The following is a 103,668-nucleotide window of genomic DNA, read 5'->3' as shown; positions in this document are numbered from 1 at the left end:
CCTCTCCTCTCCACCCCCACCCCATCAGCCTGACCTTGTCCAGGAAGTCCCCCAGTCCCCCACCGCACACTGCCCCACTGCAGTGCACCCCCTCCCCATTCAGGAGCAGGAAACTGCCTGACTCCTTAGCCTGCCTTCCCCTCCTCCCACTTTGTGCTCCCCGGCCCCCTGGGGACAGCCCCTGCCCAGGTTGCGTCTGAGGACCGCCAGCATCTGCCCATCCTGGCACGTGGCTCACGAACAGTCATTAGTGCCATTTCGCAGATGAGAACACTGAGGCCAGGTGGCGCACCTCCCGGCCCAGGAAGCTACAACAGCCTGCCTGGGGGGATCTGGGCTTTAGTCACTCAAGAAGGGGCAGCAGGAGGGGCTTGGGTTCTCCAAGAGAGACGGAGGGAGGGAGCCGGCTTGTCCCAGCCCCGGGTGCCCGGCCCTGACATGACACGTACCGCAGAAGCCACCTTGGGCAGGCCTCCTGGTGTGACGGCAGCTCCGGGCCCATGCACCCTGTGTGCACTGCCCAGCCTTGGGGAATTCCTGGTGGAGGGAAAGGCCAGGCGGTCTGAGAGGGTGCAGAAGGTGGCATCTGGAGAGAGGCCGGGTCCCGGGGCCACACTGGGAAAGCCCCTGCTCCCCTCCTGCCTGCGGGAGCCCCCCACACCCAGTCACCACTACTCCCATGGGAGCCGAAGGGGCGGGCGTCTCGGGACACCTGCGATCCTAGTTGGAGGGCCTGGGAGGTAGTGGAGGCAGCGGGGCCGCAGCCTGGGAGACCCGGATGAGTGCCAAGCTCCTCTGGCCCAGCCCTGGCTGCTGCAGGTTTAAGTTCACAGAAAATAGAGTTCAAAGGTTAAGTCTTTGGTGCAAAAAGTCATTGGAAATCCACACAGCTTTTCCATAATGCACTTTGGAAGACCCCTCAGAGGGTTCAAGGCCAAGGGTTCAGGCTTCCCCGGGCTCACGCCCCAGCTCTGGCAACCTAGCTGCTGCTCTTTGCCTCAATGATTTAATCTGTGAAGTGGGGGAATGAAGGTGACCAGCACCGATCACCTCCCTGAGAGGGTCAGAGGCAGAGTGAGCACTTCCTGTTAGCGCCCACCGGGGCGGGGGATTCTCCGTCCCAGGGACAGGTAACTAGAAGTCTTATCATTTTGCTAACTGCTTAGGATCTGCCGTTCACATGTCAGAATGTCAAGGCTAGGGCCGGCGCCGTGGCTCACTAGGCTAATCCTCCGCCTAGCAGCACCGGCACACCAGGTTCTAGTCCCAGTCGGGGCGCCAGATTCTGTCCCAGTTGCCCCTCTTCCAGGCCAGCTCTCTGCTGTGGCCCGGGAGTACAGTGGAGGATGGCCCAAGTGCTTGGGCCCTGCACCCCATGGGAGACCAGGAGAAGTACCTGGCTCCTGCCATCGGATCAGCGCGGTGCACCGGCCTTGGCGGCCATTGGAGGGTGAACCAACGGCAAAGGAAGACCTTTCTCTCTCTCTCACTGTCCACTCTGCCTGTCAAAAAAAAAATATATATATATATATATATATATATCAAGGCTAAACAAATTCTATCTTCTCCCCTTTAAAAAAAAAAAAAACCTTTCTCCTATATATTCCCTCCTTTCTTCACCTTTGTATCTTTTTTTAAAGATTGATTGGTTTGAAAGGCAGAGTTAGAGAAAGAGAGTAGCCACCCCCTGGTTTACTCCCCAGATGCCAGCCACGGCAGCCGGGATGGGACCAGGCTGAAGCCAGGTGCTTCTTCCGGGTCTCCCACGCAGGTGCAGGGGCCCAAGCTCTTGGACCATCCTCCGCTGCTTTCCCAGGCGCACTAGCAGGGAGCTGGATTGCAAGTGGAGCAGCCGGGACTCGAACCAATATCCCTATAGATGCTGGCATTGTAGGCAGTAGCTTAATCTGCGCCACAACACGGACCCCAGTGTTTTGTTTTGTTTCTTTAATTCAAGAGACAGAGCTGCCATCCTCGGAAGCTGGGAGCCTAGAGCTGCATCCCGGTCTCCCACCCGGTGGCAGGGCGGGACCCGAGCCCTTGGGCCATCACCTTGGGTCTCCTGGGGCAGCAGAACTGGGATGAGACGAGGGGTGCAGGCGTCTCCTAGCTGGACGGTTACGTGACCCGAGGGCTGCAACCCCGCTGGCAGAGGTCATGGTAAGTTCAGACGAGAGCCATCAGCGTCTCTGCCTGTTGCCCTTCTGCGGGGCAGGGGTGTGAGTGGGGCCTGTGGGCAGGGCGGGGCCAGCGGTCTGGCTCTTGGAGTTTTGCAAGGATGGAAAGGCCAAGGCCGCCGGGGAGGGGAAGGAAGCGCCAGGGCCGAGTCAGGTCCTCGGGCAGCTGCAGCTGAGTCTTCCCCGGCCCCTTCCCCACCCACAGCTCCTGTTTGTCCCCCACTTTTGTATTTGAAAGGGAGAGTCACGTACCACACACACACACACACACACACACACACACACGGGTTCACTCCCCGAATGCCACATGGAAGCCAGGAGCTGGGAACGCCATGCCTGTCTCCCGTGTGGGTGGCAGGGGCCCGGCTGCTTGGGCCGTCACCTGCTGCCTCCCCAGGTGCGCGTGAACAGGGAGCTGGAATGGGGAGCAGAGCCAGGACTCGAACCCGGCACTCTGATGTGGGGGTGCAGCATCCCACGTGGTGTAAAGGAAACCCTCTTAGGAAACCACCAGCCTCCTTCAGAAAGGCCATGGCCACCCAGAGATCGTCCACCCACCCCTGCTGCCCACACCAGCGCCTGGTGTAGCAACGGCAGAATGTGCCCTGCCCCCCGCCCGCACCCTTGGCCCTGGCACTGGGTTGGCAGCAGCGTCCTGTGAACCCGTGTGTCCTGCGTGGGGCCATCCTGGACACATAACCAGAAGTGACCAGAGGATGCCCTTGCCCCAGGGCTGGTAGAGGGAACAGGAGGCTGCGGGTGCCGCGTCCCTCCTGGCGGGGGAGCCACCCACCGGCCGGGTGCAGAGGGAGTGGACCCCATAGTTCCAAGATAATCGAACATACGGGCAGCCTTGAACTTGACCCCATCATGTGAAGACTCATCCAGCAGCCTTGGCTTCTGCTCTGCGGACCCCAGCCTTGCCCCCCGGGACCCTCAGAAGGTCTCGAAGGACCCCCAGAGCTGGCTGCCATCGCTTGGATCTCTCCATCATGGGATCCTTGGCTCTGGCCCTCAAGGTGGCCCCGGTCGCTTTCACTCAGTTCCGGCGGGGACAAGGAGGTGGCGCGCTGGGCGCCTGTGCAGGTGGGGTCTGCGGCCGCCCGCCCATGACCTTGGAGGAGCTTTGTGACCTCTGAGCTACCAGGTTGCCCTGAGATACAGAGAGCAGGGTGTCCCCTGGATGTCCCTTGGCCTGCAGTCTCTGTCCCCTCTTTGTCCCAAGTCCCCTTTCCTTGCAGAGTTTTCTTCCCTCAGGGGAAAACAGTCCGCTGTGAGGTTTCGAACTCAGGTCTCAATCAGCACCAGCGCAGTGTCTGGCCCTCAGCCACACCCCCCTGGGGGCATCCACGTGCTTGCCGGGCAAATGTCACAGTCAAGGACCAAAGTGTAGGAGGGGCCCATTGCATGCAGATGGGGACAAAGAGGGTTGCTGTCACCTCTCAGCTGCTGGAGAGAACCAAGGTAGGAACCAGGCAGTGTGAAGTGAGCAAGGAAGGCTTCTCGGAGGAGGTGACATCTGAGCAGAGAGACTTGTAGGAAAGGAGGGAGGGAGGGAGAAATAGGGTGGGCATGGCACAAGCAAAGGCCCTGAGCTAGGGGCTGCCCGCATATCCGGGAACAGCAGAGGCCAGTGTGGCTGGAGAGAGGAAGCCAGTAGCAGGTGAGTCTGGGAGACAGGCAAGCCACGCCCCGAAAAAGCCCCTGTGGGGCCTGGTAGGCCACAGAGAGGACACAGCCAGGCTGTGGCTGCACACCTGTGTGTGGCTGCACCCCCCAGAAACCAAAAGGAGAAGCAAAGCCGGCCAGGCCCCCTTCTTCCTGCCCATCCCCCGCACAGATGAGGACGGAAGGAACTTCCTCTTTCTGGGGTATTTAGGGCCTGGCCCGGGGACGGCAGGCACCCTGGAAACGCTGCCCAGCCATGGGGGACGCCTTCATCCGCCACATTGCCCTGCTGGGCTTTGAGAAACGCTTTGTCCCCAGCCAGCACTACGTGAGTGGATCCGGGGCCCAGCCTGGGGAGGACGCGGTGGGGGCAGGGGCGGGGGCTCGGGCCTTGCTCTGTCTGTCCGAGCCCGGGCACCACAGCCTCCCCCTGGGATGACTGCCTGGCCCAGGCGCTGCCCAGCCTCACCCTCTCGGCTCCCGGCCCCAGCCTGGTTTCCGCTCTGCAGCCCAGAACACAGATCCCGGGCCTCTTCCTCCAAGGAGGCCTCCCTGATCAGCTGTGTGTGTCCCTGGGAAGCCTGCACAGGCAGCTCTGCTGGTGGGCTTTTTTTTTTTTTTTTTTCGAAAGAGTTACACAGAGGAAAGGCAGAGAGAGAGAGAGAGAGAGAGAGGTCTTCCATCTGATGGTTTACTCCCCAATTGGCCACAACAGCTGGAGCTGTGCCAATCCGAAGCCAGGAGCCAGGAGCTTCTTCTGGGTCTCCCACATGGGTGCAGGGGCCCAAGGACTTGGGCCATCTTCTACTGCCCTCCCAGGCCATAGCAGAGAGCTGGATCGGAAGTGGAGCAGCCAGGAGTTGAACCGGTGACCATATGGGATGCCGGCACTTCAGGCCAGGGCGTTAACCCGCTGCGCCACAGAGCTGGCCCCATGTTGAGCTTTTCGACCTGCCAGGGGAGCGACACCAACACAGGGGCCGGCCAGTCTCCCGCCTGCCATCATGGGTGGAATAGTGAAGACCAGGTGCCAAGACCTTTCTTCATTTAGAAGTCAGAGTGACAGAGGAGGAGGGAGAGACAGAGAGACAGAGAGAGAGAGAGAGAGAGACCTTCTATCCACTGGTTCACTCCCCAAATGGCTGCAACAGCCAGGGCTGGGCCAGGCCAGTGCTGGGAGCCCCATAGCATCCGGCTGGGGCCTGATAGGCTGGCGCCTTTTTGCCGTTTGACCCCTGGGACCCTCGAGCCCCGCCCCTGCTCCTCCCGCTTATCCTCGGATTCCTCTGAGAGGCCCATCTTCTTGGCCCCCGAGTGCCAAGGGGGTGCTGAGGCCGCGGAGTTAGCGCCCTATCTGTGGCCCCCGCGGCCCCACAGCCGGCTGCCCCCGCCCCCACCGCAGCCGCGGAAGCCGAACGAGGGCGCGTGCGGGCCTCTCCCCAGGTGTACATGTTCTTGGTGAAGTGGCAGGACCTGTCCGAGAAGGTGATCTACCGCCGGTTCACCGAGATCTACGAGTTCCACGTGAGTCCACGGCGGGGGCGGGGACGCCTGCCCGGCCCCGCCCCGTCCTGCGCACCGCCCAACACCAACTCTTCCCAGCCCACAGCCAAGGCGCCTTCGTTTTACCTGCATCCAAACATGTTGGAAAACTAACTTTTTTATTTATTTAAAGGGCCTAGTGACAGGGAGACAGGAAGATTATTTATTTATTTATTTTTTTGACAGGCAGAGTGAACAGTGAGAGCGAGAGACAGAGAGAAAGGTCTTCCTTTGCCGTTGGTTCACCCTCCAATGGCCGCCAAGGCTGGCGTGCTGCGGCCAGTGCACCGCGCTGATCCGATGGCAGGAGCCAGGTGCTTCTCCTGGTCTCCCATGGGGTGCAGGGCCCAAGCACTTGGGCCATCCTCCACTGCACTCCCGGGCTACAGCAGAGAGCTGGCCTGGAAGAGGGGCAACTGGGACAGAATCCGGCGCCCCGACCGGGACTAGAACCCGGTGTGCTGGTGCCTAGTGAGCCGCGGCGCTGGCCTAACAGGAAGATCTTAATAGCCGCTGGTTCACTCCCCCAAATGACCTCAACAGTCAGGGCTGGGCAAGGCCAGAGCCAAGAGCTGGGAGCTCCATCTGGCTTTCCATGTGGGTGGCAGGGCCCAAGCACTTGGGCCATGGCCTGCTGCCTCCCAGGGTTTGAGTTAGCAGGGAGCTGGATCAGAAGTGGAGCAGCCAGGACTTGAGCCCAGCACCCCAATACGGGATGTGGGCATCCCAAGCACTAGTTTAACCTCTGCTCCAAACACCTGCCCATCGAAGGCTTTTTCTTAAAAGGAAATAAAAGGTGATAAATTGAAGGCTCCCTTAATTGCATACCTGACCTTGGGTGACTGCACACGTGCGGACACACACACACACACACACGCACACACGTGGGCCGGGAAACATGCAGCACTGGCGAGCAACACACATACGTGGCCTCAGCACACTGCCTCCTTGCTTTTATTACCATCACTAGGTTATATATTTTTTAAAGATTTATTTCTTTATTTGAAAGGCAGAGTTATAAAGAGAGAGAGACAGATCTTGCATCTACTGGTTCACTCCCCAAATGGCCACAACAGCCAAGGCTGGACCAGGCCAGAGCCAGGAGCCAGGAGCCAGGAGCCAGGAGCCAGGAGCCAGGAGCCAGGAGCTTCTTCTGGGTCTCCCATGTGGGTTCCCGGGCCCAAGCACTTGGGTCATCTACTGCTGCTTTCCCAGCCACAGTAGCAGGGAGCTGGATTGGAAGTGGAGCAGCTGGGACTTGAACCCGCAGTCATACAGGGTGGCAGCCTAATCTGCTGCGCCACAGCTCCAGCCCCTTAGGGAGGGGGTGGTCTTGTAGACCACGGTGTGGCTGTTGCCTTTCACTCCGAGGGAACCAGGGGGCCAGGGTGGGCTTTGAGCAGAGCCGGGAGAGGATCCTGGTGGGCTGAGCACAGACCAGGGTGGAGGGTGGGGAGGCTGTGGGAGGCTGTAGTACCCGCCGCGGCCTGGCGGTGGCGATGTGAGGACGGTGATGCACCTGCCGTTGGCTGGGACCCGGGACACCCCAAGGCTTCAGCCGCTGGGGCGCAGGGGTTGTCCTAAGGAATATCTCCTCCGGTCTTCTCTTACGTCTAGAAAATGTTGAAAGAGATGTTCCCCATCGAAGCAGGGGAAATTAACCCGGAGAGCCGCATCATCCCCCACCTCCCAGGTGAGCACCTGCCCGAGGCACCAGCCCGCTCTTGACCTTGACCTTGCGCGCGCGCGCGCGCGCGCGCGCGCGCGGCGGGGGGGTGTTGCTCACCGGTTCTCGGGCGCCCCCGCCCAGCCCCCAGGTGGTTCGACGGGCAGCGGGCGGCCGAGAGCCGCCAGGGCACGCTCACCGAGTACTGCGGCGCGCTCATGGCGCTGCCCGTCAAGATCTCCCGCTGTCCCCACCTGCTGAACTTCTTCAAGGTGCGTCCGGACGACCTCAAGCTGCCCGCGGACAGCCAGTGAGTGGCCGCCTCCTCCCACCCCGGGCACGAGGCTGAAAGGGCGGGACCCCAACTCAACCCCAAGGAGCGGCCGCGCTGGCCCTGCGGCCTGGGGACGCCGCGGGTCTCGTACCTCCCCGGCAAGGCGGGGCGCAGGGCCCGGGTCCGGCTGCCCCCGGGTCACAGTCGCTCCCCAGGGCCCCCTCCCCTCGTTGGTCCACTCGCTGGCTCCTCTCGGCGGTAAGTCCTTCCGCGCGTCTACCCCCGGGAGGGCCGGCGGCTGACCAGGCTGCGTGCTCTGCTCTCTCTCAGGGCAAAAAAGCCGGAGACGTACTTGATGTCCAAAGACGCCAAGAGCAACTTGGCAGGTGAGGGGCGGGGCCGGGGAGTGGCTAGGAGGCAGGGGCGGGGCTGGGGAGGAGCTAGGAGGCAGGGAGGGGGCGGGGCTGTGGCTGGGCTAGGAGGCAGGTGAGGGGGCGTGGCTAGGGAGGGGCAACGTGCAGGGAAGGGACGGGGCTGGGGAGGAGCTAGGAGGCAGGTGAGGGCGGGGCTGAGGAGGAGCTAGGAGGCAGGGGCGGGGCCGACAGGGCTCGGGGGTGGGAGCTAGGAGGTAGGGGAGGGCGGGGCTGGGGAAGGGGGCGGTGCTGGGGGAGCTAGGAGGCACGGCGGGGGCCAGGGTGGCCAGGCGGGGCTGGGGGAGGAGCAACGTGGCAGGAGAGGGGCGGGGCGTGGGGAGGTGAGGAGCAACGTGGCAAGGGAGGGGGCGGGGCTGGGGAGGAGCAAGAAGGCAGGCTGGGCTGGGGGAGGAGCGATGTGGCAGGGGGCAAGGCTGCGGGAGGAGCAACGAGGCAGATGAGGGGGCGCGGCTGGGGAGGGAGAGGAGCAATGTGGCAGGGAAGGGGCGGGGCGGCCGGGCGGGGCTGGGGGAGGTGGCCATGGACCACCCCGGAGCCGAGGGCGGGCTGTGAGGCTCTGGGTTAACGCTGGAGGCGTCGGCTCTTTGGGGCGTGAGAGGGGGCTCCTCACCCCCGTGACTGCCGAGCCCAGCACAGAGCGGAGAGGCTTGTGGCCGAACGCCTGAGCCCTGAGCCGGCATGGGGAGCCAGGGTTCTTCAGAAGTGGCTCAGGGCCATGGCAGTTCCCAGTCTTGGTTGTACAGCGGTTGTTCCTAACCCCTGGCGTTTAGGGAGCACATTTATTTATTCTAAAGGCAGAGTTACAGAGCGAGAGGGACAGGGAGAGAGAGTGTGAGGTCTTCCATCCGCTGGTTCACTCCCCAAACGGTTGCAACAGCCAAGGCTGGGCCAGGCCAGAGCCAGGAGCCAGGAGCTTCTTCCAGGTCTCCCATGTGGGTGCAGGAGCCCAAGCACTAGGGCCTTCTTCTACCGCTCTCCCAGGCCACAGCAGAGAGCTGGATGGGAAGTGGAGCAGCTGGGACTCGAACCGGCGCCCATATGCGATGCCGGTGTAGCAGACGGCAGCTTTACTCGCTGTGCCACGGCGCCAGCGCAGGCCCTGGTTCATGGGGTCATCAGGAAGTGGGCACTGCAGTGCTGAGGTCCCCAATTGGACAGCTAGGCACACCGAGGCACGGTGTAGCTGAGACGCAGCTGGGAAGCCCAGGGCCAGGGTGAGAATTAGCAGGTGCCAGGCCCAGATCCGGGCTGGTCTGTGTTCATGTGAGGCCCCCAGGAGATCCCACACACCTTGGTGTTGTGAGAGGCTGCTTCCAGCCCCCGCGTGAGTCTGGAATGTACTAGGTGCTCAATGAATCCAGGGGCGCGCACAGCCCAGTGCATTTGCTGCCTTCATTTGCAGGGTGCCCCCCCCCGTCCCACCCCAACCCCTGGGTGCACAGCCCTGCTGGCAGTCCCTGGGGCCTGCCCCCGGGGACCCCCCGCACCGCTGCACTCGCTCACCCCGCCCACCTGCCCTCTGCCACAGACATCACGGGCCCCATCATTCTGCAGACCTATCGCGCCATCGCCAACTACGAGAAGCACTCGCCCTCGGAGATGGCCATGGCCACGGGGGACGTGGTGGACGTCGTGGAGAAGAACGAGAGTGGTCAGGCCCCCGCCCCCTCCCCACCCCGCTTGGGGTCCCGTTCCTCTGGTGCTGGGAGTGAGGTGGGCTGAGCTTCCTACCAAGGCTCTGGCCTTCTTCTGGCTTGTCCCACCTGTAGGGGTGGGTGAGGGAAGACTGGGGGCGCTTCAGTCCCTCCGGGGGCCCTGAACCTGCCCCCCCAAATTTGCCCCAGGGGGTGCAAACTGTTCATTGGGCAAAGGGGTCCCAGCTGTAATGTGTGAGCCTGTGTGTGTGTGTGTGGAGGGGTGATGATCATGGTGTCCAGCGTGGTGGAGGTGCCATCGCCAAATCTGAGTATTGGGGACGACTGTGTCTGTGTCCAGGCATCCCCACCACCCCGAAGGCGAGGGAGGCATCAAGCCCTGCCCCTCATTACCGCCCCCCCCCGCATACTTGGCACAGGCTGGTGGTTCTGTCAAATGAAGACCAAGCGTGGCTGGGTCCCCGCGTCCTTCCTGGAGCCCCTGGACAGTCCTGACGAGCCAGAGGACCCAGAGCCCAACTACGCAGGTGCCCCCTGCCCTCCAAGGCTGTGGCAGGGTTGGGGGAGAGGCAGGAGGGGCCCAGGGGTACGGAGAGAGCAGCAGCTGAGGGAAGCCTGGGTCCCCCACCCCCAAGGAAAGGAAGGGGATTTCGGGCCCCCACGGGGTGGACAGACCTTCACAATGCCCTGGGCCCCTGTCCTGCACCAGGTGAGCCCTACGTCACCATCAAAGCCTACACCGCCGTGGAGGAGGACGAAGTGTCCCTGGCCCAGGGCGAAGCCATCGAGGTCATTCACAAACTCCTGGACGGCTGGTGGGTGGTCAGGTAAGCGACCCCTGCCCCCACCTCCGCGCAAGCCCACTGGGCTCGGTTTCCATCTTAGTAGCCAGCGCCTGATGAGGTCTTCAGAAAGTTAACAGAAATGCCTACGATGACCAAAAAAAAAAAAAAAAAAAAAAAAAATCATGCCCGGGTCTCCCTTTAAGGCCAGAGGCCCAGGGAGAGGGGCGAGGTCTGTGGGGCTGGGATCTGGCGCCCACCAGGGCCGTCTCTTGCAGGAAGGAGGACGTCACTGGCTACTTCCCGTCCATGTTCCTGCAAAAGTCGGGGCAGGACCTGACCCAGGCCCAGCGCCAGATCAAGAGCCGGGGGGCGCCGCCCCGCAGGTGAGCCGGCCGGGGTCCAGGGGCGGGCCCCTCCGCGCGGCCTCGGCCAGGGGCCCGACGACAGCCTCCCCCGTCCCGCCCCGGCCAGGTCGTCCATCCGCAACGCGCACAGCATCCACCAGCGCGCGCGCAAGCGCCTCAGCCAGGACACCTACCGCCGCAACAGCGTGCGCTACCTGCAGCAGCGCCGCCGCCTGCTGCCGCCCGGCCAGCGCGGCGCCCAGAGCCCGCTGCGTGAGTGACGGCGGGGGCGGGGCCAGGGGCGGGGCCAGGGAGGCGGGGCCTGGGCCGGCGGGAGTCCTAGAGAGCAGGGTAAGGCGGTGCCGGGAGCCCGCGGCGTGAGTGACGGCGGGGGCGGGGCCGGGGAGGCGGGGCCTGGGCCGGCGGGAGTCGAGAGAGCAGGGTAACGGCGGGGCCCGGAGCCCGCTGCGTGAGTGACGGCGGGGGCGGGGCCAGGGGAGGCGGGGTCTGGGCCCGCGGGAGTCCTAGAGAGCAGGGTTAGGCGGTGCCGGGAGCCCGCGGCGTGAGTGACGGCGAGGGCGGGGGGGCGGGGCCGGGCAGGGCTCTGGGGCGGGGTCTGGGCGGTGGGAGTCCCAGAGAGCAGGGTAAGGGCGGGGCCCGGAGCCCGCTGCGTGAGTGACCGCGAGGGCGGGGCCGGTCTCTGGGGCGGGGCCAGGGCCGGCGGGAGTCCTAGAGAGTAGGGACGTGCTCTGGGGGCGGAGCCGGGGAGGCGGGGCCTGAACAGGTAGGAGCCCTAGAGAGCAGGGTAGGGCGGGACCGGGGATGGATTCTGGGGGCGGAGTCAGGGCAGGAAAGGGTGGGGCCAGCGCGGGAGGCGGAGTCAGGGCGGGGCTCTGACCGGGCCGTGCGGTCTCCCGGCAGAGGAGGAGCCGCGGCCGCAGAGCACGAAGCCGCAGCCCGCGGTGCCCCCGCGGCCCAGCGCCGACCTCATCCTGAACCGGTGCAGCGAGAGCACCAAGCGGAAGCTGGCGTCGACCCTGTGAGGCCGCGCCCTGCCTGTATACGCTTGTACATAGCACGGGGCCTGGACGCCCAAGGACAGTCGCCGGGACCCTAGCTCTGCAAAGGCAGCGCGGCCCGAGCTCCGCCCCGCGGGTGTTTCCAGAATGAGGACAGAGGGCTGGGGGATTGCTGGGGAGAAGTTCGGTGCGTGCCGCCCAGCCTTGGGCAAGAGCACTTTCGCAAGGGCGCGAGGAACTCCAGTCCCCGCTGCCCGCTGATGCGGACAGGGGCCGCCTGCACGCACTCCACTCCACGGGGAGAGATCACGATGGGCCCGTGGGGCGGGGTGGGCCCAGCTGTCATTTGGGTGAGGTGGTGGGGGGGTCCTCTGACCACTCCCAGAGACCCCACTCCAGTTGGGAAAGTGTCCCCGGAAGCTGATACTCCTCGATGGACAGAGCCTGGCCGCTGACTCCGGCACCGGTGCCCGCCCTGGGGAGCCTGGACCGGAACGCAGAGCTACTGGGGCGCAGGCCCGGCCGTGCATCCGGGGCAGGGGCTGTGCAGGACCCACAAGGCTGGTCTCCCAGGCTGCTCAGGGCAATAATGGGACCCCCAGCCCCAACTCCTCTGCTTGTACGGCCACAGTTACAACCTTTCCATTAAATAAATAGATAGAATGTCAGCATCATTCGGAGTGTTGTTTTTCCTCCAAGCTGAAGATAACGCCAAGAGGCTGAGGGGCGGGTGCTGTGGTGCCGTGGGCGGCGCTGGTGCTGGCGCCGCCTGCATCTGGAATCAGTGGCTGGATCCCGCGGTGGAGGTGGCCGGAGTTCTGGCAGCCCTGCCCCCGCTTCTGATCCAGCTGCTGCTGCTTTTTTCTTTAATATGAAAGTCAGAGTTACAGAGAGAGAGAGAGAGAGAGAGAGAGAGAGGTTTTCCATCCGCTGGTTCACTCCCCAATTGGCCACAACGGCCGGAGCCGGGCCGATCCGAAGCCAGGAGCCAGGAGCCTCTTCCTGGTCTCCCACGCGGGTGCAGGGGCCCAAGGACTTGGGCCATCTTCTACTGCTTTCCCAAGCCACAGCGGGAGCTGGATCAGAAGTGGAGCAGCCAGGACTAGAACCAGCGCACCCGTATGGGATGCCAGCACTGCAGGTGGCAGCTTTACCTGCTGCACCACAGCACCAGCCCCATGTTTTGTTTTGTTTTGTATTTATTTGAAAGTCAGAGTTACACAGAGAGAGGAGAGGCAGGGAGAGAGAGATCTTCCATTCAATGGTTCACTCCCCAATTGGCCACAACGGCTGGAGCTTGCCTATCCGAAGCCAGGAGCCTCCTCCAGGTCTCCCACTCGGTTGCAGGGGCCCAAGGACTTGGGCCATCTTCTACTGCTTTCCCAGGCCACCACAGAGAGCTGGATTGGAAGTGGAGCAGCCGGGTCTTGAACTGGTGCTCACATGGGATGCGGGCGCCCAGGCCAGGGTGTTAACCCGCCACGCCACAGCGCCGGCCCCTTTTTTTTTTTTTTTTAAGAGAACCTCGGCCTCCACTTACTCTGTGTTTTGTAGCCTAGGTTACTTGTTTTGGGGGTTTTCTATTTTAGGCTGGGTTTCCTTCCGGTTTCCCGTAAAGGGGGAGACAGGTAATACAGGGATACCATGTGTGTGACTCACCGCCAACCGATTCCGGTCAGACTTGCAACACGCTAGAACGCACATGGGACCCCGAGAGAACAGGGGAGGGGCATACGTGGGCACATGCAGCTGTCAAGGAACACACACACACACACACACACACACGTCTGTTTCTCTGCTGACACTTCTGGACATCCAAAGCCCTTGGGGCTCAGGCAGACGACACGGAAGAACGGAACAGGCTGAGCCCAAGGCTGTCACCTCGCGGAGAAACAACTAAACCTCTCTGGATTTTTACTGAACTCAGAGGAGGCATAACGCATCATACAGACAGGCCTGGTACCGCAAATAATGACATTTCCAAGTGGGGAAAAATTAACAACAACAACAAATAAGCATGGGGCTGCCTCGTAGTGGATTTTCTCCTTTTGCGACCCGACGCCCAGGGTTCCGCCACGCGGGGCTGGGGCGTCCTACCTTACGTGGCCACGTGGAGCACGGAGTCCCAGGGCGCTGTCTTGAGCTGGGAGCAGTACTCCGTCTTACTCAGTTTCATGATGGCGAAGAGCTGCTCACAGATGTGGGTGCTCCCGAACATGGAGAGGACCTTGGCGCAGTGGGCCCGGAGCCTCGGGTAGCTGCTGCACAGGTGCCTGTAGAACTCGGGCACCCCCACCTTGTCGTACTTGGCCTTGAGCAGGGTGTTGCACTGCAGGTCGATGACCTCCAGCTGCAGGTCCTCCCGCACGCAGTCCACCGTCACCGAGAAGGGCGCGCGGAACAGGGCCAGCTCGCTCTCGCACTGCTGGAAGTCGGCCAGCCGGCTCTGGAACTCCGCCTTCAGCTCGGCGATCTTGGGCAGGTAGCTCAGCCCGTCACGCTCGCTCCTGGACACTGACTTCAGCGTGGGGAAGTGGGCCAGGTTGTTCCGGGCCAGGTGCGTCTCCCACAGGCACAGCTTGGCCAGGAAGGCCCGGATGAGGTCGTACATCTGCGTGACGAGCTGCGAGTGGCCCTGCAGGGCCAGGCTCAGCGTGTTGAGGTGCGTGGTCACGTCCACCAGGAAGGCCAGGTCTCTGATCCAGTCCCCCGAGCTCAGCTGGGGCAGCGGCTTGCCGCGGGACGACATGAAGGAGTCGATGTCTTCCAGGGACTCGAAGAACCGCTTGAGCACCAGCCCGCGGCTGAGCCACTTGATGCCGGTGTAGTAGAGGAGGCTGCCGTACTGGCTGTCCAGCTCGTAGAGCAGGGTGCTGAAGGCGCCGTGGTTCAGGCCCCGCGAGCAGATCCAGTTCACTGAGCTCACCACCACCTCCATGACGTGGTCCATCTGCAGCTTGCGGGCGCACAGCGACTCCGGGTGAATGATGCAACACACCGACTTCAGCTCCGAGCCCCCTCCGCGGCTCGCGGCCACCTTGGACCGCAGCTTGGTGACCAGCCCGTCGCTGGCGTCCACCATGGCCGGCGTGCCCGTGGACGCCACGCTCACCAGTTTGGACCAGTCGATGTTGAACTTCTTCAGGCTCTTCTCCACGCGCACGAACGTCTCCTGCGCCGACCTGCTGCCGGTCACGGGCACCGTGTCCAGCAGCTCCTCCGAGGCCTCCAGGTTCTCGTCCACGCCGCGGATGAACAGGGCCACCTGCGGGGTGTTGTTGATGTCCGTGATCTCGTCGATGGCGATCGAGTAGGCCACGGACGCCCGGATCTTCTCCCGCAGCTTCTCCCACAGGCCGCCAGCTACGTCCTCGGCAGGCGGCGCTGGTGGCACCCCCGCCCCACCGGCCCCGCCCCCGGCCCCGGCCCCGGCCCCGGCCCCGGCTGGCCCCGCGGCCTCGGGCGCCCCCAGCAGGTACTGGCGCAGCCCCCGGCGCAGCCCCCTTTTGAGCTCCCGCAGCTTGGCGTCGCGCGTCTGCTCCGTGTACTGGTCGTAGAGCTCGCTGTGGTTGGTTTGGTAGTGGCGCCGCAGGTTGTACTCCTTGGACACAGACATGCTCTGCTTGCAGATCAGACACGTGGGCATGTTCTGCACCTCCACGAAGAAGTACGCCCGCTCCCACTTCTCCTGGAACACGCGGCCCTCCTGGTCGATCTTCCGCTTCCCCACTTGGGAGAGAGACACGGCGGTGAGGACACAGCTGGGCGGCGAAGGCCCGGGGAGCGAAATCCAGGGGGCTGCAGGGTGGGGCGTGGCAAGGCGCGGCGGGTGTGGCTACGGAGGGGTGTGGCTTTGGGCGGAGAGGGGCGTGGCTAGGGAGCGTCCTGAATGGGCTGGGCGAGGAGAGGTGTGGCTAAGCGAGGAAGGAGGTGTGGCTGGGAAGGGGTGTGGCAGCTGGGCTGGGAGGGGCGTGGCAATCGGGAGGGGGCGTGGCACACCGGTGTGGGGGTGGGGGGCAGCTGAGTGAGTTCAAGCGTGCACCGTGCACCGTGCCGGCGTCTCAAATTTAAAGAAGCATGCGGGTAAACAAGATACACAGATATAGAAGGGGACTTCAGAAAACGCAGGGGAATCTGGAGACAGAACGTCAACGGGTGGTTGCCAGGAGACAGGGGCGGGAACGGGAAGTGACTGACAGTGGGTAGGAGGCTTCCTCCTCCTCCAATGCTGTAAGACCGGGGTGGGGGGCAGTTGTGCAAGGCTGAAACCGAGCTGGCAACCAACGCTGAGCTGCACACGCGACTCAAGTGGGTTTGATGCTGTGGAAGGGCGCCTCCATAAAAGCACTAAATACCAAAACCGGTCATTGCACGGGCAGATAAGGACTGAGCATGGCAAAACAACGCTTTGGCCTTCAAACTGTCAAGTAGGAGGCTCCCCGGTGGCTCAAACTCCAGCGGGCATGGCCGCATCCGCTGGTCTCACCCGCCCTCGAGAGCACCTGCCCCCTTGTAAGGGCCGTGTTGGGTTTGGACGTTGAGAACTCTTAACAAGCAGGGTGCTCAGCCCCGGGAGAGCTCAACCCCAGCACTGCAGGGCTGCTGGGAGCCCCAGCTGGGGGAGTGGGCTCGGGCATTTGGCCTAGACACCCACATCCCGTACCAGAGGGGGCCAGGCTGTGGCTCTACCTCCAGCTTCCTGCCAATGCGCACCCTGGGAAGTGGCAGAGGACAGCTCAGGTTCTTGGGTCCCTGTTCCCCCACAGTGGGAGATCAGGGTCGAGTTCCCGGCTCCCAGCTTTGGCTTTGGCCTACCCCCTAGTCTTTGCAGGCACCTGGGATGAACAAGTGGAAGTGAGCTTTCTCTCTTTGCCTCTCCCAGAAAATACAGTGGAAAGAACCGGCTGGGGGTGTGGTAGGGCAGGTGCAGGGAGAAGAGGTGAGGTCACAGTTGAGGGTGCCGTGTGCGCTGGGTGGCCAGGCAGGCACCATCGACCAAACTCATACACCGTGACTGTGGCTATGCGGTGGCTGCCAGCGTCATCAGACTATCGTGTGAGCCTTGCACAGGCGATGGAGCAACAGCTTCCTAACACGCGGGAGAAGGTCAAGTTCAGACAGAGGGCCGCATGCGCACTTTGCTCCCGGCTCCAGAAGTGAGACCCCTGCGGGGCTGGGGATGGTGCTGCGAGGGCTGGCGGGGGGGGGGGCTCTCTCTGCATGCGACACTCACCATTACTCAGTTCAAGTCCAGGCAGCGGCCTGCAGGGAGAGAGACATCGGTGAGCACAGCGCTAGGTGCTGAGTGGCACCTCTGTGCCGGGTGCAGCGGGCACCACGGAACGGGAGCAGGGACCCACGCTCAGCAGCAGGGGGCGCTACAGTGAGTGGGACTGCAGGGACCCGGGCAGGGGGCGGGGGGCACCTGCTGGGGCAAGCTGCCCTGAGCCAACCGGCTTGGTTCTCCTGGCTGAGCGGGGGCCGCTCACTCACCTGATGACCGTGAACTTGATGAACTCGGCGGCATCCAAGATCCTCCGCATGGAGCTGATCTCCAGGTAGCCGGGGGCTTTGAACACCACCCCCGGGGGCATGCCATCAATCACCACGCAGCCAGGGTTGAAGGTGATCTTCCTGTAGGGGACCTTCACGGGGAAATCCACGCCGATCGCTTCACCTGTGACGAGACATGCGGCGGAGTTTCTCACTTGCTTGCCCCAAGCCACGCCTGGTCTTTCTGAAGCTGTTGCATTTATTTGAGAGGCAGAGATACAGACAGACACAGAGAGGGTCTCCCATGTGCAGGTTCACTCCCCAGATGCCTACAACAGCCAGGGCCAGGAGCTCCATCTGGGTCTCCCACGTGGATGGCAGGGAGATTCCCAAACACCTGCTGCCTCCCAGGGTGGAATCAGAACCCAGGCACTCGGGTATGGGATGCGGGTATCTCAGCCAGCACCTTGGTGGTTGTCCCAAACACCTGCCGCACAACTCATCTCTGACACCAAGATTTTAAAATCGCTCACGGGCCATGACAACCCTGGGGACCTCCTGTTATTACTCCACTCTCAGCCGTCCCATGACAGACTTGACACTGGTGCGAGTCAAGCAGGCACCAGTGTCTCCATCCATGAGGTACCAGACTTTTCAGAAAGCTCATGGAGAATGGAATCAGAAGGTAGCTTTATTTTGGTGCAAACTATGTTGGAAATCCATGCAGAGGCAAGTTCATGGAAATGTGCATTATGAAAAATCTATGTGTTGGGCCGGCGCCGCGGCTCACTAGGCTAATCCTCCGCCTAGCGGCGCTGGCACACCGGGTTCTAGTCCCGGTTGGGGCGCCGGATTCTGTCCCGGTTGCCCCTCTTCCAGGCCAGCCCTCTGCTGTGGCCAGGGAGTACAGTGGAGGATGGCCCAAGTGCTTGGGCCCTGCACCCCATGGGAGACCAGGAAAAGCACCTGGCTCCTGGCTCCTGCCATCGGATCAGCGCAGCGCGCCGGCCGCGGCGGCCATTGGAGGGTGAACCAATGGCAAAGGAAGACCTTTCTCTCTGTCTCTCTCTCTCACTGTCCACTCTGCCTGTCAAAAAAAAAAAAAAAAAAAAATCTATGTGTGGATTTCGAAAATCTCTGCACCAAAATAAACTAACTTAAAAAAAAAAGATTTATTTGAAAGGCAGAATCATGGGGAGGGGGGGAAGGAGGGAGGGAAAGAGAGAGGGGTGGGGGCGCTCTGTCAGCTGATTCACTCTCCAAATGGCAAAAACAGACAGAGCTGGGCTGATCTGAAGCCAGGAGCCAGGAGCTTCTTCTGGGTCTCCCATGTGGGTGCAGGGGCCCAAGCACTTGGGCCATCTTCCACTGCTTTCCCAGGCCACAGCAGAGAGCTGGATCGGAAGAGGAGCAGCCAGGACTCACCAGTGCCCACACGGGATGCCAGTGCCATAGGTGGCAGCTTTACCTGCTACACCACAGCGTCGGCCCCAATACAGTTACTTTAATTCCATTTATCCACACGCTTTATGAAGGACCCTGGTAGAAATGACCATAATATCATCCTTGAAGGCTTTTGTGAGGATTAAATGATTGAGCCACACACCGGGCACAAAAAATATACTCATCCAAGATAAGAACTTCATAAGTCTAAGACAGCTATTATTGTTGTTGTTATTATTATTATTAGTGCTTCCATGTAAAATCTATTTAGTAAAAATGTACACTAATGTTGATCATGACTGGGGTGGTACTGAAGATGCAGCTCGGGGCACCCACCTGCACCTCCGAGTGCCTGGGTTTGAATCCTGGCCCCGCTCCTGGGAGGCAGCCATTGACGGCTCAGGTATCGGGTCCTTGACATCCACCAGGGAGACACAGATGGAGTTCCTGGCTCCTGGCTTTGGCCTGGCTCAGCCCTGGCTGGATTGGGTACCTGGGCAGGGCACCAGCAGATAGGAGGTGTATTGGTCCCTTGCTCTGGCTTTCAAATAAATATAACAAAATTTTTAAATGAAATGTGCTTTTTAAAACTTACATGTATTTTTTAAAGATTTATTTTATTTGAAAGGTACAGTTAGAGAGAAAAAGGGGTGGGGGAGAGAAAGAGGGAAAGATTGATTTTTCCATCTGCTGGTTCACTCCCTAATTTGCTGCAATGGCTGGGCTGGGCTAGACTGAAGCCAGGAGCCAGGAGCTTCATCTGGGTGCAGAGGTCCAAACACTTGGGCCATCTTCCACTGCTTTCCCAAGTGCATTGGCAGTGAGCTAGATGGGAAGCGGAGCAGCCAGGAATGGAGCCGGTGCCCATAGGGGATGCTGGTGCTGTAGGCAGCAGCTTTACCTGCTATGCCACAGCGCCAGCCTTATGAAATACTTCTTTCTAAAAGAATGTTTCAGGGCCAGGTTGTGTCATGGGTAAAGCCACCACCTAGCCTAGCCTAGCCCAGCCCCGGCTGTTGTGGCCATCTGGGGAGTAAACCAGTGGACTGAAGATCTCTCTGTCTCTCCCTCTCTCTCTAACTCTACCTTTCAAATAAATAAATCTTTTTCATTTTATTTCAGGTATATAAATTCTGAATACGTGACAATACAAAAACTTACCAAATTTTCGGCTAAAGAGGTCATTGACTTGTTCTCTTAGCTGCTTAATCTTTTCGATGCTTGACACTCTCTGTTTCTCATTGTCTAAAATAATGAAACAAATAAACAAACCAGGATTATTAATGTGCCCCCGGCCCCCACCCAAACAAACAAACAAACAAAAAAGCTGTTGGAAGAAATGCTTGTTAGCAATGGGCAGGTAGGTTACCCAGCTTCTCATTCAGTTTGCTCTGAGCAACAATGAAGTGTTTTGGAAATTTGCAAGTGGAAGCCATTGTACATGACGGAGAATTTTCCAAATGATGACGCCAGACAAGCACACTTCACACCACCTTAGGGAACGTTTTTCAAGATCCCGCAACACAAGGATGTCCATGGTACCTCGGTAGGAATCTTAGCCCACGCAATACGACAAGTGAAGGAAATGAGTTAGGTGGGGATAGTTTCCAGCACTTGAAGAAATCTGATTCTATTGGATTTTTTTTTTTTTTTGACAGGCAGAGTGGACAGTGAGAGAGAGAGAGACAGAGAGAAAGGTCTTCCTTTGCCATTGGTTCACCCTCCAATGGCCGCCGCGGCCGGAGCGCTGCGGCCGGCGCACCGCGCTGATCCGATGGCAGGAACCAGGAGCCAGGTGCTTTTCCTGGTCTCCCATGGGGTGCAGGGCCCAAGCACTTGGGCCATCCTCCACTGCACTCCCTGGCCACAGCAGAGGGCTGGCCTGGAAGAGGGGCAACCAGGACAGAATCCGGCACCCCGACCGGGGCTAGAACCCGGTGTGCCAGCGCCGCAAGGCGGAGGATTAGCCTAGTGAGCCGTGGCGCCGGCCTCTATTGGATCTTGAATAGCTGAAGCAAACACATGGCTCCAACCCCCACAGGCATAAAGCACCGTGTGGAAACGTCTCTCGCCTCTCTCCCGCCCTTAGCTCTGCTTCCTTCCCTGACCGTCTCTGTGCCTGGATTCTTTCCCGTCTTTCCAGATGTGTTTTCACACTCACACAGGTGGAAAAGGAGAGTACTTCATGACGGGCAGCAAATGAACTTCACCCCGTGGCCCCAGTCCCAATTCTCCGGCCGCCGGAATCTCCCAGACAGACGCTCTCATGTGGCCAGGAGAAGCAGTCTATCTGACGAACGGTGCCCGACAGTAGTGGGATATTTAGTGCACGGCAAGCTGCAGGCTGTTTTGTGTTTTTGCATTGCTCTCCCCTTGTTGTCAGGACGGACGAGGCAAAAGCCAGCGCCATGTCGTGAAACGCTTCGGTCAGAAGGGAAAGTGTGTACTCTGGGCTCTGCAACGTCACGAATTACGGCAAAGCCGCACGGAGCATCCATACCTGGGACAGAGATCTATTACGACAAAGCCACATGGAGCGTCCATAGCTGGGACAGGGACCTATTACGACAAAGCCACATGGAGCGTCCATACCTGGGACAGGGACCTATTACGACAAAGCTACACGGAGCGTCCATACCTGGGACAGGGACCTGAACAATGTTCAGCTCTTCCACGCCTGCTGCGGAATTTCCAATGCTGGATGAGTGTGTGTCTGCAGAAAACAAAGCAGAGATGAGACGAGAGCGCAGGGGTCAGAAGTCACAGAACACGAGGCTGACTCTCCTCTAAACAGGTCAAGTGTCACCCTGATTAGAAGCCCAGACTGTATTAAAAGAAAAAAAAAATTAGGGGCCAGCGCTGTGGCGCAGTGGGTTAACGCCCTGGCCTGCAGTGCCAGCATCCCATATGGGCGCCGGTTCTAGTCCCGGCTGCTCCACTTCTGATCCGGCTCTCTGTTGTGGCCTGGGAAAGCAGTGGAAGATGGCCCAGTCCTTGGGCTCCTGCACCCGTGTGGGAGACCCAGAAGAAGCTCCTGGCTCCTGGCTTCGGATTGGCGCAGCTCCGAACATTGTGGCCATCTGGGGAGTGAACCAATGGATGGAAGACCTCTCTCTCTCTCTCTCTCTAACTCTTTCAAATAAATAAATCTTAAAAAAATTTTTTTTAAATGTTCCAACATTTATTTAAAAGGCAGGACAGAGAGAGGTCCCCACGTGCATAGAGTAGCACGCTTTTATCCATGATTTTGCGTTTCACGGTCTCGGTTGCCTGTGGTCTGAAACTGTTGTGTGGAAAGTTCCAGAAAGAAAACAACTCAGTTTTAGAGCATGTGTGGCTCTGAGACAGCGAGACTGCAAGCCTCCCTGGAGGGGAACCACCCCTTTGGTGGATCTGCACGGACGCCCGGCCCCGTTGGTGTGCAGTGGGATCTCAGCTATGGGGGGGGGGGGGGCGCCGGGGAAGGGCTTGTGTTCCAGCAGCCCTGGGGGAGGAGCTGGTGCCACGCCGTGCACCTGCGCCCTCCCACGTCATCACAAGGAGGGCAAGGGTATCTAGAGGGAGAGACTATAGTCGCTCTGTTTTCTCATGAGGCACAGCTGTTAGCCTCTGTGCCTAGTGTATAAATGGAACTATATCATGGGCATGGACATACAGGAAGCACTCTGTGGTTTCTGGCGCCCGCTGGGGGTCCTGGGACCTACGCCCCGTGGATAAGGAGGGGCTGTTCTAATGGTTGGACGTGGTCTTACACAAGTGTGCAGATGGCAAACCAAACACATAGGACATACTAGTTTGTAAGTGTTTTGAATAACATAGCCTTTTTTTTTTTTCTTAAAACAATTTATGTATTTGAAAGGCAGAGTGACAGAGAGACAGATCTTCCATTTGCTGGTTCACTCCCCAAAATATCCGGGACAGCCAGGGCTGGGCCAGGCTGAAGCCAGGAGCCAGGAACTCCATCCTGGTCTCCCACATGTGTGGCAGGGGTCCAAGTCCCGGCCGTTCCACTTCCCAACTAGCTCCTTGCTAATGCGCCTGGGAAAGCTGCAGAAGACGGCCCAAGGGCTCGGACCCCTGCACCCACGTGGGAGAACAGGATGAAGCTCTAGGCTCCAGGCTTTGGCTTGGCCCAGCCCTGGCTGTTGCAGCCATTTGGGGAGTGAACCAGCAGATGTAAGACCTCTCTCTCTCTCTCCCAACTCTGCCTTTCAAATAAATAAATACACTTTAAAAAATCTGTTAAAAAAAAAAAAAACACCACCCTATATTAAAATCAAATGACACAACATCCTATTAATTAACAGAAAATCTTGCAGTACTAGCTGCAAGCATTATGGCCATGTCGACCATGCCACATAAATTCAGCTGAATCCAAGTCCAACATCTCGCAACGAAGTCAGCTGTGGCCTCGCACTTTGCTTTGCGTTTGTTCCTGTGGGGCTCGATGTTTTGGGTCTGCAGGCCAAGAGGTAACAGGAAACGGAAGGTGGGATCTCTATGATTGGAAACTCAGGGGAGGCTGAACATGACTCCATGCAGCCCATGAGCGAGTGCAGAACCAGGTGGCGGAACAAGCAGCACGTCTGGGTGGGACAGGTGCCAACAACTGCCAATCAACCAACAGCGGGAGGACAGTACCTGTGAACCCAAACCCCGCGTTCCCTGCTCTGGAGCAGTGAGCCTTGGCTTTTGGCTAAACAGGAACTCCTCCATCTGTCAGGAGTGAGCTGGATGTAGTTCAAGGTCATGGGTGTTTACCGTGCAACAGGAATGAGGGTGTGGGGCCACAGGAAGAGCAGCGCAGACCCCAAGGATAGAACCAGAGGCCACATTTTTCAAGGACATGTTGGATTTTGTGGAAAACAGCAACAAAAAAACTTTTGAAGAGAGACCCATGACCGCTGGCACCTTTGCAGGGACAGCTCTAAGGGGTGGTGACGCCGTCAGGGGCGTGCAGGAACCACAGCCAGCATTGCTTTGACAAGTCAGCAGCCGAGAGGTTTAAAGTGCTGACGACAATAAGAAATTTCTCAAAAATAATAAAACCAGGCATGAGCGTTTGGCAAGGGAGTTAAGACGCTGTTTGGGACTCCCACATCCTGCATCGGACTCCCTGGCATTAAGCCCTGGCTGTGTGCATAGTTCCATCTTCCTGCCAGCGTGCATGCTGGGAGATGATGGCTCAAGTGCTTGGGCCCTGGCCATCCACAGAGGAGACCTGGATGGAGTTCAGGCTCCTGCCTTGGGCTTGGCTCGGCCCTGGCAGTTGCAGGAATTTGAGGAGTGAACCAGTAGGTGGGAGGCCTCTGTCTATCTTCCAAATAAATAAATAAATTATTATGAATCGCCACTGGTGGACAGGGACCCACGGGGACTGTGTGGTCTCTGAAGAATTTGCAATCAACTCAATTGGCTTTACCACGATTGAGGAATCAGGTCCACGCAGTTGTGCAAACCACCTAGCTGATCTACCCCCTTCCGTCTTTCCTCCCTTGTACCGAGAAGTGTGGACCTTCTGGGACCAGTGCAAGCTCACATGGCGTACCTGCGTTGCCTGCCACGCCCCGAGCACTGGGTCCTAGCAGAGGGGCTGCTGGAGTTGTTAGTGCGCACCAAGACCCACCGCACACCTCCTGCCGACAATGCTCTGAGAAAGGATCCAAGTGACTGTGACCAGGCCACTGACCTTCCATTTTCACGTCCGCTTCGGGGTCCTTGTTTCTTTCTGGAGGGACCGGCTGAGTAGAATCTTGAAAAAAAAAATTTCTAAAATGACCTCCATTATTATTATTTTTTTTGACAGGCAGAATTAGACAGTGAGAGAGACAGAGAGAAAGGTCTTCCTTCTGTTGGTTCACCCCCCAAATGGCCGCTATGGCTGGCGCGCTGCAGCTGGCGCGCCACACCGATCCGAAGCCAGGAGCCAGGTGCTTCTCCTGGTCTCCTATGCGGGTGCAGGGCCCAAGCACTTGGGCCATCCTCCACTGCCCTCCCGGGCCACAGCAGAGAGCTGGACTGGAAGAGGGGCAACCAGGACAGAACCGGCGCCCCGTCTGGGACTAGAACCCAGGGTGCTGATGCCGCAGGCGGAGGATTAGCCTAGTGAGCCATGGCACCAGCCAACCTCCATTATTAAGTATTCTCTTCATATACCCACAGCTTGCTGCCCCCACCCCCAGCAAAGGAGCATATCTTGGCCTTTTACATAGTGTACAAGGTGGACATCTGGTGTAATGGTTTAAGGCACCACCTGGGAGGCCCACATCTGATATCGGAGTGCCCAGGTTTGACTTCTAGCTCTTGTCCTGATTCCAGCTCCTGGCTAATGCACACCCTGGGAGGCAGCAGGTGATGGTTCGAATGCTTGGGTCCCTGATACCACATGGGAGACCTGGATTAAGTTCCAGGCTCCTAGCTTCAGCTTGGTCCAGCCCTGGCTGTTGTGGGCATTTGGGGAGTGAACCAGCCCATGGAAGATCTCTCTCTCTCTCTCTCCTAAATAAATGAAAATAAATAAAAGTGAAACAAAAATAACCAAGTATCTTTTAAAAAGTCCTACTTGGAGAGAGATTAACTCACTTTAAAAAGATTTATTTATTTGAAAGGGAAAGTAAGAGAGAGAGACGAGACTCTTCCATCCACTGGTTCACTTCCACAAGTGGCCGTGATGGCCAGGGCTGGGCCAGGCTAACCAGAAGTATGGAACTTCACCTGGGTCTCCCACATCAGGGCAGGGGCCCAGAGCGGCTGGAAGACGCAGATGAGGAAGAAGAAACAAAACACAACAATAAGCAAACAGAAGCGTCGCATCCCCGGCTGCACACGGATGAACCTTGAGGACTTTATGCTGAGTGACATCAGACGGTCACAATGACAAACACTGCCCGATTCCACCCACATGAGCGAGCTACCTACAGCCACCCAAATGCACAGAAACCTGAAGACTGCTGGCTGCCGGGAGCTGGGGCGCGAAATGGAGCTGTTGCCCTCGTTCTGCACAAAGTCCGGGGGCAGGTGTTGGGGTGCAGCGGGTTAAGCCACCTGCTGTGACCCAGCTCCCTGCTAATGTGCCGGGGAAGGCAGTGGAAAATGGCCCAAGTGCTTGGGCCCCTGCACCCACATGGGAGACCCAGATGGAGTTTCAGGCTCCTGACTTCAGCTTGGCCCAGCCCTGGCCACTGGGGCCATTTGGGGAGTGAACCAGCCACTGATGGAAGATCTCTCTCTCTCTCTCTCTCTGTCACTCTGCCTTTCAAATAAGTAAATCTTTAAACAAGGGGGAGCCGGCACCACGGCTCACTAGGCTAATCCTCCACCTTGCAGCTCCGGCACACCAGGTTCTAGTCCTGGTCGGGGCGCCGGATTCTGTCCTGGTTGCCCCTCTTCCAGGCGAGCTCTCTGCTGTGGCCAGGGAGTGCAGTGGAGGATGGCCCAATTACTTGGGCCCTGCACCCCATGGGAGACCAGGATAAATACCTGGCTCCTGCCATTGGATCAGCGCGCTGGCCGCGGCGGCCATTGGAGGGTGAACCAATGGCAAAGGAAGACCTTTCTCTCTGTCTCTCTCTCTCACTGTCCACTCTGCCTGTCAAAAAAATAAATAAATAAATAAATAAATAAACAAGGGGGAAAAAATTCTGACGATCTGATTCCCTGATTCCTAACCACGTGAATACAGCAAACAGCATAGAAATGTGCTCTTAGCAAGGACTGGGCGGGGCGTGGTCCCATGACTCCTGTCCCACGCAGGTCTACGCATCCTGGTGCATGGTGCCCAGCCAGGCTGCAAGAATCTGCCCTCCGGGAAAAGTCTCACCGTGACTGGATAGAGCCCCCAGATAAGTCCTCACACCTTCGGCCTGTTCACTTTCACATCCCTGGGGCAGAGTCGTCACTGGAACAAACAGCTCTCCGCGAATTCAGACAAGAACCGCATCGCTTCCCGGCCTTTTGGCTAAGATCAAGTGCAGACAAGAACCACAACCATGGAACTGATGGTTCCAGGCATGGCGGAGCTTGGCTCTCACTAAGGAAAAGGAGGAAGGTGTTCGCTCCAGGGCTAGGACTGAAGCAGGTGGGACAGCAGCGTTGGATGCAGGGAATTTTTTTTTTTTTTTTTTTTGGACAGGCAGAGTGGACAGTGAGAGAGAGAGACAGAGAGAAAGGTCTTCCTTTTGCCGTTGGTTCACCCTCCAATGGCCGCCCCAGCCAGCGCACTGCACTGATCCGAAGGCGGGAGCCAGGTGCTTCTCCTGGTCTCCCATGGGGTGCAGGGCCCAAGCACCTGGGCCATCCTCCACTGCACTCCCTGGCCACAGCAGAGAGCTGGCCTGGAAGAGGGGCAACCGGGACAGAATCCGGCGCCCTGACCGGGACTAGAACCCGGTGTGCCAGCGCCGCAAGGCAGAGGATTAGCCTAGTGAACCATGGCGCCGGCCTATATTCTTAGACTGGTATCTAGGTACTACATTGGATCTGTTCTTTGTATCAATATCACATTAATGTGAGAGTTGATGAGAAAAATAAAGGTCAATGCAGTCGCTCCAGGGGCTGCTAGAGTCACGTTTCACAATAAAGCACATCAGACCCCACCCCACTGCCAATCGGAACAACAGCTGAAAATGACCACCGACCAGCGGCCTGCACTAGGGGGGGAAATCCCCACGGGGTCTGGTCCCGCACTTGTCACCGTCTCAGACGGATGAAGCTCCTAAATGCAACATTATCCCACCCATGAACTGGCTCTGGGTGTGCAGAGGGAAGGTCGTTTATGAATCTGATTTTAGACACACATCAATCCCTTTAAGAGTTCAGGTTCAGGGGCCAGCGCTGTGGTGTAATAGGTTAAGCCTCTGCCTGCAGTGCCGGCAAACCATATGGGCAACCAGTTTGGGTCCTGGCCGCTCCTCTTCCTATCCAGCTCTCTGCTGTGGCCTGGGAAAGCAGTAGAAGATGGCCCAAGTCCTTGGCCCCTGCACCTGCGTGGAAGACCCAGAAGAGGTTCCTGGCTCCTGGCTTCAGATCAGTGCAGCTCCGGCCATTGCGGTCAACTGGGAAGTGAACCAGCGAATGAAAGACATTTCTCTCTTTCTCTCTCCCTCCCTCCCTCCCTTCCTTTCTCTCTCTCTCTCTCTTTTTCCCTCTCTCCTTCTCTCTCTGTGTAACTCTGACTTTCAAATAAATAAATAAATCTTCAAAAAAAAAAAAAAAAAAAAAGAAGAGGTCTATGTATGATGTTGACTCTTAGGACAAGACCTCAACTGGTTTCCTTAGAAGGCAGGCGTGCCTGAAGTCTTGTTCTTTATTTCAAACATGCGTATGTAACAGAATACAGGGTCCACTGCAAGAAACTGGAAAATCTAAACAGGAGAGAGAGAAAGCAAGAGCAGGAGAGGGAGAGAGAAGACGCTTCCTCTTTCTAACCTTCCATTGGTAATTCCATTTCCATTACTTCGTGGCCTGTGGAAGAATGGAGGCCCCCTGCAAAGAAAATAAACACCAAGTAACAAAAGGAGATAAAGGACATTTTACAAAGAAACCACTGCACACCGTGCAGACAACTTAACATCCGCCTACACAGGAAGTACTTTACTCCCTGAAACAAAATGCAAACAATCCTTTCCTATGTTTCCTTTTTACTTTGGAAATTTCCAAGCATGCCGAAGCAGAGAGCAGGTGCCGTGAGGCCCACGTTCCCGTCAGCCCGTGTAACCCTGTTCTATGTGCGCTTGCTCCCCCGTGCCCTCCGGGACTTGAGTCCATTCCAGCCACAGTAGAATCCCTTGTGCAAACGCTGCAGTGTGTACAAGCCACACATGGGGGCGCTCTTCCTTCAGTGCTACACCAGTATCGTGATGACATCCCGAGCGAACCGTAATTCATTTCTGTATTTATTTATTTATTTGAAAGGCAGTGAGACAGAGACAGAGACCTCTCATCTGTTGGTTCGCTCCCCAAATGGCCGCCATAGCTGGGGCTGGGTCAGGCTGAAGCCAGGAGCCTGGAACCCAATCCAAGTTCCTACACGGGTGATAGGGATCCATGTGCTTGAGCCATCACTACTGCCTCCCTGGGGTGTGCCTTAGCAGGAAGCTGAACTGGAAGCAGAGCTAGGACTCAAACCCAGGATTTATGCTATGGGATGCAGGCGTCCCAAGCGAAATTGGATGAGCTGTGTCAAATGCCCGACCCCACTGACATTCTGAAAGAACAGAGACCCCCCCACCTCATGTTCCCGCCCACATTCCAGGGGCACCTAGCATTTCCACCCCCAGCAGTGTCAGGTTTTGCATTCTGGGCCAGAACACTGTCTACATGGTGTTGTGTCCTGCTCAGGACACTGTACCACAAACCGCAGCGATGCCATCCACGGTCTTGTTCCTCCATTTTTTTTTTCAAGTTTATTTATTTGAAAGACAGACTGACAGAGAGAGAGAGAGAGAGAGAGAGAGAGAGAGAAATCTTCCATCTGTTGATTCACTCCTCAAATGCCCACAACAGCCAGACCTGGGCCAGGAGCCAGGAACTCCATCTGGGTCTCCCACGTGGGTGGCAGGGGCCCAAGTATGTGAGTCGTCATCTCCTGCCTCCCAGAACGCGTTAGCTGGCAGCTGGATGGGAAAAGCAGCAGCCAGGACTTGAGGCAGGTGCTTGAATGTGGAATGGGAGCAGCCCAAGCGGCGGCTTCACCTGCTGCACCACCACACCCACCCCACTCCTCCATTTGAACCTCTCACTCCAAGGGACACTGACCACCTGCTGGCCCCGCGGACGCCACTCTCTGGCCACAATGGCATGAGTGCTCTCACAAGCCTTCCAGACACGGCCAGGAAGACCAGCAGGGCGCCTGAGAGGCTGGCTCCTGAACCCACGTGAAACCCCGCTGGGGAATAAGCTCCTACCCTGTCTCCCTGTGCAACCCGTCAATGGACCACATCTTTCCTCTTTTGCTGCCCTGCCTGGGAAACCTCCCTGCAGCTTCCGACCAGGCCTCCGCTCCGCCCCGTCCGGATGCCCGTATGTGAGCTGCCCTAATAAACCAGTCACGTGCGGAGCCTCCATCTTCCCTCTCTGGTCTGGGGATTCCTGCTAGGTGTGGGAGGAATTACACACTTTGGTGATGCTTAGATGACATCACGTCTACGTGCTGTCCATATGTTCCTCCCTGATGTGAGTGTATTTATGTATTTATTTATTTGACAGGTAGAGTTATAGACAGTGAAAGAGAGAGAGACAGAAAGGTCTTCCTTCCATTGGTTCACCCCCAAAATGGCCACTACGGCCAGCGCTGTGCTGATCTGAAGCCAGGAGCCAGGTGCTTCTGGTCTCCCATGGGGTGCAGGGCCCAAGCACTTGGGCCATCCTCCACTGCCCTCCCTGGCCACAGCAGAGAGCTGGCCTGGAAGAGGGGCAACCGGGACAGAATCCGGTGCAGCCATTTGGGGGATGAACCAATGGAAGGAAGACCTTTATCTCTCTCTCTCTCACTGTCTAACTCTGCCTGTCAAAAAAAAAAAAAAAAAGGCCGGCGCCGCGGCTCACTAGGCTAATCCTCTGCCTAGCGGCGCTGGCACACCAGGTTCTAGTCCCCGTTGGGGCGCCGGATTCTGTCCCGGTTGCCCCTCTTCCAGGCCAGCTCTCTGCTGTGGCCCGGGAGGGCAGTGGAGGATGGCCCAAGTGCTTGGGCCCTGCACCCCATGGGAGAACAGGAAGAAGCACCTGGCTCCTGGTTTCGGATCAACGCAGCGCTGGCCGTAGCGGCCATTTGGGGAGTGAACCAACAGAAGAAAGACCTTTCTCTCTCTCTCTCTCACTGTCTAACTCTGCCTGTCAAAAAAAAAAAAAAAAAAAAAAAAAGCCTCATAGATTTTATCCCCTAGAATTCTTTAAGAGGACAAAAATGGGGGAGGCAATCTTGTATGTTTTCCCCTTCATGGTAAGGCCGCGACACAGACGTCTGGATTCTAACAGGAAGTGTTCCCTCCGATGAGTGACTGAACGTGAACCTGCCCCACTTTATGGCTTTCCAGTTGTTGGCTGCCTACAAGCTGGGACATACATTTCATTCCCATTCCCACGACTTACATCAGAGCCACTGAGGCCCGAGCATGAAAGACCATCCAGATGGGCCAAGCTGGGGAACTCACAGCTAGTCTCCTAAGTTGGCCCCCGTGGGTGGTCCTAGGAGAGCCCACTAGGAAGCACCTGCCAATCACCGATTCCACAATGACTGGAAGACGCAGGGGAGGTTACAGACCAGGCTCACGCTGCCTGCCAAGAAGCAGCCGTGGCCGAGGCGGTGAAGGGTGGCAGGCAGGAGGCCAGGCATAGACTGTGCTGTCCACAGGCGACCACGTGCTCTCATGCCTTGTCAGGACACTGCTCCACGTCAGTCGGGGCTGACGGTGGGGACAGGTCAGGGTCAGGGGCAGGCGCCGGGCCCAGCTGTCGGAGGCACCTGCAACCCGTCTCACAGGGTCTGAGTCCTGACTCTGCTTCCTGCTAGCGCACGCCTTGGGCTGCGTTCCTGCCACTCGTGTGGGAGGCCTGGAGTCAGTCCCCAGCTTGGGCCTGGCCCAGCCGTGGCTGTTTGCAGGCACCTCGGGAGCGAACACCAGATAGGAGGTATGTCTGTCTATTTGCCTCTCAATAACAACAAATTTACAAAGTACACCTCTTGCAGCTCATGTGCAAACAGGTAAAAGCAAAAAACCTTTTTCTGTAGCCAAGGTGCACAGTGTGGCAACGCTGCACAGGATTGGCAATCCAGCCCGTTGATTAGCCAACTTCCCCATCACTATGCCACAAACAAAGGGTGAAGGATTGCAGTTCTGCTCAGAAAATCCTATGGCCAAAAAAAACAAAACAAAACAAAAACCACTACTACCACGAGGTGGCCTATCTGGGTGACACTCGGACAGGTTTGGGAGCAGGAAAAGTCACTCACGGGACAAGATAGTGGAGGGACTAGGTGGGCATGGGGCACGCACCATCTGGAGGCAGAGAAGGGCAAGGGGGTTGGGGGAGGGGACCGGAGACTTGGATGTTAGACCTGCACCTGCTGAGCCAACCTTGCATTCCCAGCACAAACTCCCTTTTGGTCATGGAGTATGATCCTACATAGCTACATTCATTGGCTTTGTTAAGATTTTTTTTTTGGCCGGTGCCACGGCTCACTAGGCTAATCCTCCGCCTTGCGGCGCCGGCACACCGGGTTCTAGTCCCAGTTGGGGCGCCGGATTCTGTCCTGGTTGCCCCTCTTCCAGGCCAGCTCTCTGCTGTGGCCAGGGAGTGCAGTGGAGGATGGCCCAAGTGCTTGGGCCCTGCACCCCATGGGAGACCAGGATAAGTACCTGGCTCCTGCCATCGGATCAGCGCGGTGCGCCGGTCGCAGTGCACTGGCCGCGGTGGCCATTGGAGGGTGAACCAACGGCAAAGGAAGACCTTTCTCTCTGTCTCTCTCTCTCACTGTCCACTCTGCCTGTCAAAAAAAAAAAAGATTTTTTTAAAGATTTGTTTATATATTTTGAAAGGTATAGTAACAGAGAGAGAGAGGGAGAGACAGAGAGAGATCTTTCACCTACTGGTTCACTCCCCAAATGGCCACAATGCTTGGGGCTGGGCCGGACCAAAGCCAGGAGCCAGGAGCTTTTTCCAGGTCTCCCATGTTGTGGCAGGGGCCCAAGCACTTGGGCCATCCTTGGGTGCTTTCCCAGGAGCATTAGCAGGGAGCTGGATCAGAAGTGGAGAAGCCAGGACTCGAACCGGTGACCATATGCAGGTGGATGCTTAACCCACTACACCACAGCGCTGGCCTCGGAGATTTTTTTTTTTTAAGATTTATTTACTGACTTGAAAGGCAGAATGAGAGAGAGAGAGAGAGAGAGAGAGAGAGAGACAGTGAGACAGATCTTTCATCCGCCGGTTCCCTCCAGCAAGGTCACCTATGCTCACGGGGACACGAGGTGACGTGTCAGTACTGTTCAGAGCAATGGGAGTTCAGACAGAGAGGGGACGCAGGTCTTTGTGAAGGGCAGAAGCAGGTGTCCGGGGATCCGAACGAGCGAGCCTGGGGGCTCTGGGTGGGAGTGCGGGGCTGTGTCCTCCTGCCGGGCTCAGGGCTAAGCTGAGGGAGTTCTCAGGGAGCAGCAACAGCACACAGCAGGCTGCACCAAGTGCTCGGGGCTGGGGAGTTCTGAGCAGGCTCTGGGAGGCTGGGAGTGGGACGGGGGAGACCAGGCTGCACCAAGCGCTCGGGGCTGGGAGGTTGTGAGCAGGCTCTGGGAGGTGTGGGGTGGGGGAGGGGGGAGGGACAGGGGGAGCCCAGGCTGCACCAAGTGTTCCAAGTGTTCGGAGCTGGGAGGTTGTGAGCAGGCTCTGGGAGGTGTGGGGTGGGGGAGAGGGAGGGACAGGGGGAGCCCAGGCTGCACCAAGTGTTCGGGGCTGGGAGATTGTGAGCAGGCTCTGGGAGGTGTGGGGTGGGGGAGGGGGGAGGGACAGGGGGAGCCCAGGCTGCACCAAGCGCTCGGGGCTGGGGGGTTCTGAGCAGGCTCTTGGGAAGTGGGGGGGGGGCAGGACAGCAGTGACAAGCAGATGCGTTCATTTCTTTCTGCCTTTAGATGAAAAAAAATAATTTCCCAACAACACTTACAGAGCTACTTAACACTCCGAGAAAATTCTGGTTAAGGTTTCTGTGGCAAATGTTTCACATTTGACTATCACGTTTGGGGGATAAAAATCACCCTGTTTCCCACGCTCTGCCCACAGGCACGCGCAGAGATGGAGAACAGGGGTGGGATTCGGCCTATGCATTGGGACTCTTGCATCCCAGGGGTTACGGTCCCTGTCCTGCTTCCAAGCCAACTTCCTGCCAACACTGCCCCCGTGAGGCAGCGGTGACGGCTCAGTAGCTGCGCCCCTGTCACTCACAAGGGAGAGCTCCCAGCTCTGGCCATTGAGGGCATTCGGGGAGTGAACCGGGGGTGCTCTGTCTCTGTCCCACTGCCTCTTTAATAACACTAATATTAACACTACTAACGGAAGACAGAATGGGTGTGCAAGGTGCATGGCGGTCTAGTTCATCAAATAACACGCAAGACGTGGGGTCCCTGTGCGCGCCTGAGTACTGTGTGGGCTTGCTGTCACCCGTCCTCCTGCACACTGGAGGTGTCTGATGCCAGTGGTGCCCCACGGTGACGAAGGCCAGGCACTCCAGCTCCGTCTCTCCCTGCTCAGACACCGAGGGACAGGCGGGATTCGGGAACGCGCTCGGGGAGGACAGTGCAGACCCACACTCCAGGAGGACCAGGCCGGGCTGCTGAAGACTGGAAGAGTGTTTACCTTAAAGGGCAAGTGTGCTAATTCCTAGGGAGACACACACAGGGCTCTGCGACTCTTGGCCTGCTTTTCGGATGGGTGGCAAGGGACACTTTTCTACTCGTTAAGACAGTGATGATCAGACGGTATTACCTTGCGCGTGACATTCGTGGTAGCTGGGATCTTCCGATTCTTTTTTGATAGACACATCCGCCGCTGCCCGTGGGATGCCTTGGGAGGCCACAGAAATTAAAACAACCACATGTTAGGTCAAACCCAGCAACCGAGAACCAGGACCGGTGTGGCTGACGTGCAGGGGCTGTGGTGATGAATAGAGCAACACCACGGTCAGCCAGAAGCCCAGGGCTCTCTCGCTGTGGGCAAACGTGGCTGTCAATGCAAATATACACATCACATAGAGGCTGCCACTGTGGTGCCCCGGGTTAAGCCACCACCTGTGATGCATGCGTCCCATATGGGCACCAGTTCAAGTCCCGGCTGCTCTGCTTCTGATCTAGCTCCCCTCAATGGCTTGGGAAAAGCAGCAGAGGATGGCCCAAGTCCTTAGGCCCCTGCCACCCACGTGGGAGACCCAGATGGAGTTACAGCCTCCTGGCTTTGGCCTGGCCCAGCCCCAACTGTTGCAGCCCTTTGGGGAGCCCTCTGCCTCTCCCTCTCTGTAACTCTTTTTAAATAAATCTTTACAAAAAAAAAAAAACACCCAGAAATATAAATAGTATAAATATAAAAGAATAGAAAGATATCCACATATATAAGTTTATGTATAGGGTTTACGAAATGATAGATTATATCAGTGTAAAATAATGTCAGCAAGAAGAGAGGAGGAGAGAGAAACAAAGACGGGGAGAAGAGCAGTGAGAGGAAGGATCCCCAGGTAGGGTCCCGGTCTGCGGACACTTTCCCTATCATGAGTGCTGAATGCCCCATACGTTTATATGACCTGTTATAAATATTATTTTTTAAAAGTACGTATTTGAAAGGCAGAGAGGGGCCGGCGCCGCAGCTCACTAGGCTAATCCTCCACCTTGCGGCGCCGGCACACCGGGTTCTAGTCCTGGTCGGGGCTCCGGATTCTGTCCCAGTTGCCCCTCTTCCAGGCCAGCTCTCTGCTGTGGCCAGGGAGTGCAGTGGAGGATGGCCCAAGTGCTTGGGCCCTGCACCCCATGGGAGACCAGGAGAAGCACCTGGCTCCTGCCATCGGATCAGCGCTGTGCACCAGCCGAGGCAGCCATTGGAGGGTGAACCAACGGCAAAGGAAGACCTTTCTCTCTGTCTCTCTCTCTCTGTCCACTCTGCCTGTCAAAAAAAAAAAAAAAAAAAAAAAAAAAGTATGTATTTGAAAGGCAGAGAGGAAAGAGAGACACGGAGAGAGAATCTTCCATCTACTGGTTCATTTGGTGGCAGGGACCCAAGCACTTAGGCCATCGTCTGCCGCCTCCCAGGCGCGTTAGCAGGAAGCTGGGGCGGAAGCGGAGGTGGAGAAGAGCTAGGGCTGAAGGCACGCCACCTCTGTAGTGAGGCTCACGCTCTGCTGCCCTGCCACGCAGGCTCCCTTCCTGCCGTCAGCCTGTGTTGCACTGACCCAGAGCCACCGAAGGGGCCCCGAACCACCCTGGGACGACGGGGCAGCTGCTGAGGACATGGTGGGCACAAAACTCCCCACAGTTGTGGCCGCAGGACCCCTGAGTAAGACAGAGGAGAAGCCTGGTCCACTTGGGGTCCTGTCCCTCCCCAGAGTTGTGGGGGCTCCTGCACTTTAACCACTCCTGTCCCCTCAGGGACGCTGACATTCTGACTTCTGGTTTATCCATGCCTAAGTCTCTATCCTCCCTTTTCTCTTTTCTTCTTTTAAACACATTTTATTTTAACTGGACAGGGATAGATTCAGAGAGAGAGAACTCCTAGCCTCTGGTCTATTCCCCAGATGTCCACCATGGCCTATCCAAGGTCAAAGTCAGGAGCTAGGGACTCCACCCAGGTCTCCTGTGTGGAAGGCAGGGACCCGACTACTTGAGCCATCATCACCTGCTGCCTCCTAGGGTCTGCAGCAGCCGGACGCTGGAGCTGCAACCCGGGTGCTCTGAGAGGGGACCTGGGTGTCTTAATCACTGTGCCAAGTGCCTGCCCCTTCTTCTTGATGCCGATTCTTGTTTCTCTGCTGGATTTTCTGAGATTGGACTTCACTTTACATTTTGCACTGTTTATGTCATACCTGGAGGTTTGTTACGAAACTCTAGTTTGACCCTTGGAGAGTCAGCTTGTGTTCATGTTCGTCCTCTTGTCCTTTTTGAGTTTTGGCTTTAGATACTTGTTACATTACCTTCCTTCCTCCCTCCCTCCCTTCCTTTCATTCATTTTGAAGATTCATTTATTTATTCGAAAGGGTACAGAGAGAGAGGGAGAGGAAGAAGGAGGAGGAGAGGGAGAGAGAGAGAAGGAGAGGAAGAGGGAGAAAGAGAGAGAGAAAGAAAGATCTTCTATGTACCGGTTCATTCCCCAGATGGCTGCAATGGCCAGGGCTGGACCAGGAGCCAGGAGCTTCCTGCATGTTCCACGTGGGTGCAGGGCCCCACGCACTTGTCCATCTTCCACGGCCTTCCCAGGCTACAGCAGGGAGCTGGATCGGAAGTGGAGCAGCCGGTGAACTGGCACCCCTTGTTTAATGCTTTCGGTCTTTCCCTATCATTTGATCAAACACTTGAGCTTAAAAATACTTTTTCTACTCTAAGCCTTTTAACATGTTCCCCTCTAATTAATGCTGGTTCCCTTCCTTCCTTTTCTTTCTTTATTTCTCTCTCTCTCTCTCTTTCCCTTTTTAAAGGTTTATTTCTTTGACAGACTGATAGCAAGAGAGAGATATCTTCCATCTTCTGGTTCGTCCCCCAAATGCCTGAAACACCCATGGCTGGCCCAGGCCATACCTAGGAGGCTGGAACTTCATCTGGGTCTCCCACAAGGGTGGCAGGAAATGGGAGAGCTGAGACTAACCCCAGGTACTCCAGCAAGGGATGTGGGCGTCCCAGGTAGTGACCTAACCTGCTGGGCCTCAATGCCTGCCCCCAGGTTTTGTTTGTTTGTTTGACAGGCAGAGTTAGACAGTGAGAGAGAGAGACAGAGAGAAAGGTCTTCCTTCCGCCGGTTCACCCCCCAAATGGCCGCCACGGCTGGTGCGCTGCACCGATCCGAAGCCAGGAGCCAGGTGCCTCCTCCTGGTTTGTTTTTGAGAAGTGGGGAGTGGTGGGGGTGGAGGGGCATCTCCTCTCGTCCATGGCAGAGGGACTTGTCCCAGTGGACATCGTCCTAGGAACGCACCTGCTGTAGAACATGCAGGAATGACGCAACAGTGCATGACGGCAGTAAAACAAAAATGTATCCAAGAGGAAGACCACGGCTCTATTTGCCATGTTATAATTCCAAATGCGTACTCAAGGCCCTTTGCTCATTTCACACTCAGGTAATTTAAGCATAACTAAAATAACATTTTTTCTCCTAATACATCTACTTTGTAATATCTTGTTACCTAATATCTTGTTACTTTGTAATATCTTGTTTTACTTTCTTCTAACCTTTGTGAGTAAAATACAACTTTTCTTCCTTTGCCGTTGGTTCACCCTCCAATGGCCGCCGCGGCCGGCGCGCTGCGGCCGGCGCACTGCGCTGATCCAATGGCAGGAGCCAGGAGCCAGGTGCTTTTCCTGGTCTCCCATGGGGTGCAGGGCCCAAGCACTTGGGCCATCCTCCACTGCACTCCCGGGCCACAGCAGAGAGCTGGCCTGGAAGAGGGGCAACCGGGACAGAATCCGGCGCCCCAACCGGGACTAGAACCCGGTGTGCCGGCACCGCAAGGCGGAGGATTAGCCTAGTGAGCCGCGGCGCCGGCCTTAAAATACGACTTTTCACCAAATAGACCCCAAGTGAGGTTAACCAGAGCACTGGTTTCCACTTTTTATTTTTTGGAAAATGAAAGAAAGGAGTTAAATGCTGACCTACTAAGTACTTCATTCTGAAAGCATCGGTTGGGACCTACCAGAATCTTCCATGGGTTCGGTTTTCACATTGATGGGGTCACCAGAGCTGCAAGGAGAAGGAGCCGGGTGAGGACCAGACACCTGGACACACCAAAGTCAAGGGCCCTGCATGTGTGTGCCACCGAGCCCCTCCCCCATCAACCAAAGGCCAAACCGCATCAAACAACGTTGTGAATACTTCGTTACAAACTTAAAGGTGTTGACCCAATACAGTCCTAGAATTCCAAGTAGATGAAGATTTAATATTAAATTTAGTGTTTAATTTAATATTCAGCATCATGCAGAGGCCCCTCCAGAGCCTAAGCACACACTCTGTGGTCAGGTGCACGTTTGGTTTTTTCATTATTCCCCCATTACCTTCTGTTTGCTGCCGGCATGGCTCTCTCGGCATTGGGCACGCTGCCAGGAGCACCTGTGTGGGAACAAAAAACACCTGCTGGCCCCTTGAGTGCCTTGAAGCAAGACCGAAGTTCAAAGGCAAATACTCGGAAAGCAAATCTACAGAGGAATCCCGGCTCCGGGCCCTCGTGGGATGGCAGTGCAGGGCAGTTCCCTGAGCTCTGGGGCCACTGGCGGGGGCAGAATCGGGCTGGTGAGCAGGCGGGGCCCCGAGGGTGGGTGTGAATTCCTGCCTTGCTGCTCATCGGCTGGGCAACCTGAATGAGCCGCTAAGCCTCCCCCTGCCTCTGTCTTCCCATCAGATCAGTGGGTGTGCAAGGATTGACCGACACGGTCAGTTCTGTGGATCCATGGGCCCTGCACAAATACAAGACCATTTCATAAAAGGCGTTTGGGCGACCACAGAGGGTCCCAGGCCAGGTGCCCCGTGGGTGCTGTCGGACAGCTGAACACACAGAGCGATCAGAACAGTGCCTGGAAATCTTGTGACAATCTCGTAGCCACCTGCCACCCACCCCTAACCCGAGCTAGGGGAGTATAGGACCTCACAACTACTCCCAACACAGACCTGGCTCTGTGCTCAGTCCATTCCTTAAGGGTCCCACGTCACCCGCCAGGTCCAGTCGTGTGCGACCCTGGCTCAGGGCCGGCTCCTTCCTCCACCTACGTGGGCTCAACAGGGCCTCCTCTTTCGATCTGGCCTTTCATGGACACTGGACAGCTCCGAGCCGAGCTTCCTGGCACCTCCCAAAGTACTGATAGGGGCAGGATGTGGGTCTAGGTGGGTCTTTAAGTGCTTTTGGAGCCGTCACTTTTGGGGGAAGTTCTCCCCATTGGCCTACAGGAGGCTCTGAGGGGTTCTGGGCCCCACCACGGCCCCCGGTGCTCATCCCATGGCCTTCTGCCTGTCTCCATGGACGGGGCTTCCCAAGAGGACCTGCCTGCTGAGACCCTGCTGACCCTAACGCCATTCCCATCCTGCCTCTCTGGCTCCTTCCCAGGGCTCTCGGGGACATCCCAGGCAGAGCAGAGCACCAAGGGCTCACAAGACAGTCTCAGTCTTTCTCCTGGGGAACTGGGGTTGGGAGCCAGATCACAGATTCACTGGGTCCCCTCGCAGCTGGTGGTCCACAGTCCCGCCGTGGTGGCTCCCGGCACCCACAGCCTCCCCTGGATGGCAATGACTGCCGGCATGAGGGCTTGCGCGAGGAGCAGCTCTCCTGAGCTGTGGTTCCCCCTCTCCCACACCTGCCCCTGGCCCGGGGCACCCAAGGCTGCCCTCTCCGTGAGCGCGCTGCAGGGAGCATGTCTGACTAGCGGTGTAGAGGCTGTCACTTACCTGGCTGGCTCTCGGGACCCAGGAAGGGTCTGTAAGAAAATCAACAGCATCAACCAACCAGAAGGCACAGGGGAGGCAGGATATCAGCTCTTAAATCTAACAGGACACAATCAACAAAGGAATTGAAATCAACCTGCCAGCATAGATATACCGTTCAGGTTTTTTCTAGATCTAATTGAGAATCAGAGTCAGCGAGAGAGAGAAAGAGAGACAGAGATCCTCCATCTGCTGGTTCCCTCCCCAGATAGCTGTAATAGCCAGGATTGGGGCAGGTCAAGGCCAGGAGTCAGGAGCTCCATCTGGGTCTCCCGTGTGAGTTGCAGGGGTCCAAGGACTTGGGCCATCCTCCTCTGCTTTTCCCAGGCCATTAGTAGGGAGCTGGATCGGAAGAGGAGAAGCTGGGACTAGAACCGGTGCCCATATGGGATGTCACAATGCTGGCCCCCAGTATATATTTTTTTAATTACTTTTATTTTTTAGAGAGAGAGAGAGAGATTGATTCTCCTATCTCTTGTTCACTTCCTAAATTTCTGCAACAGCCAGGGGCAGGGGCAGGCTGCAGCCAGCAACCAGGAACACCATCAGGGTCTTCCACATAGGGGGCTGGCAGGGGCACAGTTACTTCAGCCCCCACTGCTGCCTCCCAGGATCTGCATTAGCAGGAAGCTGGAGTCAGGAGCTGGAGCCAAGCATCCAACCCAGGACCTCCAATGTGGGACACCAGACAGCGGCCCCAGCTGTCAGTGGATCTTCAAACGAACCAAACACCAGGAGGGTGCAGAGCGTGTCACCTGTGGATGATGAAGGAAATCCCTGCTTTGTTCTCCAAAATCCATTTCAGGGTGGCGAGATCGTAACTCCCGGGGTGTTGAAAGGTGACGCCTGCGGGGAGCCCCTGCACCTGCACGGCCGCCTGGTCTCGAAGCATCTGCTCGTAGGGCACAGGCACCATGGCCTCCGTCCCCAGGGCCTTACCTGGAGGAAGAGGCATGGGTGTTAAGACTCCACTGGTCAGTTTAATTCAATGTAATAAAGTGGATACATCAAAACCATGACACACCTTCTCTGTATCCCAAGTTAGCACAAGTCCCAACCCAGGAGCCAAAATGAACACTGATACAACATTTTACCTTAAGCCTTCTTATAGCAGGGGAAAATTGATGGTGCTCTTTCTCTATTCCCGTGGAGGTCACATAGCTTGGGATGCTTGGCCTGACCCACCCAGGGCTGCAGGGAGCACCCCCCCCCGGTTACCCGCCCCCCGGTTAGGCTGCTGCCCAAAGTGGATAAGACCCCCCCCCCCCAAACTTCCCCAAAGCTTAACTGTCATGATGTCACATTGCACAAGTCAGGCCAACTTGCCCGTTATGGTGCTGATAAGGCCTCCATCAGTGTCTGCGTCTCTGCCCGAGCTGCTGCTGCCCCACTTGGAGCCTGACACCCCAAGATTCCCTAAGCTGGAGGTCCCCAAAGTCAACTGCTCCAGGCATTCCCAGGTGGCAGGAATGCTTGAAGCTGCTGGGAGCCATAGTCCAAGTCCTGAGATGCTAAGTCCTTCTATTACAACCAAATATGACTCCTGCATAGGGAATTAGCCTACTTTTCAAACAATTTTTACTTATTTATCTACAGTAGATGAAGAACGGCAGAAACAGAGAGAGACTGCCCATCTGCTGGTTTGCTCTCCAAATGCCCACAACAACCAGGGCTGGGCCAGGCTGAAGCCAGGAGCCCAGGAGTCCATCTGGGCTCTCTCACATGTGGGTGGCAGAGAACCAACTACTGGAGCCGTCACCTGACGCCTCCCAGAGTGTACACTTAGCAGGAAGCTGGAGTTGGGAGCAGAGCTGGGACTTGAACCCAGGCAATCTGACATGGGATGCAGGCAGGTGTCCCAAGCAGTAGGTGAGCCACTGCACCAAAACCTGCCTGGGGTTATCTAGCTTTTAAAACACTATATAGGCTGGCGCCGCAGCTCACTAGGCTAATCCTCCGCCTTGCGGCGCCGGCACACCGGGTTCTAGTCCCCGTAGGGGCGCCGGATTCTGTCCCGGTTGCCCCTCTTCCAGGCCAGCTCTCTGCTGTGGCCAGGGAGTGCAGTGGAGGATGGCCCAAGTGCTTGGGCCCTGCACCCCATGGGAGACCAGGAGAAGCACCTGGGTTCTGCCTTCGGATCAGCGCGGTGCGCCGGCCGTGGCGGCCATTGGAGGGTGAACCAACGGCAAAGGAAGACCTTTCTCTCTCTCTCTCTCTCTCTCTCTCTCTCACTGTCCACTCTGCCTGTCAAAAAAATAAATAAATAAATAAATAAATTAATTAATAAAAATGAGTGTTCGGGGTGTGCTTGTTAGCCAGGGTCCCCGCAAGTCAACCCAACTAAGACAGGACAGACCAAAGAGCGAGGGGAGGACCCGCGTGTCGCGGAGGGAACGTGGGCTCTGCAGAGCCGGGAACAATCTAAGCTGTCACAGCAACAAGGCCCCACTGCCCCCCTCTTCCCTGCTGGGCAGGATTCCTGCTGCCCGTGAACTTTACCGTAGCAGAAGCAGAAATAGTCCTCGACGGCTTTCCTGAGTATTTCCGTTTCTCCCGAGGGCACCTGCGTCCCGTTCACAGGGCCTGGCGGCTTCCTGTCGCTCAGCCCTTGGGCCACACCTGTGAATGCATGAGGACAGCCCAACATCATTACCTGTGGACGCCCGCACTCCCTACTCTTTGTGCTCCCGGTGTTGAACACAAGAAAAGGAAACACACATAACACAAGGTATTTTAACTAAGGAAGACGGGGGTACGGGAGGGAAGGCAGGCACTGTATTTATGATGGACAGGGTAACGTAACACCATGTCATCCCTGAAACCCATCTACTCAGGAAAAACTACAAAGAATTCAATATATATGAAGTCTTGGCCGGCGCCGCGGCTCACTAGGCTAATCCTCCGCCTGCAGCGCCGGCACCCTGGGTTCTAGTCCCTGTTGGGGCACCGGATTCTGTCCCGGTTGCCCCTCTTCCAGTCCAGCTCTCTGCTGTGGCCCGGGAAGGCAGTGGAGGATGGCCCAAGTGCTTGGGCCCTGCACCCCATGGGAGACCAGGAGAAGCACCTGGCTCCTGGCTTCAGATTGGCACAGCACCAGCCGTAGCGGCCATTTCAGGGGTGAACCAATGGAAGGAAGACCTTTCTCTCTGTCTCTGTCTCTCACTAACTCTGCTTGTCAAAAAAAAAAAAAAAAGTCTTATTTGTGACATAGTTCAAGAAGGGTAGGAAAACCATCCCACTCAACATTTTCTTTTCTTTACCAGGAGGAAGCACCTGGCTCCTGGCTTCGGATCGGCGCAGTGCGCCGACCATAGCAGCCATTTGGGGGGTGAACTAACAGAAAAGGAAGACCTTTCTCTCTTTCTGTCTTTCTCTCTCTCTCTCACTGTCTAACTCTGCCTGTAAAACAACAACAACAACAACAACAAAAACAAACAAACAAACAAAAAAAACAACTTTATTTGCTTCTTTGAAAGAGTGACAGAGAGAGACACAGACAGAGAGCTCCTGCCCGCTGGTTCATTCCCCAAATGGCTAGAATGGTAAGGGCTGGGCCAGGATGAAGCTGGGAGCCTGGAACTCCATCAAGGTTTCCCACATGGGTGGCAGGGGCCCAGGGATTTGAGCCATCTTGTGCTGTTTTCCCAGGTGCATTGGCAGGGAGCTGGATTGGAAGTGGAGCAGCAGGGACTTGAACCGGTCCCCTGGTCACAGCACACCTGCCTCATAGGCCACAGCTGAACTCACTGAAATACAACATTGGCCTTGCATTCAACATTTCCAAGGCCAGGTTCCCAAGCAATTGCTTACTAAAAATGTTGTGAGGGGCTGACACTGTGGGGTAGTGGGTGAAGCTGTCATCTGCAATGTCAGTATCCCATATGGACATGGGTTCTAGTCCTGGCTGCTCCTCGTCCAATCCAGTTCTCTGCTATAGCCCGGGAAAGCAGCAGAAGATGCCCCAAGTCCTTGGGCCCCTGCACCCATGTAGGAGACCTGGAAGAAGCTCCTGGCTCCTGGCTTTGGATTGGCGCAGCTCTGGCTGTTGCAGCCATCTGGGGAGTGAACCAGCAGATAGAAGACCTCTCTCTCTCTCTCTTTCCCTCTCTCTCTGCCTCTGCCTCTCTGAGCTCTGCCTTTCAAATAAATAAATCTTTAAAAATAAATAAAAACATTGTGAAACAGGTTTTCAAACCAGGGGTCTATTTAGGATCCAGAACCCATACAATCATTTGAAAAGGGCAAGTTTGACAAAAGCATCATAGCTGGTGATGGGATGATGGACTGACGGGTAACCAGGCTGAGGCAAAGCTCCTAAGAAAAGAACGAATGAGGACCGCTCAAGGCTGGGACCCCAGGCCTCCTTAGAAAGGATTAAGCCATGGCCAACTGCATGGCGGAGTCTGCTGGGCTGGCAGCAGGTGGGGTCTGTCCTCCTTGGGTGGCAGTAGAACTGCTGAGAAGTTGCCCCTGGCTGGGTGTGGCAAGCAAGCCCTCCTCTGGTGCTGATGGAACGCTCAGGCAGCCACTGGTAAGCATAACCACCTTTGTGGATGTTGCCCCCTGTCTAGAACCTTCTGGGAATTCTGGGAGACGGGAAGCTGGCTGGGGGACCAGGGAAGTGCCTAGGAAGCCGTGCACAGAACAGCTCCCCCTGAATGCATGGGAGGTGAGCGCCACCAGGTGGCCCAAATGCTGTTGCTCACCACCTGCCTAGGCACAGGCAGGTGAGAACCCACAAGGACAGGACAAGAAGCTCCTTCTGGCTTGGAAGCACTGCCAGTGGCCACAGGAACAGGGCCAAGGACGGTGTCCCTGGAGGGGCAATGTTCTGAAAAAATTGCTGCGAGCTAGAGAGGCTTGCTTGTACAATGCAATTGTGCGTGGACAAAATGCAACCTCATGGGTACAGAAAACACAGGTGCTCCTCGCTTACAGGTTCAGTCCCCACGAACCTGTTGTAAGCTAAAATGCTCCAAGCTGAATATGCACTGAATACATGAGACACAGTGACCCTCGCAGCTCAGCAGCATGACACCCGCTGAGTATCGGTCAATTGGCAGGGCCGCAGGGGGCTGTGGCTGCTGTCTCTGTCCAGCATCAGGAGACAGGTCTGAACCACGTGGCACCAGCCTGGGTTTAAAAAGCCAAGTGCAAAATTCAAAGTACAAGGGCCACCGTTGTGGTGCAGTGGGTTAGGCAGCTGCCTGAGACACCAGCATCCCATATGGGTGCCAGTTCAAATCCAGGATGCTCCGCTTCCGATCCAGCTCCCTGCTGATGTGCCTGGGAAAGCAGTGGAAGATGGCCCAAGTCCTTGGGGCCTTGATATCCATGTGGGAGACTCAGATAGCATTCTTGGCTCCAGGCTTTAGCCTAACCCAGCTCTGGCCAAGACTTATCAAGAAAGAAAAAAAAAGAGAGAGAGAGATAAAACACAGTTACTAACATTAGAAACAAAAGTGGAGACATCACTACAGACCCTACAGTGACAGGCACTAAAATCATCAGAGGTGCAACTGTGGAGAGAGGTATTTGACACAGGGGCTAAGTTGCTGCTTAAATTGCCCAGATCCCATAAGAGGATCCCTGGGTTCAAGTCCCAGCTCTGCTTCTAACTGCAGCTTCTGGCTGATGCACACCCTGGGAGGCACCATGTGGTGGCTCGAATGCCTGGGTCCCTGCCACCCACATGCAAGACCTGGATTGAGTGTCTGTCTTCTAGCTTCAGCCTGGCCCAGCTCCAGCTGCTGTGGGCATTTGGAGAATGAACCAGTAGATGGGTGCCTGCTTTCTCTCTCTCTCTCTCTCTCTCTCTGCTTTTCAAATAAAACAAAAAGAAACTTTTTAAAAAAGTGCAACTGGCACCAGACATTAATACTGAGAATACTCATCTTGTTTATAAATCACACATTCACTCTATTATTTAAAGATACCTCCATATTTCAGCCTATCTTACTGGTGGCAGAGCCCCTAACTTGGGATGGCAAAAGTCAATCTGCATCAGGCCAGCGCCGCGGCTCACTAGGCTAATCCTCCGCCTTGCAGCGCCAGCACACTGGGTTCTAGTCCTGGTCAGGGCGCCAGATTCTGTCCCGGTTGCCCCTCTTCCAGGCCAGCTCTCTGCTGTGGCCAGGGAGTGCAGTGGAGGATGGCCCAAGTGCTTGGACCCTGCACCCCATGGGAGACCAGGATAAGCACCTGGCTCCTGCCATCGGATCAGCGCGGTGTGTTGGCCGCAGCGCAGCCATGGCGGCCATTGGAGGGTGAACCAACGGCAAAAGGAAGACCTTTCTCTCTGTCTCTCTCTCTCACTGTCCACTCTGCATCTCAAAAAAAAAAAAAAAAAAAAAAAAAGTCAATCTGCATCAACCTTTCACTCACGCCCTCTCTCATACAAACACACATGAGTTGTATATGTGTGCACGTACATGTATGCATGTATAATCTTAGATACCAATTTTGCAGTAAAATGGTATGTACATACACCTGTGCTATATATATCCACATACATCCTCTTCTGAATCTTGAAGATGTCTATATAACCATCTCTGTTCACACACACACACACACACACACACACTTTTGTCCTCTGACAAATATTTCTTTTTTTTTTTTTTTTTTTTTTTTTTTTTTTAACCTCTCTTGGTAGTAGGAAGTACTAAATTGCCAACTTGATGCTTGATAGGTGAGTGACAGTGGTGGATGAGATGGCTTGCCTAGGAGGTGTTAGTGCCCTGAGCGGCCCCTGCCCATGGCCGCGTGGACACTCACAGCTTACCGAAGGCTCTGACCTCCCACAGCCCACAGCAGAGAGAAGGGACAGAGAAATAGCTGAATCGTGAATCTTAACAGAGACAACCACTCCCTAAACTATGGGGTGGGTTTTCTCTCTTACTTCTAGAAAAGACCAAAATAAGAACATTTTATACAAGGTTTTCTTTAGGAAAGAAAGATAATTTACCGTGTGTTTTTCAAATTTTTAAGATTTATTTTTTGTTTATTCAAGAGACAGAGAGAAAGATCTTCCATCTGCTGGTTCACTCCCCAAATGGCCACAACGGCTGGAGCTGGGCCAGGTCAAAGCCAGGAGCCAAGAACTCCATCTGGGTCGCCCACGTAGGTGCAGGGCCCCAAGCACTTGGGCCATCCTCTGCTGCTTTCCCAGGTGCATTAGCAGGGAGCTGGATCGGAAGCGGAGCAGCAGGGAACCAAACAGTGCTCCTGCTTGGGATGCTGGCATCCTAAGTGGCGGCCTAACCTGCTGCACCACGACGCCGGCCCCCCATCCTTCAATTCAGTCTACAAAGCCAGAGCAGAGCTGAGAACACTTCCACCACGTGCCGGCTGCTTCTCTGGGGGCTTTTGGTCACAAGGAGCTACTGGTTTGGTGGGCTGGGTGTGTCACAAGTGTTTTGAGGAACGCTTCGATCTTAGGAGGCAATGCCACGGACGCCTTGCCACAGACATGGGAAGACTGGTGAGACACCAGCGATCAGAGCACCTACAGTATTGTGCAAAGTCTTCCTGAAGGTCCTTCCGGGCGTTGACGAAAGCACTTCCCCTCTCGGTCCCCACCACGAACACGTCGGTTTCGTACATGGCGATGCAGGCCACCTCGGCCTTGGACTTGGCCAGCTCTTTGCACTGAAACAGACACAGAAAACTGTCCTCTTTGAGCCCAGGGCAAATCCAGAGTCTGTGCAGTAGGAGACAAGAATGCAAAACCAGGCCCACAAAAAACCAACCAACCAACCAACCAAAAAAACAGAATATTCACTTAGACTGAGGAAAATCGCCAACAGAAAAATAATTAAAAATTGTCAGCAAATACCATAAATATCATAAAACCCAGAGAAAAACCAGATTTTTTGTTTATTGGCTGATGTATCTCTCCAATATGCCCTTCTTCCTATATTTTTTGTCATTTAAAAAAAATTATTGTATTTATTTGAAAGCAGGGTGACCAAGAGAGAGGGAGAGGGAGGTGAAGGAGGAGGGGGAGGGGGAAGGGGAGAGGGAAGGGGGAGAGGGATAGGGAGGGAGAGGGGGAGGGAAAAGGGGTGGGGAGGGAGGGGGGAGGAGGAGGGAAAGGGAGAGAGGGAGGGAGAGGGAGAGGGAGAGGGGAGGGGGAGGGGAGGGGGAGGGAAAGGGAGAGGGAGAGGGAGAGGGAGAGGGAGAGGGAGAGGGAGAGGGACAGGGAGAGGGAGAGGGAGAGGGAGAGGGAGAGGGAGAGGGAGAGGGAGAGGGAGAGGGAGAGGAAGAGATCTTCCATCTGCTGGTTCACTCTCCAAGTAGCTAAAAGCCAAAGCCAGGAGCCAGGAACTCCATCCGGGTCTCCCATGTGGGTGCAGGGGCCCAAGTCCTCGGGCCATCTTCTGCTGCTCTCCCAGGTACATCAGCAGGGAATCAGATGGGAAGTGGATCAGTGGCAGCAGCTTACCCCACCGCACCACAACCCGGTCCCTTCTTCCTCCATGTTTTGGATATGCAGACTCTTTGATTACCTTTTCATATAACGACAATTTCATGACATCATTTTCCATGGAGAAAACAGAGATAACTTAGTATTTCCTCCAACGTGGCTGATTACACTTATTATTGGTGAGACCCTGAGAATCCACACAAAGCCCCATGTGCTGTCAGTCACAGCACTACAGACGTGTGCTGCACACAGACAGGAATTCTGATAAAATCTACAGTGAGAACCAAATCTCATGACCCATTTGCCTGCTAGCAATTGGAAGAATTTTCCACAGACTAGCTTGTGCTTCTGTATATTTAAAAACTATTTCTGGGGATGAGGTTCATGATGCAATGGGTTAAGCCACTGCCTGTGACACCAACATCTCCAAATAAGTGCCCGTTGGAGTCCCGGCTGCTCTGCTTATTTATTTATTTGAAAGGCAGAGTTACAGAGAGGCAGAGAGAGAGAGAGAGAGAGAGAGAGAGAGAGAGAGAGAGATCTTCCATCTGCTGGTTCACTCCCCAAATCGCTGATCCAAAGCCAGGAGCCAAGAGCTTCTTCCAGGTCTCCTACACAGGTGCAGGGGGCCCAAGTACTTGGCCCATCTTATAATGCTTCCCCAGGCCACAGCAGAGAGCTGGATCAGATGTAGGATGCTAGCACTGCAGGCGGTGGCTTTATCCACTATACCACAGCTCGGCCCTGCTCTGCTTCTGATCCAGCTCCCTGCTAATGCGCCTGAGAAGGCAAGGGAAGGTGCCTCAAGTGCTTGGGCCCCTGCACCCACATGGGAGACCTGGAAGAAACTCCTGGCTCCTGGCTTCAGCCTGGCCCAGCCCTGGCCATCACAGCCATTTGGGAAGTAAACCAGTGGATGGAAGATCTCTCTCTCTCTCTCTCTCTCTCTGCTGCCTCTCTGTAACTCTTTCAAATAAATTAATAAATTTTTAAAAAGGAAAACAGAAGTCCAGCCCAGCGCCATGCAGACTGTCCCTCAGTGCGGTGTCTGATGCTCCGGTTGTATAGCTGGGCTCTGTAATTTGGTAGGGACGTCACACAGAACGTGACTCTCGGTGCTCTGTCTTGGGTGCCACTCTATCCCATCACTGGAGAGGTGACCCTGGGTCCCTCGGGAAGGTGTGTGTGTCAGGTTTCCCCTGTCAAGTCACCCTTTTTAATCATTAAGTACCTTCTTTAAAAAATTTTTTTTGGGGGGCTGGCACTGTGGTGCAGAAGGTTAAGCCTCCGTCTGTGATGCTGGCATCCCATATGGGCACCGGTTCGAAACTCAAATGCTCCACTTCCAATCCAGCTCCCTGCTTATGCACCTGGGAAAGCAGAAGATGACCCAAGTGCTTGGGTTCCTGCACCCACGTGGGAGACCCAGAAGAAGCTGGGGCTCTTGGCTTCAGCCTGGCCCTGCCTCAGCTGATGTGGCCATTTGGGGAGTGAACCAAAGGATAGAAGAACTCTCTCTCTCTCTGTCTCTCCTCCTTTCTCTGTTACTCTGCATTTCAAATAAAAATAAATAAATAAATAAATACATCCTAAATTTTTTTTTGAAAGGCAGAATTATAGAGAGAGAGAGAGAGAGAGACTGACTGACTCTTTCCATTTGCTGGTTCATTCCCCAAATAGCCACAGTGACCAAGGCTGGGCCAGGCTGAAGCCAGGAGCCAGGAGCTTCATGCAGGGAGCTGGACTGCAAATGGAGCAGCCATGCCGGTGTCACAGGCGGTGCCTTAGCCCACTGCACCATGGCGCCAGCCTCAGTAAGTACCTCTGACCAGACGCTCTGAGGCTGTGTGAATCTCACATCCAATTTCCACCCACCAGGTAAATTCACCATCCAGATGAAAACAGGTGCGTATAAATGATCCGTTTACCTCTGAGTTGAGATGGAAAAACATTCTCTAACAAGGTGACAAAGGCTGCTCTGTGAAATTTCAGATCCGGGGAGCTGAAATTTTGCACAGTTCCCATCCGTGATGTCACAGACAAGTGAGCACACGACCGGCTGGGCCCACCGTCCCCTGTGAGGGACCCCCTCACACGGACAAGATGGAAAGTTGAAAGGCAACACTGGAAGGGGCCCCGAAGGGTCTCACAGCTCTGTCATTGCGACTGTTGGATGCTTCGAGAAGGGCCGGGCGGTCTCACCATGGACTCCAGGGCTGACATCAGGAATGTCACCACCATCCTGCTCTCCGAGGACTTGTGTTCCATGGGCAGCGTGGTCATCGCGACTTGGGCCATGATCCCTGTACCAGAGAAGGAATCAGGGAGTGAGTGCTGGAAACCGAACGTCTTTCTCCTCACATGCTGAAGGCTGGAGGGACCTCACAGATGGTCCCCTTAGAGCTGGAGAAACCGACTTGCCCAAGACCTCCTGAACGGGGAGGGCCACTTTCATGGTGGGGGAGTCTAAGGGGACTTCAAAAAGTTGGTGGAAAACGGAATTCAAAGGTAAGCTTATTTTTTTTTTTTATGTTTGATGTTGTTCATTTGAAAGGCAGAGTGATAGACAGGGAGAGACAGAGAAATTAGAGAGATCTTCTACTGGTTCACTCCCCAAATGTCTGCAATGGCCAGGGTTGTGCCAGGCCAAAGCCAGGAGCCTGGAACTCCATCTGGGTCTCCCACATGGGTGCAGAGACAGAGACTCAAGCACTTAAGACCATCTTCTGCTGCTTTCCCAGGCACATTAGCAAGAATCTGGACCAGAAGCAGAGAGCCAGAACTCAAACTGGCACTCTGATATGGGATGCCAACGTTGCTGGCGGTGGCTTAACCCTCTGTGCCACAACACTGGCACAAGGTAAGGTTACTTTGGTGCAAAAAAGTATTCATATTTTCACAATACGCATTTCCATGAAGCTTAAAGATGTGGAGACGGTTCTGCATCTCGGTGACCATGAGGGGTCTTGAAAGACTTTGTGGAAAAATGGAATGCACAGATAAGTTTATCTCGGTACAAACATTTTTTGAAATCCATGCAAAGAGCTTTTCTTAATATGTACTTTCCATGAACTTTTTGAACATCCTGTATGTACTAACAGCTACTGGACTGTACCCTTTAAACAGGTGAATTATAGGGCATGTGAAGTATAGCTCAATAATGCAGTTTTATCTTTTTTTGTTTTTTTGACAGGCAGAGTGGACAGTGAGAGTGAGAGAGAGAGAGAGAGAGAGAGAGAGAGACCAAGAGAAAGGTCTTCCTTTGCCATTGGTTCACCCTCCAATGGCCGCCGTGGCTGGCGCGCTGCGACTGGCACACCGCGCTGATCGGAAGCCAGGAGCCAGGTACTTCTCCTGGTCTCCCATAGGGTGCAGGGCCCAAGTACTTGGGCCATCCTCCACTGCACCCCCCGGGCCACAGCAGAGAGCTGGCCTGGAAGAGGAGCAACCGGGACAGAATCCGGCGCCCCGACGGGGACTAGAACCCGGTGTGCCAGCGCTGAAGGCGGAGGATTAGCCTATTGAGCCACGGCGCCGGCCAATAACGCAGTTTTAAAAAGACATCGTGGCGCAGCAGGTGAAGCCGCCGCCTACAACGCTGGCAGCCCAGATGAGCTGGTTCAAGTCCTGGCTGCTCCACTTCCCACCCAGCTCCTTACTAATGTGCCTGAGAAGCCAGTGGAAGAATGCCTGAGTGCTTGGGTCTCTGCCACTCACATGGGAGACCTGGATGAAGTGCCTACCTCCTGACTTTGGCCTGGCCCAGTCCTGGCTATTGTGGCCATCTGGGGAAGTGGACCAGCGGATGGAAGATCTCTCTGTGTCACTGTAACTTTCAGATGAATCTTAAAAACAAACAAAATCAAAGGGAGGCTGGACAGAGAAGTGAACAGTTCCTGAAGAGTAGCAATGCACAATTGTGCAGTTCAACACACAAGCTCTAAGGAGCACTCATTCCCCATGTACGGACACAGAGGCCAGGAAGCCTGCTAGGCTGTGCAGCCGGTCTGTGCAGGGGCTGGTACCATGTCTGTCTGTCTGTCTCTCTTCCTCTCAAATTGCCTTTCAAATAAATGGGAATTGATTTTTAAAAATTTTTTTTATTTTTATTTTTTGACAGGCAGAGTGGACATTGAGAGAGAGAGAGACAGAGAGAAAGGTCTTCCTTTGCCGTTGGTTCACCCTCCAATGGCCGCCACGGCCGGCGCACCGTGCTGATCCGAAGGCAGGAGCCAGGTGCTTCTCCTGGTCTCCCATGGGGTGCAGGGCCCAAGCACTTGGGCCATCCTCCACTGCACTCCCTGGCCACAGCAGAGAGCTGGCCTGGAAGAGGGGCAACCGGGACAGAATCCAGCGCCCCGACCGGGACTAGAACCCGGTGTGCCAGCGCCGCAAGGCGGAGGATTAGCCTAGTGAGCCGCGGCGCCGGCCCTGATTTTTAAAATTTAATGAATATATTTCAGAGGTAGCAAGATCCTGTAATAATCGGGACTGGGCTGGGCGGAAGCCAGGAGCTGGGAACACAACCCATGTCTCCCCTGTGAGTGAGCAGTAGGGACCCACTGCTTCCTGCTCTCTATCGGCAGGAAGCCAGGTTTGGGAGCGGGAGCCAGGAATACAACTCAGGTACGCTAATGTGGGACGCAGGTATCTTAACCAGCATCTTCACCAAAGGCTAAATAAGTGCCCACCCCATGGAGATTCTTTTTTAAAAAATTTTTATTTATTTTTTATTTTTGACAGGCAGAGTTAGACAGTGAGAGAGAGAGAGAGAGAGAGAAAGGTCTTCCTTCCGTTGGTTCACCCCCCAAATGGCCACTATGGCCAATGTGCTGCGCCGATCCGAAGGCAGGAGCCAGGTGCTTCTCCTGGTCTCCCATGGGGTGCAGGGCCCAAGCACTTGGGCCATCCTCCACTGCACTCCCTGGCCACAGCAGAGAGCTGGCCTGGAAGAGGGGCAACCAGGACAGAATCCAGCGCCCAAACCAGGACTAGAACCTGGAGTGCTGGCGCCGCAGGCAGAGGATTAGCCTAGTGAGCCACGGTGCTGGTCCCATGGAGATTCTTTCAACGGATGCACATGAAACCCACAGGGGAATTAGGTTTTAAGTTGTTGATTATTAAAGGTGCCATTCTTTAAAAAGCTGTTTAAAGTATAATATATATATATATATATATATATTATATTGTAATATGTTGTTGGGTATCTCAGTGGTTTACCCTTTATACCACTGAGTACTTGTTACTGGGATCTAAGATTATTTATCCCTTTGCCATTTCAAAACATCGGAGCCATTTCCCATCATTGGAGATCAGCAAATGAAGCCCCAGGAACCATTCATGCATAAGCTGTTGTGTTAACCTATGTTTTCATTTCTCTTGAGTAAATATCTAAGAGGGGGATCACTGGGTCATATGTTAAGCATCAGGGGTCTTCAAAAAATTTATGGGAAATGTGCACTATAAGAAAATGACAGGGGGCGGTGCTGTGGCATAGTGGGTAAAGCCACCTCCTGCAGTGCCGGCATCCCATATGGGCGCAGGTTCGAGTCCCGGCTGCTCCACTTCTGATTCAGCTCTCTGCTGTGGCCTGGGAAAGCAGTAGAAGATGGCCCAAGTGCTTGGGTCCCTGCACGCACATGGGAGACCCGGAAGAAGCTCTTGGCTCCTGGATTTGGATCGGCGTTGCTCCAGCTGTTGTGACCATCTGGGGAGTGAAGCAGCAGATGGAAGACCTCTCCCTCTCTCTGCCTCTCCTTCTTTCTGTGTAACTCTGAATTTCAAATAAATAAATAAATCTTAAAAAAAAAAAAGAAAGAAAATGAAGAGGCTGGTACGTGGCAATACCATATGGACACTGTTTTGAGTCCTGGCTGCTCCACTTTTGATCCAGCTCCCTGCTAATGCACCTGAGAAGGCAGAAGATGGCCCAAGTATTTGGGCCCCTGCCATCCATGTGAAACACCCAGATGGAGTTCCAGGCTCCTGGCTTCAGCCTGGCCCAGCCCTGGCTGTTGTGGCCATTTGGGGAATGAGCCTATAGGTGGAGGCAAGTGCATTCTCTCGCTCTGTGCAGGTACGTGTGCATGTGTGTCTCCCTCTCTGTAACTCTGCCTTTCAGATAAATAAATAAAATTCTTTCCGATGGATCACTCCCCAAATGGCTGCAACGACTGGAGCTGAGCCCATCCGAAGCCAGGAGCCAGGAGCTTCTTCAGGGTTTCCCACGTGGATGCAGGGGCCCAAGGACTTGGTTCATCTTCCACTGCTTTCCCAGGCCATAGCAGAGAGCTGGATCAGAGTGGAGCAGCTGGGACTCGAACCAGTGCCCATATGGGATGCTGGCACTGTAGGCAGCAGCTTTACCTGCTATGCCATAGTGCCAGCTCCTTAATTTTAAAATTTGAGACAGATGGGCCGGCGCCGCGGCTCACTAGGCTAATCCTCCGCCTAGCGGCGCCGGCACACCGGGTTCTAGTCCCGGTCGGGGCGCCGGATTCTGTCCTGGTTGCCCCTCTTCCAGGCCAGCCCTCTGCTGTGGCCAGGGAGTGCAGTGGAGGATGGCCCAGGTGCTTGGGCCCTGCACCCCATGGGAGACCAGGAAAAGCACCTGGCTCCTGGCTCCTGCCATCGGATCAGCGCGGTGCGCCGGCCGCAGCGCACTGGCCGCGGCGGCCATTGGAGGGTGAACCAACGGCAAAGGAAGACCTTTCTCTCTGTCTCTCTCTCTCACTGTCCACTCTGCCTGTCAAAAAAAAAAAAAAAAATTTGAGACAGATGGACAAGGAGAGCTTCCACTCCCTGATTCACTCCCCAAATGCTTGCCTTGGTTAGGGCTAGGCCGGGTCCAGAGCAAAGAGCTCAATCCAGGTGCCCATGTGGGTGGCAAGAATTACTCAAGCCTTTACCCCTGCCTTCCAGGGTCTGCATTCGCAGGAAGTTAAGGGTGAGGCGTCAGAGCATGTGCCTTGGTCTGGGACAGTGTTCTAACCACTAGACAGAAAAGCCACTCCTAATTCTATTATCCACAAACTTAAAAAAAAAAAAAAAAAAAAAAAAAACCCTGAAAGGTAGAGTTAACGGTGGAGGAGGGGAGTGGCAGAGACACAGATCTTCCATCCACTGGTTCACTCCCCAAGTGGCTATAACAGCCAGGGCGGGTGCCAGGCTGCTCCACTTCTGATCCAGCTCCCTGCAAATGGTGCTGGGAAAGCAGTAGAAGATGGCCCAAGTGCTTGGGCCCCTGCACCCATGTGGGAGACCTGGAAGAAGTTCCTGGCTTCGGCGTGGTCCAACCCCAGCCATTGCAACTATTTGGGAAGTGAACCAATGGATGGAGGATCTCTCTCTCTCTCTCTCTCTCTCTCTAACTCTGCTTTTCAAATAAATAAAAATCTTAAAAAAATAATTCTTTTTTCTATACTTGCAATTTTTCCATATAAGTTCAATAGTATTTCAAAGTTCTAAACTTTTTTTTTAATATTTATTTATTTGAAAGGCAGAGAGATTTACCATCCACTGGTTCATGCTTCAAATAGCTGCAAGAGGGCTGGCGCCACGGCTCACTTGGTTAATCCTTCGCCTGCAGCACCGGCATCCCATATGGGTGCTGGATTCTGTCCCGGTTGCTCCTCTTCCAGGCCAGCTCTCTGCTGTGGCCCGGGAGGGCAGTGGAGGATGGCCCAAGTGCTTGGGCTCCTGCACCTGTATGGGGACCAGGAGGAAGCACCTGGCTCCTGGCTTGGGATGAGCGCAGTGTGCCGGCCATAGCGGCCATTTCGGGGGTGAACCAACGGAAGGAAGACCTTTCTCTCTGTCTCTCTCTCTCTCACTGTCTAACTCTATCTGTCAAATAAATAATAATAATAAAAAAATAGCTGCAAGAGCCAGGGCTGAACCAGGAGCCAGGAACTTCATCCTGGTCTCCCACATGGCAGGAGTCAAAGTTCGTGGGCATCCTCTGCTGCCTTCCTGGGCACATCAGCAGGAAGCCGGATCAGAAGCAGGGTAGCCAGGACTCAAATCAGTGTTCTGATACGGAAAGCCAGCATCAGAAGCTGTGACTTACCACAGCACCCGCCCCTGGATAACGTGTTTTAAGGAATGATTAGGGGACCGGCACTGTGGTGTAGTAGGTTAAACCTCCACCTGCAGCACTGGCATCTCATATGGGCGCTGGTTCAAGTCCTGGCTGCTCCTCTTCCAATTCAGCTCCCTGCTAACAGCCTGGGAAAGCAGTAGAAGATGGTTTAAGTGTTTGAGCCCCTGTACCCACGTGGGAGACCCAGAAGAAGCTCTTGGCTCCTGGCTTCAGATCAGCCGTTTAGGAAGTGAAGCAGTGGATGGAAGATCTCTCTCTTTCTCTCTCTGCCTCTGCCTCTCTGTAACTCTGCCTTTCAGATAAATAAATCTTAAAAAAAAATAGAGGAATGATGAGAAGATGAGAAGACGCTGAAGATGAAGCCCATAGTGGCAGACCATCCGTGTTTGAGGAAAAGAAAAACCTCGATCATGCCCTAACTGAAGAGGACAAACAGTTAACAGCAAAACACCAACAGCCAACACCACAGACATTCCAACTGGCTCAGCACACACGATTCCAACTGAAAAACGGAGTCTATAAGCAATGCTTCTCTCCATGGTGCCCAAACGGCCCCAGTCAAGAGCAGAGATCTCGAGGGACACGTTCAAGAAGTGGAATCAAGACCCTGAAGCATTTTCTCAAAAAGGTTTTCACAGGAAACACAACTCTACCAGTACAACCCTGAAGACACAGCACAAAGTGGCCACCAAGCGGCGCACCGTGGTCCAGCCAGGAGCACGCGTCATCATGGCCGCGGAGGTGCCGGGTGCTCAAGGCATTTTCTTGTCGACTCTCTGGGTGGGGCAAAGAGAGGTAACCTCTGCTTATTAGGAGAGTGCCTTGAGAAAGCGAGCCAAAACCTTAGCAGAAAACCATCCAGCAAAACCTCACCACAGAGTCCTTCTCCACCACCCACAAGGCTCCTGCTCATTGCTCTCATCAAACAACGGCACAGATGCAGGAGCGTGGACAGGACTACACGTCCACCTCACGGTCCTGCTGTGGCTTCTTCTGCCTCCTCTCATCTCCTAATCTTAGAGAAACCTTTAAAGACCTCTTTGTCTTGAGTTAGTAGTTCAGAAAAGACGGCACTGACCTGGTAGAGTTCCCTCCGTTCTTGGGGGATGGACTAAATGGCTACTGTCATCCTGTCATCGCTTACAAAAGTGTCTTGAACTTGATGGAGCTGAGAAGCTTCTGTTTTTTATCTTTTACTTCCATTTTCTACAAACTTCTGCGCCCCCTCATGTCAATTGTTTGTGCATTTATATTTTTAATATTGTATATTGGGGCCAGCACTGTGGCGTAGTAGGTAAAGCCGCCACCTGCAGTGCCAGCATCCCACATGGGCACCGGTTTGAGTCCTGGCTGCTCCACTTCCGATCCAGCTCTCTGCTATGGCCTAGGAAAGCAGTGGAAGATGGCCCAAGTCCTTGGGCCCCTGTGCCTGTGTGGGAGACCTGGAAGAAGCTCCTGGCTTCGGAATGGCGCAGCTCCGGACATTGCAACCAACTGGGGAGTGAACCAGCGGATGGAAGCCCTCTCTCTCTCTCTGCCTCTCCTTCTGTAACTCTGACTTTCAAATAAATAAATAAATCTTAAAAAAATTGTATGTTGAGGTCCAGTGCTGTGGCCTAGCAGGTTGAGCCACCACCTGCAATGCCAGCATCCCATATGGGCACCAGTTCATGTCCCGGCTGCTCCACTTCTGATCTGGCTCTCTGCTGGTGTGCCTGGGACAGCAGCAGAGGATGGCCCAAGTGCTTGAGTCCCTGTACCCAAATGGCAGACCCAGAAGAATCTCCTGGCTTCAGTCTGGCCTGGTCCTGGTGGTTGTGGCCATTTGGAGAGTGAATTAGTGGATGGAAGACTTCCCTCTCTCTCTTTGACTCTGCCTCTCCCTCTCTGTAACTCTTTCAAATAAATAAAATTTTAAAATCAAATTATATGTCAATTCTATGGTCATATAACTCCGTTGGGAAGACTGGCATCCAGAATGCATAATCAAGAATTCAGATTAAATTACTTCATGGGGAAGCCGCGATTTGAAATGATGTTTATTTTATGCTGGCAAAACTAGAGGGCTTTTTTGCTCCAATTTCCTTTAGTTTTAGAAATCTATTCCATTACTTAGTTGAAATATTAAAATTATTTTCCCATTGGAAGCTAAAGAAATCTTGTAAAGCTCTTAAAATACGTCTTTAAATAGAATGAACATGTGTTCAGTTTTTATCCAAACCAACATAATTATTCATTTTGAGAAAGGATTGATGTGGGTAGATGTGTGTTGTTCTAAAGATAAACACGCAATCAAAGCTCTTTAAAACTTATTGCTGGGGGCTGGTGCTGTGGCATAGCTGGTAAAGCTGCCACCTGCAGTGCCAACATCCCATATGGGTGCTGGTTCTAGTCCCGGCTGCTCCACTTCCAATCCAGCTCCCTGCTAATGCACCTGGGGAAGCAGTAGAAGATGGTCCAAGTCCTTGGGCCCCTGCCACCCATGTGGGAGATCTGGAGGAAGCTCCTGGCTTTGGCCCGGCCCAGCTCTGACTGTAACCAGGTAGAAAATCTCTCTTGCTCTGTTTCTCCTTCTGTTAACTCTGCCTTTCAAACAAATCTTAAAAAAAAAAAAAAAAAGGACTGTTATTTAAAATTAAGACTAAGAAACATAATATACTGTGGATGGTTGAGTAGGACTTTCTCCATAAAACTCATGCAGATGCTTAATTCTGATGTAATGCTAATGACTATGGGTTATGGGTAGACATTTGAGGGAAGGGTCTGGTGGTAGGATTTAGGGTCACTGGGGGCCTGCCCTTGGAGGGTGGGTCTCAGGAGACGGTGATTATTATTATTATTATTTCACTGTTCTCAGTATTAAGCGAGGTAGCAAAGTTTAATGCAAAGAATACCCAACCGGCAGGCATTTCAGGCAAGAACCGAGGGCTCAGTCTGCATTCACGCTGGAGTTTTATAGATATGTTTCTCCTCCCTCTCTGATACTGCTGGGCAGAGGCCCGTCTGTGCATGGAGTCCATGCAGCTCCCCCCAGGACTTCATCAGCACAGTGTTACTGGACCCAACAGTCCCCCGTGGTGCAGGATGGGAAAGATTTCCCCAAGCTGTGCCCAACCCCAAGGGCTCTGGGACCCACCTAACAAAGGTGATGGAACACACGGGCAAGACTTTTGAGTGCAAATGTGGGTCTGCTTCCAAGGCTTGCTTCTACATTTCCTCCCGCATTGAACAGACACACAAATTCCTGAGAGTGATTCTGTGAGGTGTCCTCTCCCTCCTGGCTTAACTAGTTGATTTCTCCTCCACACCAGCAGGTCCAGCGCCTCCATTAGACACAGGTCCATGGGGTGGCCTGATCCTGAACCAGAACCTTCCAGAATAAACCTTTTATTCCCCCAAGAAGCTCCTCTTGGGTATGGTCACTAAGGTGATAAAAAGTGGTCTGAAAAAAAATTTTTTAATTAAAAAAAAAAAGTGGTCTCATACAACCATTGTCTTTCAGGATAAACTAATTAAAAAAAAAGTAACATCTCATGGAGCAAAGCTGAATCTCAGAACATTAGGGAGACCCAAAGGCAAATTCAAACACAGCCAAAAAAATTACCCTAGGAATAAGCTTCATCCAGGTCTTTCACATGGAATCAGGGACTCAAGCACTTGGGCCATCCTCTGCTGCTTTCCCAGGCACACCAGCAGAGAGCCAGATCAGAAGTGGAGCAGCCGGGACTCGAACTCAAAACCCGCTCCAGAGAGAACATTTTTCTCTCATGATTTCTTCACAGGAAAACGTTATCATTTTACATTTATTTACTTATGGGAGACACAGACAACAGAAAGACGGCTCCCACCCACTGGTTCACTCCCCAAAAGCCTGCCAGGCCTGGAGCCAGGAACTGGGAACACAACCTCGGAGCCATCACCTGCTGCCCCTCCCACGGTCTGCATCAACAGGAAGGTGAGAGCGGGATCTGCAGCGGCACCTGAATCCAGGCACAGAGTCGCGGGCGTTGTGAGCGCAAGGCTAAACACCTGCCTCTCTATTTTAGACAAAGTAGTGCTGACATTTATTAACCACCCATGGCTTTGAGATGTCTTTCTCAGAAGGCTTTCTCTCTTCAACGAGGGTTTTGGCTTTTCTCTTAGAATTTTCCCGTGGAAAAATGCCTTTACAGTTTATGCCCAGCCATCGTGTCACAATGTGATTCTCTCTGAAATCTTACCGCCTCCGTGCCTGGCCACACTGCAGTTCCTGGAACGCCGGAGTCCCCACCTGGATGACTCTGACAATGGTGACCACGGCACTGGGACTCTCATCAAGCCCCCCCCCCCCAAACCCCAGTGTCCCTGCAGAATTGCCTTAGATGGTTGTTTCTTCCGTTAGTTATTTGAAGAAACTGCATAGGGGCTACTACATGTGACACACAGGCATACTGAGCGAGGTGGGCACTGTGGCCCGCGTCCCCTATCAGAGAGCCAATTTGAATCCCAGCACCTCTGCGTCTGACCCAGCTTCCTGCCAGTGCATCCTGAAAGACAGCAGAGGATGATGGTTCAAGTGCTCGAGCCCCTGCCACCCACAAGGGGGACCTGGATGGAGTTCCTGGCTCCTGGCTTTGGTCTGGCCTTGCCCTGGCTGTTACAAGCATTTGGGGAGTACATCAGTGGATGGAATATTTTTTCTCTCTCTTTCTCTGTTTCCCTGTCACTCTGCCTTTCAGGTAGATGAAAATGATTTTTTTTTAAAGAAAACATGCGTTTTTAAACCCAAGAATCACAGGCAGTATTATGGGATGCTTGGGCCCAGAAGCCCCCAGGAACTGAAACCATTCTAAGGAATGGCACATTCCAGGCACCGACTTCATCGTTGCTGCTAAATCAGACATCCCCACAGAAGGGCAGGAAATGCGTACAAGGTTTAGATAGCTCTTCTTCGCATTCCATTTGTGCAGATCAACTGTGGCTGAACTCACAGTTCAACGCCTCCTTGACATGATTCTGCTGTGTCAATTATTTAATGTGATTCTTTCCGCAGACAGTTTCAACAAAGGCTTCCTCTGAAACACCCACGTTAGAGGCTTGACTGACACCTGTCAGCACCAGGTATAAACACACATCTTCTTGTTAATTATACTCTACGAGGACTGTGATGTCAAAAAATGTGTTTTAAAAATTAATTTTTGTACGTAACTTATTTGAGAGTGAGAGTGAGCACACGCCAATCTTCTGGTTTAGTACCCAAATACCAGCAACAGCTCGGGGCAGGGTCAGGCCAAAACCAGGAGCCGGGAACTCAGTCCAAGTCTTCCCGGTGGGTACTGGGCCCTGATACTTGGCCCTGTGTTAGCAGGAAGTTGGAATCAGGAGCAGACCCAGGACATGACCCTGGCACTCTGAAGTGGAATGCAGGGGTCTGGCAAACACCTGCCCACCCCAACTGTGGGGAACAATCCGGACTAGACTGAGTTACTGGAATTAAGACTTATTCTATGCATCTGCTCTCCCACAATATGGCGCTGGGAGAGAAGAAAACAGCTTCTACACAGGTGCCTCCAGTTCAACCAATAAACTGTAGGACTCGCTCCTGATTGGAGGAGAGCAGCGTACTCGGCGTGTGGGCAGCCGAGTTGGGATTGGCGGAGGAGGACTATAAAGGAGGAGAGAGACGGCATGCACCAGGAACATCTAAGAGGAACATCTGAAGGAACACCTGTGCAGCCCCCGAGAGAGCCGGCCGGCGGTGTGCCGCTCCCCTGCGGAAGTGGGGAATGTGGCCAGGGGGAACTGCCCTTCCACGGAGGTGGAAGGGATAGTAGCCAACCCGGGAAGAACCAGCAGCAAACCCGGGGAGGGCCGAGCAGACGAAAGAACAGCGCAGGGTCCTGTGTCATTCCTCCACGAAGAGGGGGAGCGACACCCAACTCTGGGTTTTAATAGAGAATTAAAAAAATAGGCAGAATGAAGCCAGGTGGAACTCAAAAAAGGTATTGTCAGTTGGCATAACTGTGGTACCAACAATTATAAAAATATGGACTGTTTCGTATTCATTGTGATTTGTTTGCTTCCTGTATCTTAACAACAAGTAGAGGTAGGAACTTTGTCTTTCATATTTTACGATTGGGAACAAAGACACACTCATTTATTTACATCTTGTCTGAGCTGCTTTCCTGAGATGACACGGTGACATGTATGTGACAGAGGCCCCAAGTCCCCAAATACAGAAATATTTACTCTCCAAACTTTTCCCAGCCTTGTTGTACAACCGATATCCCTCACAACCTGCCATCACTTGGAATGTCACTCACTCCATTTATCAAGCGTCTGATATCTGTTTTTTTTTTTTTTTTAAGATGTATCTTATTTATTTGAAAGGCAGAGTTACAGAGAGGGAGAGGCACAGAGGCATCTTCCATCTGCTGGTTCACTCCCCAAATGGCCCCAAAAGCCTGGGCTGGGCCAGGTAGAAGCCAGGAGCCAGGAGCTTCACCCAGGTCTCCCATTAGGTGCAGCGGCCCAAGCATGTGGGCCATCCTCCACTGCCTTCCCAGGCACATCAGCACGGGGCTGGATCGGAAGTGGAGCGGCTGGGACTTGAACTGGCATCCACAGTGGATGGTTAAACCACTGCCTGCAACACAAGATGAAGGCATCCGACTGTTCCTTCTAAGACAAGGGAGACAAACTGTCCAGGCGGAGGGCTGTGGGCCCAGAGCCAGGGGCTAAACAACAGGCACTCGGAATCACCACGGCCCACGGCCACCAGCTGGACACCAGCTGCAACCCGGCACGGCGCCACTGCCTCCACGTGAGCCGCGCGGAGGGCAGCGGGGGTGGGGGAGTGACATCCAGGTGGCTGCGGTCTATTTACTCCAAACTACCAGCGCTAAGCTGAAACACAGAGCTCAGAGGCCCGGTGCTGTGGCCTAGTGGGCGAAGCCGCCACCTGCAGTGCCAGCATCCCCTATGGGTGCCGGTTCTAGTCCCAGCTGCTCCACTTCCGATCCAGCTCTCTGCTGTGGTCTGGGAAAGCAGTAGAAGATGGTCAAGTCCTTGGGCCCCTGCACTGGCGTGGGAGACCCAGAAGAAGCTCCTGGCTCTGGTCTGGCCCAGCCACAGCGGCTGTGGGCATTTGGGGAGTGAACTGGCGGATGGAAGACCTCTGTCTCTCCCTCTAATTCTGCCTCTCAAATAAATAAGGTTAAATCTTACAAGCTTGGCGGAGCAATTCCACTTCCGGGTATCCCCGTGCACCTGCGGGGAATCCTAACAGATGTCCTCACCCGCACCTGTACAGGGACCAGACGTGACCCCAGCCCCCGAAATCCGTCCATTCACGGAAAGCCAACACGGGACGCCACCAGATCAGTCACTATTCCGCCAGAAATGAAGGAACCCAGACACACACACGCGTCCTTAGGACGAGCCCACCTACAACGAAATGCCCCAGAAATGACAACCCCAGGGAGCACAGTCGCCAAGGGCTGGGGCGGGCAGTGGGACCCACGGCCGAACATTCCGGAAGGCTGCTGTAGAGCACAAGTCTATGAACTTAACAAGCCTCAACGCGCGACTTCCTTCTAAAGGGTGGGCGTCACGGGCTAGCGCCATAAAGCGGTTATTGGACAACAAAGCAGCTTTCCCTTTGAGGGGCGGAGACTACAGCCCTGCGAGTCCGTGCTTCCCTCGCACCCTACAGCAGCATGGCGACAGAGCCTTTTCCTTCCCCGAGGCTCGGTTTGTTCTCCGCCAACAAACGCATCCCCTCAGCACACCGAGCGCGCCAGACAATGCCCACGCACGGCGCCGCTCAGCAACGTAAGGGGCGGAGCCTGGACGCAGTTACCAGGCAACGAGGAAGCCCCGCCCCCCGCCTAGCCAATCAACACAAACAGCCTTACGTACGCCAGGAGGCGCATGACCTCACGCGCACGGGGCCGCCCACCAGAGAGCCCCCGCCTCCGCCCTCGCCCAACCAATCAGAAAGGAGAGGGAGGCGCGCATGCTCCGTGTGCGTGCGCCCGCGGCCCGCGCGCAGGGCTTGCCGCCCCACCCCCACTCCTCAGGTCCTGCCCGCGGGAACGGGGGTTCGGGGCCCGCCTGGGGGCGCCAGGGCTGCCGAGCTCCACCTCCCGCGGCGCGCCCGGACCCGCCAGCGGCCACCCCTTCCCAGGGCCGCCACCCTCCCCTCCCCTGACGGAGAAACTTCCTAGACGAGCAGTCGCTCTTCATGGCGGCGAGGGCGGGGTACGCACCTGAGGGCGCCGGCCAGCGGGGCTGCGGCCGCGCCGGCCGCGGGGGTCCGAGGCCTGGGCCACCGGGGACGGCCGAGGGGCCGAGCACGGCGCCCGGGACGAGCGCGAGGCGGGGCGCGGCGTGGTGGGCGGCGGCCGCGGCCCCTGCTCGCCACTCGCCCTCCTTTTTCTTTCTTCGCCCTTTTTTTTTTTTTCCTTCTTTTTTTTATTTTTTTGTTTGCTTCCTGGAAGGCAGCCTTGACTCGTGTGTCCGCAGCGCCCCAAGTGGGAGCTGCTGTTTCCGGTGCTTTTGAATCCAACGTGGCTGCCCCGGGGCCGCAGCCGCCGCCGCGGTGGCCGGGCGTGGGCAGTGGCCTCCTGCCCTGGCCGGTGCCCGCTGTGGCTGCTGCAGGGTTGCAATCGGTAGCCTTCAAGCCACGGTTTGAGTGGCCCAGGAATCCACCTTAAATCTTGGGAGCGTTTCTTTGGTGCGTCGTGAGTGACCCTTGGGTGGGCTGGGTGGCCCGGCCAAGCAGCCATGAGCTGTCCATCAGGCCGTTCCGGGCCAGCCTTACGGCATCTGATCAAACGACTCTGACGGTCCTTTTTTATTTATTTATTTATTTTTAATATGGTTGATTTGAAAGGCAGAGAGATAATCTTCCATCCACTGGTCACTCCCCAAATGGCCACATCAGCCAGGGCTGGGCCACACAGAAGCCAGGAGCTTCTTCCGGGGTCTCCTCTTGGGTGTCAGGGGACACAAACACTTGGGCCATCTTTTGCTGCCTTCCCAGGCCGTTAGCAGGGAGCTGGATGGGAAGTGGAGCAGCCGGGACATGAACCACGCCCATAGAGGATGCCCACGTCACAGGTGTCAACCCATCCGTGTCACAACACTGGCCCCATGCCTGCCTTCTATCAGTAGCTAGCAAGGGATGCTTCCTAGCAAATACTATCTTAAAAAATCTAGGGCAGGCTTTGATGCGACTTGACACTGCTCTTGGAACATCTGCCTGCCGCAGGGGAGTGTGGGATCGAGACCCAGGTGAGCTTAGGAGCCAGCTGCCTGATAATGTGCCCGGGAGGCAGCAGGGGATGGCCAAAGTCCTTGGGCCCTGCCACCCATGGGGAGACCTGGATGGAGCTCCTGGCTCAGGCCTGGCCCAGCCCTGGCTGTTGGGTGCACTTGGGGAGGGAAACGGTGGCTGGAGGGAAGACTTCTGTGTCTGGGGCTGCCACCCGTGTCGCCCGTGTCCCATCTGAGCACCAGTCCCTGTCCTGGCTGTCCCACGTTGGATCCAGCTCCCTGTCAGTGCACCTGGGAAAACAGCTGAAGATAGCCCAAGTGCTTGGTCTCCACTGGGAGGGGAGCCCACCGTGGATGAGGCTCCTGGCTTCGCCTGTGGCTTTGGTGGCCATTTGAGGAGTGAGCCAGCAGATGGAGGATCTCTGTGCTTCAAATAAGCAATACGTATTTTTAAAGGGATATGTAAACATTTTTCCTTACGGTGCAGTCTATTTTTGATCAGAATAGTTGTATAAAGTTGGAGCAAATCAGATTAGCAAGTACTGACCGTTGGTCCCAGAGGAAATACAGCTTTGAGTTCTGGTGGAGCCTCTGACCACCCCTTGTTTGGTGAACCCAAAGTAATTTTATGTGGGTTCCTATTTAAAGAGGTGTTACTTAAAATGCACCAGTGGTGGGCGGGGCACTGTAATTCCTGCCAAATCAGAGCCCTGTTTTCTCCCTGGGGCCCGTCGCAGCATTGCTGCACACTTGGGGCCACAGGACAGCACCCCAGGTCCACGCATAAGGGCCGTGTTGTGCAGAGAAGTCACCAGACGAGGCACAAATTGGCAAAGGTAGCGCTGAGTGCAGCGGGAAGCCGACTCCTGCTGTGTGACACAGGGAGGTAGCGGTGGGCGTTTGGTGCAGGGGTTAAGCCGCTGCTGCACATTTCTTCCACTCTCTGCAGATCCGAACCCCTGGGAGAGCTCCGCCCCTGCCGGGTTTGGGTTTGGGTTTACCAATCACCGAGTAGGCCAATGCACTGAGGTCAAACTCGTGGGTGGACTACATTTTGTTGCCAAAATCGTAATACGCAAGAAAATGGATGCAAATGCAGATAGATCATCACCCGCAGTGAAATAAACCAGTACCCAAGCACAGATATCCCATGTTTTCCCTGATCTATGCGAATATATAAAGAAAGGGACAGGAGTGAAAGTGGCCTCTTGAGATGGATTACTCAATATAGCCCCAAGCAACAGTGGTCTTTCCACTTGTTGAAGTCTATTTCCTGGAGGGTTCAGCTTGTGATTAGAAAGTAAGTGGAAAGAATATCATTGTAAATGTTTAAAAAAGGAAGAAGGAGGGAGAGAGGTGGGTAGAGTACAAAGTATCATTAGGTTCTTAAAACTGTATATGGGGGGTGGGGGGCGGCATTGTGGCATAGCAGGGAAAGCCGCCGCCTGCAGTGCCGGCATCCTATATGGGTGCTGGTTCAAGTCCTGGCTGCCCCACTTCCAATTCAGCTCCCTGCTAATGGCCTGGAAAAGCTGCAGAAGATGGCCCAGCTCCTTGGGCCCCTGAACCCGTGTGGGAGACCTGGAGGAAGCCCCTGGCTCCTGGCTTCAGATCTGCTTAGCTCTAGCCATTGTGGCCACTTAGGGAGTGAACCACACAGGAGTGGAAGATTATCTGTATCTCTCTTTCTGTAATTCTGCCTCTCGAATAAATAAATAATTTTTTTAAGTTTGTGAACACTAGGGCCAGTTTTGTGGCACAGGGGGTTAAACCACTGCTTGCAGTGCTGGCATCCCATATGGTCGCCAGTTCGAGTCCCAGCTGCCCCACTTCCGATCCAGCTCCCTGCAAATGGCCTGGGAATGCAGTGGGGCATGGCCCAAGGGCATACCTACACCCACCTGGGAGACCCAGCTGAAGCTCCTAGCTCTTGACTTGGGCCTGGCCTGCAGCCATTTGGGGAGTGAACCAGCAGATGGAAGACCTCTCTCTCTCTCTTTGTCTCTTCTCTCTCTATAATTCTTCCTTTCAAATAAATAAAATAGATCTTTAAAAAAAAAGTTTGTGGGGACAGCGCAGTGGGTTAAAGCCCCAGCCTGCCCTACCAGCATCCCATATGGGCGCCAGTTCGAGACCCGGCTGCTCCACTTTCAATCCAGCTCTCTGCTATAGCCTGAGAAAGCAGTGGAAGATGGCCCAGGTCCTTGGCCCCTGCACCCACGTGGGAGACCCAGAAGAAGCTCCTGGCTCCAGGCTTTGGTTTGGCTTAGCTCTGGCCGTTGTGGCCATTTGGGGAGTAAACCAGTAGATGGAAGACTTTCTCTCTCCCTCTCTTTCTCTCTCTCGCTCTGTCTCTACCTCTCTCTGGAACTCTGTCATTCAAATAAACAATAAAAGTGTGTACTCATGAAAAAAATATATAAATTATTTATACATAATACTATAATAATGTATATTTTATAAAATACATAGGGAATTTTTTTAAAATAATAAAATGAAGAGTAAATAATTTTACTGCAATTAAAAAATTTATTTAAGAGGCACAGAAACAGAGAGTGCCCATCTGTTGGCCCACTCCCCAAATACTGCAACAGCCAGGGCTGGACCAGGCCGAAGCCATGGCAACACCATCCAGGTCTCCAAGGTGGGCAGGAGTAACCCAAGTGCTTGAGCCGCCACTGCTGCCTCCCAGGCTGTGCAGGAAGCTGGGGCCAGGACTGGGGCCGGGACTGAGCCCAGGCACCCTGATGTGGGTGCAGGTGTCTCACTGTGGTGCTAAATGCCTGCTCCAGCTCATGAGTAATGCATTTCCAAGCAAAAATCTGGTGGGAATTTTATGCAGTTTGACAAGATGACTTTTAAAAACTTACATGGAGATCAATGTTATGAGTAGCAAAGGCAATTTTATGATAGAATAGAGAACAAAGGGAAACTTGATTGAATAAAAATTAGAGCATATTATAAACTGTGCAGTTGAAATCTGTCATATTAATACAAAACTACAGCAGTAGTGGCTGGCACTGTGTCGTAGAAGGTTAAGCCTCCACCTGCAGTACCAGCATCCCATATGGGCGCCGGTTTGTGTCCTGGCTGCTCCTCTTCTGATCCAGCTCCCTGCTAATGAGCCTGGGAAAGCAGCAGAAGATGGCTCAAGTGTTTGGGTCCCTGCTACTCACATGGGGGACGTGGATGAAGCTCCTGGCTCCTGGCTTTGGCCTGGCCATCGCAGCCATCTGGGGAGTGAACCAGCAGATGGAAGACCTCTCTGTCTCTCCCTCTCTCTGTAACTCTTTCAATTAAATAAATAAATCTTTAAAATAGAATAAAATGCGACAGTGTAAAAAGAACAACGTAGAACCAAACTGTTATAAAAATATCTCCAAGATAATTTTGAGTGAAAAGTTGTAGAAGGAGGTATATGTAATAGGTTTTCTTTTAAAGACACATAAAACAAAAACATTCCCCCCCCTTTTTAAGATTTATTTATTTATTTGAAGATCAGAGTTACACAGAGAGAGGAGAGGCAGAGAGAGAGAGAGGTCTTCCATCCGCTGGTTCACTCCCCAGTTGGCCTCCACGGCCAGAGCTGAGCCAATCTGAAGCCAGGAGCCAGAAGTTTCTTCTGGGTCTCCCATGTGAGTGCAGGGGCCCAAGGACTTGGGCCATCTTTCACCACTTTCCCAGGCTATAGGAGAGAGCTGGATAGGAAGTAGAGCAGCCAGGACCCGAACCGGCACCCATATGAGATGCCAGTGCTGCAGGCAGCTGCTTTACCTGCTACACCACAGTGCCAGCTCCTTTTCTTTTTTTAAATTGGGGCAGAATTTATTTGAAAGGCAGAGGGAGGGAAAGAGAGATTGATCTTCCATCTGCTGGTTCACCCCCCCAGATGCCTGCAGCAGCCAGGGCTGGGCCAGGCCAAAGCCAGGAGCCCAGAAAAACCAAGTGTCCCTCGCGGGAGGCAGAAATCCATATACTTGAGCCATCACTGCTGCCTCCCAGGTGGGAATTAGCAGGAAGCTGGCATCAGGAGTGGAGCCGGGACTGGAACCAGGCTCTCCCAGATGGGATGTGGGCACTCGAAGCAGCAACCGAAACTCTGTGCCAAACGCTCACACCAAAACACTTTTTCTTTGGCAAGATACATGAGTATACTCAGCAGTTCAAGGAGCCTTTAGCCTTACCCCTGTGCTTAATTATTGATTTAATTTTTTAAACAGGGATTGAACAATGTATTCATTCTATAATTAAAAATTAATAATCAATTGAAAATAGGTAAGGCTAATTAAGTTCACTCCCAGTCCAGAGTATTTTAGCTACCTCAAAGAATCAAAGAAATTCGAATGGCAGGGGTGGCCATTTGGCACAGCAGTTAAGATGTATCTGGAGACACCTGCATCTTACATCCAGGGTGCCTGGTTCGAGTCCTCACTCTGATTTCAACATGGCTTCCTGCCAGTGGGCACCCCGGGAGGCAGCAGGCGATGCCTCAAGTATGTGGGCCCCTGCCACTCCCATGGGAGATGGATGGAGTTCAGGGTCTCCCAGCTTCACTTAGCCCTGCTGGGCTTTTGCAGGTATTTAGGGAGTGAATCAGCAGATGGAAATTCTATTCTTTTCCCTCTCTCTCCCTGTCAAATAACAATGAAAATAAATTTTAAAAAATTATGTCTTCAGGAAAATCTTGTATGTGGCGTGCACTTAGCTTGATTTAACATTAGCAGGTGTTGTCAATACTTTGTAATAGTTGATTTTTTGTGGCAAGACTTATCTGTTCCAAGCAAAACCTTGGGGTCAGTGTTCACAGTTGCCAGCATGGAATTAGCCTGCACAACCAACCAAAAGTCCCATCATGACTACACTCAGCTCCTTCTTGGTCAAGATCAACTTTTAGCTAATTTATCTCCTGCTCCATAAATAAGAACCACAACATTGATGGGCAAACAGCGCCACCCAGTGGCTGTGATTCACGTGGCAAAATTTGTTCTGTCCCTGAAATCTGAAATCAAGATTCTCAACTTTTGGATAAATCTCAGAAGTAAAATGTTTGACTTTAAAATTTCGACAAGTAAGGATTTTAAAAAACCTACCATCTATTGTCATTACCAGTTTGTATAAGGAATTTTTTAAAAAGATTTTTTTCCATTTTTAAAATAGTTTTCAGTGTAGAGACTTTTTTAAAAAGAAAGATTTATTTTATTTGAAAGGCAGAATTAGAGAGAGAAAGAGAGATTGATCTTCTGTCCACTGGTTCACTGCCCAAATTGCTGCAGTAGCCAGGGCTGGGCCAGGCTGAAGCCATGAGCCAGGAACTCCACCTGGGTCTCCCACATGGGTGACAAGGGCCTATGCACTTGAGCAATCCTCCACTGCCTTCCCAGGTGCATTAGCAGGGAGCTGGGTCAGAGGCAGAGCAGCCAGGACTTGAACCTGAGCTTTGATAAGGGATGCTGGTGACGCAGGTGGCAGCTTAACCTGCTGCACCACAATACCTGCCCCAAAGGCAGAGATTTTAAACTAGAAAATCAGAAAGGCCATGAATTCAGAGTCCTGCCAATGAGAGGGACAGTAGAAAATGGCATATGCTTCATGAATATATAAATAGTCCTAGGCTGGCGCCAAGCTCAATAGGCTAATCCTCCGCCTGCGGTGCCGGCACACCGGGTTCTAGTCCTGGTCAGGGCGCCAGATTCTGTCCCGGTTGCCCCTCTTCCAGGCCAGCTCTCTGCTGTGGCCAGGAAGTGCAGTGGAGGATGGCCCAAGTGCTTGGGCCCTGCACCCCATGGGAGACCAGGAGAAGCAACTGGCTCCTGCCTTTGAATTGGTGCGGTGCGCCAGCCGTGGCAGCCACTGGAGGGTGAACCAAGGGCAAAGGAAGACCTTTCTCTCCGTCTCTCTCTCTCTCACTGTCCACTCTGTCTGGCAAAAAAAAAAAAAAAAAAAAAAAAAAAAAAAAAAATCCATACTGTGTTAATAATAATGATATAAGGTCTTGGCTTTATCAGCCAAAGCAGAATTAAAGGCAAGCTCTGATGGGGCCGGCACTGTGGTACAGGGGGTAAAGCTACTGCTTGGGACCACGGCATCCCCTATGTGCGCCAGTTCAGGTCCTGGCTGCTCCCTTCTGATCCAGTTCCCTGCTATGGCCTGGGAAAAGTGGGGGATGATGGCTCAAGTGTTTGGACCCCTGCCACCCACGTGGGAGACCTGGATGAAGCTCCTGGCTCCTGGCTTTGGCCTGACTCAGTCCTGCCCATTGTGGCCACCCTGGGAGCGAATAAGCGGATGGAAGCTCTCCCTCTCTCTAACTCTGATTTTCAAATAAATAAACTTTAAAACAACAACAACAAGTTAAGATCTCATGCACAGATAGAGTGGTGCTTCACTTAACCACAGGAAACTGTTTGGATAAATGTATGGTTAGGTGGTTTTGCTATTCCGGCCGCTAGGCTACAAACCTGTACACTATGTTACCGAGCTGAATACTGGAGGCAATTGACCACAGTGGTTACAGTGTAACACTTTACATCAGCCTCACTAACACTGTGTAATGTGCTATCCTCTGAAATTAGCATTGCCATAATGGCTCCAGTACCACCAGGCAGTAGGAAGTTGTCAGCGCCCTTGTAATCTCATGGGACCACGGGAACATTGCTATGCAGTACACGACTGTCCCCTTTTTCTTTTTTAAAAGATTTATTTATTACTTGAAAGTCAGAGTTAAACAGAGAGGAAGGCAGAGAGAGAGAGAGAGAGAGGTCTTCCATCTGCTGGTTCACTCCCCATTTGGCTGCAATGGCCGGAGCTGTGCCAATCAGGAGCCAGGAGCTTCTTCCGGTCTCCCACGTGGGTGCAGGGGCCCAAGGATTTGAGCCATCTTCTACTGCTTTCCCAGGCCACAGCAGAGAGCTGGATGGGAAGTAGAGCAGCCAGGACTCGAACCGGTGCCCATATTGGAAGCCAGCACTACAGGCGGCAGCTTTACCCACTTCACCACAGTGCCAGCCCCATGACTCCTTAATTTGGAAGGTATCAGGAGTAAGAGAGCAGGGAGAGATCATGAGTCATGTGCCTTTCCCACCAAGAGGCAAACTATTTTCCGTATTCTTAATCCTTGGGGTTGAAAAGAACCCACTCACCAAATCAGTACCCCTTATCAAACCTAAGAGGTTGGGGCTGGCGCCGTGGCTCACTTGGTTAATCCTCTGCCTGCGGTGCTGGCATCTCATATGGGAGCCAGGTTCTAGTCCAGGCTGCTCCTCTTCCAGTCCAGATGGCCCGAGTGCTTGGGCCCGTGCACCTGCATGGGAGACCGAGAAGAATCACCTGGCTCCTGGCTTCAGATTGGCACAGCGCTGGCCATGGTGGCCATTTGGGGAGTGAACCAACGGAAGGAAGACCTTTCTGTATCTCTCTCTCACTGTCTATAACTCTACCTGTCCAAAAAAAAAAAAAAAAAAAAAAAAACAACAACAAACAAACAAAAAAAACACTAAGAGGCTGTGTCTATTTGTTCTAGGAAAATCCTGCACTTGACCCAGCATCTGCGATTGGGCTACGCATCTGCCTGCTGCAGTCACCTGCCACATCCATCTGCTAGTTCAGGATCCACACAGGTGAACCCGATGGGGATAGGATCAGAACCACCAGCCCAGGGCAGGTGCTGTGGTGTAGCATACCGAGTAGCTGCCACTCTGACTCCACATCCCACACTGGAGAGCTGGCTCGAGTGCTGGCTGCTCCGCTTCTGACCTAGTTCCCCACCAGTGCACCTGGGAAAGCAGTGGAAGATGGCCCAAGTCCTTGGGCCCCTGCAATGACATGGGAGACCTAGTAGGAGTTCCTGGCTCCTGACTTCCGCCTGGCCATGCCCTGGCTGTTGCAACCATTTGAAGAGTGACCAGCAGTTCTCTCTCTCTGTGTGTGTCTCTATCACCCTGCCTTTTAAATAAATAAAATAATGCTAAAAAAAATGAAAATACCACCCCACCATCCTTATATCTTTGAAGGTGGCATAACACCTACAGTTCCACCTGGGCTGCAGTCTGTTGTGTTCTGAATTGAAGCTGGATTAGTTCCAGGTGATGTGCACAGAGAGAGAATTACATAAGAGGAAGCCAGGGGAGGGAAGGAGTTTGCCTTAGCATCTGGGACTCCTGTCACCATGGCTGCAAGAGATCCTACAGGCCCTACAAATCTGCCTTCTATTAAAAAAAAAAAAAAAAAAAGGCACGTTGGAGCCTGCACTGTGGTGCAGTAGGTTAAGCCTATGGGCACCAGTTATGATCCAGTTCTTTGCTGTGGCCTGGGAAAGGCAGTAGAAGATGGCCCAAGTCTTTGGGCCCCTGCACCGACCTGGGAAACCCGGAAGAAGCTCCTGGCTCTGGATCTACCCAGCTTCAGCCATTGCAGCCATCTGGGAAGTGAACCTGTGGATGGAGGACCTATCTCTAATTCTACCTCTTAAATAATCAATCAATAAATCGTTTGTTGGAAAAAAAAAAAAAAAAGAATGGATGGATGGAACCGCCTGTCACCGATGGACAGGTGTTCCCCACCGCTTTGCCAGGAGGCGGCAACCATGTGCCCTCAGCGCCTTTGCCTTCAGCCAGGAGTAAACATGACCGCCGCCACTTCCGTCGCCGCGGGAGGTGAAAGGTTACACAAGATGGCGGCGCCCAGGAGCGGCTGAGGCGTGAAGCCGAGGATGGCGCTGGCGGCGCTGGCAGCCGGGGCTCGGCTGGGGCTCCGGCTGAGGGGACCCGGGCTCGGGCTCGGGCGCGGGCCCTGGAGGGCGGCCGGACGGTCGCGGAGTCGGCGCGAGGCGGCCGAGGCCGAGGCGGACGCGCCCGTGTTGCAGTACGCCGGCGAGCGTGCGGCGCGCGCCCACCGCATCTTCGTGTGGGGCTTCAGCTACTCGGGAGCGCTGGGCGTGCCCAGCTTCGTGCTGCCCAGCGCCGGGCCCGAGCCCCGCGCCGGCTCCCGGCCGCGCCGCAGGATCCAGCCCGTGCCCTACCGTCTGGAGCTGGACCAAAAGGTGCGAGCCGCGGCCGCCCCCTCCTTCCTTTCCGTCCGCGGTCGGCCCTGGGGGAGGCCGGCGGCGCCGAGTGGGCAGCGTCCCGGGCCGGACGACCGTCGAGCTGGCCCTCGGGGCGGCTGGGTGCTGTGTGGGGCTGGCGTCGGCGCTCAGCACCCCGTAAGACGGAAGGAAAGGGACGCTCAGAGTCGAAGGCCAGGACTCGCACTCGGGGCCAGCCCGAGTGCGGCAGAGGAAAACTCAGAAAGCTGGTTGGCGTGGATGGACAGCCCCAAAGGAAGTGCTGGCTCAGGCAGTGGCGGGAAAGAGAGAGGCGTGGGAGAGACCCGGGCATGCCGCCTGGTCACCCCGGGTCGCTGTGGGGGATGCCCAGTTTGGACAGGTGGCTGCCAAGGATGGCAGCCCCGGGGAGCAGGCATGGGTGTCCAGGGTCTGTTCTGGTCTGGGGTAATCGCGGGAGTCTTGATGGGGAATGAGGAGGAAGCAGACTTGTCCAGTGTGTCTTCTGATGTCTCCGCCAAGGACTGCAAGTGGTCTTTTGATTGAAAAGAGTGCTGTGCCGGCGTCCCATCTGGATGTAGGTTCGAGTCCTGGCTGCTCCTCTTCCGATCCAGCTCTCTGCTATGGCCTGGGAAAGCAGTAGAAGACAGCCCAAGTCCTTGGGCCCCTGCACCCCTGTGGGAGACTCGGGAGAAGCTCCTGGCTCTTGGGCAGTGAACCAGAGGATGGAAGATCTCTCTGTAACTCTGCCTTTCAAATAAATAAAATAAATCTTGAAAAAGAAAAGGGGATATCAGAGAAGCAGGATTTAAGTTCTGGATGTTATGTTTTTGCCTCTTTTTTCAAAGAGTTATTTAGTTACTGGAAAAGCAGAGTGACAGCGGCAGACAGCTTCCACTTGCTGTTCACTCCCCAAAATGGCTGCAATGGCCAGGGCTGGGCCAGGCTGAAGCTGGGAGCCAGGAATTGCATCCGGGTCTCCCACGTGGGCCATTTGCTGCTGCTTTCCCAAGTGCATTGACAGGAAGCTGGATCAGAGAGAAAGAGAGAGAGAGAGGTCGAGAGGTCTTCCATCTGCTGGTTCACTCCCCAGTTGGCTGCAATGGCCTGAACTGCACTGATCCTAAGCCAGGAGCCAGGAACCTCTTCTGGGTCTCCCATACGGCTGCAGGGGCCCAAGGACTTGGGCCATCTTCCACTGCTTTCCCAGGCCACAGGAGAGAGCTGGTCGGAAGAGGAGCAGCTGGGACTAGAACCACTGCCCGTATGGGATGCCAGCGCTTCAGGCCAGGGTGTTAACCCACTGAGCTACAGTGCCGGTCCCCAAGTTCTCGGTCTTGTTCCATTGATCTGTCATCTGTCCTTATGCCGCAGTGGCTCTGTCTTGTTACAGGCTTTGTAATAGGTTCTGACGTTGGGAACTGTAAGTCCTCCAACTTGGGCTGTGTTCTGCTTGCCCCTTCTTTCCTTCTTTCCTGTTTCCCTTCCGTCTCTCCTGGCGCTCCAGTATTGGATGTGGGTGTTCCTAGCTGTGGCCTGACCCACTGTGCCTCAGTGTCTGACCTGTCCTTTTTTTTTTTTTTTTTTAAGATTTATTTATTTTACTTGAAAGTCAGAGTTACACAGAGAGAGGAGAGGCAAAAGAGAGAGAGAGGTCTTCCATCCGCTGGTTCACTCCCCAATTGGCTGCAACAGCCGGAGCTGCGCCAATCCAAAGCCAGGAACCAGGAGCTTTGTCTGGGTCTCCCACGTAGGTGCAGGGGCCCAAGGATTTGGGCCATCTTCTACTGCTTTCCCAGGCCATAGCAGAGAGCTGGACAGGAAGTAGAGCAGCCGGGTCTCAAACCAGCACCCATATGGGATGCCGGCACTTCAGGCCAGGGTGTTAACCCACTGCGCCACGGCACCGGCCCCGTGACCTGTTCTTTAAAAAAAAAAAAAAAATTGTTTTCACTGGGAACAGCATTTGGCGCGGTGATGAAGATGCTGCCTGGGTCACGTGCATCCCACATTGGAGGGCCTGGGTTTGAGACCCTGCTCCGCTTCCAGCTCAGCTACCTGCTAGTGCGCACCCTGGGGAAAAGCGGGTGATGGCCCAGGTATCGGTTCCCTGCCACTCATCTGAATTTCCATGCTTCTGGCTTCATCCTGGCCCAGCCCAGGCTGTTGCAGCCATTTGGGAAGTGAACCAGCAGATGGAACATCTGTCTGTCTGTTTCTGCTTTTAAAATAAAAATAAACCTAAAATAAATAAACAGAGACAGAGTTCTTCAGTCTGCCTTAGCTTTGCTTTCTACAGGGTGCTCTGGTATCCCCAGTCCATTTTTAAAAAAAAAGATTTATTTATTTATTATTTTTTTTGACAGGCAGAGTGGACAGTGAGAGAGACAGAGAGAAAGGTCTTCCTTTGCCGTTGGTTCACCCTCCAATGGCTGCCGTGGCTGGCGCGCTGCAGCCAGCGCACCGCGCTGATCTGATGGCAGGAGCCAGGTACTTATCCTGGTCTCCCATGGGGTGCAGGGCCCAAGGATTTGGGCCATCCTCCACTGCACTCCCTGGCCACAGCAGAGAGCTGGCCTGGAAGAGGGGCAACCGGGACAGAATCCGGCGCCCTGACCGGGACTAGAACCTGGTGTGCCGGCGCCGCAAGGCGGAGGATTAGCCTGTTGAGCTGTGGCGCTGGCCTGATTTATTTATTTGAAGATCAGAGTTACACAGAGAGGCAGAGAGAGAAGTCTTCCATCTGCTGGTTCGCTCCCCAAATAGCCACAACGGCAGGAGCTGTGAGAATCCAAAGCCAGGAGTCAGGAGCTTCTTCTGGGTCTCCCACATGGGTGCAGGGGCCCAAGGACTGTGTCATCTTCTACTGTTTTCCCAGGCCATAGCAGAGAGCTGGATTGGAAGTGGAGTAGCCAGGACATGAACCGGCGTCCATGTGGGATGCCGGCACTGCAGGCAGAGGCTTAGCCTGCTACACCACAGCGCCAGCCTCTCCCCTGTCCATTTGTCCGTGGATGCGTGGAGAGCCCCATGGATCACTGGCTTCTGAGATCTTCCTGTGAAGTGTCGCGTTGGGCTGTGTCGCCTCCCAACCTCATCGGGACGGCTTTTCGTGTCTGTCTGCTGCTGGACACAAGTTCTCTCTGTCCATTCCAGCAGCCACGCTGACGGCTCTCACAGCCAGCTCCTTCCTTGTGAGATGTCTGTGCAAAGATGGTGGCGACGCCTGCATCCCCTGTCCCGTGCTGGGGCTCAAGTCCTGGCTCCTCTCCCAATTGCAACTTCCTGCTCATGGCTGCCCCGGGTGGGGGCAGGTGATGGTTCAAGCGCTTGGCTTTTTGCCACCCACATGGGAGACTCACGTGGAGTTCTCCGCTCCTGGCTGCAGCCTGGCCCAGGTCAGCCTTACAGACATGTGAGGAATGAACCAGCGCACAGGAGCTCCCGTCTCTGCCTTCCTGAGTAAATAGAGAGAGAGCTGGGGTCTTTGCTGACGAGCTGGGCTGCGAGACAGGTGCTTGCTCTTCTTATCTCTCAGTTTATTTGCCTTGGACTGATTTTTTTTTTTCAGAGCCCTGAAGGGGTTGTTTGGATTTTGCCCATTTTCCCAGTTTTCTTCTCGCCTTTGTTGGGGGAGAGGTGTGCTTTCCTCATCAGTCACGCTGTCACGGTTGGAAGTGCTCCCGGCACGTGACCCTATGGTGGTTCAGGCAGCCTGCACGGCTTTTTCACGGATGGGCAGGTTTAGTGGTACAGTGTGTGCTCACCAAATATTTGTTGAATGTTCAATAAGTGGGCATCACCCAGCAGTGGGAGTGAGCATAGGGTGTGATTTTCAGGCCATCTCCGCCCTCCCCGCAGCTCATTCTGTGGAGCCGGAGCCTGACGGAGAGGTGTGGGTGCTCTCGGAGGCTGGAGAACTACGGTGTTTTTTTTTTTTTTTTTTTTTTTTTTTTTTTTTTTTTTTAAAGATTTATTTGATTGAAAAGCAGAGCAACAGAGAAAGAGAGACAGAGGTCTCCTGTTTGCTGGCTCATGCCCTACATGGCCACAACAGCTAGATCTGGACCAGGCCCTAGCCAGGAGCCAGGAGCTCCATCTGGGTCTCCTACGTGGGTGCAGGGGTCCAAGCACTTGGGCCATCTTCCCCTGCTTTCCCAGGGGCATCAGCAGGGAGCTGCATTGGAAACAGAACAGCCGGGACTCGAACTGGTGCTCTGATGTGGGATGTTGGCACTGCAGGTGGCAGCTTAACCCGCTGTACCCAACACTGTTCCAAAGGTGGTTTTGTTTTGTTTTAAGATTTAGTTCGTTTGTTTGAAAGGCAGAGTCACAGAGCGAGAAGGAGAGAGACAGAGAGAGAGAGGTCTTCCATCTGCTGGTTCATACCCAGATGGCTGCAACAGCTGGGGCTGAGCCAGGCCAAAGCCAGGAGGCAGGAGCTTCTTCTGGGTCTCCCACGTGGGTGCAGGGGCCCAAGCACTTGGACAATCTTCCACTGTTTTCCCAGGCCATCAGCAGGGAGCTGGAGGTGAAGTGGAGTAGCCAGGACATGAACCGGCGCCCATGTGGGATGCCGGCACAGCAGGTGGAGGCTTCACCTACCACACCACAGCGCCGGCCCCAGCTGAGGCGTTTTGACTGATGCTTCCTCATGGAGAAGCATTGGTCCATTTTTTGTTAGTGTAACAAGATACCCGAGATGGGCTAAAATAATGTCACGTGACTCTCAGTTACAGAGGCTCGGGGGACATGGCAGTGGCATTGGTTGACCGTGGTGAGGGCGTCCCCGTGGTGGGCAGGTGCGTGAGGGGTGTCGCATGGCCAGACAGGAAGTCAGAGGGAGCTCACTGTAGCTGTAGGGTGGTCCCTCCTCTGCATGGGACTGGCTTGGGCAGTGTAGCACCAGGGTGAAGGGTGTGCCTACTCGAATCCCACTGCCTGGGCGGCTTATCAGGCAAGGGATGTAACTCCAGAGCCTCAGGTGGCTCCTCTGCCAGGTACTGTCACACCACCAGCAGTAATGTGTGCATTTTCCATCCTTTTCAAAGAAGGTTATGAAAAAAAAGAAAAAAGAAGGTTATTTATTTGGAAGAGTGACAGAGATTTTTTGATCTGCTGGTTCATTTCCCTAAATGTCCCCAGCAGCTGGGGCTGGGCCAGGAACTCCAGGTCTCTAAGACAGGTGGCAAGGACCCAAGTCCTTGGGCCATCATAACACTGACTCCCAGGCGCAAGAAGCTAGATTTGAAGTGGGGTAGCTGGGACTCGATGCCAGGCACTGATAGGGCATGCTGGCCTCCCAGGTGGTGGCTTAACCCGCTGCACCACAGTGCCGGCCCCCATGGATAGTATTGTAAGGGTTTTCATTGTATAAAGTCATTTAGTGTTTCCGGACTGGCGCCGCGGCTCACTAGGCTAATCCTCCGCCTAGCGGCGCCGGCACACCGGGTTCTAGTCCCGGTCGGGGCGCCGGATTCTGTCCCGGTTGCCCCTCTTCCAGGCCAGCTCTCTGCTGTGGCCAGGGAGTGCAGTGGAGGATGGCCCAAGTGCTTGGGCCCTGCACCCCATGGGAGACCAGGAAAAGCACCTGGCTCCTGGCTCCTGCCATCGGATCAGCGCGGTGCACCGGCCGCAGTGCGCCGGCCGCGGCGGCCATTGGAGGGTGAACCAACGGCAAAGGAAGACCTTTCTCTCTGTCTCTCTCTCTCACTGTCCACTCTGCCTGTCAAAAAAATAAATAAATAAAGTCGTTTAGTGTTTCCGATGACCCAGTGAGAGAGACACCGTCACCGACAGCATCTGCATTTCCCAGGGGGAAACAGAGAGGTGAGGTCGTCTGTGTGGGTCACACTGCTGTGAGGGAGCGGGAGCGGCCAGGGTTGGCCTCGGGCAGCCGTCCACGGCCCGGTGAGGGGGCAGGAGTGCAGGCTGAATGTCCCTTATCCGAGAGGCTTGGGACCAGAGGTGTTGCCTGTTTCAGAGTTTTTCGAATTTGGGAATATTTGCACAGACTTTACGAGTTGAGCATCCCTAATCCAGAAATCTAAAGTGTTCCAAAAGCCAAAATGCTTTGGCCATCACATTGGCACTCTTCGAATTCCCAATTTCGGAGCATTTTGGATTAGGATTGCTCAACCTGTACCTGGTTCGTAAGGTGAGTTTTTTTTTTTTTAGACTAAATGAGTTGAGGCCAGCATGGCTGCTCTGCTTCCTGTCCGGTTCCCAGCTGATGGACCCAGGAAGGCAGATGAACCAAGTGCTCGTGTCCCTGCCACCCATGTGGGAGCCCAGGATGGAGCTCCTGGATCCTGCGTTCAGCCTGGCCCAGCCCTGGCTGTTGCAGCCTTTTGGGGAGTGAACCAGCAGGTGGAAGATCTCTGTCTCTCCCTGTCTGTCTCTGCCACTCTGCCTTTCAAAATAATAAACCGATCTTTTAGATCCAGACACGCAGTAAATGCTCGCAGGCCCATTAATGCGTTTCGGGAACCTCCCTTTCAGATTTCGTCTGCTGCCTGCGGCTACGGATTCACCTTGCTGTCCTCCACAACCAAGGACGTCACCAAAGTCTGGGGGATGGGACTCAACAAGGACTCTCAGCTGGGATTTCAGAGGAGCCGCAGAGATCAAAGTGAGCTTTGGCCCTGGCCGCGCGCGCGGAGGCAGTGGGGGGTGTTGTTTAGAGCCATCTGGGGCCAGTTGTTGTTTTCAGTCTATTTTTTTCAGTCTCTTTTGCTTGAGGCAAAAGGACTGGCATATGCAGACAAGTGAAAGCATTCCTTTAATTATTCTTATTTATTTATTTATTTATTTATTTGGAAGGCGGAGTGGCAGAGAGAGGGAGAGACAGGGAGAGATCCGTCATGTACCGCCTCACTCCCCAAATGGCCACAGCAGTCAGGGCCGGGCCGGGCCGGGCCAGGCGGAAGCCAGGAGCCAGAACTCCATCCTGGTCTCCCTTGTCAGTGGCAGGGGCCCAAGGTCCTTGGGCCATCTCCCGCTGCTTTCCCAGGCTCTTTAGCAGGGAGCTGGATCGCAAGCGGAGCATCCAGGGCTTGAACCGGCGCTCTGATGTGGAAGGCCATTGTCACAAGCAGCGGCTTCAGCCCACAGCACCACGAGGCCAGCCCCTAGGTGTTCATTTTTTTGGCCCAAAAAGAGCTGTGCTTTCTTTTCTAGCTCAGTGGCGGCCTGTAATACTGTACAGCCTAGAGTAAGGTCTGTGGGAGAAAAGATCCCCTTGCAGTGAAGGGAGGGTTGTTCTGGATATTTGCAACTTGGATTATAAACATATTAGGCAGAAGTTAAAATGACACTTGTTTGCAAGTAGACGTTGGCCAAACGATATAATAATAATAACCATAGGGGACAAGGTTATTGGGAGTATATATTCAACATATCTTTCTTGTTTTTTTCCCTGTGTTCCTGTTCATATGCAAATCTATTTTTAATATAATTTTCGTCATAGAACATGTTTTTGTTTTCTGCTTTTTTCACTTAATTTTATATCAGAAGTGTCTTTGATAAGTCAGTATTAAAGTGTTTATTAGCTGTAAGATGCTACATTACATTTGTTAAATATGAAAATACCTCAGAAGGTTTGTGGAAAATGGAATTTAAAGTGTATTTTGATGCAAAAAATGTTTGAAATCCACACACAAAGGAGTCTTCAACAAGTTAATGAAAAATGCATGCTATGACAAAACTGCATGGATTTCAACGTTTTTTTTTTTGCTCTAAAATAGGCTAGTTTCATTTTTTCACAAGCTTTAACAGTATTTTAAAACTTCATTAGTTTATTTCAAAGGCAGAAAGAGAGAGAAAGGGGATCTTCCATCTGCTGGTTCACTCCCCAGACGCCTTCAACCCAGGCTGGAGCCAGAGATGCCTGGAACTCAGTCCAGGTCTTCCATGTGGGTGGCAGGGACCGAAGTCCCCGGCCTGCCAGGTGCACATAGCAGGAAGCCAGATTGGAAGCAGAACAGGTGGGACTTGAATGAACCCGGCCACTGAGATAGGGGACGCAGGCATCCCAAGCAGCCGCTCAGCCACTGTGCCAACTCCTGCCCTTCCCGTGAACCCCGGGAAGCGCCCTCTGGTACCTCCTGTTAGCGGCACTTTTAGACACACACGGAAGAGCACAGAACTGTGTAGCGCATCCCAGGCTGTCCGCAGCTGCAGGAGTTGCCTTTGCCTCCTTGTGCTTGTCTTGTTTTATTGTATTCATTATCTATTTATTTATTTTGAAATGCAGAGTTACAGAGAGAGAGAGAGAGAGATCTTCCACCTGCTGGTTCACCCACCAAATGGTCGCAATGGCTGGGGCTGAGCCAGGCGGAAGCCAGGAGCAGGAGCATCTACCTGGTCTCCCACGTGGGTGCAGGGGCCCAGGCTCTTGGGCCATTCTCTGCTGCTTTTGCAGGAATATTAGCAGGGAGCTGGAGCAGAAGTGGAGCAACTGGGACTTGAATGGCTGGCACCCATGTGGGATGCTGGTGCCGTAGGCGGCAGCTTAACCCACTGTGCCACAATGTACCCTCGTTTTATTCATTTCTTCTCTCTACCTCTCAAGAAATGTGAAGCAAATTTCAGCATTAATTTTCTCAGAAATAATTCACTGCATATCTGAAAAAAGACTTTTTTAGAAAAGAGTAACCATGCTATCGTCATCACACCTAAAATTAATGATTTAATCCCTCAGTATCATCAGATAGGCAGTGTTCAGATTGCTAATTGTCTTAGAAGTGTCATGAGGTTTTTTAAATTTTGAAAAATTGACTTAAATCAAGATACACATAAGATCCAGATGTGATTGGGTGCTGAGATTTTTGCAAGTTTTTAAGCCTGTTTTAATCTTTGTTGTTGTTGTTGTTGTTGAAACGTACTTGTTGAAGTCTTCATTTCCCTATCCTGTAGAATTTCCTGCTCTGGGGTTTGCAGACTTCATCATCCCTGTGGTGTCATTTCCCATGCGCCCCTCCCTCTGTGTGCCTGTCAGTTGTTAGTTGGATCTAGAGCCAGAAGCCCTTTATTTTTATAAAGATTGATTTATTTATTTGAAAGTCAGAATTACACACAGAGAGAAGGATAGGCAGAAAGAGAGAGAAACAGGTCTTCCATCTGCTGGTTCACTCCCAATTGCCTGCAACGGCCGGAGCTGTGCCGATCTGAAGCCAGGAGCCAGGAGCTTCTTCAGGTCTCCCATGAGCATGCAGAGGCCCAAGGACTTGGGACATCTTCTTCTGTTTCCCAGGCCATAGCAGAGAGCTGGATTGGAAGTGGAGCAGCCGGGACACGAACCGGTGCCCATATGGGATGCTGGCTCTGCAGGTGGCGGCTTTACCCACTACGCCACAGTGCCACAGAACCCCTTTAAATGTTAGGTTAGCTGGTTACTGCCTCCCAGGCCCTTGGGGGTCAGTGCTAAAGCAGTTGGTCATGGAAGCCACTCTTCAGGAGTTTAAAGAACGGTTGTAGTGGCCAGCCTTGTGGCATAGCAGGTGGCTTGCAATGCTGGCAGCCTATGTCAGAGTGCCAGTTGAGGTCCCAGCTGTTCCACTTTCTTTATTTTTTATTTTTATCAGACAGCTAGAGTTATAGACAGTGAGAGAGAGAGAGACAGAGACAGAGAGACAGAGACAGAGAGAAAGGTCTTCCGTTGGTTCACTCCCCAGTGGCCGCTGCGGCCGGCACTGTGCTGATCTGAAGCCAGGAGCCAGGTGCCTCTTCCTGGTCTCCCATGTGGGTGAAGGGGCCCAAGCACTTGGGCCATCCTCCACTGCCCTCCCGGGCCACAGCAGAGAGCTGGACTGGAAGAGGAGCAACTGGGATTAGAACCCGGTGCCCATATGGGATGCTGGTGCCGCAGGCTGAAGATTAACCAAGTGAGCCACGGCGCCGGCCCCGGGAGCCACTCTTTAGGAGTTTAAAGAACGGTTGTAGTGGCCAGCCTTGTGGCATAGCAGGTGGCTTGCAATGCTGGCAGCCTGTATCAGAGCTGTTCCACTTGCCGTCCAACTTCTTGCTAATGCACCTGCTGGAAGACAGCAGATGATGGCCCATGCCAGTCACCTGGATGCCTGGATCGAGTTCTGGGCTCCTGACTGGCCTGGCCCAGCCCTGGCTGTTACAGGTATTTGGGGGAGGGAACCACTGGATGGATGGAAGCTCTCTCTCCATCTGTCTCTCTGCCTTTCAAAGAAAATGCAGATAAACGAAATAAACAATTTAAACATTTAAATGGTATTAATCGACATGTAAAGAGATACCTAAGACTAAGGCCATGTGGTTAGTGGGCTTTGAGTGAGTCATTTTGACCTGACTCCCCCAAGGGACACGTGCTGGGGGGCTGGGCAGTTTGGCCCCTAACGTTAGAAACGCTGAGGTTCTCCATGTGTGTTGTTACTGACCCTGGTGGGGGTTGTCCAGCCAGGGGCTACGAGTACGTTCTGGAGCCCTCGCCCGTCCCACTGCCCCTGGACAGACCTCAGGAGACCCGGGTGCTGCAGGTGTCGTGTGGCAGAGCTCACTCGCTGGTGCTGACGGACAGGGAAGGAGGTGGGTGCCCCCTGGGAGCTAGGCGGAGGGAGGGGCCGCGTCCTTGCTGTTGGGTCCTGGGGCTCATTTAGCTGAGCCACGTCCGATGAATGAACTTGCACGTCCCCTGGGCACACCCCTTGGCTTGCTCAGAAGAGCTGGGTCGGTGGGAGCGTGCCAGCCCCCACGTCCTGCAGCTCCATGGTTCTCGGCAAATCGCGGGTGTTCCTCTGCACGACAGGCGGCGTTGTCTGGCGGTACCAGAAGAAGCCGGTTGGCCAAGTCCTGTTCCTGTAGCAGGGGCTGTCAGAGGCCAGGGCCCTGGCATCTTTTCCAGGGAAAGGCCAGAGTGCCTGGGGACGTGCCCGTGCTAGGAGAGGAAGTGCGTAGGGGCTGTCACAAGAGTGGATTTGGCATCAAGGGCAGCTCCGCGGCAGTGTGGGCAGCGGCGGGGCGGAGCCAGGGCCTGGAGAGGAGGCAGGCGTGGCCCGACACCCTCGTGCGTGTGTCCACAGACGCCGGGGGCCAGCTAGGGTGAGCAGTCAGACTGGGCTGCTTTTGAAGGCTCCCCGCACCCCGGGTCCCCGCGCCGACATCCTCCCTGAGAACCCATGAGCGTACAGAACTGACTGAGTGGCTGCTGGTGTTTATCCTTCAGTCTTCAGCTTGGGAAACAACTCCTACGGGCAGTGCGGAAGAAAGGTGGTGGAAGACGAAGTTTACAGGTGAGCTTCCAGACCACTGCCCTGCTCAGGTGGTGCGAGGCACTGGCCGCTCCTCCAGCGACTGCTGTGGTGAGCGCCCGAGAGCTGTGGCAGGCCTGGTACTGGGGGGTGGGTGAGCCTGGCTTGGGAGGGGGCGCTTCTCAGAACGAATTTTTATGAGTTTTTTTTTTTTTTTTAAGACCTACTTATTTCTTTGAAAGGTACAGAGAGAGAGAGAGAGAGAGACAGAGACAGACAGAAATATGTTCCATCTGTTGGTTCACTCTGCAAATAGCTGCAGTGACCAGGAGTGGGCCAAGCTGAAGCCAGGAGCCTGGAACTCCACTGGTCTCCCACGTGGGTGGCAGGGACCCAAGTACTTGGGGCAACATCCACTGCTCTCCCAGGCGTATGGTAGCTGGACAGGAAGCAGAGCAGCCAGGACTGGCACCGGCACTCTGATAGGAGACGCAGGGCCCAAGGACTTGGCTCCTCTTCTGCTGCTTTCCTAGGCATACCAGCAGGGAGCTGGATCAGAAGTGGAGCAGCCACGTCTTGAACCGGCACCCATGTGGGATGCTGGCATCGCAGGCAGCAGCTTTACCCGCTATTCCACAGCTCCAGGGCCACTTTATTTTTTATTTATTTATTTATTTATTTATTTTGACAGGCAGAGTGGATAGTGAGAGAGAGAGAGACAGAGAGAAAGGTCTTCCTTTGCCATTGGTTCACCCTCCAATGGCCGCCGCGGCCGGCACGCTGCGGCCGGTGCACCGCGCTGATCCGATGGCAGGAGCCAGGTACTTATCCTGGTCTCCCATGGGGTGCAGGGCCCAAGCACCTGGGCCATCCTCCACTGCACTTCCTGGCCACAGCAGAGAGCTCGCCTGGAAGAGGGGCAACTGGAACAGAATCCAGCGCCCCGACCGGGACTAGAACCCGGTGTGCCGGCGCCGCAAGGCGGAGGATTAGCCTAGTGAGCCGCGGCGCCGGCTTCCAGGGCCACTTTAAACATGTTTCTGTCCTGTCAACCCTTTCTCTGTAGTTCCCTGCATCAATCTCTGTCTCAACTCCGGCTGCATATTAAAGTCACCCAGGGTTTTTCCTTGTTTTCATGGCCAGGCCTAACTCTGCCTCGTATCTGACCTTGAGAGTGGCTCTAACATTTACCGTGTGTGTGTGTGTGTGTGTGTGTATGTGTGTGTGTGTAGGGGGGAGGGCTGCTGACCACCAGCTGGCGGACACAGGGCGGGGTCCAATACCGCACAGCGCTTACCACAGCCATGTACTTGCTTTTCCCCACCTCGCTCCCGATGGCAGTGAAAGTCACAAAGTGCATCGGCTGCAGGACTTCGATGGGCAGGTGGTCCAGGTGAGAGCCGTGGTTGGAGAGCCGCTCGGCCTACCCTCGGGTGCTTCTGCAGGGTTGGAAGTTGCGTGGGATGGTGGCGAATTTGTCAGGGAGATTTTATGAAATATCTTTAGTTGCACAGAATTTTTTTAAAGATGTATTTATTATCTGGAAGTGGAGCAGCCAGGGCACTCTGATATGGGGTGCAGACATCACAAGTAATGGCTTAACCAGCCATGCCACAGCACCGGCCCTGCGTGTAGGGCCTCTTTCACAGCTTCCGGGTCACCTTGTTTTGAGTTCAAGTTCCCGGCCCTCCACTTACTGCCTGAGTGACTTGGGGCAGGTCTCCAAGCTTCTTTCAGGTTGCCTTTCTGCCTGGGTGGTCGCAGGTACTGACTTAGCACAGTCCCTGGCATAGTTCATGTACAATAAGTGGCACTTTCCCTTAGAAGCTTGGAACTCCCCGGAGTTGCTGAGCCTGGAGGTGAGAGTGTAGGGTGACAGGTAAGGCCCAGGAACCGATGCAGTGTCCCAGGGAAGGGTGGATGAGGAGGAGAGGGCCGGAGACAGACCTCGGAGACCGCAGTGCAGGCCCCGGAGAAGCGGGGGTGGGCAGGAGCCCAGTGCCGTGCGGTGCAGGCAGTGGCGCCTCAGGGTCGGAGCGAGTGCGGTGGCTGGGGCTGCCCCTAGGGCCGGGGCCCTTGTAGAGTGGGAGGTGAAAGCTGGGAGTGGTGGGTTCAGAAGGAAGACGACGTGGGGGCGGGGTGGGTGGCCCACGTGGACCCCGCCCTCCTGGCGCTGGGGGGTGGGGGTGGCGTAGCGGTGCTGGGTCTTGGTTCCCGTCAGCCTCTCCTGTGTTTGTCTGCCAGGTCGCCTGTGGCCAGGATCATAGTCTGTTTGTGACAGATCGAGGAGAAGTGTATTCCTGTGGATGGGGCGCCGACGGGCAAACAGGTAGTGTCTCTGGCAGCCGGCCGGGATGGTGTGGGGGCTCGGCCTGTGTCATAAACCCTGGGGTTGGGGGCACTGCTGTTCCATTCCCCGCATGCGCGGCTCCCCCAGAAATGACCCCAGAGAGCACCGCGGGGAGCGCTGGCCACCAGGTGAGGGGCTCCAGAGCCCCCGGGCTGGAGGTGTGACTCCGCCTCCTAATGGCTTCTTTCCACCAGTGTTTAGTCAGTTTCAGTCGTGAGCGGATCTCTTGCTGAATTAAATTTGTGGAAGCCCCAGGGACCCAGGGTGGCCGTCTCTCCTCCGGAGAGGACTAGGATTTGCTTATGGTGTTGCTGAGGGAACGCTACCAACGTGACGCTGCTGCGGCCCCCTCTGGGGAGTCCCGCTCTAGAGCCCGGGTCCACGGCCTGTTGCACTGTGGCTGCTGCGTGGGGATCACCCCCAGGGCCCTGCAGACTTTAGCACATGTCCTTGGGTGGGAGCTGTTGTCCTCTGTTCCCTGTTCATGGGGGCCGGCTTCAAGTCACGGCTTTTAGGGCTGGGAGAGACGTTCCACCTGCCAGAGGTCCTCCCTGGCCTGTGACCTGAGCGGCTCCAGGGGTTTAGGAAACGCGTATTCTACAGTCCCGTTCCGGAGGGTGGAGTCAGGTGGGCAGGCAGAGGAGCGGAGTAGGATTTTGCAGCTGCTGCCCGTTACGAGCTCAGCACGGTGCCTGGCCCCCAGGAAGGCTTTGCGAGAGTGGTTCCAAGATCCGAGCAGTGAGAAGTGTCTTCCTGCACTAGGTCTCGGCCACTATAACATCACCAGCACCCCCACCAAGCTGGGAGGAGACCTCGCCGGAGTGCACGTCGTCCAAGTCGCCACCTACGGCGACTGCTGCCTGGCCGTGTCCGCCGACGGGGGTGTCTTTGGCTGGGGGAACTCCGAGTACCGGCAGCTGGCCTCTGTCACTGACTCCACACAGGTAGGGGTCACCCCCGCTCGGGCCGGGCGGCCTTGGATACAGAGCAGTAGATACATTCGGAAGGGGCCGTTTGCCGGGTTGTGGTGTAGGGTGCTGGTTGGGCAGAAGCTTCGTTCGCTTGGAAAGCCCTTGTCATCCGCCCTCGGAGATGGCCCCGTGGAGGTTGGCTGTGTCTGGGCTGGCTGGCTTCTACGGAAGAGCCATGAGGCCGCTTGCTGAGTCTGCATGGTGCCGCCGTGCGTCCTGCGGTGCAGGGCAACAAGCGTGCCGAAAGCACCTGGTGGCGAGCCTGCTGCTCACGGAGGCCCTGCCTGTGGCGCCTCCCCACGTCTGCCGCCGCCTCACTGAGGGAGCCACTAGCAATACAGGATTTTTAGTCTTATTAAGGAACGTTGCAAATCGAAGCGTGACACAGATTGTTGTAGAAGTAATTTCTCTCTAACCATCACCCACACTCGGCAGTTACCAAACTAAGGGCCCATTTTTTGTTTGTTTGTTTTTTGACAGGCAGAGTTAGACAGTGAGAGAGAGACAGAGACAGAGAGAAAGGTCTTTCTTCCATTGGTTCACCCCCCAAATGGCCGCTGCGGCCGGAGCACTGTGCCGATCCGAAGCCAGGAGCCAGGCGCTTCCTCCTGGTCTCCCATGCGGGTGCAGGGCCTCCACTGCCCTCCTGGGCCACAGCAGAGAGCTGGACTGGAAGAGGAGCAACCAGGACAGAACTGGCACCCCAACCAGGACTAGAACCCAGTGTGCCGGCACTGCAGGTGGAGGATTAGCCTAGTGAGCTGCGGCGCCGGCCCAAGGGCCCATTTTTAAAAATTGAGATGGCAGGGTGGGCACTTGGTGCAGTGTCGCAGTTGTCACTTGGGGTGCATCCTCCATCACAGAGCCTGGGTTTGAGTCCTGGCCCCTCTGCTTCCAGTCCAGCTTCCTGCTCATGCGCACCCGGGGAGGCACAGGTCATGGCTCAAGTCCTTGGGTCCCTGCCGCCCCCAAGGGCAGCCCAGGTTGAGTTCCAGGTGTCTGACTTTGGCCTGGCCCAGCCCTGGCTGTTCTGGGCATCTGGGGAGTGAACAGCACAAGGAAGATCTCTGTATATCTCTCTGCCAGTCTGTCACATAAGATGAAAAGAAATGAAGTTTTTAAAATAAAAAAAAAATTTTTAAAAGATTTATTTTATTTATTTGAAAGAGTTACAGTGAGGCAGGCTGTTCTGAAGCAGGTCTGAGCCGTCCTGTTCCATCCCTGACTTGCAGGTGCGTCTCAAAGAGCAGGGCCTTGTAGGAAGCCGTTTACATTCTGTAATATTACCACATTTCCGATAACCCGCAGAAGGATTTTAAGTACATATCAGTCCAGACAGAAATCGATACAAAAAGAAACTAAGGATCAGCCAAAAAGATGGAACAAAACAAAGCTTTCCTTGTGATCTGGCACAGCGGCCGTCATGGTTGCAAATTTAGCTGTGAGCTCGCCAGCGGCCAGAGCAAAGAAGAGAGCAGGGGTACTTATTTATTTAAAACTTGTTTTTCACTGTAACGCTTTGATATTTGTTTGGAGAGGCAGCGAGGGAGAGAGAGAGACAGAGAAGTCCCTCCTGTGGCTCGTTCCCCAAACGCCCGCAATAGCAGGGGCTGGGCCCGAGCAAAGCTGGGAGCTGAGAACTCCATCCGGGTCTCCCATGTAGGTGACAGGGACCCAAGTCCTCCCAGGCTGAGTGTTCGCAGGAGGCTGGGCTCAGCCACAAAGCCAGGACCTGCACCCAGACGCTCCTCCCCTGCCCCGCGAGAGGGTGGTTATTTAGATGTTTCCTTGTCTGTCTAAGATAAACAGCGGAGGAGGTGCTGTGAAGAGGGCCGGCTCTTCCTGAAAGCAACACGTCCCCTGTGGCCTCTCCTGTGGGCGGCGGATCCAGTGTCACCTTGTTCTTGCTTGTTGCTGCCAATCAAACGACTCCAAAATGTCGTGGGGCAGAGTAACCCACGTTTACGCCACGGTTCCTGTGGGTCGGAAGTCTGGAGGGTGCGTTCGGGTCTGGGTGCCGAGTCTCCAAGGCCGCAGTCATGTTCAGGTTCAGCGGGGAAGGAGCTGCTTCCAGGCCTGCTCAGTGGTGTTGGCAGCGCGCAGGCCCTCGTGGACTGTTGGACTGAGGCACGGCTCTCGCTGGCAGCCGGCCACCCAATAGCTGTGGCCAGGCCCTCACCACGGGCCAGCTCTCAGCATGCCGTTGGCTTCCTCGGAGCGAGGCAGCGGGAAGGCGGGAGGGTGCCAGGAAGACAGATGCCTGTGGTTCATCATTTAGTCTTGGAAGTGAACCCCTTGCGGGTGCTGGGTTCTCTTTACTGGGAGCCAGTCCCTGGGCCTGGCTGGGTTTGGGGGCCATGCAGGGGTGTGAGTAGCCGGGGGCCGGGAGCCTCCGGGGCCCTCTTACAAGCAGCCTGCACAATCATGATTTTTGATTTTTTTTTTAAATTTTTAAAATTGACTCAATATCAAGTTTTGACTGTGGCCCGAACCTCACCCTATCGGTGGCGGCAGTGGGGAGGGGAGGGGGTTTACTGGGCCGCCCCAGTATCTGCCCAGGGCACTGTGCAGAGCGCAGCGGGAGAGACACCGTGGAAGTGCCACGCGGTGGGGTCTCGGAGCCAGCCGCGGCTGCCCAGCTTCCCCCGGGCCAGCGTCTTCTAGCTGGGCAGGCCCCCGACTGCCCCCAGTCCACTCAGGCGCTGCTGTCCTGCAGTTGTCACTGCCATGGAGCCGACGACCGAGCTGTCGGGAGATGGCCCGTGGTGGCTGGATGGAAATGCAGGGGGCGGGAAGGCCCTCAGTCCCCAACGTGGATCCCACGCACCTGCCCGTGTCTGCCCCTGCGCCAGCCCCAGGCGTGTTCCCTTCTGTAGCGCACAGAGGGCCTTGCTCTGGAAACTGATGCTTTTCCCTTTGCCCTGAGTTCCATCTCCTCACTGCTTCCCGGAAGCCTCACTCCCGGGAGCTGCTGTGTAGGCTAACGGTGAAGACGCCCACAGCCCGCATTGGACTACCTGGGGTTGATGCCTGGCTCTGACTCCTGACCCCAGGTTTCTGCCGTTGCAAAATGGGAGGCAGCACTGATGGCTCAAGTCGTTGGCTTCCTGGCGCACACATGGGAGACCTGCGTTGCATTCTCGGCTCCCAGCCAAGGCAGGTGTTTAGGGAGTGAACCACAGTGGGCACCTGTCTGTCAGCCCACCTCTCAGACACAGAAGGAGACCCCGCTCCCTCTGCTGGGCCTGCTCCCTGGGGGCTGGCTCCTTGCCACTGGCTCTGCACCTGACCGGCCTGCTTCCTCTCCCTGCCCTCGCTGTCTCTCTGCCTCGCCAGCCGGGCCAGGCTTTGCACGAGCCGTGTCTCCTGCCTGTGTTTGTTTCCTGGTCTCCATCCCGCTGGGCTTTGCCCCACACCAGCTTGCTGGTGGCTTTTCCTGGAGGAGCCAGTGCCTCTGCGCTGGGACAGGAGGACCGTCTGGGGCCCGCTGCCCTCTCTCTTTCTGGACCTCGCAGCCACCCCTGTGCTGACCACGGCGCCTGTCTTTGTGGGGAGCCGCTGCCTTTAACCCCCGCAGCTGCCCCTTTGTCACGGACCTTGGTCTCGACACCTCGTTTTCTTTACGTTTTTAATTGACGCATGGTAATTGTGCATATTTACTTGTACATGCTTATCAGGCACAGCGTGATGCTTGTTTTTTTCTTTTTAACATGTTTAAAGAGGTTTGTTTATTTATCTCAAAGGCACAGTGACAGAGATCTTGCATCCACTGGTTCACTCCAAATGCCTGCAACAGCCAGGGCTGGGCCAGGGAAGCCAGGAGCCTGGAACTCTGTGTGGATCTCCCACGTGGGTGCAGGGACCCAAGCACCTGGCCATCCTCTGCTGCCTTCCCAGGTGCATTAGCAGGGAGCTGGATCGGAGCTGGAACAACTGGGACCTGAACCTGCTCTCCAGTATGGGTCGCTGGTGTCGCCAGCGGCGGCCTCACCCACTGTCCCCAACTCCACCGGCTCCCCGTGGTATTTGGGAGCAGGTGTACAGCGTGTGATGGGCGTGTGTCCATCACCTCACAGAGTTCCTGTTTCTTTGTATTGGGAGCATTCACAGTCCTCTCTGCCAGCTGATCTGAAATGCACAGGGCGTTGTTAGCCACGGTTGTCCCACTGTGCTGTACAGCGTGAGAAGTAACTCCGGCTTCCCAGCCGCACCCCCGGCTCACAGCCCCTGCAGCCCCTGGGAGCCACTCTCTTGTCCTCTGCACGTCTGAGCTCGGTTCTCAGCCTGTGCGCGCAGGTGGGCTCCCGGTGCGCCTTGGGGCCTGCACTTGGCTCTCCTCCTCCCCGGGTCCCCCTTGGAGAGGTTTGCCACTGGGGCTTTGGTGACCGTCTCTGTAATCGCTCTCCAGCATCTGTCTCTGTGGTCCCAGACAGCCCTAGATGCCCTTGACATTTCTGTCTGGTGGATTCTGAGCACTGCATGTTCAGTGCGTGCCCCAGGGTCCCCACGTCCACCTGTGCTGCTCCAGCGGTCCCGCCTCTGCTCTGCCTGGGCCCCTTCCTGCCCTCCCATCTGCTTAGCAGGGCCAGATCCTTACTGCGGACCGTGACATTGGGGTGATCGGGCCTCCTGTGTCCCCACTGTCTCCTTGAACCACCACCTCCTCACCCCCGCCTCGGCCGCCCTGACGTCTCTCAGCGCCTCCGTGGGCTGTGCCCTCCCCTCCTCCCCTGCTGCATGGGCGCCTGCTTCTCTTTCAAGGCGCAGGGCGGCCTGGAGCCTCCTACCCTGCACACCCGCTCAGGCTCTCTGTCTCCCAGGCCGTCTTCTGGTGTGGTTTTTTAAAATTTTATTTATTTATTTGAGAGATAGAGTTACAGAGAGAGAGGGAGAGACAGAGAGAGGTCTTCCATCTGCTGGTTCACACCCTGAATGGCCACAACAGCCAGAGCTGCACCAGACCGAAGCCAGGAGCCAGAAGTTTCCTTCGGGCCTCCCACGCGGGTGCAGGGGCCCAAGGACTCTGGCCATCTTCCGCTGCTTTCCCGGGCACATGAGCAGGGAGCTGGATCGGCCAGCCCCAAGACCAGAGCTCTTTGTGGTGGGAACCAGATCCCGTTTGCACCCCACTGTGTCCCCAGGGGTTGCCACGCTTGGCCTGTGCGGGATGTTCAGGCAGTCTCTGTGCTGCGAACAAATGAACTGCAGCACGACCCGCCCCCCGGCCCCCACGGGTGTGATTTCTGACCCGCCCCCCGGCCCCCACGGGTGTGATCTCTGACCCGCCCCCCGGCCCCCACGGGTGTGATCTCTGACCCGTCCCCCGGCCCCCACGGGTGTGATCTGACCCGCCCCCCGGCCCCCACGGGTGTGATCTCTGACCCGCCCCCCGGCCCCCACGGGTGTGATTTCTGACCCGCCCCCCGGCCCCCACGGGTGTGATTTCTGACCCGCCCCCCGGCCCCCACGGGTGTGATTTCTGACCGGCCCCCCGGCCCCCACGGGTGTGATTTCTGACCCGCCCCCCGGCCCTCCGGCCCCCACGGGTGTGATTTCTGACCCGCCCCCCGGCCCCCACGGGTGTGATTTCTGACCCGCCCCCCGGCCCCCACGGGTGTGATTTCTAACGGTGCCTGCCCTCTCTCTGTTCAGGTCAATGTCCCCCGGCGCCTGCCCTTCTCGGGAGTGGGGAAGGTGGAACAGGCCGCGTGTGGCGGCACGGGCTGTGCTGTGGTGAACGGTGAGGCCCTCATCCCAGCGGCTCGTGGGGAAGCGGCAGGAGGATCGGAGAGGGGAGGGATTGATGTCCGCTGGGCTTCCAGGCTCTGGACTTCGGCCTGGGAAGGGGCCTGGCCCGGGAAGAGCTGGTTGGACGGGCGAGGGTCAGATTCCTGCCACGGTGATGATAGCCCAGAACCCACAGGGCCCGGGTCACCGCAGAGCAGATCCCCGGAGTGGGGCGTGAACCACATCCTTCCCTCCCGTCGCCGCTGGGGCCAGACACCCTGGCTCTGCCGTCTCCAGCCAGCAAGTAAAAGGCAGCTGGGAGCAGAGCCCGCGAGCTTAGACAACACGGCCCCCGCCCCTGGCATGAGGCGTCTCGCACCACTGATGAGGAGTAAACTTTCAGAACCAAAAAACTGGCCCGAAGTGTTTGTGAACTTGGCGTGTTCTGATCAGTGTGAACCCTGGAGCTGCCAGCAGGGGGAGCTGTCTTCAGGTCCTCTGTTGACGTGGGCTTCTAGGGGGCCTCTATGGACCGTGTCCCCACCCTCCAGGTGTTGCGAGATCAGGCAGCTGGCTGGGCCTACTCCCCAGGCAAGCACCTAAGCAGGGGGTGGAGAATTATTTTAAGTCTCTGCCTATTTTTGCCCAGAGAGGAGAAAGCAAGGGCCACGCGCACGTCCTGCACGCAGGGGCGCAGTTTGGATTCTGGGGAGGGGCCCCGCCTGGTGTGTGACTTCCTGACCGTTGCTTGTGCCGTGACACAGGAGAAGGACGTGTGTTTGTCTGGGGCTATGGAATTCTTGGGAAAGGACCCAACCTGGTGGAAACCGCTCTTCCAGAAATGATCCCTCCCACCCTCTTCGGCCTGACGGAGTTCAGCCCTGAAGTCCGGATCTCCCAGGTCCGCTGTGGACTCAGCCACTTTGCTGCTCTCACCAGTAAGTACCCCAGCCTGGCCGGACCGTGGCCCGCCCCGCGGAGTGGGTCGTTCGGGAGGGTGGCCAGTCCCGGGCCTGCTGCGAGGGAGGCTGTACACCACGCGTCTCTCTCTCATCCTGGAATTTTGTCCTCCGTTCCTTTGGTTTGCGGTTCGGCGGACGTGAAAGTGAATTTTCTCGAGAGGGCACGGGCTGGTGGGAGGGGAAGGGGGCGGACAGCAGGGAACTGGAGGAAGCCCGCGGGCGTGCGGAGCTCAGCCCCATTCCTCGGCCCAGCCAAGACCCTGCTCTGACCCGGGAACGTGGGCTGGCCGGGGTGGGTTTATCAGCCCACGCTGTGGTTTGTGGGGGTGAATCTGCGGCTCCTCCAGAGTGCTGGGGGAGGCGAGACCAGAGAGGAGCCGACTTGGAGGCCTTGTCTGGGGCTCGCCGAATTCCAGAGCCGTGAAATCCGCGGTTCCTGCAGTGATGCCCCGCGCGCACGCTCTCGGGGTCGGCCACAGTTCCCGCCGGCTCAGGCTGGCCCGACAGTGGAACTGACCCGTTCACTTCACTTTGTGATCCTCAAGTAAACCAGTGGAGACGTCTTTTCAGCCCATGGTGAGGACCCCGTTTCTTCCTGGACAGTTGGGGTCGCCCGCGTTCGTGCTGCCCGGGCTTGTTCTCACATGGAGACTACCAGATGACCGCCTCCCGACCAGGGACCCGCTCACCCTTCTTTTTAAAGATTTATTTATTTATTTATTATTTTTTATTTATTTATTTTTTTTTTTGACAGGCAGAGTGGTCAGTGAGAGAGAGAGACAGAGAGAAAGGTCTTCCTTTGTTGTTGGTTCACCCTCCAATGGCCGCCGCGGCCGGCGCACTGCAGCCGGCACACCGCGCTGATCCAATGGCAGGAGCCAGGAGCCAGGTGCTTTTCCTGGTCTCCCATGGGGTGCAGGGCCCAAGCACTTGGGCCATCCTCTACTGCACTCCCTGGCCACAGCAGAGAGCTGGCCTGGAAGAGGGGCAACCGGGACAGAATCCGGCGCCCCAACCGGGACTAGAACCCGGTGTGCCGGCGCCGCTAGGCGGAGGATTAGCCTAGTGAGCCACGGCGCCGGCCAAGATTTATTTATTTATTTGAAATGCAGAATTAGAGAGATGGGGAGAGACAGAGAGAGAGGTCTTCGAGTCACTGGTTCACACCCCAAAGGACCACAATGGTCGGAACTGGGTCGATCTGAAGCCAGGAGATTCTTCCTGGTCTCCCACGTGGGTGCAGGGACCCAAGGACTTGGGCCATCTTCTACTGCTTTCCCAGGCCGTAGCAGAGAGCTGGATCGGAAGTGGAGCAGCCGGGACTCGAACCAGCACCTATATGGGATGCTGGCACCACAGGCAGAAGCTTACCCTACCGCGCCACAGCGCTGGTCGCCCCGTCCACCCTTCAGCTCTTGGCCGAGTTGCAGATTTCAGGGCCCTGAGTGCGCGCTGGCTGCGGCATGGACTGCGGAGTTTTCTCTGTCTCCCTGCAGAGGAGCGCTGGGGGCAGCCATGATGGCCACTGCCCAGCCAGGCTCGCTGTTGTCATTTGCAGATGAGTCTGGGTCTTGTGGCCTTTTTGGTTTATTATTTATTTTCATTTTATTTGAAAGGTAAAGAATGAGAGAGACACAGAGAGAGAGAGTTTTTTCATCTACTGATTCACTCCCCAAATGCTCGTAACAGCCTGGGCTGGACCAGACCAAAGACAGGAGCCTGGAGCTCAATCCAGGTCTCCCATGTGGGTGACGGAGACCCGGGTGCTGAGCCGTCGCCTCTGCCTCTCAGGGTGCGCATTAGCAGGAAGCTGGATTGGGAGTGGAGCAGCCAGGACTCCAAGCAGGCAGTGCCAGGCAGCCTCATGCCCACCCCACTGTGCACTGTCACAGCGATTTTGATTTAACCAATGAGAGTCCTATGCACTAATTCTGAGCACAACAAATACCTGCTTTTCCAGAATGTTCTAAAAGGCTGAACCATGCGCAGTCAGAATTTGAAAGTGCACGTGGAGAGTCTGACGCGAGTGGAGTCTGCTCTCTGCCTCACACCTCGCAGTCCCTGCCTCGATGCCCGCCAAGCCCCAACACCCACCCCTTCAGTGCAAGGGACCGTCCCTCGGGGTAGGAGCCCCAGCTGTGGGTGTCCCCTGCGTGTGTGCCTGGCACGTGCAGACGGACGCCTGCGGACAGAGCTGGTCCATGTGGCTGGGGGCTGCTGTCCTTTCTGACCGATGTGAGCTGGGTCAGACCAGAGGGGCTGTGACCCTCGTGACAGACAGGGCTCCCCATGAAGGCAGCCCAGTTGATCCCCCTACTTGCCACACCCCAGACAGTGGGTGCTGAGCGGGAGAATCTGCCAAGGGGTACCTGAGCTGCAGCAGGCGGGAGTCTGACCTGGAGCCCCCCGGACCCCTCCCTGGAGCCAGGCATCTCAGAGCCCCAGCCTGGTCTCCCGGGCGAGCCTCTTGGGCTGCCCCGCCCTTTCTCTTCGGGGCACATTTTACAGTTTGTGCACACGGCTTACTGGTTCCATCATTTAGTCTTCTCTAGCTCTGGGACTAGGTCAAGTGCCGTGGGGTCACGGACCATGTGTGTCCAGTTGTTGTCCTGTCTCTAGAGGGCTCCCAGCACAGACGTGGGCTTGGCACAAACAGGCCCCGGGAACCCCGCCAACGTGACTGCAGGGCCTGCGGCAAGGAAACCCAAACCGCCGAAGACGGATCGTCCCACTCGGCACTGGCAGGGCAGAGCCAGGGTTTGGGGAGGGCAGAGTGTGGCTGCCACTGTGGGTGGGGGCACCCCTGGGCGAGCCAAGTGCCCCCCATGGTCCTGGCTCTGTGTGCCCAGCGGGGCTGGGCAGCACACGTCCTGGGCTTGCACTGTATGAGGACAGTGTCGAAGTCTCGCCTTCCCCGTCCCGGGAGCGCATCTGTGCCTGGCAGGTTGGACGGCGGGCTCCGTGCGTGCCTGGACCTGGAAGGCTGTACTCACGGCCGTACCCCGGACACCCGCTCTCCCCCTCGCCGCCGCCAAGCCACTGCCCTCTTTTCTTTGCAGACAAGGGGGAACTGTTTGTGTGGGGCAAGAACGTCCGAGGGTGCCTGGGCATCGGCCGCCTGGAGGACCAGTATTTCCCGTGGAGGGTAAGGCGGGGCCGGGCGGGCCGCGGGAGAGAAGACAGGCTCGCTGCCTGTCGCCCGGAGGAGATGAGGGGCAGCCCGGCCGTGGCGCAGATGCGGCCCTGCCTTCCACCTGGTGGGCGTTTACCAGGGAAGCGCGCCTTGGTGGAGGCAGGTGATCCTGAGCCGACTGTGCTGCCGTTCAGGCTGCTGAGAGCGGGAACCCAGGGCGGCCTGCTCCGGGACTCAGTGCAGAGCCTGCTCGCCGCTGGCTGGGGGTGGAGGAGCTGCAGCCTCGGGATCGCATCCTGGCCAGGAAGCCCGGGCCGGGTGGGTTACTCTGCCGGCGCACGCGGGAGCGAGCACGGGGCGCCCGGGGCTGCAGATTAGCGAGGAGAGGGCACCTGTGTGGGAAAGGGCACCAGGCACTCCTAATGGCCTGGGCGGGTTGCTAAGAGCCCATCCACGCCTGGTTACCTGGAGGCGGCACGTTTTCCTGTCTGCCCCCGGCCTTGGGCGGCTTTGCGCTGTTTGCTGAGCCACTGCCGAGGGCGGTTGCCTGGGGCCACGGGAGGACAGCGTGCTCGGTTCTGGCAGCCCTGATGGTCTGTGCTGTCTGGCTAAGGCGTTGCCCCCCCCCCCCCCCCCCCCCGCCCAGGGGTGCTTAGCACCTGCCACGGGCTACAGGGCCCCTCCCCACTGTCCAAGTGCCGGATTCCGGTCTGGGCAGTAGAGCAGGCGTCGGCGTCCTGGCCGGGGTCTGAGGGTGAGCCACGTGTGGGCTTCCCTGGGGTCCTCACGGGACCTGCACCTGCACCTCTCCAAGGACAAGGAAAAGCCGATCAAAAAAGAGTCTCCGGGGAGGGTACTGGGTGCCCATGCCCTCAGCAGGTGCCTCGGGGCCAGTCCGGCGCCACTGTTCACTGTAGCCTCCTGCTGATGTGCACCCTGGGAGGCGGCCCGGGTGGAGCTCCCGGCTCCTGACTTCAGCCTGGCCCAGCCCCAGCTACTGTGGCCACTGAGGAGACCTCTCTCCCTCTCTGTGACTCTGCCTTTCAAATAAATCACCTTTTTTTTTTTTTTTTTAAGATTTATTTATTTATTTGAAAGGCAGAGTTACACAGAGAGAAGGAGAGGTAAAGAGAGACAGAGAGACAGAGGTCTTCCATTTGCTGGTTCGCTCCCCAAATGGCTGCAACAACCGGAGCTGAACTGATCCAGAGCCAGAAGCTTCTTCTGGGTCTCCCACGCAGGTGCAGGGGCCCAAGGACTTGGTTCATCTTCCACTGCTTTCCCAGCCCACAGCAGAGAGCTGGATCGGAAGTAGAGCAGCCGGGACTTGAACTGGCCCCCATAAACAAATCTTTAAAAAAAAAAAAAAAGATGAAGAAGATGGCCATTATCCACGGCTTTCCTAGGCACATAGCAGGGAGCTGGATCCAAAGCGGAGCAGCCAGGACTCAGACTGGAACCCATATGGGATGCCGGCGTCACAGGCGGTGACTTAACCCGCTGCACCACAGTGCCGCGAAGCTGCCCTGAGGGTTGGGTCTCCCTCGGGGACATGCTGTCATCATCAGCTTTGCGGCCAGGCCCTGCTGTCCTCCCCGAGGCCGGTCGTGACCTTGGACACAGCCTCCAGGGTCAGCCTGGGGTCACCAGGGAAAGTGACTGAAGCCACTGCGGGCCCAGGTCCCAAACCACGCCCACAAGGCGGGAAGCAGAAAGGCTTCTTGAGCCACTCCAGGGAGCCATGGCGGCGACCCTGGGAAAGGCCAGGCTCCCGTGTTGCAGGCAGGGAGCCGAGTCTGTGCCGGGCCATGTTCCAGACACGCCCACTGCTCCGAGCCCTGCTCCGCAGCACGGGCTGCGTTGGTTGCAGCGAGCTGGCGTGATCCCTTACCAGCTAGGCAAGGTGCGAGCGTCCCCACATCCGGGGGTCGCCTGCAAAGAGGCAGAGCGGGCAGGGCCGACGCGCAGCCTGCCTGTGTCCCAGCCGTTCCCCCTCACACGCATGGGGCCTTGTGTTTCAGGTGACGATGCCTGGGGAGCCCGTGGCCGTGGCCTGCGGTGTGGATCACACGGTGACTCTGGCCAAGTCGTTCGTCTGAGTCTCCTGCCTGGTCCTGAGCTCCGGGTCAGCAGCCGCGGGTCTTCCATGCCAGCCACGGAGGATCGGGGCAGCCGTGCCCCAGCAAGGGTGAGGAGACTCCGCACGGCTCTGCTCTCTGGGGGACCTGGGACGGCTTCCGGCGTCACGTGCAGCCCGAGACAGTGGTCTTAGGGAGGCCAGAGGTGACCTGACAGGTGGTGCTCGGGGCCTTCCGCTCCCTGCGGCTGCCTCGGGCCAGGCTGGCTCGGGGCTGCGGCTTTCCTCCTACTCAGCCGCCCCTGCTCGGCGGCCACACCGCAGGCTTGCTGCTGGGACACTGGCTTGGACGGGGGTTCCGTGTGGGGCCGGTAGTGCGCGCCAGCCCCGAGCGGCCGCTCCCACCGTCTGACTTGGCAGCGTGGAGAAGCCCCCACAGGGAACGAGTGGGCCCAGTGTCGTGGGCGGAGCCCTGGGCACACCTGCAGAGGCTGGCTGGAGCGCCGGCCTGGGAGGCAGAAGACCCAGAAATCGCAGTGTCTGATGTAGGCCCAGCTCGTCTCTTTCCTTTGCAAACAGCCTTTAAACATGTCTTTTGGAATAAAGTATTTTCTGCCTTTCTTGTTTTTAAGAACCGAAGGTCTTTTTTTTTCCCCCTTGATAATTTGGAGATTAACCTTTAAAAATAAGGCTTTTGATAAAGACGCAAAAAAGCCAGCGAAAACCACTCTAGCAGACGGCGTTTCTCTGGTCGGACCCTGCTCCCTGGGTGCAGTGGGGAGACAGCCGGCACCCGCACCCCGGCCAGCACCGCACGCCTCTCGGTCACTCAGCAAACACCGGGGCCACGTGGGCTGTGGGGAAAGCTGGAGAGGCGGGCTGGGGGCAGCGGGGTGCTGGGAAGGCTGCGTCTGAGAACCACTTTGGTCTTGCCCTGAGCCCCTCGGCAGAGCCACCTGATTCCCTGTCAGACTGCGTCCCCTTCTCTGTTCTCAGGCAGAGACCTGGAACTTCCACCTGCTGGTTCACTCCCCAAATGTCAGTGCCCTCCACAGCCAGGACTGGGCCAGACGAAAGCCTGGAGCCCGGAACTCCATCCAGGCCTCCCATGTGGGTGGCAGGGACCCAAGGACTTGAGCTGGCACCTGCTGCCTCCCGGGGTGTGCGTCAGTTCATTGCTGTGCCCTGAGGCTGTAAGGACCAGTTGGGTGTCCAGGGGGAGACTTCAGAGCAAACGAGAGATTTTCCACTCCCCGAACGCTCACAGCCAGCACCACGCCAGGGGGAAGCCAGGAGGCTGGAACTCCGTCCAGGTTCCCCGTGTAGGTGGCAGGGGCCCGAGGACTTGGGCCATCTTCTGCTTCCTCCTAGGGTGCGTTAGCAGGGAGCTGGATGCAAAGCCAAGCAGCCAGCACTCCAGCCAGCACTCCAGTATGGAACGCAGCTGTCCCACGTGGAGGCCTAACCTGCTGCACCCCAACACGCTGGGAATGGCCCTTTAGTGCAGTCTCAAGGGACCCTCACTGAGCCGTGAAGATCATTCGTAGGTATTTAAAAATTTTTTTTCCTATAAACTTGAAGATTATATGTGTCCTTTTCTTTCGCATTTGGGCCACATCTGAGGTCACCATCGCAGTGTCAGGTGAAGAGGGTGTACTGATAGGCGCTCAGTGCCTAGGGGGCCAAGGTCTGGTTCACGCCAGCTGGCGTTTGCTGTGGGTGGCACAAGATGTCTGTCAAAGCTAGGGGGTGGGTTTATAAACCTTCCCCCCAGAATGGCAGCTGAGATGCAGCTCCAGGAACAAACTTGACCTTGGATGTAGCGGCCCGTGTATATTAAGAGATGCCCTTTTCCCAACCAGGGCTTCCTTGGTGGGGCTTTCTGTGGGTCCCTGGGGTGCCCCTGCCATGGACCAGACCCCCTCCCCATTTGCATTCCCCAGCCCCTGCTGCATTTGGACGAGGGCACACATTGGTTGTGGTGCCACGAGTGATTGGTTAGCTGGGTGGCCACAAGTGATCCCCCGGGAAAAATGAGCCTGAGCAGGCTGCAGCCTCCCCTCGCTGTACTGAGCATGTGACTGGCGCCCTGCGTGCAGGTGGCTCACTCTCTCGCTCTCTGTCGTAAATTGGTTTGTTTTGAAAGAGTTACAGAGGAGAGGACAGAGAGGTCTTCCGTCTGCTGATTCACTCCCCCATGGCCACAGCAGCTAGGCCCGGGCCATGCCGAAGCCAGGAGCAAGGAGCTTCACCCGGGTCTCCCACGTGGGTGCAGGGACCCAAGCACCTGGGCCATCTTCCACTGCCTTCCCAGGTGCATTAGCAGGGAGCTGGATCGGAAGTGGAGCAGCTGGGACTTGAACAAGAGCTCCGAATGGGATGCCGGTATCACAGGTAGCGGCTTTACCTGCTGCGCCACCATGCCTGCCTGGAGTCTGCTTCTTGAAGTCTACCACCCAGCCAGTCGGGCACTGTCTAGTCCCGGAGCACAGCACCCCCTAGTGGTCGGCACCCTAATGGCTCCTTCCTAGATCTCCACATCTGGGTGCAGGGGCTGTGGCAGTCCCCTGGCTCCCTAGCTCCCAGCACACCTGGATATGCACAGTGGAAAACTGGGGGGTGGCCACTGGTGGCTTTGGAGCCGTTTTGAGAGTCCGGATGCAATCATTCGAGGGTCCCCGTGGATGTCCTGGCTCCAGGGGGACTGAAGGGGACAGCCTTGTCACAGGCCCAAGAAAAGCCCTCAAAGTGGCCAGGGCACTCCGGC

At 55.6% G+C, this 103,668-nt stretch overlaps 3 protein-coding genes across 11 annotated transcripts; 2 read left to right on the top strand and 1 right to left on the bottom strand.

Annotated features, from left to right (window-relative positions):
• The first annotated feature begins 4,017 nt into the window (after nucleotides 1–4,017).
• On the top strand, nucleotides 4,018–12,238 carry NCF1 (neutrophil cytosolic factor 1). Of its 3 annotated transcripts, NM_001082102.3 has the most exon segments (11): nucleotides 4,030–4,173; nucleotides 5,289–5,369; nucleotides 7,005–7,080; nucleotides 7,198–7,363; nucleotides 7,658–7,713; nucleotides 9,290–9,412; nucleotides 9,836–9,943; nucleotides 10,126–10,243; nucleotides 10,477–10,584; nucleotides 10,673–10,818; nucleotides 11,467–12,238. In NM_001082102.3, coding segments are annotated over 11 exon segments (1,176 nt in total). In that variant the 5' UTR covers nucleotides 4,030–4,101; the 3' UTR covers nucleotides 11,589–12,238.
• A 1,223-nt stretch (nucleotides 12,239–13,461) lies between these two features.
• LOC100339432 (general transcription factor II-I repeat domain-containing protein 2B) lies at nucleotides 13,462–64,950 on the bottom strand. Of its 5 annotated transcripts, XM_070064505.2 has the most exons (16): nucleotides 64,417–64,550; nucleotides 50,269–50,369; nucleotides 47,150–47,288; nucleotides 42,141–42,260; nucleotides 40,397–40,580; nucleotides 39,606–39,634; nucleotides 38,225–38,279; nucleotides 37,867–37,913; nucleotides 33,972–34,049; nucleotides 27,927–27,983; nucleotides 24,190–24,252; nucleotides 21,139–21,213; nucleotides 19,662–19,745; nucleotides 17,058–17,241; nucleotides 16,798–16,826; nucleotides 13,462–15,293 (listed from the first exon to the last, which is right to left on the bottom strand). In XM_070064505.2, exons 2-16 carry the CDS (start codon nucleotides 50,362–50,364, stop codon nucleotides 13,663–13,665), a joined length of 2,871 nt encoding a protein of 956 aa, XP_069920606.2. In that variant the 5' UTR covers nucleotides 50,365–50,369; nucleotides 64,417–64,550; the 3' UTR covers nucleotides 13,462–13,662. The 5 variants fall into 5 exon arrangements, with proteins under 5 accessions (XP_069920606.2, XP_089178101.1, XP_069920607.2 ...); XM_089321975.1 differs by lacking the exon at nucleotides 50,269–50,369 and having other exon boundaries at nucleotides 64,417–64,950; XM_070064506.2 differs by lacking the exons at nucleotides 50,269–50,369; nucleotides 64,417–64,550 and adding an exon at nucleotides 49,995–50,171.
• A 9,125-nt stretch (nucleotides 64,951–74,075) lies between these two features.
• Nucleotides 74,076–101,535, top strand: RCC1L (RCC1 like). 3 transcript variants are annotated; one of them, XM_089321973.1, is made up of 12 exons: nucleotides 74,332–74,462; nucleotides 80,640–80,831; nucleotides 80,964–81,093; nucleotides 84,891–85,019; nucleotides 85,657–85,723; nucleotides 87,023–87,074; nucleotides 87,926–88,010; nucleotides 88,794–88,975; nucleotides 94,655–94,742; nucleotides 95,494–95,667; nucleotides 98,751–98,836; nucleotides 100,846–101,535. In XM_089321973.1, the coding sequence occupies exons 2-12, from the start codon at nucleotides 80,661–80,663 to the stop codon at nucleotides 100,921–100,923; spliced, it is 1,242 nt and encodes a 413-aa protein (XP_089178099.1). In that variant the 5' UTR covers nucleotides 74,332–74,462; nucleotides 80,640–80,660; the 3' UTR covers nucleotides 100,924–101,535. The 3 variants fall into 3 exon arrangements, with proteins under 3 accessions (XP_051691424.2, XP_002722000.3, XP_089178099.1); XM_002721954.6 differs by lacking the exon at nucleotides 80,640–80,831 and having other exon boundaries at nucleotides 74,077–74,462; XM_051835464.3 differs by lacking the exons at nucleotides 80,640–80,831; nucleotides 84,891–85,019 and having other exon boundaries at nucleotides 74,076–74,462.
• Nucleotides 101,536–103,668: the final 2,133 nt, after the last annotated feature.

The sequence above is a fragment of the Oryctolagus cuniculus genome, chromosome 19, assembly GCF_051225735.1.
Source record: "Oryctolagus cuniculus isolate XC-2025 breed Fujian yellow rabbit chromosome 19, ASM5122573v1, whole genome shotgun sequence".
Taxonomy (NCBI): domain Eukaryota; kingdom Metazoa; phylum Chordata; class Mammalia; order Lagomorpha; family Leporidae; genus Oryctolagus; species Oryctolagus cuniculus.
Note: the sequence above shows the minus strand (reverse complement) of the source record. Positions and strands in the feature narration are given on the sequence as shown.

Coding starts and splice junctions, on each gene's coding strand:
- NCF1 (XM_089320599.1), top strand. CDS start 9,361: ATGGCCATGGCCACGGGGGACGTGGTGGACGTCGTGGAGAAGAACGAG. Junction 9,944..10,125: donor CCCAGAGCCCAACTACGCAG/GTGCCCCCTGCC, acceptor GTCCTGCACCAG/GTGAGCCCTACGTCACCATC. Junction 10,819..11,466: donor CGGCGCCCAGAGCCCGCTGC/GTGAGTGACGGC, acceptor GTCTCCCGGCAG/AGGAGGAGCCGCGGCCGCAG.
- LOC100339432 (XM_089321975.1), bottom strand. CDS start 64,935: ATGGCTGCTTGGCCGGGCCACCCAGCCCACCCAAGGGTCACTCACGAC. Junction 47,289..64,416: donor CCGCTGGCCGGCGCCCTCAG/GTGCGTACCCCG, acceptor TGTCTGTTTCAG/TGCAAAGAGCTGGCCAAGTC. Junction 17,242..19,661: donor CCTCTTTAGCCGAAAATTTG/GTAAGTTTTTGT, acceptor GTCTCGTCACAG/GTGAAGCGATCGGCGTGGAT.
- RCC1L (XM_002721954.6), top strand. CDS start 74,133: ATGGCGCTGGCGGCGCTGGCAGCCGGGGCTCGGCTGGGGCTCCGGCTG. Junction 95,668..98,750: donor CCACTTTGCTGCTCTCACCA/GTAAGTACCCCA, acceptor TTTTCTTTGCAG/ACAAGGGGGAACTGTTTGTG. Junction 98,837..100,845: donor ACCAGTATTTCCCGTGGAGG/GTAAGGCGGGGC, acceptor CTTGTGTTTCAG/GTGACGATGCCTGGGGAGCC.